At 34.4% G+C, this 144,179-nt stretch overlaps 8 protein-coding genes across 10 annotated transcripts; 3 read left to right on the forward strand and 5 right to left on the reverse strand.

Moving 5' to 3' along the window:
• Positions 1-5,094: 5,094 nt before the first annotated feature.
• Positions 5,095-8,749, forward strand: LOC115980122 (serine/threonine-protein phosphatase PP1). The gene is made up of 4 exons (XM_031102401.1): positions 5,095-5,954; positions 6,512-7,071; positions 7,818-8,018; positions 8,211-8,749. Exons 1-4 carry the CDS (start codon positions 5,759-5,761, stop codon positions 8,232-8,234), a joined length of 981 nt encoding a protein of 326 aa, XP_030958261.1. The 5' UTR covers positions 5,095-5,758; the 3' UTR covers positions 8,235-8,749.
• Positions 8,750-13,918: 5,169 nt separating this feature from the next.
• On the reverse strand, positions 13,919-18,098 carry LOC115982837. Its single transcript, XM_031105556.1, has 4 exons — positions 17,933-18,098; positions 15,611-15,969; positions 14,833-15,167; positions 13,919-14,205 (listed from the first exon to the last, which is right to left on the reverse strand). The coding sequence occupies exons 1-4, from the start codon at positions 17,991-17,993 to the stop codon at positions 14,076-14,078; spliced, it is 885 nt and encodes a 294-aa protein (XP_030961416.1). The 5' UTR covers positions 17,994-18,098; the 3' UTR covers positions 13,919-14,075.
• An 8,246-nt stretch (positions 18,099-26,344) lies between these two features.
• LOC115980513 lies at positions 26,345-27,199 on the forward strand. Its single transcript, XM_031102746.1, has one exon. It carries the CDS (start codon positions 26,345-26,347, stop codon positions 27,197-27,199), a length of 855 nt encoding a protein of 284 aa, XP_030958606.1.
• Positions 27,200-27,551: 352 nt separating this feature from the next.
• LOC115980514 lies at positions 27,552-28,780 on the forward strand. The gene is made up of 3 exons (XM_031102748.1): positions 27,552-27,737; positions 27,846-28,232; positions 28,538-28,780. The coding sequence occupies exons 1-3, from the start codon at positions 27,552-27,554 to the stop codon at positions 28,778-28,780; spliced, it is 816 nt and encodes a 271-aa protein (XP_030958608.1).
• An 18,839-nt stretch (positions 28,781-47,619) lies between these two features.
• Positions 47,620-70,480, reverse strand: LOC115981116 (dormancy-associated protein homolog 3). 3 transcript variants are annotated; one of them, XM_031103301.1, is made up of 3 exons: positions 70,253-70,480; positions 69,684-69,845; positions 47,620-47,749 (listed from the first exon to the last, which is right to left on the reverse strand). In XM_031103301.1, the coding sequence occupies exons 1-3, from the start codon at positions 70,365-70,367 to the stop codon at positions 47,646-47,648; spliced, it is 381 nt and encodes a 126-aa protein (XP_030959161.1). In that variant the 5' UTR covers positions 70,368-70,480; the 3' UTR covers positions 47,620-47,645. The 3 variants fall into 3 exon arrangements, with proteins under 3 accessions (XP_030959161.1, XP_030959159.1, XP_030959160.1); XM_031103299.1 differs by lacking the exon at positions 47,620-47,749 and adding an exon at positions 68,200-68,623 and having other exon boundaries at positions 70,253-70,478; XM_031103300.1 differs by lacking the exon at positions 47,620-47,749 and adding an exon at positions 68,210-68,616 and having other exon boundaries at positions 70,253-70,479.
• A 15,233-nt stretch (positions 70,481-85,713) lies between these two features.
• On the reverse strand, positions 85,714-89,460 carry LOC115979319 (50S ribosomal protein L18-like). Its single transcript, XM_031101339.1, has 2 exons — positions 89,374-89,460; positions 85,714-86,399 (listed from the first exon to the last, which is right to left on the reverse strand). The coding sequence occupies exon 2, from the start codon at positions 86,396-86,398 to the stop codon at positions 86,054-86,056; it is 345 nt and encodes a 114-aa protein (XP_030957199.1). The 5' UTR covers position 86,399; positions 89,374-89,460; the 3' UTR covers positions 85,714-86,053.
• A 20,645-nt stretch (positions 89,461-110,105) lies between these two features.
• Positions 110,106-112,700, reverse strand: LOC115980515 (acetylajmalan esterase-like). The gene is made up of 5 exons (XM_031102749.1): positions 112,421-112,700; positions 111,276-111,491; positions 110,793-110,941; positions 110,421-110,694; positions 110,106-110,323 (listed from the first exon to the last, which is right to left on the reverse strand). The coding sequence occupies exons 1-5, from the start codon at positions 112,698-112,700 to the stop codon at positions 110,106-110,108; spliced, it is 1,137 nt and encodes a 378-aa protein (XP_030958609.1).
• A 25,149-nt stretch (positions 112,701-137,849) lies between these two features.
• Positions 137,850-139,886, reverse strand: LOC115980516 (acetylajmalan esterase-like). The gene is made up of 5 exons (XM_031102750.1): positions 139,616-139,886; positions 138,900-139,148; positions 138,537-138,658; positions 138,166-138,439; positions 137,850-138,067 (listed from the first exon to the last, which is right to left on the reverse strand). The coding sequence occupies exons 1-5, from the start codon at positions 139,884-139,886 to the stop codon at positions 137,850-137,852; spliced, it is 1,134 nt and encodes a 377-aa protein (XP_030958610.1).
• Positions 139,887-144,179: the final 4,293 nt, after the last annotated feature.

Consider the following 144,179-nt stretch of genomic DNA (forward strand, 5'->3'; position numbering starts at 1 on the left):
ACTCAATTGTTTTTGGTTTTGAGACTAGATCATTGTGGTAATCAAATACTTTTAATTTTCATCTAGTCTATGGAATTTAGTTAATCCCTCCATTTTTACCCACTTGAATAAGCTGTACCAACTACCAAGTAGACTGGAATAAACTTTAACATTGACTGTTATTGCTGTTTGCTCTAAAGTAACATTGAAGCTTTTGAATCTTTGGTAGGGGCTATATAATCGAGTCAAGTCTTGTTTTTATTGGTAAATATTGAGAAAAATAATTAAGCTGACTTTTTTGAAACTTGAACTTTCTCGATCAGGGTATGAAGAATCTTTTTTTAAAGCAGTTAGACCCTTGTCATATCATATTGTTATTTTCAATATTGGAGAATATGAAGTCATGCACCCTCTTGAATATGTTTCAAATTTACAAACGCTGGAGCATGTGATCATGTGAGGAGTTTGTTGCTGCGTAATTGTATATGTGATCAATCGGTGATTTTCAACATTAAGCCAATATCAAAACAAGTCAAATTTGTGAAACTTTGACTTAAGTAATTATCTTACAAACTAAATCTATCATAACGAGTAAAACGCCCACAAGGTAGAAAACCGTTATCAGATTACAGCTCTATTAGTTATAAGTATTAAAAATTGTAGTTTACCAAAAAAAAAAAAATTGTAGAGCATGCATCATAAATTGAAATCATATAATGAGTAAAACGCACACAAAGTAGAAAACGAATATCATATTACGGTTTTTTTTTTTTAATATTATGATTACATTTTTTTATAACATGTTATATAAGAATAAACTCCTAGTTGACAAAATAATTCACAGGGCTTTCTATATATATATATATATATATATATATATATCAAACATGTGACATTGTACTTCAACAAGAATGATTGAGTCATGGAAATAAATTTTTTACTACCAAAAAAATATAGGAGAGAATGGTATATCACTTACCAAGTACTTATGTGACTGTCTTAAAAACATGACCAAGAATACGATAGAATACATAGTGTTTCAGATATATGTATCCTCCTTTTTACATGAGAGCGAGTCCTACAGTTGTAAAATCTTATATGAGTATAAAAATACATACATCTGAAACACCTAATACTACCTAATACAGTTTTGTTTTCCCTTGGAAGTGGATGACAAAAGCATGACCTATTCACTTTTTGAATTACTGTAATACTTAATTTTCACTAAACAGAAAGAAAGATCCACGAAATTTCTTACACAATGCCTTTCACCACAGACTGCAATAATGAGCTTTGACGTACCATGTCAATCATCCATATAATAAAAAAATAAAATAAAAAATAAAAAAACCAAGTTCAATGACCCCACTAAAATTTATTAGTTTCTTTGGGCTGAATTGGCAAGCACAGATTAAGTTGAAGTACTAATTTGGCCTAATCAACATTGGTGTGGTCTTCTGCAATTGGTCTCAGTTTTTTAAATAGTAAAACACAAAAGACATTGCATGTACTACCTTTAGTGTACTACTATTTCAATTTGACAATGTCTCTTTCATTCATTGGTAGGGACAGACTGCATAGCCCAGTTGAGAATACACGCATGAAAATGAACTTTTCAAAATACGCGGTATTCTTTTCCCAAGTTGCTAAAAAATTTGCGGATGGATTTCATTGTCCACATCCTCTTTTTGATACTTGCACATTAGGCCATTACCAAACAACTAAGAAAAGATGGCAAAAAAAAAAAAAAACCTGTTTTTTTTTTGTAGCTTATTTTTGGGACTTAATCACTAGCTTTGACTATACTTCTGCTAACATAAGCCTGGTTTTTTGTTCCATATTCCAACTTCCAACTATTAGCTTTTAGTATTTCTCCGATCACTTTCACTTTAACTATGGTTATGGGTTTTAGTTAGTTAAAATCTTTAATGGTTGAATAAAAAATTTGGAGTTCAATTTTTGTCTATACCAAAAATCAATCAGTATCTTGATCTGATAATAAAGAGCACAATTATCAGAAACAAATGTCATAAATTTAAACTCTATCTAAAAAAAAACCTACGGTTAGCTAGTGAGTTTCAGTTAACTCAACTGATTAAATCTATGATGGTTAAATAAGGTATATTTCAAAAGAAATTTATGTAAAGTTTCAAGTTATAACTTTTTTAATTAAATTAAATTATATAGTCGTATTGATGAATGCAATTTAAATAGTCTTTTTTAATTAAATTAAATTATAGGGTTGTATTGATGAATGCAATTTAAATAATACTATTATCTTTCTCAAAGACCATTAAACCCAACCATATAACTTATTGATTAATATAAATATATAGTTGAATTTAATTGTAAATATATAACATTTAAGAAATTGTATCTAAATTTTGTCTGATTTAATGTTAGTAGTAACAATATTAATATTACGTTAAGTCCTATCTTATTTTAAAATTCGTTTTTCATTATTTCTATTATAAATCATCAAATAACAATGGCCCAAAATCCTTTATATTTAAAAGCTTATATGATGATTTAATTTTTTTTAATTTCTTGATTAATCAGAGAAGATGAGTAAGAAGGAAAGAGAAACTACTTCGAGGGTAGTTAGTCTCTAAGAATTGGGGAAGGGTTAAGAATAGTAATTTGGATAATTTTCTCTTTGGTTCTTTTATTCCTTTGTAAATCCATATATGCAAGATATGAGTTACACACTCATTGCCCAATAACTAACTAACTGTTACCAGTTACTAACCCTATCTATTACCAGTAACTAACTAATCATTATATGATACAACGGCTAAGATGCAATAAATTGAACCAACAGTACAACTATGCATGCTATACAGACTCCTAAGATTCCCTTCCCTTTAAAACACGTTGCTCGCAAGGTGAGGGAATTGTTGTTAAAGAGTATGTAAGTCCTCCCGGGTGGCATCTTCTTGTGGACCATCTTGCCATTGAGTGAGAAGTTGAGTAATAGTTTTGTTAAGTGCAAATTTAACCATGTGTACACAGGGGCTCCACCCTGAGTTGAAAAAAAAAATTATTATATATAAATTTAAAAAATTTATGATTTTTTTAATCCTTAAAAAAATATTTGTGACCATCCTAAATTTTTTTTAGATCCAACATAATTAAATTTTGGGCAAAATTTGGTGTGAAACTTGATTGTAAACTAGGACTATAACTCTACTCAATAAATCTTTTTTTATTATATGTGAATTTTGACAAATTCACAAATAGATTACATTTTCTTCTTATATCCTCCACACTTGCAAAATTTCAAGAAGATAAAAAATTAATAGCTATGTTATCAATCCAAACTTTAAATTTCGAGTTTTTGTAATCTAAAATTATACATAAAAAATAAATTTATGGATCAGAAGTAAATAACATACAATTAACATGAAATTTGACATGCGTTTTAAGAATATAAAAAACATACAATTCAATAATTAGATTTTCATACAGAAAAAAAAAAAAAAAACAATTAGATATTCAAAATATGTGGTCATGGTAATTTATTTAATGAGAGTTGTAACTTTAGGGTACAATTAAGTTTGTAGCCAAACTTTGTTCTTGAACTTTAGTCCATTTAACAATATATTAGGTTCTTACAAACAAAAAGAAAAATTCCAAGGAATTTTTTATCTAAAAAATTTTTTGATAGAGATGTAACTTACAACATTGGTAATGAGACTATCATGAAAAAATCTCAAAATTAAAAAATTTGTAGAAAGAAATTGTAGAAAGACTTTATGTATTTGTGTGTGTGCGCTTTTTTTTTTTTTTCTTTTCTTTTCTTCTTTTTTTGGATCAATATATGAAGTTCTCTTTTAATTAAATTTTGTGTAATTTAAGTTTCTTAATGACCATCTTGAAAAATATTTCTGGAGCCACCATTGCATGTGTATATAAACTTTTAGATACCTTCCTTTTGCAAGCTGATTTTTAAAGGTGAGTTTACTCATGGATTTGTATCATTTATTATTAGAGCCAACCATCACATCGAGTAATTGGACCTAGCTCATTGAGTATGGGATCACAAATGAGTTGCGGCTTTGTGTTCAAATCTTGGAGGGCGACTTAGAGGTTGGATTAAAATAAATTGCTAAGTCATTGAATATCTGATAGGTGAGTGAGGCTACCAAAAAAATTAAAAAAACTACCATCAGGTTAGTGTCGATAGAGTGAGCCAAAGTGGACGTCGACTGCGAAACATGATAATATGTTATGATCCAAGTATCCCACATGGATTAAGTGCAAGCTTAACCGTGTGTATATAAGCTCTTAGGCACTTTCCTCTTGCAAATTGATTTTCTAGGGTGAGTTCTACCCTTGAGTTTGTATCAAACTTGTCAATATGAAAATCTAAACTCATTTTATTTTTCATGCTAATTTCACGAGTTTTAGTATTTTTGGATAGAATAGGTATCTGTGTTTAATTTGTGATTAACACAATTAGAAGCAAATTCAAACTGGTTTTATAAAATGAATGCATAATAGTCAAGCACATTTAATTTCTTTTTTTAAAAATTCAATTTGACAATCTTTAGTGTTTTTGGATAGACTAGCTATGTGTGTTTAATTTGTGCTTAACACAGTTAGAACTTAGATGCCAATTCAAACTGGTTTTACAAAATGAAAGCATAATAGTCAATCACATTTAATTCTTTTTCTTTTTCTTTTTCTTTTTCTTTTATTTCAATTTTGAATACTCGAATTTCGAAAAAAACAAGGACTCTTATTATCATAATAAATAAGGTGTTTGATCTCAGTTTGTAATCAATTAAATTATATTCAAGATGGCTTGTACAAAAACAAACAAAACAAAAGTCAACAAAACTTTTTTTTTTTTTTTTTTGAGAATCAAAACTCAACAACTTTGATTGAAGCAAGTAAAACCTTCAACAACCAAAAAAAAAAAAAAAAGCGTTTTTTTGCTCTTTTATTATAGATTGATAAACATTCCTCTTCCTCGTACTAAAACAAATAACCCTCCCTCCTCCACGTGTACTCTCTTTGCTAACATGCGCTGGTCCCCTGTTCCGCGCCAGTTAGTGCTCCACCTTTGAAGGTTTCAACCGTAATGGCAATTGGCAGTTGGCTTCTCACAAAGAAAAAAAAAATAGAGAGAGAAAGAGAGAAAGAAAGAAAAAACACTTTGTTTAGAGAGAGAAATTGACAACCCATACCCATCTTTATTTGCTTGCCTCCTCATCCTCTACCAGCTCTTTCATATCTTACTTTTGATCTCTCTCACACAAATCCATAAATATCCTCTCTCTCTCTCTCTCTCTGGGGTAGTTGGCTTTGATTTTTCATCTATCCTAATCCAACATATAAACTCTTGGGTTTTCTTAGTTGACCCTTTTTTTTTTCTTTTCTTTTTTTCTTCTTCCTTCTCTTTCAAAAAGTTCCAACCTTTTTTCTCTAAATTCTCTAAAAACTTTAGCTTTTTTTATATTCTTTGTTCTCCTACATACCCTTCTTCTCTCTTTCTGTGTAAAGTTTTCAATTTCATCCCTTCCTCTCAATTTAACTTATCAATAAAATCTTGGGTTTTCTTTGTAGACCCTTTTTTCTCTTTCCTCTTCCTGTATCTATAAAGCTGGGTTTTTTGGTTGATTTGTTTCAATTTCTCAAATACCCATTTCTTCTTTGACCTCCTTCTGTCTGATTTTTTTGGAAATTGATCAGCTTTTTCATTCCTCACCCACTTTCTAAAAAAAGTTCAAGTTGGTAGCTACCCTTTTCATCTCTAACCTTGTTGAAGCAGGAGATGATGATGATGACAATGGAGGGAATGATGGATAAGGGTGTGTTGGATGATATAATAAGGAGGCTATTGGAAGGGAAAGGAGGGAAACAGGTGCAGCTATCTGAGGGGGAGATCCGTCAACTCTGTGTCAACGCCAGGCAAATCTTCCTCTCACAGCCTAATCTTCTCGAGATTCATGCCCCGGTTCGCATATGCGGTCAGCTCTCTTGTAACCTTTTTGTTGATCATGATGATGATGTTCATGATGTTGTTGAATTATGTAATTAAAGGATGATTTGTGATTATATGTTTTTTTCTTTTTTGGTGGATGATTCTAAGAATGATGTGGGTTTATCATAATTTGAATGAACATATCAATTTTTCATAGAAAAATCTTATATCAGAGATAATTTGTATACCATGTTAATATCAAGGTTTGGCAGTCTTGTGCCCTTTTGAGGTGGTGTTTGGCAATAGAAATTCTAATTGTGAAGGGATTGTGGATTTATAGGTGAGTTGCAAGGATTATTGTGTTGTGTTTGTTTCTGTTTTTGAGGATTAGCCTATTGGTTCAATATTTGTGTTTGATTATTCTGCTATTAGAATTGTGTACACAACTTGCCATTTGATGTGGATTATTACCTCACAGCTCATTTTTTATGAACTGGAGGGAAGAATTCATAGACAAAATGCAACCAAATAGCATGCACTTGGTGTTACTTAACATTTATCTATCTTGCTCCCCCTGGTCCTAATATTGCAGGCCTTTTACAGGTGACATACATGGGCAATACCTAGACCTACTACGGCTTTTTGAATATGGTGGCTACCCTCCTACTGCAAATTACCTCTTTCTTGGGGATTATGTTGATAGAGGCAAGCAAAGTTTGGAGACAATATGTTTGCTTCTGGCATACAAAATAAGACATCCTGACAGAGTCTACATGTTGAGAGGAAACCATGAAGACGCAAAGATAAATCGGATTTATGGGTTTTATGACGAGTGTAAACGGAGGTTTAATGTTAGGCTATGGAAAATATTTACCGACTGCTTCAACTGTTTGCCTGTGGCTGCACTCATTGATGACAAGATACTTTGTATGCACGGGGGACTGTCTCCAGAGTTGCAAAATTTGGATCAAATAAAGCAGATTTCAAGGCCTACTGATGTACCAGATAGTGGTCTCCTCTGTGATCTGCTATGGTCTGATCCTGATCCAAATGTTGAGGGATGGGCAGAGAGTGATCGAGGTGTTTCATGTACCTTTGGACCTGATAAGGTCGCTGAGTTCTTGGACAAGAACGACCTTGATCTCATTTGCAGAGGTCATCAGGTAAGACAGTTTTATTTTGAGCAAGCCCTAACCTACAGTCAGTAAAAGCCTTCTTTTCTTAAATTTTTTTTTTTTTTCATATAACTTCTTGAAGGAAATCCCTCTAAGTTTAGCAGTAGGATCCTACCCACTAGAATTTAGCCAAAAGGATGCCACATTTAAATAGAATATGGATATTATGGTTTTGAAACAGCCATCCTACTTTAAACCAGAGAAACCCTTAAGAGCATCTGTCACCTGGAAAATTGAAAAAATTATGTACCATAGTAACATCACATTGTTTGATTCTTTTTCTACTGTTGAATCATTTTATTTAATAGTAATTTTTATTTCTTTCTATCAAATATGAGATTCATTTATAATACAGATATTGCAAGAAGTGAAAAATTTAGCCGCCATTCCAAAGGTCCTAGTGTTATCAAACAAATGTGACAGAATAGGTTGCAGTTTATGGTTGGTAGTTAGTAACTTAGTATCTCTACGCATCCTTTTGCATAATAGTAATGCTATGGATATAACATTTTTTACTACTTGTTAAGATGGTAAGTTATTGATTTTCACGTTGATACACTATTGATACTACTTTATTGTGTATCGTTAACAACTTATCACTTCAACAGTTGTGAAAAAAGTTGTGTATACTTATGTTTGCAAAATGAATTTTGGCCATCATTTACAAAATCTACTGCTAGGAGACTGACCTTCATTCAACGTTCCATATTAAGACTTTTTAAAATTTATTGCAGGTGGTGGAGGATGGATATGAGTTTTTCGCTAAACGAAGATTGGTCACAATATTTTCAGCTCCAAACTATGGTGGAGAGTTTGATAATGCAGGTGCTCTATTGAGTGTTGATGAATCTTTAGTGTGTTCTTTTGAGATATTGAAACCAAGGGATGCTAGAGCATCAGCAAGTGGGTCTAGTACAATGGTGAAACTTAAAAAGGTAAATGCACATTTTTATACTTCATACCTTTTTTCTATTTTGCTAATATTGAAACATATTGAAGCCATAGGATACTAAATCATCAGCATGTTGGATGTCAATGATTTTTGTTCCTTTTTTTTCTCTTTTTTCCCCCCCACAACTGAACTATGCACCTAAAGGTTCTGATCTATTTTTCTTGTCTTTGCACAGCCACCTAAAATTGGAACCATCTGATTATTTGGAGATTTCTTCTGTTCAAATAGGAGGCACAGCAAGTGATAAAGCAAGCTCACTTCGTGTTAGGGTTTGAATTATGTGTTAGTAGACAGGTTTGGCGAAGAAGAAGCATTGCCGTTGTTATATTCGATCTTGCTGATAATATGATTACACAGGAGATTTTAAAAGAATTGTAAATTGACGACCAGACTCTCTTCTGTGCAGAAGCAGAGATTTTTGCTTTAAAACACCTTTTCATCACTGTATTTGCATGTGAGTGTGCAATTTGGGAGTATTGATTAAGAATCGCCTGCCTTGGTTTTTGTTGCACACGTTTGTACATCTAGAACCATTTGTGGTTTGTTCAATTGTTCAAGAGGCTCCTTATTGGTCAAAAACCTGTTAAAATAGTTAAATTACATGTATGAATTCCAATTGAACTTTTGACTTGGATTCCTCATTGAACAACTGAAGATTGTGCTCCTTTTGTAATGACTGAAAGCAGTTAGATGAACAATTCAAACATGAATTTTCTCATGGAACATGTGAATATTGTGCCGCATTGAAATGACTGGAAGCAATTCATTTCAATGAAGCAATTAGATGAACAATTCAAATAACAGGAAACGAGTAAAATTATCACAATATACCAGGCATTGCCTCAATAAGCACAGAACTTTTGACTTGAATTTCTCATTGAACATCTGAAGATTGTGCTCCTTTTGTAATGACTGAAAGCAATTGGATGAACAATTCAAACTTGGATTTTCTTGTGGAACTTTTTGTTGTTGTGCTGCTTTGAAATTGTTGAGGAGGAAATTGATGCCTCTGAATAATGTTGGGAAACCAAACCGAGACTCAACTATGGGTTTTTGAGATGATACTCATAAGCTTTCGGTGTGATGACAAGCCTATTCAAGCAAGGAAACAAAAGGTTGCATTTAACAAATCAGCAACAAAAGCCCAATAAAAAAAAATATATACTTTACAATACTTAATTAATACATTAGTGGTCCTGTTCTAATAGTCCAAGGGAAATAAATTCTCTAACGGTAAGGGTAATGTTTCACTTAAGTCCAAAGAGATAAATTGGACAACAATAGGGGTAAAATTACACTATCCAGCAATCAATAATTAGATAAATTTAAGCAAATTTTAGGTCCTTATGTGTCTCATTTAAGAGAAATTTATTGTGCTTTCAACCATTATTAGATTAATGTGAAGGAAGAGTTCGATCATTATGAATACATCATATCGTTCTACAGTAAAATAAAAAGTAAACATCAAAGGTTCCATAGGAAAAAGAAAAGGAGGATTAATTGGCATGGTGTGAAGGGAGAGAAAGATCCCCAGCTCAATGTAGCAAATATTTAGCTAAAATTTTGGTGAGTGTGTGTTTATAAGGCATGGACGAGCGAAATGAGGTTTGTTTTTTGAGTGAGTGGTATGGGAGAGATGCTGAGACTGAAGTCTTTTATGAGTAATGGGCTGTTTGTGACTCACTAGAAGACATTTATGAGTCGTGGTAGTGTAAGGGGGGAGAAGAATATCTGGACTAGATGGGTGTAGGTTAAAGGTGATGGATGGTGAGCTAGAAGAAAGTTGAACCACTAGTTCAGAGTCTCAGAGGGGTGGCTAAGTTGGTTTTTTGGTTAGTTTGTTTGTGCTTTTATAATGGAGTTTTTAGAGAAGCATTTATTGACAAGGGTCCAAAAAACATATGACCACTCAAAGGTGATGAATCAAAGTCAAGCTTTCCTGAGATTTTTGATCAGAAGTAGGAAAATCCATTTTAGGGGTTGTTTTGCTTTTTTAGGTAATGATGGGATTTTAGAGCGTTTTGCATTAAATGCCAAGATTCTTGGGGCTGAGCTTGATTATTGTGATTTGAAGCGTGTATTAAGAACGAATCCTAATGCTACAACTGAGATTCGGACCCCTGAGAAGTAAGATTTAACACCCTAAGCCAGGTATTAAGTTCTAGTCTACTTCAGGGAGTTCCGCTAGAGATCCCTTTATGCCCTCCAAATCACATTTTCTCAAATTTTCCCCTTTAGGATTCATGGGCTTGGCACATGAATCACGTCTTGAACATTTTTAGTATTTTTAACATCAATTTGTTGGAGTTTGAATAATTTGGTTTTAGCTCCCCTTCCACTGGCTTTTTTGGGTAATGATGGGATTTTGGAGCGTTTTGCATTAAATGCCAGCATTCTTGGGGCTAAGCTTGATTATTGTGATCTGAAGCGTGTATCAAGAGCGAATCTTAATGCTGCAACTGAGATTCAAACCCTTAAGAAGTAAGATTTAACACCCCAAGCCAAGTGTTAAGTTCTAGTTTACTTCAGGGAGTTCCACTAGAGATCCCTTTATGCCCTCCAAACCACATTTTCCCAATTTTTCCCCTTAGGATTCATGGGCTTGGCACATGAATCACGTCTTGAATATTTTTAGTATTTTTAACATCAATTTGTTGGAGTTTGAATAATTTGGTTTCAGTTCCACTTCCTCTGGAGGTGCAGTCTTGAGGAAGATGATAGAGTTCCATCATTCTTTAGACTCCAGCTGATATGACAGCCCTTGGGCACTGTTCACGTCAGGTAGAGAGTGACAGAAAACTGATGGGACAACCTTTAGTCTATTCTCAAAAGTTTGGTTCCCTTGTATGAGTCCTTAGTTGCTCTTTTTGGTTAGGAATGAACAAGGGTTGTTCTCCTTTGCCTCCTGTTGGTGTTTTTTGCTTGGGCTTGCTCTCATGGGCTGGGTTGTGTGCACATATTGCCATGGGTTTTCATTCCTCATGGACTTTTATTAGTAAATATTTTTGGGTTTTTCATAAATACTTGCAATGGGCCTTTGGGCAATTTGTTGTAATGTTTGAAACAATAGAACAAGTTTCAAAATACTTTTGTAAATAATATTTACTTTGACAAATTCTATGTTGCAAATAATGTTCATGGTTTCTAATAATTGCATCATAACTTAAATGATGATCTTGTGGGTTTGAATATTTACCATGAGTGTTGAAGGTGTATATTATGGATGTCGTGATGCAAATGATGTCCATGTATTTCACGGGTTTATAATACAAGAACATAATCCTCAAGATAGCTCTCAATGAGTTTCTTCATAAGATGATTGCCATGGTCCTTTTTTTTTTTTTTTTTTTTTTGCCACGGTAACATTTTAACATGATATTTTTTTCTTTGCCAAGTGTTGATAATCTTGGGCTCTTTTTTTTTTTTGATAAAGTAGTGCCAATGAAAATTGGGCTTTGATGTTGCCAATAAGAATTGGGTTTTGATATTGCCAATGAGAATTGGGTTTTGATGTTGCCAATAAAAATTGGGCTTTAATATTGCCAATGAGAATTAGGCTTTAATGTTGCCAATGAGAATTGGGTTTTGATGTTGCCAATGAGAATTGGGCTTTGGATGAATGAATTGCCATGGGTTTAAATCATGGGCTTTGATTATGGATTTGAATTCCATTAATAAAATTGTTTTGCCATGGACTTGAATCATGGGCTTTTCAAATATTGTCAAGTATAAGTATTCTTGGACTTTAAATATAATAGGGTGTGTGTATTTGAAAGTAAATAGGTGGTATTTAAATAAAATTAGGTGTAATAATTATTAAAAAAAAAAAAAAAGTACCTTAACAGAAATGACTGGAAGCAATTAGATGAACAATTCTAATAAAAGGAAACAGGTAATTATCAAAATATACCAGGCATTGCCTCAATAAGCACAGAGCAGAAATGATTTAGTAACTTTTTTAATCTCGGCCTCAGCCACAGGCAGAGCAAAAAGAGTCTTGTGCCTATCAAACTCACGAGTCATGACTCCCTTGCTTAAAGGCTCTACAATTATCCACAAAAGAGTGTACCTATGCCCCTCTAGATAGCCTTCCAAGAGATGGCTCCTACTTAATGGCTTAAAGGAAATATTGTTGGATACTTGGATCCTCTTCCGGAGGACCAATGTCAATGGTAGGTCTGTTCCCAAGTCTTGTGCACTAAACTGTGGAGACAGAACGATACCCATCACTTCCACAAGCACAAGAGAGGCATGAGTTTGAAAGTTGGGAAAAAATAGCTGAAGAGGCCTTTAATCCGTGGACGACTTAATAGTTGGCAACATTATCCTGCTCTAATTTCCATGGAAACAGCATTGCCATTAGACGAAGATAAGAGTAATTGCATCAGTTGATGCAAAGTGGTGCAAAATGGAAAAAGAGACTAATTTTACACATTTTGAGCAAAAAAAAAAAACACCCACATCAGTGGGTGTAATGGGTGTAAACTTGTGCATAAATGCACAATTGCTATAGTAACTGTGCAAATATGCATAGTTACTATAGCATGTGCATTTAATATCTTAATAATTTTTTCTCTCTCCTCTTTTTACTAGACTCTCACCTCCCTCTCTTTTTCTCATTTCATCAAAGACTCTCTTAGGTGCACAGCTCTCTCTTTCTCTCATCTCATCAATCTTTCTTCCTCTAGCTTCCGCCGATCGCCATCGCCATGCCATCGCCACCACTCTCTCTTTCTTCCTCTTTCTTCCTTTGTTTCTCGTTGTTTTCGGGTTGAATGGGGTTGATCAATGGATTTTGGGTTGAATGGGGTTGAATGTCTCTCGCCATCGCCACCGCATGCCTTTGTTTCTCGTTGTTGCACAATGGGAGGTCGAAGGCGTCAATCTTGTTGCTCTGGGTGAGGCGTCGATCTTGATAAGTGGGTTTTAATCCATTTTTTTATTCTTCTGGATTTGTTTTTTTAGTTTTTTGGTTGAGCTTGAGGTTGCCATGATAGTGATTGTGGATGTGGGTCTGTGGGTTTGTTTTTTTACTAGTTTTTTTTTTTTTTTTTGTTGGATGCTGGTGTCGATCTTGTTGCACAATGGGAGGCCGGAGGCGTCAATCTTGAGAGAGATGGTGGCTGATGATGGTGGCTGTGTGGGTTGTATTAGGTCTGTGAGAGAGATAACAGTGTTAAAGAAGTAAATATTTTATTTGAATAAATGTGTATAATAGACTAACTGATGTGGGTATTTTGTAAAAATTTGAGTGTAAAATAGAAAAAGTAGGTTTTAGATGTGCAAAATGAAATTTTTTTTGCATCAACTGACGAGATGCCATTAGATGAAGATAGGGTAAATTCTATTGGGCTATACCAGAATTCCTCAAATGATTCTTAATACAACCCTCGGAATAACAACAGGTGGCTTCTGCCCCAATAGAAACTAACACTATGTATGGTACTATGTAAGTTAATAAAAGAAAGGATTGGGAAAATAATAAAGAAATAGAATAGCTTTAGGATCTTATCCTTCCAATGTCTGTCTTTAGAGGTTTATAAATAAAGGCATAAAAAAGAAATAAACATATAATTTTACTCTTATTATATTCTTTACCTTTAATTAATTAATTTATTTACTTGACCTTTTATTTATATTCATATAAAATAGAAGCAAAGCATAATTTCCCCTCAAATAATTAAGGGAATGATGTGCTTCACACAAATTGAACTGAACAGTGAAGACATATATAGGAATGGAACAGAATGACCCATTTCCTCCAATGCCATTCCACGTCTTTCCCATTATTTTGTCTTTCCGTGATATTATGGAAGGAAGAGTAAGAGGGATAACCAAAAAATCATTTTCTAAACAAGAGCCAAGGATGTTAAACATCTAAAGTAAATCAATCTTCAAAACCAAGGCATAATCTACCTTTCAGAAGAGCAAATAAAAATAACAAAAAATATTCACTTATAACATTATAAGTTGAAACAAAAAAGATGAAGACTCACATGTTATTTGTCCAAAAACTATTTATGTTCACATACAAAAAGAGTCATCTTCTACTTCCTTTCCTACTTCCATGGTTACTAGACAATTTCTGGTCATTGATCTTGCCTTCTAGTTTCCTTGCAGTGCGTTGAATAGCCGCAAGCTTCTGGCGCTGGCTATGGCTCTTCCTTTTGCTGCATGGTCATTAACAGTAATAAGTAAAAGATCAATGCTCTTCTAACAACAGTGAAGTGCTATTTATAAGCCCTTATCACAATTTCTTATTGAAGGGATGATATGAACAAATTAAACGAGCAGAATTACTTGGGGAAAAAAATTCGCTGTTTTATGTACTATACATTACAGTTTAATGCCATCTCAAAGCATAAAATATTAGAAGGAAAACAACAAACAAACAAACAAACAAAACCAACTATTGATCTTAGCATCATCCCTTCACTGCAATCTTTTTTCTGTTACTTTTTAAAAGTGCAATTTTTTCTATTATTACTGGTAATGGTCTTGAACCCAACTTCACCCTCCACCCTGCTCTTACGTTCTAGGGGAGGAGAAGCCATTCAAACTAGAGCTAATTGGCTTCATCCTTCACTGCAACTTTTTAATAAAAAAAGGGGCTTAGGTAAAAGAACAAGACATGAAGAGGAGTTACCATAATTAACAAAAAGTGATATAAAAAGCTTGGGGAAGAAACCAGCGACCTCAAAAAATTCAGCACATTCTACCTATAAAAAACACTCAGCACATTCTAAAGAATATTGTAATAAAAAACTTATCTCAGACGAGAAAGAGAGTGCTCTGACCTCATATACAATAATCCTGCTGTAAGAACCATCCCTCCCACTGCCCAAGAAACTCTTTCATTAAATGGCATTTCTCTCATCCATTGCAGGAAATCTTCGAATACCCCCAAAGTCTGAGCTTTATGGGGCACCTCAGAATGTGAAGCCCTCCATGAGTCAGCAACAGAATCTAGACTGGCTTTACCACCATAGCAAGATGATTCTTCCGTTCCAGTGTACATTTTGTCAGATGGGTTAACAGCAAAACCTGCAGCATGGCATAGTGCTGTGCCATTTGATACCCATTCCAAAGCCCTACCACAGACAAAGTCATTTACACCACATGGTGCTAGAACCTGGCAGGTAAAACTTTATCAGGACATGCTTTTGTTCACGCATTCACAAGTAATAAAATTTAAATGCAAATTTTTATGTTACACAAAAAAATTCCCCGTACCCCTGGAACATTAAAAGGGGATGGCAAAGCACAATAGCTTAATATACCCAAGCCAGGAGCCCTCAACTCCTGTTGGATATAGGTAGCATTATCACATTAAGCATTCTTGGCGCCTAAACAAGTCTCAGTTCAAACAGAAGTCCAAAACTTTAAAATGTGAACACTGTAAGTTTATCAGATTGCTATATAGAAGTGAGAAGATCTTCTAGTTTTAGGTGGACAAATCAAGCACAATCTCATACCATCCAGAAACTTTTTTTGATAAGTAACACCCCAATTGAACCTTTAATCGTGATCTTTTGATATATTTTCAGTGTAGAAGTGAAAGAGTTATCCGCACACCTGTGTCTTTGCATCCATGGAGAAGTAAGCATTAGAGCAAGCCTTATAGACTTTGTCACAAAAAGAGCCACATATCAGAGGAGGTCCAGGCTGAACACCAACACGTGGATCACAGATCGAACATTCCAATAATTCCCATAAGTCCAAGCAATCTTGGCTGGCTTCTCCTGTTGAAGCCAGCCTCCTAACTGATAGAAGCGCAGGATGTGTCTGGGCTACATCACAGCAAGTCTTTTTGCGAAACACCCTACAAAGGGTCAAATCTTTTGTTCCCTTACTTACCTTTTTGGGAGGTTTTCCTTCAGATGAGAAACGTGGAAAGCGACCACCTTGGGAGACACACACTCCATCAGGTTTACCTACGATGAAATAGAATTAATGAATTTTCAATAATTTAATTACATTTTTGTTTTTTTTCAGAATTAAAAAACTTCAACTTCTTTCTTTCCTTTTCTTTTTGTATAAATATTATTAAAAAACTTTAACTTCAAAAGGACAAAAGTTAGTCTGTCTAACAGAAGCTCTAACTCGAAATCATTTAAGATGAATTCCCTAAAGTTATAGACCCCATTTCACCAGAGTGATTAGGTCAATAACTAATACTTCAAGAATAAATAATAAATTAAATCCAAAATTTGACCCCAGCAGCACTCAGATCCCATGCTTATCTGCAAAAAATTATTACACCCACACCAACAGAATACAAGATAAAGTAGAAAAACAAAGAGATGAAAGGTCAAGGCCACTTCCATTGCTGCTCATTTAAGAGAAACCAATAATACTAAAAGGGCAGCCCAACACACATATCTAGGCCAATTTGTAGGCCTGCAATGAAGTCAAACTGATCACCATAGACATACGGCTTTTTTTCTTTTTTTTTTTTTTTTTTTTTTTTTTTTTTTAAGTTAATAGATATTTTCATTAATAAAAAAGTACATCATGTTCACAATGATGAACAGATTGTACTTGAAAAAAAAATCACAGAGAAACAGAAACAGATTGCAGGAAATCAAATACGGAAATACATTGCATAAAACCCCAAATACGAGACCACCCAAACAATGTCCCAACTAGCAACACCATAGACATACCACTTATGTCAACTTTAACCACAAGTGTGCCTCTTCAAGGGTTGTTAACCTAATGCCACTTAAGCCCACAGTCAATTTCCACAAACAGAGCAGAAGACAAAGTTGCTCCCACTAGTTGCTAGATAGATTGCACCTATCATAAGGTTATGTGGACAAGAAAAAGAGGTGTGATCCCAACGTGGTGGAAGCAAGCCTGTGTGTGTGTTTATCTGTTTGCTCACTGGCACGCATGTGCCACATAAAGATTGAAGAAAGAAGGTTGAAGTTTCGTAAAGCAAGACAAAGGAATCTAAAAGTAAAACTATATATGCACAAACAAACACACTTGCTTTAGCAGTTGCCACAAAAAACAAGCTTTTGACATCTAAACTTGTCTAGATTTCTTTACCTAAGGAAATGAATCCAAAAAGAAAAATAATCATTCACAACAGCAACCGGTGTTGCTAAAACAAAATGAAACTGAAACATGAATCCAGAACTTGAAACAAAATTACAACCTCAGCAAACATTCACATAACAAATTACCACCTCTATCCGATATAGTGAATTTTCTGAAAACATATCCTACAAGGCTACAACTAAAAAGCAACATCTGCAAGATTCTAACTAATATACGGGAAAATATGCTTTCTTTGAAAGCATAATGCCACAAAAACGGTTTCCATCTCGTTACAATTTTATTCCTCAACCAACACTATTTTATAGACCCCAATTGTGACCCTCAAATTCTTCCTAATTTATCACCAAACAGAACATAATCCTCAACTGACCCTAATTACACAATAACTAGCCTTAGCTAATACAACATAAAAACACAACATTTTACTATTTATGCCAATTCTTTTCTTTTCTTCCTAAAATTCTCTCCACTACCAACCATTAGTAAAGTTAACTTACACCAAAAATGACAACATATTCTAAACTAACCATCCCTAATTTTCAATACCCATCAGAGAATAAAAAAAATTAAAACTTACCCAAATCCATAAAACATTAAACCCCACAACAACAACAACAACAACAAACAGGGATAACTTTTTAGATATTGATGCTCCTATAAATGTAAGTTTTAATACCCAAATGGAAATTAAAGAAAATGGTTTTATCAAGAATCAGAAAACTGCAAATCTTCCCATAAAAAAAAAAAAAAAAAAAAAAAAAAAAAAAAAAAACAGAGAGAACTGCAAATCTTTACAAGGTAGAGTCCTAAACAAAGAGAGAGAAAGCTTACCAAATGAAAAGGAGAGGAGAAGATTGAAAAACAGAAGCAATATGAGAAACCCAGAATCCATTTTCTTCGTACTTTTCCTCTGGCACTGAACTGAGGGACTTTTGCTATATTTCCATGGTGACCAAGACTGGCTGACTCTGGAGATTCGGTTTTGGTGGCCCGATTTCCCAATATTTCGGATTATAAATACGGGTTAAACCCGGTTTGGATTAACTAAGGGCCTCGACCATGTAATCCATTATACAAAATTCAGCCCATGTTATCTAGGAAAGCCCTTTTAGTTTAAGTACTTTTTTCTTTTCTTTTTTGAAAAAAATCATATATAATACATGAAATATTATATTTATATAATATCTCATAAATAATATATTGTATACAAAATTTGGGTCTTAAAATTTGTGATTGTGCAAAGTGAGTAAACTTCATTAAATATTTTAGTAAATTATATAATTCACCAATAATTTCAAATTAAACCATTCATTTTAAAAAAATTTAATTCAAGCCATAAAATCTTTAATCTTTTTAATTCACATTTTCAATAAGTTATTTTTAATTGTAAATAAGTGCACATAAATTGTGATTAAACTTCACAAAATTTGTGAAAATTTAATATATGAAATATTATATTCTCATATATTATATATTGTATATAAAATTTGTGGTTAGCAAGTGACTAAGGGTGTTTGGTAGACTGTAATAGGTAATATAATGTAATAGTTATTTCTATGGTTTATTCATTCTTTAATTTGGTCATGTTTTTATTATAGGAAATAGTCATTTATTATGTATAGTTATTCTTCAAAATGAGAAATAATTATTCTTTTCTAAAAGGATTATAATAGCTATTACTTAGTAGGTGCAATAATTTCTAAAATCAATATATTTCAAAATAAAATTGTGGGGCCCAAATGATTTACGGGCCAGGCCCATCTACCTGGTGAAAATCCGAAGGCCCAAGCCGAGGAGGGCTATGGCCCAAGCTCGACAAAATAGCCTGTGGATATCGCCGAGGACGGCTCAGTCCTCGGCAGACCCAAAGTCCCCCCCCTGAAGGAAGGGTAAAAACGGTATAGGACCGAAATCAGGACGAAAGATCTAAAATATCCAGGGAAAGCTGCTCTCACTGCCATTCAATGCTCTGAACCTGACAGAGCCGCAGTCTTTGGCTTTTACAACCACCCCCAACGACTTTGAATATGGGCTGATGGGACAAGTATCAATTTTGGAAAGATTGACCCTATACGTGGGCGAAGGACAGTGGACGCAGGCGAGTATAAAAGGAAAAATAAGTAACCTAAAGAAAGGGGTTGGGAAAAATGGCCAAAAACCAGAGCCTCCCAGCCCACCTCCAGGAGAAAGACTCCAGGGGTGTAGGAAAACTTAAGCTGGTACGAACACCGCGAAAAACCCACCGCCTATCAATCAAGGCCTAGCCTTCCAAACCCACGCTCTACAAATGATGTTGTTAGGGGCCTTTTCACGTGCGAACCCGACACTGTTACGGTCTGCCACGAATCGCGTCCTTACAATTGGCGCCGTCTGTGGGGAAGGCTTGTGTGTTGGTATAGGAAGTGGGTCGATAGAGTTTCTTCGTTATATCTAACCGTTGGTTATAGAGTTCTAGTACAAAGTTCTGTTACGGACTACGTTTCTTGACTAGGGGCTTGGTTGAGGAGCTAACTCCCTTAAAGCCAAGGTCCCCCATAAAGAGCAAACTAGGCACGTGGTAACGTTAACCGTATGGATAAACTCTAGGGGCTTGGCTGATGAGCTAACTCCCCTAGAGCCAAGACCCCGCATAAAGAGAAAACTAGGTTTTGGACAGAACCAAGGCATTGCATGGTCTACGGACTCAAGCCTATGGGGAAACCAACTACCTGGATGTGGAAAACTAGGTTTTAGACAGAACCAAGGCATTGCATGGTCTACGGACTCAAGCCTATGGGGAAACCAACTACCTGGATGTGGAAAACTAGGTTTTGGACAGAACCAAGGCATTGCATGGTCTACGGACTCAAGCCTATGGGGAAACCAACTACCTGGATGTGGAAAACTAGGTTTTGGACAGAACCAAGGCATTGCATGGTCTACGGACTCAAGCCTCTGGAGAAACCAACTACCTGGATGTGGAAAACTAGGTTTTGGACAGAACCAAGGCATTGCATGGTCTACGGACTCAAGCCTCTGGGAAACCAACTACCTGGATGTGGAAAACTAGGTTTTGGACAGAACCAAGGCATTGCATGTCCTCGGACTCAAGCCTCTGGGGAAACCAACTACTTGGGACTCAAGCCTCTGGGGAAACCAACTACCTGGATGTGGAAAACTAGGTTTTGGACAGAACCAAGGCATTGCATAGTCCTTGGACTCAAGCCTCTGGGGAAACCGACTACCTAGATGAGGAAAACTAGGTTTTGGATAGAACCAAGGCATTGCATAGTCCTCGGACTCAAGCCTCTGGGGAAACCAACTACCTGGATGGGGAACCAACTATTTTAAAAAAAAAACTATGGCACATAAACCTCAAAATTCATCCGAAGAGAGCTCCGCGTTAACAGATGGGTTAATACCTTGATTGCGCGGATTCCTCGGTCCACCCTCTGATCCCCCAATATCAAAGGGGTTGATGCGATACGGCGTAACATATTATCCAGAAGCATAACCAAAGCCCCTCGCTACTCGGCTACCCTCTCGGATGAATTACTTAGAGTTTGTCGTACTCGGACATCGCTCTTGCATGCATCGCGTAGCACTCAGCCGTTATCCCGGTTAGTTCCAAGAGTTTAATTTATTTGATGACTAACCTTGTTATGTTTGATAATATTTGTAAGTCTAAACTAGTAGGAATCTGTGTTAAGGCCTTTCTCTGCCTAGAATATCATTAAGGGCAAACTCATATTTAATATTCATGCATAAAGTAGTGGTTACGGAGAAGAAAGATATGTATAGAGAAATAAACACATATTTTATTAAGACAAAGGAACAGTACAGTGTACAATGGAAAGCTGAAACAAAGCCTACGTCGAAGCTAACTACGTAAGTAACGAAGAATACAAGAGAGTAAAGATAAAGCCGATGAGGCAGTTCAGAGGAGAGGTTGGCTACTGCCTCGAGACCTTATTCCCCCTCCATGCTTTTGCACGCCCATAACTCAGGCAACAAAAGAACCCAACTTAGGGCCTGCACCGGTATAGAAAAGGTGCAGAAAACCTGACCTCAGGCTAACACCATCTACAGAAAAGGTGCAGGGAGCCGGAAGTTGGGAAGCCCCCGCAAAAATTTGCCTACTACAAGGCAGACGGCGCTGATGGCGGAAATTCCTTTTTCTGACATACCAAAAAACTGGCATGACCAGAACCTGCTTCGGATTTTGACTAAAAGAAGGAGAAATACCATCTTCCTCCTGTCAAGGCGGAGGACTGGCTTGAATCTGTGCCATCCTTGTCCATACCATATCACCTTGAGGATTCGGTGCCTCTGAAGCACGCGGAGACCTTTCATCCCTATCCAAGCCTCAAACATCTTGCTTTGGGGCAATGGCACTAGAAAGAGAGATCGCGGATATGGAAGAAATATAGTTCTGAAGGGAACGGGAGAGTTCATGTGCAAGTGAAGTGATCCCCTATCCCATTTATACCCAGAAGTAAACCGATGGCATTTAATTCGCGCAGCGTCCCAAGGAACGCTACAGACAAAATGTCTCTGGCTCGATTTCCAACGTCGTCTGCAACCCTGAGGATAAAGGAGTCTCGAGAGGGTGCACCTCGAACACTGGGACGCCAAAAGGTACCGCGTGATCAAAGGTTATGGAAACACCTCTTAATTTGTGGGCCCAGTAAATTCGCGGCCCAGGCCCGTTCAGCATATGGGCCCAGGGACAGAACCAAGGCCTTGTATGGTCCTCGGACCCAAGCCTGTGGGGAAACCAAGTACAAAAAATTATAAAAATTATAAGTTTTGGACAGAACCAAGGCCTTGTATGGTCCTCGGACCCAAGCCTATGGGGAAACCAAGTACAAAAAATTATAAAAATTACAAGTTTTGGACAGAACCAAGGCCTTGTATGGTCCTCGGACCCAAGCCTATGGGGAAACCAAGTACAAAAAATTATAAAAATTACAAGTTTTGGACAGAACCAAGGCCTTGTATGGTCCTCGGACCCAAGCCTATGGGGAAACCAAGTACAAAAAATTATAAAAATTACAAGTTTTGGACAGAACCAAGGCCTTGTATGGTCCTCGGACCCAAGCCAATGGGGAAACCAAATACTTGGATAAGAAAAGGTTTGAATCCCGTAAGATGGGTTACTTGGTAAAAATGTCAGGTCACTTCATCCACGGCTTAAACACCATAAAAGGTTAAGGCCAATAAAGGTGTAAGGAAGGGGGTGGAAAGCCCCAGCACTTAGTCATATAAAAAGGCCGCTCATTTGGTGGGTGTTATATCTTCAAATGGTTATTCCTTACATGACATCAAGCCTTCGTTTCTCTCCTCGGCTAGCATGGGGTAAGTATTACTCTTCACTGATCGGCCTTATTATGTCAAGCATTTCTATTAAAGTTATGGCGACGTCTTTTTATTATCAAATCTTTTGGTCTTAGCCGTCATTGATTTAGATGCTATATTAATATGCCGAGCAGCGTTTGTAGATCCAAAAGAAAAAAAAGCATAGAGACAAAACATGCGAAATAAAATAACAACGATTTTTATTAATACGAAAAATTATTACAATGTACAAAGAAGGGCTCGAACGAGCCTATACAAAATGCGAACTGCCTAAGCGATAGTTACATCCGTAGTACAGATAACTAAACTCCCAGGCGTCTTCTAAACTCGTTTTCAAAGTCTCTCCAATCTTTGCCTCGATACTGCTCATATAATGATAAGAACCTTCTCTTGGGAAGAAATGGCGGAGAAGGAAATAGTAAGGAAGAAATCAATGAAGAAGATGGAGGAGATGAATGAAGAAGATGGAGGACATGAGTAAAGAAGGAGGAGAAGAAGAGAGAAGAGATGAAAAGAAAGAAAAAGGAGCAAAAGAGGAAGAAGTGAAAGCACCAGGATGGAACTGGTGCTGGGAAGACTAAGAAAGGGAGATGGAGAATAGCCCCAGTGAAGGAAGAGAGGAAGAAGTAGAGACGCTTAGTCCCTGCCTCAATCCTAACTCCCAACACACTGGAGCCATACTAGGTATGCTCATAGGAGAGCGGTTGGTACTGATGATGGGTGTTCTCGACTCAGTCACGCCGAAAGTTTGACGTGACGAGTCCCTGCTTCGGATTTTGACTGAAAGAAGGGTGAGGTTGATTTTGAGTCTTTGCCATCCCTGTCCCGATCGAGCCATAATGAGCTTTATTGGAACATGGCGTCTATGGGAGGGGTTTGGCTCCTGCATCACTTGTTGTTATGATAAAGTGTATCACGATTTAGTTTGTGGACCAGTGGGTAAAATGAACCCTCGGGAAGGCCAAATATTTCAAATCTCAAAAAGATGAGAAGGAATTCTTTACAAAAACAATAACCTCCGTCTTTCCTTCTTATACTGAGGGTGGAGCGGGAGACATTTAATAGGTTCAGATATCCAAAGGAATCTGCCAACACGAACATGCCGGTTCCGTTTCTCCACCCCATCAAAACAAACCGCCGAATTAAAGCAGTCTCGTAAATAGTGGTCATTAAAAGCACGTTTTGGGATACCCAAACAATAAGAGCGCATCAAGCGCGAAATCAAAAGGCTGCCTCATAGACCGGCGCGTTTCTTGGACAGATGAGGAGCCGCCAGCATTATTAAAAGGCCAAATTGATTGGGCCGTAGGAAGAGGTTTGGCATCACCAAAACCCCCCTTTCCAACCAAGAGGTTGGACAGCCGGGTTTTGAGGGGCTATTGTGGGGCCCAAATGATTTACGGGCCAGGCCCATCTACCTGGGGAAAATCTGAAGGCCCAAGCCGAGGAGGGCTATGGCCCAAGCTCGACAAAATAGCCTGTGGATATCGCCGAGGACGGCTCAGTCCTCGGCAGACCCAAAGTCCCCCCTCCTGAAGGAAGGGTAAAAACGGTATAGGATCGAAATCAGGACGAAAGATCTAAAATATCCAGGGAAAGCTGCTCTCACTGCCATTCAATACTCTGAACCTGACAGAGCCGCAGTTTTTGGCTTTTACAACCACCCCCAACGACTTTGAATATGGGCTGATGGGACAAGTATCAATTTTGGAAAGATTGATCCTATATGTGGGCGAAGGACAGTGGACGCAGGCGAGTATAAAAGGAAAAATAAGTAACCTAAAGAAAGGGGTTGGGAAAAATGGCCAAAAACCAGAGCCTCCCAGCCCACCTCCAGGAGAAAGACTCCAGGGGTGTAGGAAAACTTAAGCTGGTACGAACACCGCGAAAAACCCACCGCCTATCAATCAAGGCCTAGCCTTCCAAACCCACGCTCTACAAATGATGTTGTTAGGGGCCTTTTCACGTGCGAACCCGACACTGTTACGGTCCGCCACGAATCGCGTCCTTACAAAAAAAAAAAAAAAAATTCTAAATACACATAACAATTATAAAAATAAAAAGTCATAAAAAATAACCCATCTCTCTCTCAAATTTAAAAAATATTATTTTTAAGGAAATATAATTGAATGAGTAAGATATTTCCTAAAATAAATCTTAAATTTTATTTTAATGTTACAATTCACGTCTAAACTTATGAATTTGTTTAGTTGTTCCATCACAATACATTTTATTCTCAGTAATAAAAATTACAATTTCTATTGTAATCCTTATTCAATACACCAAACATGCCCTATACTTCATTAAAAACATTGGTAAATTATATATATAATTCTCCAATAACTTGTGATATTTCCAAATAAAACCATAAATTTTAAACAGTTTTAATTTTACCGTAAAATTTTAATTTTTCAATTCACAATTTCAATAAATTATTTTTAATTTTAAAATAAATTCACATAAATTGTGATTCAACTTAACAAACACATACAAACATATATATTCCATGTGAAAGTATAAAACCTTTGCTCCAATATTTGTTATTTAGTTATTGTCACCAACATAGTCTTTTTAGTAAAAATAATATGATATAAATTCATTTCATATTATTTCTGTGGGGGCCAGTTAGTCAGGAAGTATTATTAAGGCTATACGAAGTAAGCCTATGGCCCAATCCGAGGACATTAACTAATCCGAGAATAACCAAATGAGATTATAATGGGAATGGTATAAAGAGAAAAATAAAGATAGTACAAGATAAGTCCAACACACGTCTGAAGAGAAAAGTCATCTCGGGAACAAGGATCCGAGGTCAGTAAGAGTGTCATATCACCCTAGACCTTCTTCAAAGTTACATCACAACTAGGAGTTGGACGTTGGACAAGGGGTAAGTAAAGGGAGGCAACAAATATCTTCAAAAGCTACTACCTCCACATTAAATGCCTCCCAACTAACTCTCTAGCCGCATTAATATGGAGGTGATACCTGAACAGTGACCAAGCAGTCTTGCAACTACTATTTTATGGTTTTGGGAGGTGTTGGATGGGATAAGAAGGAACTCCTAGAATCCAACCTACACGTATATGGTAGGGATAACACCAAGATTATAATATATAGCACGAGAAGGTGACCTAAAAGGGAGATCAAAGGAAAATCATAAAATCTAGGCAATAACGTTGTGGATTCTTGTAACTGTGTTCATCATCAAGATATTATAAGTTAAGTTTCTCAGGCTGTGTCGATGACAGATTTTCTTACTTTAATTGCGCTTAACAATCTTAATTCAGCAACTTTTATAGTCCATCTTTTAGAGTAGAACTAGTTCTTTCACCCACACTTTATAAATTCATTGTTTGGGCTTGTTGGGCTTAAACCCAATCCCATATTGAGTCTAATCCAAATATAGTCCTTACAATTGGCGCCATCTGTGGGAAGAGCTTGATCTATTTTGAAAGAGATTTGGGTGCATAGTCTAAGATGGAAGAAGCAGGTCCACAACAGGCAGCGACAGGTTCACACCAGGTGGATGCTAATTTATACCAGGCAGAATCAAGAGGATCCCAACATGGCAATCTGCATAGGAGCCGCAAACGGAGAGGAGGTTGTGAGGGAAGTGTGTACACAACTCATACCAATAAAAATCAATCTCGAGGGAAGAGCCATGTTTCCCATGCAAAGGATAATAGAGACATGCAACGTGAAATCAATGAATTGAAGAGGGAATTGCGTCACGCTCAGTGAAGACATTCGTCGCCCAGCTCCGAGCCGTCCTCTAAGGAGACAGATGGTGCTAGTTACAGACGGAGATCCAGAATTCCGCCCAACGAGACTTTATCCTATGACGAGGAGTACCACCATAGACGTAGATACAAGAGCCCGCCTCGCAAAGGCTTGGGGAACGATGCCATGAACAAGGCGCTGAGTCAAGTTTCTAAATCACCCTTCACACGAAACATAGAAGGTGCAAGTCTTCCTCGGCGATTCCATCAACCCACGTTCACCATTTATAATGGTCGAACAAATCCAGTAGAACATGTCAGCCATTTCAATCAAAGGATGGTCGTTCACTCCAAAGATGAGGCTTTGATGTGTAAGGTCTTTCCATCTAACTTGGGCCCAGTGGCAATGAGGTGGTTCAACGGTTTAAAAGCGAACTCTATTGACTCCTTTAAAAAACTCACCCGGGCCTTTAGTGCTCGCTTTATTACTTGTAGCAGGGTTCCTCGGCCTTTGGGATCCATATTATCTATGTCCATGCTGGAGGGTGAGACTCTGAAAGCTTACTTAGATAGATACTGGGAGATGTTTAACGAAATAGAAGGAGAGTACGATGATGTGGCCATTAGCACTTTTAAGGCTAGTCTTCCAGCCGAGCATGATTTGAGGAAATCTCTAATTGGTAAACCTGTTACTAGTGTACGTCAACTGATGGATCGGATTGACAAGTACAGAAGGGTAGAAGAAGACCAACTGCAGGAGAAAGGAAAAGCTAAGGTGATCCCTCAGGAGAGAAGGGATTTCAAGTCGGACCGGTACAATAATAACCGACTTCGGAAAGACTTTGTTGAGCAGCCAGGATCTGCCAAAATCCAGGTGGTTAATGCTGTGTTTCGAGAGCCAGTGCAGCAGGTGCTGGAGAAGATTAAGAATAAGCCGTTCTTTAAATGGCCAAACAAGATGGCAGGAGATCCTATGAAATGCAACCAGAACCTTTATTGCCAATATTATCAAGACCATGGGCATACCACCGAAGATTGTTGAAACTTGTAGGACCATTTAGACCAGTTGGTCCGAAAAGGGAAATTGAAGAAACTCCTACATCATTCTAGTGGACGGGGAAACCAAACGGGTTCAGAATTTCGGGGAGATGCTTCTTCAAGACTTCCTCTAGGCACAATAAATGTCATATTTGTTGCCCCAGGGAGAACCAGATCTTGTCCTTCTAAGGTATTGTCGGTATCCCGTTACCCAGCCGAGGAGTCTAGTGAAAAGAGTGATGATTGACCAAGGCAGCAGAGCTGAGATAATGTATCTTGACCTATATAAGGGGCTAAATCTAAAACCTGAAAACTTAACAGCCTACAATTCTCCTTTGGTGAGTTTTGAAGGTAAAATGGCCATTCCGAAAGATCAAATCAGATTACTTATGCAAACCGGCCCAGATGTGGTAGAGGTGGACTTCATTGTTGTAGATGCTTTCTCTCCCTACACGGCCATTATGGGCAGACCTTGGCTTCATACCCTGGGGGCCATCTCCTCTACTCTTCACCAGAAGATGAAGTACCCATTCGGAGGCCAGGTTTTGGAGATAGTAGGAAATCAGTCTACAGCCAGACAATGCCTGGTAGCAGCCATCCAAAATCGACCTGAGGCTAAAATCTCGACCACTGCTGATAACGGCTTATAGCAATCAGAAACTCCGGCGTTGCCCATCAATGGACCAGCCGACGAAGCGAAATGTGAAAATCTAGAGAAGGTAGCTGTTGGCAACGATCTGGAGAAGTTCTTTCAGGTTGGAGCTCAACTGCCTATGCAGGAGAGGGATCAATTGGTTGAATTCCTTAGGAAAAATGTTGATGTATTCGCATGGAGCGCGTATGAAGCCCCGGGTGTAGATCCAAGTTTCATTTGTCATAATCTGAATGTTAACCCTTCTATTACCCCGAGGATACAGCCACCTCGGCGTCCGCCAAAAAAGCACGCCGAGGCTGCCAGAAATGAAGTAACCAAGCTCAAACAAGCAGGGGCTATCAAGGAAATTTTCTATCCTCAATGGTTAGCTAACACAGTGGAGGTGAAAAAGAAACTGGGAAATGGCGTGTGTGTGTGGATTTCACGGATCTCAATAAGGCCTGTCCCAAGGATCCTTTCCCTATGCCTCGGATAGATCAATTGGTGGATGCGATGGTAGGTCATCCTCGGATGAGCTTTTTGGACGCCTTTCAAGGATATCACCAAATACCATTAGCGTTGAACGATCAGGAAAAGACAGCTTTTGTCACGCCCATTGGAAACTATCACTACAAAGTGATGCCCTTTAGTTTGAAAAATGCAGGGTCTACTTATCAGAGGATGATGACTAAAATATTCGAATCACAGTTAGGAAGAAGCATCGAAGTCTATATCGATGATATGGTTGTAAAGAGCAAGGTAGCGTCAGGGCACGTGGAAGACCTCACAAACATCTTTGAAGTTCTGAGGAAGCATAAGTTGTGCCTAAATGCATCCAAGTGTTCGTTTGGTGTAGGTTCGAAAAAGTTTTTGGGTTACATGGTGACTCAAAAGGGAATTGAAGTAAATCCAGATCAGATTAAGGCCATTAATGGCTTACAAGCACCTTAGAATCCCAAGGAAGTCCAGAAACTGACCGGGATGACTACTGCTTTGAATCGATTTATATCAAGGTCAGTAGATAGGTGCAGACCCTTTTTCCTTTTACTGCATAAGTGGAAAGGATTTGAATGGACTGAGGAGTGTGCTCTAGCCTTTCAACAGTTTAAAGAGTACCTATCTCGGCCACCCATCATGTCCAGTCCCGAGGTGGACGAGGTTTTGTTTGCTTACCTGGCAGTAGCCTCTCATGCGGTAAGTTTTGTTTTGATACGAGTAGACGGTGGTATCCAAAGACCAGTCTATTACGTAAGTAAGTTGCTTCACGAAACCGAGGTTCGGTATTTATCACTGGAGAAGGCCATTTTGGCAGTAGTGCATGCTACACAGAAACTCCCCCATTATTTTCAGGCGCACACCGTGGTTGTTCTAACTCAATTACATCTCAAATCAATACTTCGGAGCACAGATTATACCAGGAGGATTGCTAAATGGGGCACAATTCTAGGAGCTTTTGACATCAAGTACATGCTTCGTACCTATGTAAAATGCCAAGTTCTCGCCGATCTAGTAGCCGAGTTTGTTGAATTTCCTGAAGAAATAGATGCGAAGTAGCATGGCATGGATGAAAAATCAGTTAGCTTAATCTCCGCCCAATACCCCTTCAACCTGGAAAGTATATGTGGATGGAGCAGCAAACCAGTGGGGAGCAGGAGTGGGGCTAGTTTTGGTATCCCCTGAAAAGATCACCATTGAAAAGTCCTTGAGGTTGGGATTCTAGGCTACAAACAACGAAACGGAATATGAAGCTTTGTTGATGGGAATGACAATGGTCCAAAAAATGGGTGGAAAGGCAGTGGAAATGTTCTCAGATTCAAGACTGGTCGTAGGCCAGGTAAAAGGGGAACTGGAAGCCCAAGATACAAGAATGCAAAAATATTTGGGTCAAGTTAGGCATATACAAACGAAATTTGAATTCTTTAACTTATCGTATATCCCCAGAAGTGGAAATACCCATGCAGACTCTTTGGCTACCCTTGCCACTTCCTCGGCATAGAATTTGCCCCGAGTGATACTTGTCGAAGACTTATGCACCCCTACCCCAACAAAGAAAGATTTGCTCTGGATCCATCAAATCAAACTAGGGCCGAGCTGGATGGATCCTATATTGCTGTTCCTTGAAAGAGATATATTGCCTAAAGAAAAGTCAGAAGCTGAGAAAATATGAAGAAAAACTCCTCGGTTTTGGTTGTTCGAGGATAAAAAGTTGTATAAATGTTCTTTTTCTGGACCATATCTACTTTGCATACATCTAGAGGCGTCAGAATCACTCTTAGAAGAACTACATGAAGGAATCTGCGGAAGTCACACAGGTGGAAGATCTTTATCGCATCGGGCCATTTCTCAAGGATACTGGTGGCCAAGCATGTAAAAGGAGGCATAAGAGTATGTTAAAAAGTGTGATCAATGTCAGAGATTCACTCCAAACATCCATCAGCTAGGAGGAGGTCTTAACCCTCTTTCCAGCCCTTCGCCGTTTGCTCAATGGGGCTTGGATATTGTAAGTCCTTTCCCTAAGGTACTGGGAAATAAAAAGTATCTGCTGGTCGGCATAGACTATTTCACCAAGTGGGTCGAAACTGAACCTTTAGCTAATATCAGAGACGTGGATGTCAAAAGGTTTATCTGGAAGAATATCATTACTCGATTTGAGGTTCCCCATACCCTCATCTTGGATAATGGCCTTCAATTTGATAGCAAAGCCTTCAGGCAGTACTGTTCTGATCTGGGGATAAAGAATAGATATTCCACTCCAGCCTATCCGCAAGGAAATGGGCAAGCTGAAGTTGTCAATAAGGTTATAGTGAATGGACTTAAAAAGATGTTGGACGATGCAAAGAGAAAATGGGTGAAGGAATTACCTCATGTCCTTTGGACGTATCGAACAACGCCTCGGTGGTCAACAGAAGAGACCCCTTTCTCAATGACATATGGAGCCGAGACTGTAATCCCTCTGGAAATAGGTTTCCTGATGTTGAGAACAAATGCATTTACCCCGGATGGTAATGATGGCTTGCTGGAAAAAAGTCTGGACTTGATCGAAGAGCGAAGGGAGAATGCAATAGTCCAACTGGCCTACTACCAGCATAAGCTCAAGCAGGATTACGATACCAATGTAAAGCCGAGGCCGTTGGCCATAGGAGATCTGGTATTGAGGAAAGTTTTGGGAACCACCAAGAATCCAGCCTGGGGAAAATTGGGGCCTAATTGGGAAGGACCGTATCAAATAACTTCGGTGGCAGGAATAGGTGCATACTATTTAGAGGATCTAGATGAAAAAACTGTACTCCATCCTTGGAATGTAAACAATCTAAAGAGGTATTATTATTAATAAAAGTAGTCCTATTTAGTTTCTCTTTAATTTATTTCGATCATGTATCATGTGTTCCCCTATCTATTGAAGTATTAAACAGAAACTAAGTTATGTCAGGTTCCTCGGACCACAAACTTAGTGGAAATTAATACCATTTGACATCTATTGAAGTATTAAACAGAAACTAAGTTATGTCAGGTTCCTCGAACCATAAATTTAGTGGAAATTAATACCCCTTGACATCTATTGAAATATTAAATAGAAACTAAATTATGTCAAGTTCCTCGGATCACAAACTTAGTGGAAATTAATACCCCTTGACATTTATTGAAATATTAAACAGAACCTAAATTATGTCAGGTTTCTCGGACCACAAACTTAGTGGAAATTAATACCCCTTGACATCTATTGAAGTATTAAACAGAAACTAAATTATGTCAGGTTCCTCGGACCACAAACTTAGTGGAAATTAATACCCCTTGACATCTATTGAAGTATTAAACAGAAACTAAGTTACGTCAGATTCCTCAGACCCCAAACTTAGTGGAAATTAATACCCTTTGACATCTATTGAAATATTAAACAGAAACTAAATTATGTCAGGTTCCTCGGACCACAAACTTAGTGGAAATTAATACTCCTTGACATCTATTGAAATATTAAACAGAAACTAAGTTATGTCAGGTTCCTCGGACCACAAATTTAGTGGAAATTAATACCCCTTGAACTGAGTTATGACCAAATTTATAAGCCAAAGTAAAATCCATGAGCATCACTTAAAGCATTTTAAGGTACCTTGGACTTGCCTGTTATTCAAACATTTTAATATTTTCTTAGAGTTGGAAACTTATTAGAATTGATAAATTAAAAGCATGTCTTGATAGTGCTGTGGATTTAACAATCATAATCTACTCGGATTCTCAGTTAAAATATGTAAAACTGTGTTTTCCCTCATATCAGAAAACTTCACTCTTCTATGGCATATGGTTATGTATGAACAAAGAACACTCAAAATGAAAATTGCATAAACAAAAGATAAAATAATAATAACCCATGTAAATTTGGAAAGGTAAAATGTACATCTCATTAAAATTTGTCTTAAAAAAAAAAAAAGAATTTCATTACATTAACTATAACTACCCTATATTAAACAGAAACTAAGTTATGTCAGGTTCCTCGGACCACAAATTTAGTGGAAATTAATACCCCTTGAACTGAGTTATGACCAAATTTATAAGCCAAAGTAAAATCCATGAGCATCACTTAAAGCATTTTAAGGTACCTTGGACTTGCCTGTTATTCAAACATTTTAATATTTTCTTAGAGTTGGAAACTTATTAGAATTGATAAATTAAAAGCATGTCTTGATAGTGCTGTGGATTTAACAATCATAATCTACTCGGATTCTCAGTTAAAATATGTAAAACTGTGTTTTCCCTTGTAAGGACACGATTTGGTGACGAACCTAAACAGTATTGGGTTCGTACGTAAAAGGCCCAGACAATATGATTTGTAGAGCGTGGGTGTAAAGAGCTAGGTTAACTGTGGTATCTACCTCCAAGATTTTCTCTCAAGCCCATACAAGGTTTTCCTTCTTTTTCGTTGGTATAATCAGCGTTTTTTCTTAAGTCCCTAGTGTTACTCTCTCTTTCCTCCTTCTTACTTCTTTCTCTTCAGTTTTATGTGAGTTCTTCTTTTTTCTCGATCCCCCTCTTCATGTTCTTCGTTTAGTTTATATACTCCCCCTCGCGATCCATCCTCGCCGAACACGTGTAGATTGTGTCCGGGGGATTTCTTTCTGTCCCATCTGGCACCTCCTGGAACTTCCTATGGGCAGCTGTAAGGCTGCTTCCCTACTGCTCAGGTATCACCTCCACATTAATGCGGCCAGAGAGTTGGTTGAGAGGTCATTAATGCGGAGGCAGCTATAGTTTCAGATATTTGTTTGCCTTATCTCTTTCATCTTTAGTCGGCTACTCTACCCTTTGAGATGACCTAATTCTGAGATCTGATCGCGGTGAGACCACATCCTGATCGTCCTCGGACGCGATCGTCCTCGGACGCATACTGCCGAGGAGCATGACGTCCTCGGACGGGTATACGGCCTCGGATGGGCCACTGGCCCAACAATCCTCAACCAATTCTGAATCCTATGGGCCTATCAACCGAATGATCCCCACATCCCTCATATCAGAAAACTTCGCTCTTCTATGGCATATGGTTATGTATGAACAAAGAACACTCAAAATGAAAATTGCATAAACAAAAGATAAAATAATAATAACCCATGTAAATTTGGAAAGGCAAAATGTACATCTCATTAAAATTTGTCTTAAAAAAAAAAAAGAATTTCATTACATTAACTATAACTACCCTATATAAAAATAAAGAGTTATGGTTTTAACTTTATTTGGAGTTTGTTCTTGGAGGCTTTGTCAGCTGCTTCAAGAGGAACCACTTTTTCTTTTTCCTTGGGGACTTCTCCAGCAGGTATGGTAGTTGAAACTAAAGCCTGCTCAAAACTTTGGGAAGCTACCCCATCCTGAGGAATCTTTGCAGCCTTATCCGAGGAGTTATCTTTAGAAGCTTCAGGCTCTTTGGACTGCTCCTGCTGACTGGGAGGAAGAGGACCCTGAGTCTGGGCTTCCTCGGCGGGGTCAGCAACTTTAGAAGCCGCCTCCTCTTGGTTGGAAGGAAGGTCTGAGGCTCGTATGGCTGGAGGGATATAGACGTTTTCTGGCCTTCTCAACTCAGAAGAATCCTCAACCCCAGCTCGGTTGAGAGTTTCTTCCCAAGTCTAAGCACAGTAGGCTCAGCATATGGCAGGGACCTCTGCCTAGAGGGCATCCTCGGTCTCGGCTACGCCGATGTCGTAGCCATGTTGTTCAGCCTCATCCCTTGCCTTCTTGGCCTCTATTTTTGCCTTCTCCGCCTCAACTTTTGCTTTTTCGGCCTGATCTTTAAGCCACTGGGCTTCTTCCAATTGTTTTCTAAGGGTTGCCATTTGTTCCCTAGAAGTAGCCAACTGATCATTGGCCTCACGCAAGCGCTTCCTCTGATCCTCGGCTTGCCTTTGTGCGCTTTCCAGAGTCGAGTCAACACTCTTGCGGGCATGTTCCTCATCAGCCAGATTTTTCCTCAACTTTATATTGCTTTGATCGGCAATGTTGAGCGTCTGCACAACTACTACCCGCCTCTTTCTCTCATCGTCCAGTTGCTGGTAGTAGGAGCTGGTTATCTCCTCAAGCCTAAAAGTGGCTTGGACAGCCTAAAAGAAAAGGGCCAGTAACATAACAAATAAAAAAATATATATATATTTATATAATAATTATAAGTAAAAAAAAAAAAAAAAAGGGTTAGCATCATACCATGCCCAAATATCTCTTAACATTGAGGAAAACCTCGTTCTTCCTGATATTCCGCAACTCGGCCATATCCTTTAAAAGTAACAAAGCCTCCTCCAAGGCCGAAGCAACATGGCACCCAATACCCCCGTTGAAGTCCTTGAGTGATGCATCATCTCTCAAGGGCTCACCGTTGAGCATGGGTGCTGGGAGCCAAGCCTGAGACTCCGGAGGCTGAGTATCTGCCCTTTCCACGCCTCGCTGTGACGCATGGCTAACTTTTTGTTGCTTCGCAACTCGTTGAGCCTCGTCTTCACGAGTAGGACGAGATCTCCCGGTCTCCACCACATCTTTGCCTTTCTGCTCTCTCTTCCTCTTTGGATCAGCGGGTTCAGGCCTGGAAGGCAGAGATGGCTGAGGAGGAGGGAGAAGGGATATGGGAGGAGGAGGAGGAAGTTTGGGCTGGGTGGACTTCCTCGGTGCACCTCTTCTGGGTTGATCTTCTATTAATTCCATCAAACTCCTTTGGGATTTCCTCTGGATACCTATTTCATCTAATATACTCTCGGGGGATAAAGGCTGGTTAAACGCTTCAAATTCGTCCAAGGAGTCTGATATGTCTACAATCCCTTCTGAATCTTCTTTTTCTTCTTCCTCTTCTTCAAGAATGAGTTGGGATGAGGATGCTCCTATTGAAAGGGTGGCAACAAAGAGTGGTTGAGTACGGGAAGTGCCTTCAGGAAGTGGAATACCCTCTGGAACAACGAACCCTTGGTAGGCAACACTGATACGGTGGAGCCGAGGATCATTGGCTTTTATCACATACTTTGGGGCTTGGAAGGCAAGAGAAAGGGGTGTATACCCGAGAATCAGGTGTGCCGCTTGCAGTTGACCGTCAGCTTCGTTTACATACACCTTGGCCCGCAAAATCCTATCTAAACTCTCTTTGTTGACTAAACTGAGCTTGGGTTTAGTAGAACTCTTATCTGCAAAATCATTGAATTAGAATAAAATTTCGTCAGAGACAGGGATATTGGGAAACAAAAGAGAAATGCAAACCAAGACACATAAATTTACGGCTATACCCCCACCTAGTTTTCCCTCTTTAGTCGAACCGGGTAGGCCATCATGCCATTCTCCAGAAAAGATTAAGAAATCCTCCTTTAAGTTTTAGTTTGAAGTGGGGAGACACTGGATTAACCTTACTTCGAGATGCCTCGACTTAAGGTAGTATCCCTATCCCTTCAGATGGTGTAAGTTGTATACTCAATTCACGTCGTGGTGGGTCAAATTTAGGTTCATTCTCTCGTTTAGAGCTTCTATACTCCCCAATACCTTAAACATATTTGGGGCGCACTAGGTGGGAGATAGTCTAAAGAACCTAAGATAGTTCCTAGTAATGGGGCCCATAAGAATGGTCATCCCTCCCTCTATGAAGGCAATCATGAGTATAACCACCTCTCCTGTTTTCCTAGCATCTACCCATTCCCCCTGGCAGCATATCTCATGCCCACTGTTGGTGGGATCCTATACTTAGCCCTAAAACTTTCCGCACCCTCCTCGGACTCAACTAAACGTTTGAACTTACCCATTTTTCTAAGAGGTTTTGAAGAAAAACTAACAAGTTTAAAACGAAAACTAAAAGGGTTTAAGAAAACTTACAGGTTTAAAAAAGGGGTCCTCGGACAAATTTCTAGTATTTGTAGACGCACAGGGAGATGAGAGAGAGAGACAGGTTCAGTGTATGAGCTCTAGGACTGTGTGATTGTTGAAAGTAGGAAAAGGAATTGATTTGAAAAGCTATTTATAGTAGCGCAGAAGTTGCAAGCGGGAAAGTTCCCACTCATAAAACTAGAAAAATCCTCCACCATTCGATTTGCATCCTACCGTTGAACGTGGGGGACAAAAGTGCCGCCAAAATTTAATGATGGCACGCTTTGGACGCCGAAGCGTCAGGAGCATGCCTTGAGCAGGTAAAAAGGCATTTAGGAGATCAGGAATACAAAATAAAACCATAAACAGGATGGGCTGAGGACATCAAAATCATCATTTCCTCCTGAGGAGTCGAAAAGCAAGATTTTGAGGGGCTATTGTGGGGCCCAGTTAGTCAGGAAGTATTATTAAGGTTGTACAAATTGGGCCTATGGCCCAATCCGAGGACATTAACTAATCCGAAAATGGCCAAATGAGGTTATAATGGGAATGGTATAAAGAGAAAAATAAAGATAGTACAAGATAAGTCCAACACACGTCTGAGGAGAAAAGCCATCTCAAGAACGAAGATTCGAGGTAAGTAAGAGTGTCATATCACCCTAGACCTTCTTCAAAATTACATCACAACTAGGAGTTGGACGTTGGACAAGGGGTAAGTAAAGGGAGGTAACAAATATCTTCAAAAGTTACTACCTCCACATTAAATGCCTCCCAACTAACTCTCTGGCCGCATTAATGTGGAGGTGATACCTGAACAGTGACCAAGCAGCCTTACAACTACTATTTGATGGTTCTGGGAGGTGTTGGATGGGATAAGAAGGAGCTCCTAGAATCCAACATACACGTGTATGGTAGGGATAACACCAAGATTGTAATATATAGCACGGGAAGGTGACCTAAAAGGGAGATCAAAGGAAAATCATAAAATCTAGGCAATAACATTGTGGATTCTTGTAACTATGTTCATCATCAAGATATTATAAGTTAAGTTTCTCAGGCTGTGCCGATGACAGATTTTCTTACTTTACTTGTGCTTAACAATCTTAATTTAGCAACTTTTATGGTCCATCTTTTAGAGTAGAACTAGTTCTTTCACCCACGCTTTAAAATTCATTGTTTGGGCTTGTTGGGCTTAAACCCAATCCCATATTGGGTCTAATCCAAATACAGTCCATACAATTTCATATATTATATAATAAAAATTGTGTCTTACACTCTATGGTTGCATCAAGTTATACATTAAAAATAATGTGAAACTCTATTGCAAAAATATATAAATTAAAAAAAACACTAATGCCACTAAAATTCTAATACCAAGAGTTTTTAGAATTTCCATTATTTATTATAAATTATTTTATATTTTATTATAATCTTTGGTTTTTCTATTAAACAAATTGGACTTATTCGTAAAGTAGATTAACTTTTTTTTTACTATTTATTTCATTAATCAATAATACTGAAAAATTTCCTATTCTTAATTGAGTTGTGTATTGCATAGGCATACTATTGGGGTGTGTCATGTGTGTGTAAACTGTAGATAGAGAGGTGAAATTCAAGCTAATATTTTAAAAATATCACTTTATTACATGTTTTTTATATTCTTAATTCACACGCCAAATTTCCTCATAATTGTTTTACAATTCTATTTATAAACTCATCCTATTATACACAGTTTTATATGTACAAAAAACTTGAAATTTTAAAAAAATTTAAATGAGACGGCTATTGATCTTTAATGACCTTAAAATCCTACAAGCATTGAGAGTATAAAAAGAAAATGTAATATATGATCTTAAAAATTTTACAAGCTTGAGAGGGATTAAGTTAAAGTTACAAAACTTAAAAACTTTGTATTAGATTATTTCATCTCCTTGTGTCAATCATTCCTACAAAATACTAAAATGATTGGAAATTAATAACTATTTCATCTAAAAAAAATATAGAATTTCAATTTTTTTTTTTTCACTTCTAAATTATACAAAAAAACATGAGTTTATAGTTCAAATAATAAATAACATTCCATTAATATGATTTTTGGCGTGCATGACAACATCTAGGAGAATGTGAAATCCAACAATGGATTTTTTAAAATATTAATATAATAAAAGTTTTGAAATAGTATAAAATTGATAAATAGTTATATCGTCTGTATCTTTTTTTTATATATAAAATAACTATGTGTAACTTGATCCTAACTTTGCATGCACATTGTGAATTCCAGTTAGCTCAACTGGTAAAGTCTCTGATGTCTTGAATAAGAGATCTGGGATTCAATCCCTGCCTACATCGAAAACCGATTGGTGTCTTGGTTTAATGATAAAGAGTTATTATCAGGAACAAATGCCATAGGTTGAAACTCTCTAAAAAAATAAAAAACTTTGCATGCACATTTAAAATATTTAAGCATAGGCTATAGGATATAGGCTATAGGCTATAGCTATCTCTAGAGTAGAAATTCAAATTTAATTTAACCCCGGGTTACACGCCTACAAAGGATTTAATTCAAATTCCTAAATTCAATAAACTTTGGAAAAGGTAATTATTAAATTATGGATCAAATTTGCCAATATATACATAATATATTCGCATAACACAAAGTACAGTTATTTTATCTTTATGATCAGATCAATGAGCTTGACTTTATTTGAATAGTCAATCGATTGGGTAAGGCCGAGAAAAGGGCCCATTCATAATCCTTATTCAAATTGCTTGCTTGACTAAATTAAGGTGGCTTTCTCTACTGTGCCTATCACTGTGGGCCTATGACTCTTACGTTGAGAGTGAAATACTATACTTCTTTGTTATATGGTTTTTGTCTTATAGGTAAAACACAACCACATCCTCTAGTCATGATACTACTTTTTTATTTTATTTTATAATATGATAATTAGATAAAAAGGGGATTTAAAGTATTAAATCTTAAATATCTCCTGATATTATCAACAAATATCAATTGAGTTATAAGGTTCTTACTACTCATGACATTATCTCACACACACACATATATACAATTTTTTTGACCTGTCCAAGAAGAAAATCCTTTTAGGGTAATGAAAAATGCTAGTAAATAAGCCCCCCTTCAAGCAATATTGGCGATTATGGACTTCTAAGTATGAAAAAATTTGTTTAACCATCAAACTGGGTTATTGATCAATGGTTAGTGAACTTACTTCTAACTGGTGTGGTGAGCACTAGGTCCTAAATTCGACTCACTAAATGGAAAGCACCTATGGATTATTGGTGAAATACTAACTTAGTACCCATTGATACTCTAGTGGATATGAGATAACTATGACTCACATAATCCAACCAGTATGATACTACTATAATTATGTTAAGGTAGGAAAACCACCTTTAGTGGGCTCTTTAAACCCTTTTTTTTTGTTAAATTCTAAATTGATAAAGTCTACGTTGAAAGTGATAAGTATCTAATTTTGTCATTTTCGTATTTGTTAAAGTCTAATTTTGTGAATTGACCTCATGGGCATGTATGAATCCTTAAGAGGAGATAAAATTACAGGTTTTATCACTAAGAATAAACAACTAATTCAAGGAAAGTGCCACATCATTGATTATTAGAACACAACTTTGCAATGTCAAAAGTTTTGGGGTTGATTGATATTATTTGAAATTTTTGATAGGAAGTGATGGCTCCAATTGGTTACACTATCCAGACAATTCATGATTGAAATAGCAGCACTAACAATCAAAAATGCCAATAATCAAACTTTCGTTTTACTAATGATGTGTTTATTTCTTGGTCAAAATGTTATACCAACATGTGGAGCAACCATTCTATTAGGCTGCAATCCAAATATGGATGACTACATTTGTATGCCACTATACCTTTTTTAGGAATCCAATAAATCAAATGGGCATAAGGACAGGAATCAGAGTTGGGACCCATGTGTGTCACATACACAACTTATTACTATAGATGATTTAAGCAAGTTTCAGAGTTATTTGAAGTGTGATTGGATGTCGGTTTATTTTATTTGAAATATAAAGTAGAATATTCAAAATAAGACAAAATATGTTTATTATATATCTTAATTTGAAGAGCTTATAGACGTTGCCAAAAAAAAAAAAAAAAACACTCAAAACAATTATGGACTCATTAGTTGTAAAGCATTCACATATTTGATAGGTTAACAAGGTATTCTTAGATAGCGTCTTTTGCAATGCAACAGGAGAAAAAACATCACAAAATATGTGTTTGTGTAGACAATATTATAAGGGCAAAGGAGAAAAATATCATATGTGTAACTTTGGTCTCTCCTTCATTCATTATTTATAGGACAATTAGCATACTTTATTATTCTTCTTCTTTGATAATTTGATAGTTTAAACAAATAGATGACGAAAATTTTGAATCTTAATTCTCCTCGTAAAGGCATTGTCATTGAACTACCAAACTTTTGACAATAAACCTCCGTTTAAAATAATGAAGAATAAGAGTTTCAATGCACCATTTCATAACTTTATGGAAACAATAAAGAAGAAATATGTTATTGTGATGGGAAAAAAAAATTTTAATACAAAGTTGCCATAAAATTTCCCTAGTGATTGAGGTCAAAAACATGGTTCATGTATTATGAGGCAAAAAGATAAAAAAGACAATCATAATTATTATTATTAGGGTAGAAGAAGCACTCAAAATCTTTCACATACAATGCATGTAATCAAAAAAATACTATGCATATGGGAAAAGATTATAATAACAATTCAATAAAATATTTCTTGCATTTAAATATTCAAACAAGTGAAGAGAAATTGTGGCTGAAAAGGATAAAAACACACACACACACATATATAAGTGGCTTGGATATTTTAATATCTCTTCCTCATTATCAATCATTTTGGTGATGGAAGTAAACTCATAGTTGTTTGTATTTCAATGCTCCATTTCATAACTCTATGGAAAAAAATAAAGAAGAAACATGTTATTGTAATGGAAAAAAAAAATTTAATACAAAGTTGCCATAGAATTTCTCTAGTGATTAAGGTCAAAAAGATGGTTCATATATTATGAGGGAAAAAGAATAAAAAAGACAAACATAATAATAATTATTATTAGGGTAGAAGAAGCACTCAAATCTTTCACATACAAAACATGTAATAAAAAAAATACCATGCATATGGGAAAAGATTATGATAACAATTTAATAAAATATTTGTTATATTTAAATATTCAAATAAGTGGAGATAACTTGTGGCTAAAAAAGGATAAAAAAAACACACACACACACCTATATATATATATATATAAGTGGCTGAGAAATTTTAATCTCTTCCTCATTATCAATCATATTGGTGATGGAAGTAAATTCACAGTTGTTCGTATTATTATGAAATAATGAAATAGTATAATATTTCACTTTTTAATTGTAAGCATGGTAGATTTTTAAATGAGTTTTTTTTCCTACATGACAAAACAACCTTAGTTGTAGGGCAATGATTCTGTTTTCATATATAGTATTAAATTAGTTTAACAACAACCATGTGACATGAGGGGATTATAATGTGTTTTGTGTGAATTTGGTGCATAATTAACATGTAAGAAATTACATGACTGTTATACATCTGCTAAGTAAGTAATTACAAAGAAGCGGAAATTAAAATAAAAGTAGGTTAGAATTTAATTGGTTAACTATCCTAAAATTCAAAGGAGGGATGATGACACATCGAGACATGAGTCTTAAAAAATAAGACAAATATGACGTACACATAGTCTATAACTACTACTAAGAACTATGAGAAATGTTAGGGACACCAATTTTGGCACAACTTTGTACCACAATCACCATATGGCGAGTTGTGATTGGTAAGGGTGTGTTAGTGGGCCATGTAGGGACATACCTTTATCAATCACAACTTGCCATGTGACGAGTTATGATACAAAGTTGTGTCAAATTTGATGTCCCTAGCCTTTCTCAAGAACTATCGAGCCTCAAGGATAAGTAAGGCTTGCATATTAAAAGAAAAACACGTCTAAAACCCATTCTACTTGTTTATCCTTGCAATAATTTTTTTTTAAATCCTTGTTTTAGTTGTCTAGTTACATAATGCAAATAAGTTTTCTTCCAATGTTTTATCTTTCATGCAAGTAGCTTAAAATAACATCAAACTTTTTTTTCTTTATGGTTATATGTCTTACATTGAAGTAGTGTAGTCAAGAGGTTTATAACTTAATCGACATTTTTTCCATGTACAAAGTGCTTAAAGGTCTAAAGGGAAAATGGTTTAAGTTGCAGGGTTACTTCTAGAGTTTGAATCCTTACCTTTAAAGTGTGTTTGTTTGGAGGGATTTTAAGGAGGATGGAATATTGAGCAGAGAAAAGTGGAAAGATAACATTTTTAGTGGTTGTTTGGTTGAGGGGGGAGAGAGAGAGAAAAAAAGTGGTAGGTTTGTGTGTTTTCTCCCTGGACCTACCAAAATGTTTTCTCCTCAAAATGGGGAGAAAACTGGGGGAGGAAAAAAACTAGCAAGAACAATGCCCATGTGCATCGTTCTTGCTATTTTTGTTTTTTGGGAGCGTTGTTCTTGCCAATTTTCTTTTTTCTTTTTCCTTTGATTTTTGTTTGTGACTCTCTCTCCTCAAGTTTCCTTTTTTTTTTTTTTTGGTGTGTGCTCATCTTTCTTTGGCTTGTATTATGTAATTTTTTTTGAAGTGTCCATGCACAATTTTTTTAATATAGAAATATGTTACTTTTTTGTTTTATTTAAAGGTGGACTTAAATTGTAAATTTATACCAACTTCATTTTCCATCCTCTCAACCAAACAAATAAATTTTTCTTCTCTCCAATTTTCCATCCACCCAACCAAACACAAATGGGAGAAAACTAAATCTCTTCTATCCTCTTACTTTTCTATCATTTTCCCATTTTCTATCCTCTCATTTTTTTACTCCTCCAACCAAACAGACTTAGACTGATTTAAACCTTACTCATGAATGACGTGGGACTACCTGTGCAATAGTAAGACTTGCTAGTTATCATTACTCGAATCTACAACCTCAAAATCGTAAGCTAATGAGTCATGAGTACTTCCTACCACTAAGCTATATCCACCGGTAATATGTAATCAAAATTACTTAATTTCATTTTTTTTTTTATTTCACATGTCACGTCTTGTCTTGATCATCAAACCTACATTAATTGCTTGACAAAGTTCCCTCACTAAGAGCATCCACATCAGTGGATGTAAAACTTTACAAAATACAAAAAGCAACATGTTTTACACATTTTCCCCTAAAATCTTCCACATCAGTGAAGGTAAAGTTGTCTAAATATCCAAAATTGCTACAGTAACTGTGCATATTTACACGGTTACTATAACTTTCTATTTTACTTTTTATTATTTTTTCTCTCTCATCTCTCATCTCTCATCTGATTATCTCTCCCCTCTCATCTGATCTCTCTCTTCCTCTACCCTCTTTTTTATTTTATCTTCTCTTAAATCCAACAACAAATCATCAAATTCTTCAAATGTAAATCAATCTAGATCCCAAATTCATCAAGCCCTCTCCTCACACCCATATAAATAATCAAACCCAAATTGCAAAAGAAGAAGAAGAAAATGCAGAATAGTAGAAGAACAAGGTGTTGAAGAAGAAGTAGCAGTAACAACAGTCAATGGAGAGCCCCAAAATCACCATCCATGTAGTGGAAAAATCTACCCAAAATCACCACCAAAATTGCAAACCCAAAATCACTGGCCATAATCAAACTCAAATAGAAAAAGAAAAGAAAAAGAAGAAGAATGTGAATGAGAATGAGAAGAAGAAGATGAAGATGCCGAAGATGTAAGAAGGAGAAGGAAAAGAAAAAAAAGAAGAAACAAGAAGAAGGTGGAAAATAGAGAGATAGAGAGTGTAAGAGATATTTTGGAGACTTTGGCAAGGTGGTGGGACTGGTGAAATATAATAAAAAAAAGTGAGAAAAATAGTTATTTAAATAAAACAAATAGTAAAATAAACAAACTGATGTAGGTGTTTTGCAAAATTTGCACACATTGATGTGGTTGCTCTAAGATATTCCTAGAGCTACATTTTTTTTAAGACGAAATCATATAACATCATTGATACCACCTCAAAGAGAGACATATCATCAAAGTGAAAATTTTCAATCAAACAAACAATGGTGACGATCAAAACGATGGAAACTCAACAAAAATATACAGTATTAAGCACGCAGTCTCGATCTTTCATTTTATTTCAACTATTGTTTAAAAAAAAATTATTTGAGCAACCACACATTTAAAAAAAAAAAATGTTTTAATCTACATTATAAGTTAGACTAATTCAGAAACTCCTAGAAGTTCCAACTTAAAATAATAAATAATCAAAGTGACCGAAAGATTAGACAGACTCCACAATGAAATTGATATGGACAACATGTGCAACTTGCTAATGCTAGGTGGATTCCATGATAAAGACACCATAAGGGAGCGTTTGTTTCAATGTAAAATGTTTTCCAAGTGTAAAATGTTTTCAAATGTTTGGTGGTATTTTAAAAAATACTTTGAAAAATATTTTTTAGTGTTTGGTTGTGTTCTTGAAAATACTATTGAAAACACATTTTCTACTTGATACTCACATTTTCTCAGCTTCCAAACAAATATATAATATCAAACCAAACCAAAAAATTCATCAAATCCGGTCAAATTGAGAGAAGAAGGAAGAGAGAGAGAGGCGACTGGGTTCGATCTAGAGGCGGCAGAGGCAAGATTGCACGGCAGATGGGTCACGGTGGGTCGCTCATCGACGAGGGTCACAGTGGGTTTGATCTAGAGGCAGCGAAGGCAAGATCGGTGACATGGGTCTGATGGCGGCGAGATCGGTGGGTGGGTCTGATACCGGCGAAGGTTGGGTTGTCTTCTTCACTTTCCCTTCTAGCTCTCTCTCTGTCTTCGGGTGTGTGCTTGAGCTGGGTTGTCACCCTTCACTTTTCCAGAAATTCATTGAAGGTAAAATCAAAGCATAAATGATTTTACGCTCAAAGTGGCTTATTTTTCGGTCAAAGCGTAAATGATTTTCCATTGACTATATTTTCCGTAGTTGCCAAACACACACAAGGGTGTAAAATGTTTTCCTGAAAGTGTTTTCAGGTGAAACAAACGCACCCTTAATTGGAGCTGCATTCTCTGGTTAAGATCTGCTTATTTTACTGAAAATGAAATTTTTTTGCTAAAAGTACTGTAAATAAAGGTAAAAGTTAGCTGAAATAGTATAGTGAGACCCATGAATAGTACCAAAAAGTGCAATGAGGCCTGTGAATAGTAATAAAAATAAGTTGATTTTTAATTTTTGTTAGCTTATTTTACTATTTAACTTATTTTTGCTACTATTCATGGGCTCATTGCAATTTTTGGCAATATTTATAGGTCTCACTGTACTATTTCAGCTAATTTTTACTTTTATTTATAATATTTTCAGCAATTTAATTTCAACAAAATAAGCGGATCTTAAACGGTACTAATGGATGCCTGCCAAGCAATCAGATTCTTGTGTAATAATTTATCAAAGCAAGTAATTAATGGACCCCATACTCACACAATGATTGGTCAACTATTTTTTACCATGGTATTTCTGTTTACTTTTAGATGAGAATCCAAGACAGGTAAAGAGTGACTGATTATGTTGTACATAATTTCCCACCTGAGAACCAGTTTTCCATGTAAATTGACTTCGGCTTATGACATAGGTTTGTTTACACTACAAGAAAGTTCCGACCGAAGTGAAGCAAGTTTCACCAAGGGGTTAGATGAGCCTTTGACAAGTTTCAACTTACAACGGAAAGTCCTTCACAGTTTACACATGATACACGTGGTGCATATATGTGAGAGTACACATGTTGCATAACACACCTTTTAGATAAAATTATATTTATGGTAAAATTAAGATTAAAGTAAACTAGTGTGACATTGCATTCTCATCTTATATATAATTCATTTAAAATTATATAATTTATCACAACTTATTGAGATGCTAGACTGTGAGTAATGAATAATATGGATCTATTGTTTTTTCTCCAACACACATGATCAATATATATTAGAGTTTAGCACAAATGTTGTATTTATAAACTTGCCATATTGCATAGTACAGCCAAAATGGGGATATACCCCTTTTAGCCAAATTTTCTAGTAAAATGCTCAATGTTTGAAACTATTTAGGGATATGTCTCTGTTTTAAACTCGATTTTTGAATAGAGTTTCAATGAAAAGCTCGATTTGGCAAAAATCAAATTATAGGCAATCAAACTTAAAAAAAAAAAAAAAAAAAAAAAAAAAAAAAAAAAAAAACCCTGTATGGAACTCGAGTTCCATGAAACTCGATTTTCGCCAAATCAAGTATTTCATTGAAACTCGATTTTCTAAAAATCAAGTTTCAAAACAGGGGCATATCCTTAAATAGTTTTAGATAGGAGGTATTTTACTAGAAAGTTTGACTGAAATGGGTAAAACCCAATTTTGGCTTGCATAGTACAGTGTACACATGATACGATTTTTTTTTAATGGTTGTATATATATACGTGAGATTCGTACGTAAAATCAAAATATAAGTAAACCATAATTCTTTAAGATTTACACGATATATCGCAACTAGTTGTAAAAAATTACACTAATTAAAATAATCGATTGTGAATAATAGATAACATGAGTCATCATTTTTTCATTCCCACTCACAGCTGATCATTTTTTAGAGTTACCAAAGTGGTATCCTTAAACTTAGACCAATCACATTAGAGTTACCAAAGTTGTATCCTTAGACTTGCACTGTAGCATAGTATACTTTCGATTAAAACTATGGCCCGCTTTAACAAGCAATCTAGTAGACATGCAGCATAGATTCCATTCATAATGTCCACTTTTGCAAACAAGATCCCTCAAAGATACACTTCACCCACCATAACCCATGATTTAAAATAATAAAATAGCCATTACCATAATACAAAACCTTGACCCCTCTAAGAGATTCCCCAACATTCCAACCCCCACGATTTTGATGGGCACATTCTAACTACAACCAAAGCAAGCTTTCATTGTTCTACCTCCAGCAAACATTATCCATCCTAGCATCCAAGCCATTAACATGCTGCTCCAAATAGACACAACAAGGAGAGAGAGAGGAAAGATTTTTTGCTTTCTTATTCCATAAACCAAAATCACGCATAACAAACCTCGAGCAGAACAGAACTGAGGAAGGCTAGCTTTATATATATACAGATAGCAAAGTGCATTATGCTACAACAGGTACATGATCACAACCTAGCTACAAACTGCATGGTCTCACATAGACCAAGAGACACCCATTGGCTACATAGAATATCTACAAAACTAGATAAACAACCGCACAGCCGCATACATACTTAGAACATTGACGAACACAAAAGTGCAAACATTTTTCTCATCCCCATTGCGCACGAAAAGAGGCTCATATCTCACACGTCGTAAGGAGAAGCAGCACTCCTGGGTCTAACCTCGCTGGTATTCTCGTATGCGTCCGATGTTGACCTCCTTCGAAATCGAAAGGAGTCTCTACCTCCTAGAAAAAAACCCATCAGTAACATTTTAGTGCTGCTCGTATGGAGGAAATGTGTGGCATGTGATCCCAAAATGTAATATTAACGTTGTAGCTACTAGATTATTAAATGGGTAACCAACTAAACAAAGGGTCTGTTTGGATAGAACTTATTTTGCTGAAATTGAAAACTAAAAACTGAAAACACTGTAGCAAAATAATTTTTAAATATGTAAATAGTGTTGTGGGACTCATTTTTAATGAAAAAGTAACTGAAAAGTGGAATTTGTGGGTCCGTGAATAGTACATCCGTGCACTGTTCACAGTTGACTGGGTCAAATAGTGCGGCTGGAACAAAAAAAAAAGGGTCAGAAAACGCAAACGCAACCACTTATAATTCGAATCCAAACTCCCTCAAAATAAGGTAACAACAAAAATTTAATTATGATGTAACATGTTATGAAACTACGCTGAAGCATCTATATACAGTTAGAAGTTTGTGTTATTACTCATTAGGTTTTTTTTTTTTTTTTTTCAATAAAAACAGGGGTTTCCAATGTGGACTCATCGACCCCACCACGTCACGTGACGGCAATGAATAATACAATGTGTACCACCTAGACCTTGCTGAGGCTATCGCTCGAACCGTTTCTCTTTGAGTGCATGACGAGAACTCCTACCATCAAGCCATACCCCGTATGGTATTAGGTTATTAGCTTAAGTCAACAGCTAAGTTTTCTTACATATAGTGCCTAAACATGGCAGCCTAATAATATGCAATTTCACGGACATCATCAATTATTACCTTATAACCTAAATGATAAAAAATTTACTTCATAAGACAATCTAATGAATATCTAAAATAGCTAAAAGAATCCAATGAATGTCTAATTAGCACCAATAAAATCCTACATCTACAAAGATAAACCCCTATAGTAGATATTATTGAGCTTCACCTAGTTAACACCTCCACCTCTTGTAAGAGTAAGGTCATTAAAGTAAGAGATAAACTATGAAATCAATTATAGACTCTTGACAGATCAATCAGTGTCATTCACATGTATTCTTCTTCAATGTTCTATCTTATCTAAAATCATATTATATTTCGATTTTGTGTTTCAAATAGTGATACAAGCTAAACAAAATACAAGCTAACAACATTCACACCACAAGGACAACATGACACTCATCACAAGGACAAGGTCAATAAATAGTCTTTACTCTTTGGTTCAACCACCACCTCTTCCATTGGTCCCATATTAAAATATCACTTATTGAATGAATTTTAATGGATGTATGTAATATATGAAATATTATATTTATATAATATCTCATATATAATATATTGTATAAAAAATTTGGGTCTTAAAATTTGTCGTTGCGCAAAGTGACTAAACTTCATTTAAAGATTTTAGTAAATTATATAATTCTCCAATAATTTGTGATTGTTTCAAACTAAACCATAAATTTTAAACAATTTTAATTCAAGCCATAAAATCTTTAATCTCTTTAATTCACATTTTCAATAAGTTGTTTTTAATTGTAAAATAAATGTACACAAATTGTGACTAAACTTCACAAAATTTGTGAAAATTTAATATATGAAATATTATATTCTCATACATTATATATTGTATATAAAAGTTGGGTTCTTAAAATTTGTGGTTAGCAAGTGACTAAGAGTGTTTAGTAGACTGTAACAAGTAATATAATGTAATAATTATTCCTATAGTTTATTCATTCTTTAGTTTGATCATGTTTTTATTATAAGGAATAGTCATTCATTATGTATAGTTATTCTTCAAACTATTCTTCTCTAAAAAGGTTGTCATAGCTATTACTTAGTGGGTGCAATATTTTCTAAAATCAATATATTTCAAAATAAACAATTTTTCCATATACACAATAATTATAAAAATAAAAAACAACTCATCTCTCTATTAATTTTTTAAAAAATATATAATTTTTTAAGGAAATATAATTGAATGAGTAAGATATTTCCTAAAATAAATTTTAAATTTTATTTTAATGTTACAACTCACATCTAAACTTATGAATTTGTTTAATTATTCCATTACAATACATTTTATTCCTAGTAATAAAAATTACAATTTCTGTTGTAATCCTCATTCAATGTACCAAACATGCCCTAAACTTCATTAAAATTTTGGTAAATTATATAATTCTTTAAAAACTTGTGATGTTTCCAAATAAAACCATAAATTTTAAACAGTTTTAATTCTGACCATGAAATTTTAATTTTTCAATTAACAATTTCTTCACATAAATTGTGATTCAACTTAACAAACACATACGAACATATATATTCCATGTGAAAGTATAAAACCTTTGCTCTAATATTTGTTATTTAGTTATTGTCACCAACATAGTCTTTTTAGAAAAAATAATATGATATAAATTCATTCCATATTATTTCATATATTATCTACTACAAATTGTGTCTTACACTTGTGGTGGGCATTTTTTGAATTTTGGGCTGAATCTCCCCTATTGTACCATGACCCGTGATTCTGGAGTAGAAGAGTCAAGACTGGCCTAACTGAAACACACCTTAAGCCAGCTTGTTCGCAAGTTGGGCCATCCCTGTATAGATACGTCATGGCAGGAACCTTGAGTGTACCACGTGCTCACGGCAGGAAAGACTGTTGCAGATGTTATAGCAGGAAGCACGATGTAGCAGCATAACTAAAACATTTCTACTTATAACAATAATACAACAAAAGAGGATAGGGTAGTGTGATTACGAATAACAAGGTCACAACGACAAGCTTAGCAGTAAGATAATAAGTTAGTCATTGATCAACCAAAACAAAAAAAGAAGATTCATCTGTCAAAAGAATGGATTTAGCTCTTTGGCAGATACAAGTCCAAAGAGGGAACTGATCTCCGATGTGAGTAATCTCAAAGGGAGCCCCTGCCGTAAAAGTTACACACTTTGAAAAAATGACCTAGATGGCTTAATCTCGAATTCTTAGTTCATTAGAGAGTAGGCTATTAAGAGGGAGAAAAATGGATAGTCTATTGATGCATGTTTTTGCTCCTACCACTCATGTTTCTTCCCTCTCTTTTGGATTTCTATGTTCTTTTTCCTTTTCTTTTTTGCTTACTTTGTTTTCTTTTCTTTCTTTTGATCTCTCTGTTTCTATTTTCCGTTGTTCCTTCCCTCACTATTCACAACTATAGCCTTTTATAATGTTTGTCGTAATAGGATTTACCATTTTTACCCCTTAACCACTTTTGGCTTATTGTGGACGTCCTTCCAAGACTGTCCACTGGCCTGCCAGCTGCCTAGCCACCACCACTACACTGTGTTGGAGGGGCCACCCCTCATTCCTAGACAAAACAAAACACAAAAGTGATTTTGTTTTGTCTCTTACCTCCCTTAACACTCTCATCTAAATAACGGTTATGCCATTCCCTTATCAACCTTTATGACATGCATTTAATGATTCCAACTCATGTTTACTTCTTTTGGGTAAGATGTCGTCCCAGTATGACATTCCTCCCAAAAGTGCTTAAGTGGGAACCCCAAAATAAGCTCCCCCTTCTCCCCACGGCTAGACTACAACCTTTCATACCTCTAACTTGTGGCTCACCTCCCTTGTATTGGCTGGGTACAGGTAGGTGGTGCTTGAGCCTTATGTGCATGCTTCACTTCCATATGAATCCATTATTTTTCTAGCCTTCACGCATTTGCCATTAGCTCTGCATTAGTATGATTCTGCTGCATGCTTTGGTATTTGTTTAACTCTTGTGGTGTGAATGATACATGGGGGCTTTCTCCCTTCTACTTGGCCCATGTCCCCTTTCATCCTGCGTCCATAGGCTGGCTGAAGCTCCTGTCATGCCACTGCACTACTCTTGTTATGATGTCACTTATCCTTTTATCTTGTTGTTACTTCTGGGCTTATAGGCTGAAGCTCCTGCCAATTTGTTTCTTACATTCCTTTCTTCCTTTGAGCTTTACTTGCCAACATTCCTACTAGGCCAGCCTATTTCGTGCCTTGGGCTTCCTTGGCCCATTTCATTCCTCGGGCATCCTCGGCCCATTTCATTCTTCCTTACCTCTTTCACCCCAATGAGTTTTTGCTAAATCCTTTGGACTTTCCCGGCCCAATTACCGCATCCTTACCTTTCGGGCATATTGGCCTTTGTGCCAACCTTATGAATTTACTAATTCCTTTATTGGGCTTCCCTGGCCCATTTTACTTTCTCTTTATCTCTTACAATTCTCATGGGCTTATTACTTTATTTATTGGGCTTCCTCGACCCATTTGCTTTCTTCCTGGCCACTTATTATTTTTGTGAGCCTATTGACCATTATTCCTGTCATTCTGGCCTAATGGTCTTTATTTCACTAATTTTTTTTTTTTTTTTTCATATTGTTGGACTTCTTCTGCCATTGGTCCCATTTTATTATAATCTTTGGTTTTTCTATTAAACAAATTGGACTTATTCGTAAAGTAGATTAATGTTTTTTTTACTATTTATTTTATTAATCAATAATATTGAAACATTTTCTATTCTTAATTGAGTTGTGTATTGCACAGGCATACTATTAAGGTATGTCATGTGTGTGTAGACTGTAGATAGATAGGTGAAATTCAAGTTAATATTTTGAATATATCACTTCATTACATGTTTTTTATGTTCTTCATGCACACGCCAAATTTCCTCATAATTTTGTTTACAATTCTATTTATAAACTCATCTTTTTATACATAGTTTTATATGTACAAAAAACTTGAAATTTAAAATTTTATAAATGAGATGGCTATTGATCTTTAATGATCTTATAATCTTACAAGTATTGAGAGTATAAAAAGAAAATGTAATACATGATCTTAAAAATTTTACAAGCTTGAGAGGGATTAAGTTAAAATTACACCACTTAAAAACTTTATATTAGATTATCTCATCTCCTTGTGTCAATCATTTCTACAAAATACTAAGATGATTGGAAATTAATAACTATTTCATCTAAAAAATATAGAATTTCAAGCTTTTTTTTTTTTTTCACTTCTAAATTATATATAAAATATGAGTTTATAGTTCAAATAATAAATAACTTCCCATTAATATGATTTTTGACGTGCATGACAACATCTAGGAGAATGTGAAATCCTACAATGGGATTGTCAAATATTAATATAATAAAAGTTTTTCAGTAGTATAACATTAATAAATAGTTATATCATGTGTAACTTTTTTTAAGAAAGAAAATCTTGTGTAACTTGATCTAACCAACATACACACTTAAAATATTTAAGTATAGGCTATAGCCATCCTGAGAGTAGAAATTCAAATTTAATTTAACCCGGGCTACAAGCCTACAAAGGATTTAATTCAAATTTCTAAATTCAATAAACTTTGGAAAAGGTAAGGTTAAAGTGTGGATCTAATTTGCCAACATATACATAATATATTCACATAAAACAAAGTACAGTTATTTTATCTTTATGACCGGATCAATGAGCTTGACTTTATTTGAATAGTCAATTGAATGGGTAAGGCCAAGAAAAGGGACCATTCATAATCCTTATTCAAATTGCTTGCTTGAATAATTTAAGGTGGCTTTCTCTACTGTGCCTATCACTGTGGGCCTATGACTCTTGCTTTGAGAGTGAAATATTATACCTGTTTGGTAAAGGATAAAATATCATTTTCGTTCCTAAACTTTTATAAGAGTTTTTTTTTTTGTGTCTAAATTTTTAAAAGTTTGTCATTCGTCCCTAAATTTTGCAAGACGTTTTACTTTTCGTCTTTTTGTCTATACCTGTTAATTTATGTCATACGTGACTTAACAGAATGTTGATGTGATATCTGACTTAGACTAAACTAAATTATTTTCTAAATTATAAATGCGTGTCACACAATGATTGGCACACATGGATTAAAATTTTCAGTGAGACAAAATTACCCTCACACCCAAACAGCCCGATCCAAACAACCCAATCTCCAAAATCCCCAAATCTGAAAAGATGAAACCCAGGTCCCCAACGCCATAGTTGTAATATCATCTTGCTCAAAAACATCAAAATATAAATATATATATATATATATATATATATCCTTATTACCTCATCATCATCATCATCTTGACTTTCAATAATCTCCTTCCAGAAACATTTTCTATTGGAATCTGATAAAGGTTTACTACACCACTACCAGTACAAGATATTCTAGTGAAGAATTGTTGAGTAAACCCATGAAGACAAATTCATTTTCTTATTCGAAAGTCTTCTCTTCTGTCTATAGCAAGAACACTCAAACTCTTTATGTTGCTTCAATACCCGTTATCTTCAACAACAGAGGAGGTCTGCCTTTGAACTCTTCATCGCAGGTTGGGGTCGCCGATTAAGGCCAGTGGGACTATGGCATTGGAGGACCTAAGGTTCGTCGTTTGAATTGGGTTGTGTGTGGGTGTGGGGGTAATTTTGTCTCATTGAAAATTTTAATCCATGCGTGCCAATCATTGGGTGACACGTGTTTATAAATTAAAAAATAAATTAGTTTAATTCAAGTCAAATATTACATCATCACTCTATTAAGTCACGTAAGACATAAACTAACGAATATAAACAAAACGATGAAAAGTAGAACATTTTACAAAGTTTATGGTCGAAAAACGAACTTTTGTGAAAGTTTAGGAACGAAAATGATATTTTACCATTTGTTATATGGATTTTGTCAATAAAACACAACCAAATCCTCTACTCATGATACTACTTTTTTATTATTATATAATATGATAATTAGATAAGAAGGGGATTTAAAGTATTAAAAATCTTAAATATCTCATGACTTTATCAACAAATGTCAATTAAGTTATAAGGTTCTTGCTACTCATTGTATTATCATACACACACACACACACACACATATATATATATATATATACAAATCTTTTATCCTGTCTAAGAGGAAAATTCTTTTAGGGTAATGATTAATGCTAGTAAATAAGCCCCCCTTCAAGCAATATTGGCGATTGTGGACTTCTTAGTGTGAAAAAAATTGTTTAACTATCAAGCTGGGTGATGGATCAATGGTTAGTGAACTTACTTCTAACTGGTGTGGTGGGCGCTAGGTCCTAAGTCTGACTCACGGAATGGAAAGCACCTATGGATTATTAGTGATTAAGGTCAAAAACATGGTTCATGTATTATGAGGGAAAAAGAATAAAAAAGACAAACAAAATTATTATTATTATCATTGGGGTAGAAGGAGCACTCAAATCTTGCACATATAATGCATGTAATAAATAAATAAATAATTACTACGCATATGGGAAAAGATTATAACAACAATTTAATAAAATATTTCTTTCTTTTTTTTCTTTGATGGGAAAATATTTCTTATTTTTAAATATTCAAACAAGTGGCAAGAAATTGTGGCCGAAAAGGATAAAAAACACACACATATATAAAAGTGGCTAAGAAATTTTAATATCTCTTCCTCATTATAAATCATATTGGTGACGGAAGTAATCTCATAGTTGTTTGTATTTCAATGCACCATTTCATAACTCTAGGAAAAAATAAGGAAGAAACATGTTATTGTGATGGGGGAAAAAAATTTAATACATAGTTACCATAGAATTTCCCTAGTGATTAAGGTCAAAAAGATGGTTCATGTATAATGAGGGAAAAAGAATAAAAAGAATAAAGAAGACAAACATAATTATTATTATTAGGGTAGAAGAAGTACTCAAATCTTTCACATACAATGCATATAATAATAAAAAAAAAAATACTATGCATATGGGAAAAGATTATAATAACAATTTAATAAAATATTTCTTATATTTAAATATTCAAACCAGTAGAGAGAAATTGTGGTTGAAAAGGATAAAAAAAACACACACATATATATAAGTGGCTGAGAAATTTTAATATCTCTTCGTTATTATCAATCATATTGGTGATTGAAGTAAACTCATAGTGGTTCGTATTATTATAAAATAATGAAACAATATAATGTTTCACTTTTTAATTGTAAGCATGGCAGATTTTTAGATGGTTTTTTTTTTTTTTCCCTATGTGGCAGAACAACCTTAATTGTAAAGCAATGCTTATTTTTTTATATACAGTATTAAATTAGTTTAACAACAAGCATGTGACACGAGGGGATTATAATGTTTCTTGTGTGAATATGGTGCATAATTAACATGTATGAAATTACATGACCACCATATATATCTACTAAGTAAGTAATTACAAAGAACTAGGAATTAAAATAAAAGTAAGTTAGAATTTAATTGGGCAACTATCCTAAAATTCAAAGGAAGGGTGATAACACATCGAGACATGTGTCTCAAAAATGAGACAAACATGACGTACACATAGTTTATAACTACTACTAAAAACTATCGAGCCTCAAGGATAAGTAAGGCTTGCATTTTAAAAGCAAAACACATCAAAAACTCATTCTACTTGTTTATCCTTGCAATATATATTTTTTTAGTCCTTATATTTAGTTGTCTAGTTACATAATGTAAATAAGTTTTCTTCCAATGTTTTTATCTTTCATGCAAGTAGCTTAAAATAACATCAAACTTTTTTTCTTTATGGTTATATGTCTTAAATTGAAGTAGTGTAGTCAAGAGTTACATCTAGAGTTTGAATCCTTACCTTTAAAGTGTGTTTGTTTGAAGGGATTTTAAGGAGAATGGAAAATTGAGGGAAGAAAAGTGGAAAGATAGCATTTTTAGTAGTTGTTTGATTGGGAGGAAAGAGGGAAAAAAAGTGGTAGGCCCGGATGTTTTCTCCTTGGACCCACCAAAATGCTTTCTCCCCAAAATAGGGAGAAAATTGGGGGGAGAAAAGCTCAAGGTGTGAGGCACTGACCAAAATGCCCATGTGCACTTGCACATGGGCATCGTTCTTGCTAGCTTTCTTTTTTCTTTGATTTTTGTTTTTGTGACTCTCTCTTCTCAAGTTTCCCTTTTTTTTTCCTATATTCTTTTTCACTACTTTTTTTTTTTTTTGACTTTTTTTGTACTTCTTAGTTTTTTTTTGGGGGGGGGGGGTTACGCTCATCTTCCTTTGGCTTGTGTTATTTATTTATTTTTTTTTTTTGAAGTGTCCATGCACAATTTTTTTAATAAAAAAAATGTGTTTCTTTTTTGTTTTATTTAATGATGGACATAAATTATAAATTTATATCAACTTCATTTTTCATCCTCTCATTTTTCTTCTCAACCAAACAAATCAGTTTTTCATTTCTTTAATTTTCTATCATCACAACCAAACACAAATGGGAGAAAACTAAATCTCTTCTATCCTCTTACTTTTCTATCCTCTCCCTATTTTCTATCCTCCCACTTTTCTACTTCTCTAACCAAACAAACCCTTAGGTAATATAGTCAAAGGAAGCTTGTAGGTGTGAATGTGTGATCATTGCCTCTAACCAATTTAAACCTTACTCATGAATGACCTGAGACTACCTGTGTAATAGTAGAACTTGCTAGTTATCATTACTTGAACCCACAATCTCAAAATCGTAAACTAATGAGTCACGCATATTTCCTACCATTAAGCTATTTCTGCAAGTAATATGTAATCAAAATTACTTAATTTCAAAAAGAAATTAAATTTCACATGTCACGTCTTGTCTCGATAATCAAACCTCCATTAAGCAATTACTGCTCGACAAAGTTTCCTCACTAAGGCATTCTTGGAGCCACATTTTTTAAACACGAAATCATATAACATCATCGATACCAACTCAAAGCGAGCAAGACATATCATCAAAGTGAAAATTTTCAGTCAAACAAACAATGGTGACGATCAAAACGATGGAAACTCAACAAATATATATAGTATTAAGCATGCAGTCTCGATCTTTCATTTTATTTCAACTAAAATTTATTCAATACTTGAGCAACCACATATCGCCATTTTTATTTTTAACAAATGGGTTTTTAGTCTGAAGGATAAGTTAGACCAATTCAGAAACTCCTAGAAGTTCCAACTTAAAATAATAAATAATCAAAGTGACCGAAAGATTAGATAGATTCCACAATGAAATTGATATGGACAACATATGCAACATGCTAATGCCGGGTCGATTCCATGATTAAGACACCCTATTAATTTAATTGAAGTTGCATTCTTAGTGGCAGGCCCAAGCAATCAGATTCTTGTGTAATAATCTATCAAAAAAGTAATTATTGGGTCCCATACTCACACAATGATTGGTCAACTATTTTTGGCCATAGAATTGCTGTTTGCTTTTAGATGAGAATCAAAGACAAGTAAAGAGTGACTGATTATGTTGTACATAATTTCCCACCTGAGAACCAGTTTTCCAAGTAAATTGACTTGGGCCTATGACATAGGTTTGTTTACACCACAAGAAGGTTCCTCCCAAAGTGAAAGCAAGTTTCACCAAGGGGTTAGATGAGCCTTTGACAAGTTTCAACTTACGACGGAATTGACGGAAAGTCCTTCACAGTTTACACATGATACATGGGGTGCATATATATATATATATATATATATATGTGAGAGTACACATGTTACATAATACACCTTTTAGGTAAAATTATAGGATTAAGATCTTCTAGATATCAGAGTATCTACCAAATATATTTTCTTAAATATTAATCATTCTTTAATGATTTAAGGGTTTAGATTTTACCATATCAGCATTTCGCTAACAATAATTTTTTTTTGAGAAAACGCTAACAATAATCTTAATTGTTTTGTTTGCAACATTATTTTATTATTTTAAGAGTATTGTTAATGGAATACTTACATGACAGAATCTAAACCCTTAAATCATAAAAGAGTGGTTAGGATTTAAATAAATCTATTGGTAGAGTATCCAAGAAAATCTAGAAGATCTGAATATATTTAGGGTAAAATTAAGATTAAAGTAAACTAGTGTAACATTGCATACTCATCTTATAAATAATTTTTTAAAAGTATACAATTTATTACAACTTGTTGAAATGCTCGACTATGATTAATGGATAATATGAATCTATCACTTTTTCTCTACCACTCATGATCGATCATATTAGAATTTAGCACAAAAGTTGTATTTATAGACTTGTCATGTTGCATAGTACAATGTACACATAATACGGCATTTTTTTTAATGGTTGTATATATGTAAGATCCGTACATAAAATTGAAATTTAAGTAACCTATAATTCTTTAAGATTTACATGATTTACCACAAATAGTTGTAAGAAATTACATGATTTATCACAATTAATTGAAATGATCGACGGTGAAAAATAGACATGAGTCATCATTTTTTCATTACCACTCACAACTAATCATATTTTAGAGTTACCAAGGTCGTATCCTTAAACTTAGACCAATCACATTAGAGTTACCAAGTAATCTAGTAGACATGCAGCATAGATTCCATTCATAATGTCCACTTTTGCAAAAAGGATCCCTCAAAGATTCACTACGCCCACCAAAACCCATGATTTAAAATAATAAAACAGCCATTACAATGATACAAAACCTTGACCCCTGAAAGAGATTCCCCAACATTTCACCCACACGATTTTGATGGGCACATTCTAACTACAACCAAGGCAAGCTTTCATTGTTCTACCTCCAGCAAACATTATCCACCATAGAATCCAAGCCATTAACATGCTGCTCCAAATAGACACAGCAAGGAGAGAGGAAGGAGGAGAGATTTTTTGCTTTCTTATTCCATAAAACAAAATCACACATAACAAACCTCAAACAGAACAGAACTATGGAAGGCTAGCTTTATATATATACAGATAGCAAAGTGTATTATGCTACAACCGGTACATGATCACAACCTAGCGACAAACTGCATGGTCTCACATTGACCAAGTGACACCCATTCGCTACATAGGAAATCTACAAAACTAGATAAACAACCGCACAGCCGCATACATACTTAGGGTGCATTTGGTTCAATGTAAATCGAATTCTGAGTGTAAAATGAATGCAGGGGTAAGTGAATTTCCATAAAGAAAATAAAATCCAGGTGTTTGGTTATGCAATGAAAAATAGACTGGAAAATTATTTTCAGTGTTTGCTAACATTCTAAAAATGCTATTTTCCTACAAATTTTTCACATTTTCTCATAGCATCCAAACAAATTTTACTACAGAAAATTTCAATATATACACTTAACACAAACAAAAATTAAAATAAAAACATTGAGCAGAGGAAGAAAGTGAAATTGGAGGGAGAAAGAGCGACAGATTGAAGGAAAGAGAGATAGATCGGTGGCGGCCAGAGAGAGATCAGAGTTCCGTGGAGGACAACAATGGCCAGATCGGGTGGGTTTGGGGGTGGAGTGAAGTGGGCTGGTAGTCGGTGGCGGCCAGATTGGCGACATTGAGCAAGAGGGAGAACAAGATTGGTGTGTTGAGAACGAGCTCGGTCTTGGGTGGGTCGAGGACGAAATCAGTTTTGGGTGGATCGGGCTTGGGTGGTGACGATCTTGATGGCAGCACCGATGAGCTTCCAATGGCGACTATGGGTGCATTTTTCGCCGGTGTTGGGGTGCGATCTCGCTAGTGCTGGGATGCGATCTCGCCAGTGCTTTAGGCGGTGTGATCTCGCCGGTGCTGGGGTGCGACGAGATCGGTGCGATCTGGGGTTGGGGCTAGTGCTGGGTGCGACGAGACGGTGCTTCTGGTGCAATCTCCTTGCTGTTTCTCTCTCTCTCTCTCTTCTATTTTCCTGGGGTGTAATTGATTTGAAGGTAAAATAGAAGCCGAAATGGTTTTACACCAAATGAGGGTTATTTTATGGCCAACATGGAAACTAATTTCCATTTGACCGAATTTTCTATGTTTACCAAACACACAGAGGGGTGTAAAGTGGTTTCCTGAAACCCTTTTTAGCCAAAACAAACGCACCCTTAGATAACATTGACGAACACAAAAGTGCAAACATTTTTTCTCATCCCTATTGCGCATGAAAAGAGGCTCATATCTCACACGTAGTAAGGAGAAGCAGGACTCCTGGGTCTAAGCTTTGGTAAAGGTAAGATTAAATTATGGATGATTTGCCAATATATACATAATATATTCACATAACACAAAGTACAGTTATTTTATCTTTATGATCAGATCAATGAGCTTGACTTTATTTGAATAGTCAATCGAATGGGTAAGGCCAAGAAAAGGGCCCATTCATAATCCTTATTTAAATTGCTTGCTTGACTAAATTAAGGTGGATTTCTCTACTGTGCCTATCACTGTGGGCCTATGACTCTTACTTTGAGAGTGAAATACTACTTTTATTTTATTTTATAGGTAAAACACAACCACATCCTCTTGTCATGATACTACTTTTTTATTTTATTTTATAATATGATAATTAGATAAAAGGGGGATTTAAAGTATTAAATCTTAAATATCTCATGATATTATCAACAAATATCAATTGAGTTACAAGGTTCTTTCTACTCAGGACATTATCTCACACACATATATACAAATCTTTTGTCCTGTCCAAGAAGAAAATCCTTTTAGGGTAATGAATACTGCTAGTAAATAAGCCCCCCTTCAAGCAATATAGGCGATTATGGACTTCTTAGTGTGAAAAAACTTGTTTAACCATCAAGCTGGGTGATGGATCAATGGTTAGTGAACTTACTTCTAACTGGTGTGGTGGGCACTAGGTCCTAAGTTCGACTCACGGAATGGAAAGCACTTATGGATTATTGGTAAAACACTAACTTAGTACCCATTGATATTCTAGTGGATATGCGATAACTATGGCTCACTTAATCCAACCAATATGATACTACAATGGTTACATTAATGTAGGAAAACCACCTTTAGTGGGCCCCTTTTACCCTTTTTTTGTTAGGTTCTAAATTGACAAAGTCTACGTTGAGAGTGATAATTGTCTAATTTTGTCATTTTCATTTTTGTTAAAGTCTAATTTTGTGAATTGACCTAATGGGCATGTATGAATCCTTAAGAGGAGATAAAAATTACAAGTTTTATCCCTAAGAATAAACAACTAATTCAAGGAAGAGCCACATCATTGATTATTATAACACAACTTTGCAATGTCAAAAGTTTTGTGGTTGATTGATCTTATTTGATTTTTTGATAGGAAGTGATGGCTCCAATCGGTTGCACTATTCAGACAATTCATGACTAAAAATAAAAAATGCCAATAATCAAACTTTCGTTTTACTAATGATGTGTTTATTTCTTGGTCAAAATGTTGTACCAACATGTGGAACAACCATTCTATTAGGCTGCAATCCAAATATGGATGACTACATTTGTATGCCACTATGCCTTTTTTAGGAACCCAATAATTCAAATGGGCATAAGGATAGGAATTAGAGTTGAGACCCATTTGTGTCACATACCCCAACTTATTAATAGCATTACTATAGATGATTTAAGCAAGTTTTGGAGTTATTTGAAGTGTGATTGGATATCGGTTTATTTTATTTGAAATATAAAGTAGAATATTCAAAATGAGACAAAATATGTTTATTCTATCACCTAATTTGAAGAGTTATAGACATTGCCACCAAAAAAGAAAAAAAAAAAACTTAAAACAATTACGGACTCATTAGTTGTTAAGCATTCACATATTTGGGACCTGATTGGATAAGTTATTTCAAAATGTGCATTTTAAAATCTAGCATTTTTAAAACTCCAATTAAAAAATCACAGGAGAAAAGGCGTCTTAAATAGCATCTGTTGCAATGCAACAATGAAAAAGTGTCACAAAATGTGTTTGTGAAGACAATATTTATAAGGGCAAAGGAGAAAAATGTCATGTGTAACTTTGCTCTCTCCTTCATTCATTATTTATAGGACAATTAACATACTTTATTATTCTTCTTCTTCTTCTTCTTCTTCTTTTTTAAAAAATTTTTTTATACAAGATAGAATTTATTCTTCTTCTTTGATAATTTGATAGTTTTAACAAATAGATGATGAAAATTTTGAATCTTAATTCTCCTCATAAAGGCATTGTCATTGAAGTACCAAACTTTTGAAAATAAAACTCTGTTTAAAATAATGAAGAATAAGAGTTTCAATGCACCATTTCATAACTCTACAGAAAAAATAAAAAAGAAACATGTTATTGTGATGGAAAAATAAATTTAATACAAAGTTGCCATAGAATTTCCCTAGTGATTAAGGTCAAAAAGATGGTTCATGTATTATGAGGGAAAAAGAATAAAAAAGACAAATATAATTATTATTATTAGGGTAGAAGAAGCACTCAAATCTTTCACATACAATGCATGTAATCAAAAAAATACTGTGCATATGGGAAAAGATTATATTAACAATTTAATAAAATATTTCTTATATTTAAATATTCAAACAAGTGGAGAGAAATTGTGGCTAAAAAGGATTAAAAATACGCACATATATAAGTGGCTGAGAAATTTAAATATCTCTTCCCCATTATCAATCATATTGGTGACTGAGGTAAACTCATAGTTGTTCATATTTCAATGCACCATTTCGTAACGCTACAGAAAAAAATAAAGAAGAAACATGTTATTGTGATGGAAAAAAAAAATTAATACAAAGTTGCCATAGAATTTCCCTAGTGATTAAGTTCAAAAAGATGGTTCATGTATTATGTGGGAAAAAGAATAAAAAAGACAAACAAAATTATTATTATTAGGGTAGAAGAAGCACTCAAATCTTTCACATACAATACATGTAATAAAAAAATTACTATGCATATGGGAAAAGATTATAATAACAATTTAATAAAATATTTCTTATATTTAAATATTCAAACAAGTGGAGAGAAATTGTGGCTAAAAATGATAAAAACACACACATATATAAGTGGCTGAGAAATTTTAATATCTCTTCCTCGTTATCAATCATATTGGTGATGGAAGTAAACTCAAAGTTGTTCGAATTATTATAAAATAAAGAAACAGTATAATGTTTCGCTTTTTAATTGTAAGCATGGTAGATTTTTAGATTTTTTTTTTTTTTCTTTTCTACATGGCAAAACAACCTTAATTGTAGGGCAATGCTTCTTTCTTCTTTTTTCTTTTTTTTTTCTTTTATATATATATATATATATATAGTATTAAATTAGTTTAACAATAAGCATGAGACACGAGGAAAAATTACATGACCACCATATGTCTACTAAGTAAGTAATTAAAAAGAAGCAAAAATTAAAATAAAAGTAGGTTAGAATTTAATTGGGTAACTATCCTAAAATTCAAAGGAAGGGTGATAACACATCGAGACATGTGTCTCAAAAAATGAGACAAACATGACATACACATAATCTATAACTACTACTAAAAACTATCGAGCCTCAAGGATAAGTAAGGCTTGCATTTTAAAAGAAAAACATATCTAAAACCCATTCTACTTGTTTATCCTTGCAATAATTTTTTTTTTTAATCCTTATTTTAGTTGTCTAGTTACATAATGCAAATAAGTTTTCTTCCAATGTTTTTATCTTTCATGCAAGTAGCTTAAAATAACATCAAACTTTTTTTTCTTTATGGTTATATGTCTTACATTGAAGTAGTGTAGTAAAGAGCTTTGTAATTTAATTGACATTTTTCCATGTACAAAGTGCATAGAGATCTAAAGGGGAAATTATTCGAGTTGCAGGGTTACGTCCAGAGTTTGAATCCTTACCTTTAAGGTGTATTTGTTTAGAAGGATTTTAAAGAGGATGGAAAATTGAGGGAAGAAAAGTGAAAAGATAGCATTTTTTGTGATTGTTTGGTTAGGAGGGAAGACAGAAAAGAAAAGTGGTAGGCCCGGGTGTTTTCTCCTTGGACCTACCAAAATGCTTTTTCCCCAAAATGGAGAGAAAATTCGGGGGAGAAAAGCTCAAGGTGTGAGCTGACCAAAATGCCCATGTGCAAGTGCACATGGGCATCGTTCTTGCCATTTTTTTTTTTTTTTTTTGGTGCCGTTGTTCTTGCTAGTTTTCTTTTTTCTTCAATTTTTGTTTCTGTGACTCTCTTCTCAAGTTTCCCCTTTTTTGCTTTTTTTTTTCCCCCTTTATTCTTTTTTACCACTTCTTTGTTTTTTTTTTTTTTTTTTTTTAAACTTTTTTTGTACTTCTTGGTAGTGTGTGTGTGTGGTTTATTTTTTTTTTTGATTTTTTTTTTATGTGTGTGTGCGCATGCGCTCATCCTCCTTTAGCTTGTGTTATTTATTTATTTATTTATTTTTGGAAGTGTCCATGCACAATTTTTTTAATAAAAAAAAATGTGTTTCTTTTTTGTTTCATTAAATGGTGGACATAAATTTTAAATTTATATCAACTTCATTTTCCATTCTCTTATTTTTCTTTTCAATCAAACATATAAGTTTTTCATCTCTCCAATTTTCCATCCTCCCAACCAAACATAAATGGGAGAAAACAAAATCTCTTATATCCTCTTCCTTTTCTATCATCTCTCAATTTTTTATCTTCCCACTTTTCCACTGCTCCAACCAAACAAACCCTTAGGTAATATAGTCAAAGGAAGCTTGTAGGTGTGAATGTGTGATCATTGCCCCTGACCAACTTAAGCCTTACTCATGAATGACGTGGGACTACCTGTGCAATAGTAGGACTTGCTAGTTATCATTACTCGAACCCACAACCTCAAAATCAAATCGTAAGCTAATGAGTCACGAGTACTTTCTACCACTAAACCATACTCGCAAGTAATATGTAATCAAAATTACTTAATTTCGAAAAAAAATTTAAATTTCACATGTCACGTCTTGTCTCGATCATCAAACCTGCATTAAGCAATTACTCCTTGACAAAGTTCCCTCACTAAGGCATTCTTGGAGCCACATTTTTTAAACACGAAATCATATAACATCATCGATACCAACTCAAAGCGAGCAAGACATATTATCAAAGTGAAAATTTTCAATCAAACAAACAATGGTGACGATCAAAAGGATGGAAACACAACAAAAATATATAGTATTAAGCACGCAGTCTCGATCTTTCATTTTATTTCAACTAAAATTTATTCAATACTTGAGCAACCACATATCGCCATTTTTATTTTTAACAAATGGGTTTTTAGTCTAAATTATAAGTTAGACCTATTCTGAAACTCCTAGAAGTTCCAACTTAAAATAATAAATAATCAAAGTGAAAGAAAATTCCACAATGAAATTGATATGGACAACATATGCAACTTGCTAATGCTAGGTCGATTCCATGATTATGACACCATATTTAATTGGAGCTGCATTCTTAGTGGCAGGCCCAGCAATCATATTCTTGAGTAATAATTTATCAAAGCAAGTAATTAATGGGCCCTACTACTCACACAATGATTGGTCAACTATTTTTGACCATAGTGTTGCTGTTTACTTTTAGATGAGAATCAAAGACAAGTAAAGAGTTACTGATTATGTTGTTCATAATTTCCCACCTGAGAACCAGTTTTCCATGTAAATTGACTTGGGCCTATGACATGCGTTTGTTTACACTACAAGAAAGTTCCTTCCAAAGTAAAAGCAAGCTTCCCCAAGGGGTTAAATGAGCCTTTGACAAGTTTCAACTTACAACGGAATTAACGGAAAGTCCTTCAAAGTTTACACATGATACATGGGGTGCATATATGTGAGAGTACACATGTTACATAAGAGTAATACTACATACACAAATTATTTTACAACATTTTTATAAACTAATGAATCTATATTAGAACTAATAAGAATTTGTCATATCAATAATTTGTAAAATAGTTTGTGGCTGTAACATTACTCGTTACATAATACACTTTTTAGGTAAAATTATATTTATAGTAAAATTAAGATTAAAATAAACTAGTGTGACATTGGATACTCATCTTATATATAATTCTTATAAAATTGTACAATTTATCACAACTTGTTAAAATGCTCGACTGTGAGTAATGGATAATATGAATCTATCACTTTTTCTCCACCACTCATGATCATATTAGAGTTTAGCAAAAAAATTGTATTTATAGACTTGTCATGTCACATAGTTCAGTGCACACATAATACAATATATATATATATATATATATATATATTTTTTAATGGTTGTATATATGTGAGATTCATGCAGAAAATTGAAATTTAAGTAAACATAATTCTTTAATATTTACATGATTTACCACAACTAGTTATAAGGAATTACACGATTTACCACAACTAATTGAAATAATCGACTATGAAAAATAAACAACATGAACCATCATTTTTTCATTGCCACTCACAACTGATCATATTTTAGAGTTACCACAAAGTCATATCCTTAAACTTAGACTGATCACATTAGAGTTACCAAAGTTGTATCTAGGGCTGTAAATGAACCAAGCCGTTCATGAACAACTTGGGTTGGACTTGATAAAAAACTCATTCATGTTCGTTTGTTTATAAATAAACTAAACTTGAGCCTTAGTTTTAGGCTTATTTGATAAACAAGCCAAGCCCAAGAAAAAAAAAATTTTTTATTTGTGAACAAACTCGTGAACAATATGGTTCGATACAAAACATGTCAAGTTTAGACTCATTTATAGCTTGATATATATTTACTTAATAAACTCATTATTATGACATTACACATGTTTTAGAATGTTAATTTATAGCTTGTTTATTCATACATGTTTTGGAATGTTAATTTATTTAGATTTGTGAAGATTATAGTTACACAGATGATAAATGTGGATGTAAAAATTATATTTTGAATAATTACTCAAGATATAGACAATGAATGATAAATAGATGGATTTAATTATGTAAAATTGTAATTTGAATAATTTCTAATCACCGGTAAAATTAGAAGTATGATAAAATGAGTATATTATTTTTATTTTTTACTTGATTTTTGGTGATATAAGCATTTGATGATGCAATTTTTGTAGATCCCAAGCTAAAAAGCTTACTTGAGCTCGAGTTTGAGCTTAATATTAAGCTCGAGCTTGACTTGACTAATTAATCAAGCTAGCCGAGTTGAGACAAACTCAAGCTTTTTGACATTCTCACAAGTTCGAGTTCAAATATTGTTTTTAAACTTTTCTTAAACTCGAGTCAAGTTTGAGTATATGATTTTTATTAACGAGCTAAACTCAAACACGCACTACTCGCCAAAGCTCGACTCATTTACGAGCCTAGTTGTGTCCTTAACTTGTCCTGTTGCTAATACTTTCGATTAAAACTATGGCCCGCTTTAACAAGCAATCTAGTGGACATGCAGCATAGATTCCAATCATAATGTCCACTTTTGCAAACAAGATCCCTCAAAGATTCACTACACCCACCATAACCCATGATTTAAAATAATAAAACAGCCATTACCATAATTCAAAACCTTGACCCCTGTAAGAGATTCCCCAACATTCCAACCCCCACGATTTTGATGGGCACATTCTAACTACAACCAAAGCAAGCTTTCATTGTTCTACCTCCAGCAAACATTATCCATCCTAGAATCCAAACCATTAACATGCTGCTCCAAATAGACACAGCAAGGAGAGAGAAAGGAGGAGAGATTTTTTGCTTTCTTATTCCATAAAACAAAATCACACATAACAAACCTCAAACAGAACAGAACTGTGGAAGGCTAGCTTTATATATATACAGATAGCGAAGTGCATTATGCTACAACCGGTACATGATCACAACCTAGCTACAAACTGCATAGTCTCACATAGACCAAGAGACACCCATTGGCTACATAGAAAATCTACAAAACTAGATAAACAACCGCATACATACTTAGATAACATTGACGAACACAAAAGTGCAAACATTTTTTCTCATCCCCATTGCGCGCGAAAAGAGGCTCATATCTCACACGTCGTAAGGAGAAGCAGCACTCCTGGGTCTAACCTCGCTTGTTTTCTCGTATGCGTCAGATGCTGACCTCCTTCGAAATCGAAAGGAGTCTCTACCTCCTAGAAAATACCCATCAGTAACATTTCAGTGCTGATCATATGGAGGAAATGTGTGGCATGTGATCCAAAATGTAATATTAACATCGTAGCTACTAGATTATAAAATGGGTAACCAACTAAACAATAAGGTAACAACAAGAATTTAATTATGATATAACATGTTATGAAACTATGCTGTAGCATCTATATACAGTTAGACCTTTGTGTTATTACTCATTAGGTTATTAGCTTAAGTCAACAGCTCAGTTCTCTTACATATAATGCCAAAACATGGCAGCTTCATAATATGCAATTTCATGGGACATCATCAATTATTACCTCATAATCTATATATGCATAAATGACACATAAAAAATTTACTACTTAGGACAATCTAATGAATATCTAAAACAGCTAAAAGAATCCAATGAATGTCTAATTAGCACCAATAAAATCCTACATCTACAAAGATAAAACCCCTATAATAGATATTAATGAACTTCACCTAGTTAACAACATTCACACAACAAGGGCAACATGACACCACCTCCTCCATTGGTCCCCATATTAAAATTTCCATTGGTCCCATATTAAAATCTCACTTAATAGATGCATGTAACTTACTAATAAAAATTTAAAAATCCGGTATGATGTGACAAATGCACTGCATGGGAAGATGAGACTGATGTGTCCATAATAGAAGTGGACTCCATTGAATAATAGTTCCCTTCCAAGTAGGGCAACTTAATAATCTACTACCCCATCTTATAAATAATATCCAAATGTTGCCATACTTAGTTACATACATCTAACCCTAGTTAATGATAATACCTACCCCATGCATAATTGTAAGTTGACAAGGACATATATGTCTTTTTACCCCCACACCCTTCCTAACCTAACTACACGGTCCTCACCCCACCTAACACTTTCTAATTATCATCATCATCATCCAATTGACTAAGCAAACCCCCCCCCCCCCACCAAAGACGAAAATACCCTCAATGATATTTCTAGAAAATCATAACCCATGGGCATATTTGTCATTTCACACCAAAAAGAGGAGAAAGCTAGTGCTCACCAGGGGAGAAAGGAGAAACCGGAGGGGTGGACCCGGCGGGAGAAATCGGAGGCGACCCGTTTTGGTAACCGGGTGGTTTTATTATCATGATGCTGCGTGTAACTCTCACCGCCTCCTCCGTCGAATCCTCACCGTACGATCTCACGCTCCCGCCATCTGATTCTGATCATGATCATCAACCACCCATCAATAATACATAATTTAAATAGATAACCCCAAAAAAAAAAATAACAATTAAATAAACAGATAAACATCCACCGTCTGATCCTCCACCCAAATTAATCTAAGCCGTTTATTTCTTGAGCTAAAATGCGCCGTTAACGCTAATATGCGCTGGATATATAAGATTCAGAGCCTAAAATGATCGTTTTTGGCCGTCTGATTTGATTGAAGTGGGCCCAAAATACCTGAGCCGTCCGATTAGAATAGTTTCAGTTTCTCTGTTTCTTTTTATCATTTTGAGTTGGTTCGATTGGTAGAGAAAGATTATATATATACATAGAGTTATATATTTTTCCACTAAAATGCGCCCCCGGCTTAAGTTAGCAAAAGCCAAAAACGCAGCGTACCCTTGCCGGAGCTCGATCGGAACGAGAAGGTCGATTGCTTCCGGAGCTTTCCGAGTCCGCTCTCCGGCCGAGGTCCCGCAACGGTGTCGTCCCAGAGCTGGTCGAGTAGTCCCATGGCGCACTTTAGCCGAAAAAGAAGAAGCGCACGTTAGTAAAGACCGTGTACCTTAAGAGAGAGAGAAAAAGAGAGAGTGATAGAGGGAGGGACCTCCGATTACAAGAGGAAGAAAAAGTTGCTGAACGAGGGTGATATTTATAACGACGAGCGTTAAAGGTCGAGCAAGTCTGAGGAAAAAGAGAAGGATCTGTGGCCGTCGATCTAGATCAAGATCTGATTGTAAACAGTGACGTGGCAAGTGGATCGATGAGGCACGTACTGGCAAGATAAGGTAGGAAATGACACGTGGGGTCCGATAGAGTTGGACATCGTTTGTTGGGACGTGTGACACGTGGGAATTGTCACGTGACGGGTCACTTTAGTACTTAAAAGTCGAGAATGCCCTTGACTTTAATCTGGATGATATGGAAATGGTCCTAAAGTTTTGCTGAATTTACAAAGGCTGACCAGGACTCACGTCGGTCTCGTTCCAAATTAAAAACTGTGTCATCTCACTATTTAGTATATTTTTATTATTATTTATATGTTTTTTTTTGTACTTTTTGATACTATTCATAAGTTTCATTATACTATTTTATTTAATTTTTACTTTTATTTATAGTACTTTCAACAAAAAATTTTCAATTTCAACAAATTAATGAATCTCAAACAATCCCTCATTTCCGGTTTGTTTTTTCTTTTTTTCTTTTTCTTTTTTTTTTTTGGTATAAGCTCGTCGCCCTATGAATATTGATCTCGATATGTGAAACCTGTTGCGATGATAAACAGATCAATTTTTTTTTTGCTGCTACTTTTTTGTGGATGGAATGGGATACAATGTCAAAATCTTAATAATTTTTAGTAGTATGAGGTATGTTTAGGTGGGGCCCTAGCTAGATAACCCAATCGAATAAGATATGAGATTCAAACTTCACTTATACGTTTGTTTTGATATTAATATTTTTTTTAAAAGATGAATTGTTTTTCAAAAAATATTAAAAAAAAAAAAACTATCGCAGATTTCTATGTTTGGTAATGAGTTAGAAAACTATCTCTTAAATTTCTTTATTTAGTTTGGGTGAAATAGAGTTATTTTCTTTATTTAGTTTCGGGTGAGATAGAGTTGTTTTACGCTAATGGAAAACAACTCTATATCATGCCAAACTAAATAAAGGAAGTTAAGAGGAAATTTTTCTTTGACCCTTTTTTTTTTCTTTCGATACTACTGAACATAGGAGAAAATGTTGAAAACCATCTTTACATAAGGTTTTTCATTGAAACAAACTAAGCAATGATAATAATCAATTATCATGGAGCGGATATCATAAGTCGAAATATAATAGTATGTTTACATTTTAATTTGATTGCAAACTATCTGCATGTTGGATTAGGTGAGTTGAGGGAAAAAATTTTAACAAATTTGCCATTAGCAAATTGGAAAATTTCCAAATTACCATCAACACACCAACCTCCAAAAACTGCAAGTCAGTTAAAAATTTGTACAATTTCAACCTAGAAATATAATTTTGTATTTCCTCTAATTCATATAAACCATTAAGAGAAAATCATAGGAAGTGACTCACTTTCCTCTAGACAGTGACAGACCCAGGATTTGAGTTGAGAGGGGGCAAAATTTATGTATGATACACACACTTACACACATTATGTGAATATATAATATTTGAGACCAATTTGAAAAATTAAAAGCTATTCATTTAAATACTAAGTGATATTTAATGTAATTATACAAAAAAAAAAAAAAAAAACTCTACAAAAAAATGCTTATTCATAATATTGTATTTATCTATTAAGATATTTCTCACATGAATGATCTATTTTAAATTTTTTTAAAGCCAAAACTCAAGTTATGAATAAAACTATTAATAGTTAGATAAATATTGAGTGTAATATATGTGAATTTCTATTACTTTGATGTGGACCATAAAAGGTTCAAATTATTTTATGGCAGTGACTTTATCTGGATGATATAGAAAAGGTCCTAAAGTTTTGTGAATTTACAAGGGCTGACCTAGGCCCTTTTATTTCTAGTTTTTTGGTATAAGCTAGCCGCCATATGAATATTGATATCTGTATGTGGAACTTGTGGTGATGATAAACAGATCAAATTTTTTTGCTGGATTTTTTTGTGGATGGAATGGGATACAATGTCAAAATCTTAATAATTTTTAGTAGTATCAGGTATGTTTAGGTGGGGTACTAGATATGTTGATTGCTAAATTTTCTTATCATCGAATAAGATATCAAGATTCAAACTTCACATACACCATTCTGTTTGTTTCAATATTAACATTTAATTTTTTGAAAAATTGATTATTTTTCAAAAATTATTTTTTAGAAAACTATCTCATGTACGTTTCTATGTTTGATAATGGCATTAAAATTAATTGGAAAAGTATCTCTTGACTTACCTTATTTAGTTTTGGGAAAGATATAGTTGTTTTCTTTATTTAGCTTCTTGTAGTGGAAAACAATTTTACATGTCAAGCTAAATAAAAAAAGTTAAAAGAGAATTTTTCTTTGACCATTTTTTTTCCCTTCTGATTCTACTAAACACAGAAGAATGCGAAAAACTATTTTCACATAAGGTTTGTCATTGAAAAAAAAAAAACTGAGCATTAGTGTCTTGAACTAATAATAAAGAGCAATTATCATGAAGCGGATATCTAAATTGAAATATAGTAGTGGGTTTATGTTTTAATTAGAATGGAAATTATTGGATACTATGTTGTTGAAAAAAAACCTAGGTTGTTAATGTGTAAAATTTCAGGAAAGCATTAGATACAATTGTGTTAAGTTACCTAATTATGTGCCAGATGGATTGAGTGAGTTGAGGGCAAAAATTTCAAACAGTCCGCCATTGGCGAATTGAAAATTCCAAATCGTCATCAACACACCAACCTTCAAAAACGGCTGGTCAGTTGAAAATTTGTACAATTTCAACCTAGAAATATAATTTGTATTTCCTCTAAATAATATAAATCATTAAGGGAAAATCATATGAAGTGACTCACTTTCCCATAGATCAAAGTATACACATCTTAAGCAAGGTTATTTTCTAAATTTGTCTATAAAAAATGAAAAAAAAAATTATGAGTACCATATCTATGTCATTATGTATGCTTAAAAATATGTTGGAAAAATATCATTCAATTTTCATATTAATATGTGTAAATCATGGTGTTAACAAAAAAATAAATAAATAAATAACATTAGACAAAACTACAAAGAGGAGGGTTTGGTTGGGTCTTGGTAGTTTTTAAAAAATTGAAACCATCGCTTTAATAGTTGAACCCATCCAACTCGCTTGGCAATCAATATTACATCTATGTAGGGTGAAGTAGGTAAGACATTTTGGGTAGATCAAGTTGGCTGTTGTACAAGTCTAATAGTAGATACAATTCAAATCTACTTATAAACATCCTATTTAAGACTTAACACTCTCATGCACAACACGATCCATCTAATTTGGGGGTATTAAGCAATGAAAATTTTTCAAAAGTGAAGGTTTGAATTACTTGATTAATCTCATATGTTGTAAAGAAACAAAGTAAACTTTATAAAAATTCATGACGTCTCTAGTGAAAAATAAAATATTTTGAGAAGATTTTTTATATTTTTACTTCTTCATTTTGAAAGTAAATGTCATCTTTGTCATTTCAAAAAATTAATTCAATGGAAGACCCAAAAAAAAGTACTAAGAAAACCATGTGCATATGATTTATCAAGGAACAAGGTGATGCTGTGAAGCATAATTGCATTTTGTGATGTATCGATGTCAGTATGTCACACAAATAAAACAAAAGGATTCTAAAGCATCAATGATGATAATTGGTGACCTTGTTTATGGGATTCAAATTTGTGTCCACCAATGTCTCATGTGATTAATGAAAAAAAGTCTATTATTTTATGAAAATGAAGTGAAGAATAAGTGGAAATTTTTGGTAGATTTTTAATCATGGGTGGGATCCAAATAATCAATAGTACACATTATGGCCTCGTCGGATGGGGCTTTAAGATTTTCTATCCAATCAATGTATGTGTGTGTTTTTTTTAAGGTGCTCATTGTTTTAGTTAATGAATTATCAATGTAGAGATTGCTACCCACCCATGATGGTAGATGGAGAGAGTGTCCTTTAACCCAAGGGCTAGGCAGCATGTAAAAGGGAAACTTCACAAACATGGACACACGAAACATGTATGATGTAACCACGTACGACTCTAAAAATTAAAAAAAAATATATATATATATATATATATATATATATATATTATATATATATATATATACACACATCTGATCACTTTAATGCTCCATAAATAAAATATATATACATTCAATCACTCTAATGCTCCACAAGGTTACAAACTCAGTCTTGATGAAATATCTAGTATTACTAATTTTCCATAAATATATATATATGTAAGAGCATCCACAGCAGTGTAGCTAAATTTTTAGCAATTTAGCTCCACCAAAAGTTACTTTATTTATTTTACCTACACACATGCTGCAACAGTGGATCTATTTTAGCTTTCAACACAATAAAATAATATATTCATCACAATAAAATAATATTTCTACTACAATAAAATAATAATATTTTTACTCCAATCAAATAATATATCACCACCACCACCACACAGCACAAACTTCCTCCACCACCACCACCACACAGCACAAACTTCCTCTACCAACACCACCACCACCACCACCACTAGCAGCAGTCCACAGCAAAGAAAAAAAAAAAAAACCCAAATCCTCAATCCCAGACCAAACAAAATCACCAACCGGAGACAAACCCAGCACAAATCAAAGACGAGAGCTTGATGAGTGAGAGAGATAAGAGCTTGCGACGGCGTGGGCTGGGCTGGGACGGCGACGGACGGCGTGGGTTGGGGTTGGGATGGCGACGGTGATGAGTGCTTGATGGGGTGAGAGAGATGAGTGAGGGAGATGAGAGCTTGCGACAGCGTGGGCTGGGTTGGGCTGGGTTGGGACGGCGACGGTGATGAGTGCTTGATGGAGTGAGAGAGATGAGTGTTTGATGAGGGAGATGTGTGCTTTGATGTGCGGTAAAGAAATGGAATAAAAGAATGAAAAAAATAAGTTGAGTTTTATTATTTTAATCGATAGTGGGATTAAATTTTTTTTTTTTTTTTTTTAGATGAGTTCTACAGTGCACATCTATCTATAGATGTGCACTGTAGCAAATAAGCTAAATTTTATGGATTTGGCTCCACTGCTGCAAGCCCTTTTTGCTATATTGGTGGAGCTAAAATAGCATTATAACTTTTTAGCTCCACTGCTGCAAATGCTCTAAGGGCTAAAATTGGATGGGACCCAAATCAGGTTTGGGCTCAAACCCAAGCGGCCCAAACAATAAATTTGTAAAGCGTGGATGAAAGAACTAGATCTATTCCAGAAGAAAAACAATTAAATTTGGTAGTTTAAGACTGTTAGACACAAGTAAGATTAGAAAATCTGTCCTCGGAATAACTCAAGGAGTTTGTATTATATTATCTTGTTCAACAATAAAGTTATACAAGAGTCATAGTCCTGTTCTTAGATAATCCTTCCTTTTTCCTGATCCCCCCTCTTTAGGACATCTTTTCATGTTATATACTCCAGTCTTGGTGTCGCCCCTACCACACACGTGTAGATTAGATTTGGGAAACTCCTTCCTATCCCATCCAGCACTTCCTAGAACTATCAACTAGTAGCTGTAAGGCTGCTTGATCACTGTTCAGACGTTACTTCCATATTAATGCGGCCAGAGAGTTGGTTGGGAGTCATTTAATGCGGAGGTAACAGTTTTTTGAAAATATTTGTTGCCCTTCTCCTTTCTTATCCCTTGTCCGACGTCTAACTCTTAGTAATGATGTAACTTCAAAATAAGTCCATGATGATATGACACTCGTACTGACCTAGGACACTTGTTGCCAAGATGGCTTCTATCCTCAGACGCTCGTTGGACTTATCTCATACTGTCTCTACTCCTTTCTTCACTCCATTCTTCTTATAATCTGATATGGACCTCCTCGGATGGTCTAATGTCCTCGAATCGGACCATAGGCCCAATTAGTACTGCCTTAACAGTACTTCCTAATTAACTGACCCCCACAATATAGATATATATACACACACAAGAGTTATGGTAAGTTTTCATAAGAATAATTAAAAAAAAAAAAAATAGGAGTAATACTGTCTCGTGCAGGCCACCCTTTTAACCAAAAACAAGGAGACTTTTTTTTTGCTCCCAATAATAATGTTATTATTAAGTTATTATGTGTATATGTATAAATATAAATAAGGATAATAATAGTATATTACATATTAAAATAACCTGTACCCTCTTCTCAAAAATAAATAAATAAATAAATAACCAATACTTACTAAAATAAATAAATCTTTATATTATAAAAGCATGAATGCCGCTACAGTGCTTCGGCACTGTGCACTCAGAGTAATTGCACTGTGCAAGCACTGTAGCGGAAACAGTGCTTTAGTGAGGCACTTCTCTCTTTTTTCTTTTTTCTTTTTTTCTTTTTTTTTTTTCAGCATTCCGTTTGTTTTTTTTTTTTCCTTTTATATATATTATTGTATTAACACAAAAAATTTCACAATATTTTCACAATTATTGAGGTGTCAATTTCTTATAAGTTAAAATAAAATAATAAAATATAAAACGGTGACCAATCACAACTGAAATAAAAGTGCGAATGCCGCTACAGTGCTTCGGCATTGTGCACTCAGAGTGTTTGCACTGTGCAAGCATTGTAGCGGCAACAGTGCTTGGTGAGGCACTTCTCTTTTTCTTTTTCTTTTTTTCAGCATTCCGTTTGCATTTTTCTTTTCCTTTTATATATATTGTTGTATTGACACAATAAATTTCACAATATTTTCACAATTATTGAGGTGTCAATTTCTTATAAGTTAAAATAAAATAATAAAATATGAAACTGTGACCAACCACAACTGAAAATAAATGTTTTGTGAAAAGCAACAATGCCACTACAGTTTGCACTGTACATCTATAGTGTTATTTTGGTGAGCCACTTTGCCTTTGTTTTTTAAGTTTTGAACAGTAGATACAATTCCAAATGGCACTATAGCTACAGTAGCTACAGTTTTTTATTTATTTATTTATTTTTAGTCTTTCGTTTGTACTTTTTTTTTCCTTTTATATATATTGTTATACTGATACAACAAATTTCACAATATTTTCACAATTATTGAGATGTCAATTTCATTTTGCTCCTTTAGTGTTTTAGCACTGTTCATCTACAGTGACATTTTGGTGAGCCACTTTGTCTTTTTTAAAAAAAAAAAAAGTTTTGAACAGTAGTTACAGTACCAAGCGGCACTGTAGCTACAGTAGTAACAAAATTTTTTTTTTTTCCAGTCTTTCGTTTGTACTTTCTTTTTTTCCCTTTTATATATATAGTTATACTGACACGACAAATTTCATAATATTTTCACAGGTGTCAATTTCTTATAAGTCAAAATAAAATAATAAAATATGAAATTTTGACCAACCACAACTGAAAATAAATCTATATATATAAAAGCACAAATGCGCTAAATCACTTTAACTACAGTACTTTGGTTTCTTGAGCCACTTTTTTTTTCCCAAGTTTTGAATAGTAACTGCAATGCCAAGTGGCACTGTAGCTACAATAGCTATAGTTTTTTTTTTTTTTTTTTTTTTTTTCATGTAATCAGTTTGTTTTTTTTTTTTTCCTTTTAAATATTTATGTAAGCTGGTATATATATTATTATATTGACACAACAAATTTCATAATATTTTCACAATTATTGACATGCACGAATACGCTAAAGCACTGTAACTACAGTGCTTTGGTTTCATAAGCCACTTTTTTTTTTCCCAAGTTTTGAACAGTAACTACAGTGCCAAGTGGCACTGTAGCTACAGTAGCTACATTTTTGTTTTTTCCAGTAATCGGTTTGTTTTTTTTTTTTTTTTCCTTTTAAATATTTATGCAAGCTGGTATATATATATTGTTATACTGATACAACAAATTTCATAATATTTTCACAATTATTGACGTGCCAATTTCTTACAAGTCAAAATAAAATAATAAAATATGAGACTGACCAATCACAACTAAAAATAAATGTTTTGAAAAAATGTTACAACACTTATTATGCAGTGCTTTTGGTTTATTCAACTGGTACGGTAGCTACCGTGCCTAAAGTTTTTTTTTTTTTAGTAATCGGTTTTTTTTTTTTTTAATATTTATGTAAGCTGGTATATATATTGTTATACTGACACAACAAATTTCACAATATTTTCACAATTATTTACGTGTCAATTTCTTACAAGTCGAAATAAAATAATAAAATATGAGACTGTGACCAATCACAACTAAAAATAAATGTTTTGAGAAAATGTTACAACACTTATTGTGTAGTACTTTTGGTTTATTCAACTGGCACGGTAGTTACAGTGCCTAATTTTTTTTTTTTTTTTCCGGTAATCGAATTATTATTTTTTTAATATTTATGTAAGCTGGTCTATATATTGTTATATTGACACAACAAATTTCACAATATTTTCACAATTATTGATGTGTCAATTTCTTACAAGTTGAAATAAAATAATAAAATATGAGAATGTGACCAGCCACAACTAAAAATAAATGTTTTGAGAAAATGTTACAACACTTATCGTACAGTACTTTTGGTTTATTCAACTGGCATGATAGGCCTAAAGTTTTTATTTTTATTTTTAGTAATCGGTTTGTGTTTTTTTTTTCTTTTAAATATTTATGTAAGCTGGTATATATATTGTTATACTGACACAACAAATTTCACAATATTTTCACAATTATTGACGTGTCAATTTCTTACAAGCCGAAATAAAATAATAAAATATAAGACTGTGACTAACCACAACTAAAAATAAATGTTTTGAGAAAATGTTACAACACTTATTGTGTAGTGTTTTTGGTTTATTCAACTGGCACGGTAGCTACAGTGCCTAAAGTTTTTTTTTTTTTTTTCAATAATTAGTTTGTGTGTTTTTTTTTTAAATATTTATGTAAGCTAGTATATATATTGTTATACTGACATAACAAATTTCACAATTATTGACGTGTCAATTTCTTACAAGTCGAAATAAAATAATAAAATATAAGAATGTAACCAACTACAACTAAAAATAAATGTTTTGAGAAAATGTTACAACTCTTATTATTATCACAATATTTTTACAATTGTTGAGATTTCAGTTTCTTATACATCAAATAAAAAAAATGCTAAGTCCACAACATTTTAACATTAATTTATACCGTGCCTAAAGTTTTTTTTTTTTTTTTAAATATTTATGTAAGCTAGCATATCTATTAACTATATAAAAAGAGCCAAAGGCTCATGAATAGTGTTTTTTTGGTTTATATTCAATTAGTGAGTTGCACTTTTTCTTTTCTTTTTCTTTTTCTTTCCCCTTCAAGTATGCCAGTTGGTTTGAGCTTTGTTTTTTGTTTTTGTTTTTGTTTTTTTTTTTTTTTTTTTTTTAAGATCTTTATATGTTTACTTTGTACTTGCAATGCAAGTTTACATTGTAAATACATTAAAGTTGTTAATATTATACACATTTGCACAAAAAATGGTAAATATTGTACAAAGTTTGTAAATGTGTACAAAATTTGCCAATTTTTTTTTTGTCCATAATATAAATTTACATTGTAATTAAGTACAATGTATACATAGAGATATTATGAAAATGTTGTAACGCATGTGTCAATTCCTTATGAATCAAAATAAAATAATAAAATATTATATCGAGATCTAGCACAACTAAAAATGTTGTGACATTTTGTTGTTATTACAATATATTTACAACTATTAAGGTGTAAGTTATAGGTCAAAATAAAATAATAAAATATTGGACTAGGATTTGTCACGGTCTTATACGATTGAGATTAACTTTTTATGACATAATTATCAAAATTCTTAAAATTAATATCTCTTTTGATTAATGTAAATCTCTTTGGATTTTAAAAATCAAATTATTTATATTTATATTTTGTGTTACAAATAAAATCTAAAATTGATCCTAATCACTATTTTTTTTTTCCATAGCTAGCACGTGCCTTGCACTTGCTGCCTTGACTGGTAAATATATAAAAATACTAACTTGACCTCATGGCATCTCCAAGTCAGGATTCAAATATATATATTGGAAAAAGCTCTCCTTCAAAATGTGACAAGGCACAAACCACTAAGCAGGTGATTGAATTTAGGTATTTTTGTTTTTTGTGTCATTAAAACTCTTCTTCCTTTTACAAATAATCCAACTTTTTTTTTTTTTTCAATAAACCTTAAACTCCCACGCAATAATCCAACCTTTAAATGTATCTAAAAGTGCGGTGGAATAACCCAACCTTTAAATGTATCTAAAATTGCGGTGGTTACTGTTATTAAAGTCGAGCAGCTAGTCGCCACTTTTTAGTTATCAACTTATATTCACTATTTTGTTATCTTTATCTCCTTTTTTTTTTTTATAATGACAGAATATAATTAAAAATCTTAGAAATGTTATGTATTATAATACTTTCATAACAAATTTTATGTAACATTTACTAGTAGATAAAAAAAGTAATTTCAGTAGTAAGTTTAAATTAAACCCAGTAAGAATTTATCACCTAAGATTTGTGTAGTGGACCTTTTTGATTAAAGTGGGCTGGCCTGCTTAGTATGGGGCCCGAGTATTCTGGGTATGGGAGTTGAAACCAATCCAATTAGAGCTCAACTTGGTCCGGCTTGTGCACAAACTATGTCTTGTCTGCTAGGAACACGGTTACAACGGGCAGAACTATTTCAAGTGAGTTGCAGTAGGCAGACATGATAATAATAACAAAATCAAATACTTTGAGATATTTATTAAGGTGAACAGATAAACCTCATAAGAAAAAAAATAACCACAGTTTTAACAATAATCATTTTATTAGAAAAGTGAAAGGGAACAAGTGGGTGGTATGTGAACTTGCTGAGAGAGTAAATAAATTAGATCGAGTCTTATCCGCAGGATCGAAACCAGAAAGGGAAGAACACCCCTTCTCAAAGTGAATAATCTCAGGAAGATCCTGCCGTAGAAATTAATCACTTTGAGAGAAGTGGACTTGAATGGTTGGCACCTAAGAACACCTTTCATTTCTGGCAGAGAGCAGGATTTTGAGAGGGAGAGAGTGAATAAACCTATTGGTGCATGCCTGCTATTCTCACTCTCTATCTTTTTTTCTCTCATTCCTTTCTAATATTTCCTTTTTTCTTAATCCTTGTTTCTATTTCCTGGTTTTCAAGTTTTTAAATACCGTAGTGCTTACTGTTGTTGTTGTATCCCTTCCTGTACACGGCAAGGGCCTCTTTATAGTACTTGCCGTGACTGGATTTTATTATTTTAGCCCTTAACCACCTTTGTCTGGTCTGGGTGTACCTGCCGATCACCACTGGTCCTACTGTGAGCCACTCCCCATCGTTAGACAAAAGAAGGCTATTTTGTTTGTTTGTCTGCCGTGGCACCCTTTCTTGCTACGATGTGGGTGTCTTCTCTCTCCCTATTCCTCATGGCATGCACCTAGTGGTTTCAGCTCAGTTTTACCCGTTTGGGTGGTGTGTCATCCCAGCAGGACACTTCCCCCAAAAGAGCCCTAGCAGGAATCCCAAAATAGGTTTTCCTTTCTCCCCACCACCAAACCATACCCCCTTACCTCTAACTCATGACCTCACCGTGTCTTATATTGGCTGAGTACAGGCTGGTGGAGTTTGGGCCTTGCGCGTACCTCTCTTTCATGTATATTCAAAATTTGTCTATTGCTCATGTGTCTGCCGTGATTGGTCTGCACAGCCTGCCGTCCGTTCTTGACCATTTTTTGGTTTCCTTTTCCTTTATGATTTGTCCTATGTAGGGTTGGGCCTTGCTTGATGGTGGGCTTTGCTTTTTTTCTCAGCCCATCCTTCTTCCTACTACTATTTCCTGCCATATCACTTTATCATTCCTACTGCGGAGTTTGTTTTGTTTCAATCTGGCTGGGCCCTTTTGGGCCTGCCATTTATTCTTCTCCTAATGGCCCAGCAAGACCATTGGTTCTTGTGTTACATTACTAGCGGGCTCTTGTGTCCCATTTGTTTTCCTTTGGGCGTCCCGGGCCCATTTGCTTTCCTTGGGCTTCCTCAACCATTTTCCTAACTTCGCATTACCATGGGCTTTTACTGGATTCTTTGGGCTTCCCCGGCCCAATTACGTTATTCCTCATCCTTGGGGTTCATGGGCTTGCCATCAACCCTTTTCTCTCTTTGTTTTCATTACTTTGAGCCTGCCGCGGCCCATTCTTACTTTTCCACATCATATATTGCCCATGATTTGTTTTTTCTCTCTTTCCGGGCTCCTTTAAGCCCATTTACCTCTTCAAGACCCATTTGTTTATCTCATGGGCTTGTGATCCATTATTCATGCCGCTTGGACTTAATGGGTTTTCTATCCATTTACCAATTCATTTCTGTCTGTGTTGATGGGCTTCTCCCTTCTACTTGGGCTTCTGAAATGGCCATCAACAATTTGTTATAAAAATATTATAAACGTAACACTTCTCTTAAAATTATCTAGACTTTTTAGAGTAACTTTAGCATAAATTTCCTAAAATCCTATTCATTCATTTTACAATGAGTGGATTGAATTTTGATATATTATTAATAATTTAAATAAACACCAAAATGTTGATAATTAATTCTTTAAAAAAATGTTTATGATGTGATAAAATCTAATCGGATCACTTAAAAATAGACTAATAGCATTTAAGAACTTTATGTTGGATTTACCTTAACAAATCTAAAGAAGTCTATTTTAGTAAAATATATCTTCTTTTTTGACAATGACAAAATATGATTTAAGTCCTAAAGACTTGTATGTTCTAGTTAACTCAACTGGTAAAGTTTTGGATAGTTGAGTAAGAGATCTAGGGTTCAATTCTTGCCTACACCAAAAATTGATTGGTGTCTTGATTTGATGACAAAGAGTTATCATCAAGAGTGAATGTCATAGGTTGAAACTCTCTTTAAAAAAAAAAAAAAGTCCTAAAGACTTTCTAGAGTAACTCTAGCATAGTCATAAATCTTAAAATCCCATCAATTCATTTTATCACTTCAAAATAGACTGGTAGCATTTAAGAACTATATGATGGAGTTGCCTTAACAACTCTAGAGAAGTCTAATTTAGTAGAAAAATGCTAACGAGTACCCTTAGGGCATTGGTTAAGAGTCTAGTTAAAGAAAGTTTTTATGGGGGGAAAAAAACAATTAATATTTTGACAGTTTTTTTCATTTCCAATAAAAGTGATATCAAAACTTTCTTAAAATAGATTGTTAACGAATGCCCTTAGGGCACTCGTTAGCATCACCCTTAGTAATATATCTTGGAATAACTCTCTCACTTCAAATTTCTGAAAATAAATATATAAAATATCAACAATGAAATATTAAATGCATCTTAACTTATGCTTTTTAAGTCTCCACAAATAATCCAACCATAAAATATTTTTACAAAGTTACGCACTTTATTAAAGTTGGCTGCAACTTACTACTTTTTCTGTTATCCTTTCTTCTCTATTTATGTCATCTTAATCTTATTTTCCTATATAAACACAGGGGATTAAGATTCTTAAATTATTTGCACAATAAATTGGTAAAAAAAAAAGTTAATTACAACCACCCATCCTAAACTATAGGGTATTTGAAATATAAGCCTCACACTTCAAAATTTTATAATCAACACTTTCATTAAATGTTAATTAGCAATGTCCACCCTAACAATCAAATTGGAATAAAAAAATTAACAATTTTGTGGGCAACTATCTACCCTAGGGAGCCTGAACTATGATAACACTAGAAATATACCAATTCAACTATGAGAGTATTTGCAATCTCTACCCTAAATTATAAGAACGTTTATAATGTGCATCACTAATTTGGACTCTAATTTGGATGGTGGATAGAGATCTTAAATTATTCTTAAATTAAGACGTAGATCGTAAATTTTGAAGTTTAAAATACATGTTGCAATTACTTATAATTTTTGTGGATAGTTGCAATTTACAATATATATGAAGAGACCCTTTTTAGTGTATAAATATTCTAATGCTAGATATTTTGCTTGAGGAAAACATAGACTAATTGTTACTATAAATAGTAGAATCCATCTTTTTGGGTAAGTATAGTAGAGTCTTAAGCTAGTAATTTTCAGGCAAATTGGCTCTTATCCGCATCAAAGAGACAAAAGAACCACCTACTCCATATGTTTGTGCGTGAGGCAACTCGCCAATGAAAAGATTGCAGTGAGTTTAGAAAACAAGAAAAAGAAATTGTTGATGTGAAATTTCTTAATTTTTCTTGCAACATTATTGTAACTAGATTATCATATTGTGGCCCTCCTTTGTCTCATTCCTAAATCATAGGGTCAAGATTCCTGCTTTTGATATATGAATCTACCTAACATAATTTGCCTTACTAAACACTACTACTCCCTTAAAAATTTAAAAATAAAGCAAACGCCATGATTCACACTAGAACTAGAAGCAAAACTTATTTAGAATACAAGCATTGAAGTGTCATTATCCACGGCCATTTTGGTTGGAGACACGATTGCTTTTGTCCTTTTCTATGTCACTTAGAATGTAACTAGTCATCTATATGTACAAAGTTGATCATACCCTTCACCTTTTCACTGTTTTGAAATTGCAAAAAGGTAAAGATGTAGTTAGTGAATCTTGTTTAAACTTTGAACAATGAGTTTGAGTACTGTCAACTTAAAAGTCCTCAAACTCATTGTTCAACTACCAAAGAGAAATAAAAGAAGAACAAAGAAACAAAAAAGAAGGAAATATTTGCCTATGTGTATGTGCATTTATATGCCCTTTCTCTCTCACTACATGACAACTCAATCGAGTATCCACATATACTTTGGCGACTTATTTAAATGATTTAATAAATTATGTTATTTAAACATGTGATTGATCTTATGAATTGTTGTGTAATGAGTTGAAAGACATTCTCAACCTAGTTTGAAAAAAAAAACTTTGTCCAGAAAATAAAACCCACGTATTTTCACACAAAAAAAGAGAGAGTAAAAGACAGATAGCCCCACAACCATGACCCACCATTAGGTATTAGCCACAATGCTAGTGCTAGCATGCTCACAAACCATCACATCACTGCCAATACCACAGCCGCCATGACACAGCCACCACAATGGATAACAAAGGTAATGTAATGAGGGTACAGTATGCTTTGGTCAATATTCTAAGTCCTGGCTGGCCAAAACAGGTCATATTAAGCAAAATTACAAACTCATATTTGCAAATCACATTCAGATCCTGTCATCATTTTATATGGAAAGCATATATGTTTAAGTTCCATGAGAATATGTTGCATTTGCTTGGTCTACAAATTAACATGCAACAAGATACGGGGAAAATTATACAATTAGAGTAAAAATCTGAATTCCCAGGAAACCTTTTCATCATGATCACATTGAGCAGCATGGAAACACAAACTCCATCAACCTTTCTTCCCAATGATATCCCCCCAGTAATCTTCTTAGAACTGCTAGAGACTACAAACTTAAAAGTAAATTCAGCAATACATTTCACTTTATAAAGCATATGAAAATTTAAAGCAGTTTGATACCAGCTTCCCTCAAAGAATCAATAACAGCTTTGACCTTACCATGATATTTCTGTTCCCTCTTCATATGAACAGCAACAGCTGGGATGTCTTTGAACAGCAGGCGCTCCCCCAATAGTTTTCCAATCTTTGCAGCAGCAGCCACATCCCGAGTAGATTCCATGCATGACCTCAAGGCCTTCTCCTGTGAACTTGCAGCAGAGGCAACAGTGGCAGTTGGTATGTGTACAACCTGGGCACTCAAATACTTGTTTGTAAAGTGCATCTTCAGAACGTAAGGCTTCAGATACTGCATAATTCTTGGAGGCCTAACTGGTGGAGGAATAACCATTCTATTTCACATATAAATTAGAAGTTGAATCATAATATAGAACCATAAACTTTTAATTATCTCAAATAGCATACTCAAGAACATTATATGGTTAAAATATCTTAAATGATTTTTTCTTGTGCTGGAATATATTACCATCAGCTACTTTGGTTGAAAAATTATTTGAAAGCCAAAGAGAGACAGCTACATTATAGATTTAGGCCATTGTTCCCTAAATGAAAGGGGAAATAGCTGAATTTTTTAATGGAAAGTGATTCATAGGATCAGTAGACACTGGACTTCAGGCAACTGAATGTAAAGGATAAATACAAATGTTGTGTTTGAAAAGTTCATACCATCGAGTAATACATTGTATCAGACCTAAGGACTACATGGTATCAAAGCTAAGGACCACATGCTTATGTTTTATGGATCGTTTCTTCAATCTGGACTAAAACACTAATAGACAGTCTCTCTCTCTTTCTTTAGAACAGAACATCAGGTATGGAAGCTTTCACATCCACCACAAGAGAGATGAAAGGAATCTTTTTGGTTTGAGGCATGGAGATTTTTTTTTTGGTTGATAAATTACACATGCATTCAGCCCCTGACCTTACACTCCGACCAGTCTAATGGGAGGATAATGACAAGAAGAAGACTAAAAGAAAAACAAGTGCCCTAAATTGTTATCTAGGTAAGAGCTTCCATGTCAGTATATTCTAAAAGTTTACTTCACCTTTGTCGGACCGTGGGCAGTGCCACTCCACCTCAAAACCAATTGGTAATAAGAAAGATACACTCAAATCTTTTATGACATTCAACATCGCACCCTAAGGGTATGTTTTTAGAGCGGTCATAAGGAGCTAAATTGTGGTTCCCCCAAAATTCCCCCCTCATGATGACGCTTCTGCAACTCAAACTCCAAACCTTGGCTCTCATATCATTTGTTAGACCAAAAGTTATGCCACTCCACCTCAAAACCAATAGTGATGAGGAATACACATTTAAGTCTTTTATAGTATTCAACATTGCAATCTACAGACCTATTTTTAGAGCAGTCATAGGAAGCCAAAATGTGGTCCGCCAACAACCTTATAGGCAAATCCAACTCACCAAACAAACAAGATAAGTCATTTCTTCAAATCATTTTCTTTTGTGTTACCGCATATCTCTTGAAGCAATCAATTGGAAATGCTTAGTGTTCATGCACAAGACAAATGAACAACTTTCTTGCCAATTTCACCAAGGTATTAAAAAATACGACAAGCCAAACAATGAAATTTAGTCAAAGATCTTCGTATCTCTATAATCAAAGCAACACAGTGCAAATAACTATCTTTTACTCTTAAATTAAAATTTTTTTTTTAATAAAAAAAAAAAAACTGAAAGTATCAGATAACACAAAAGCATTATCTTTTCATTTCTCACCAAACCATAATTTGTTTAGCAACCAAACTTGAATTAAGCCTCAAACTAACACAAATCTCTAATTTTTTCCTTGCTCATTATCATTATGTTTTGACAATATCACAAAAGCTCTATAAGACAGTCAATTGGCCAAAAGCAGTTATCTTTTGATTAATAAGATCTTATAATCACCCCACATAAAAAAGACAAATTACTAGAATTCTCTTGTTTAATTACTAAGAAACTGAAAAGAATATTACTTTTGAATCCTATGCTTTATGCTGCTTCCATCTTAAAGAATTTAAATTCTTTTTCCTACATAACCTCACAACCAAAATGACAACAGACATAATTCAAATGAAATATATCACAGAAAGTAAAAGTTGAGGATAAGCTTACAAGAACTCTTTCATCTTGATTTCTTTGTTTATTATTTACCATTTGAAAGATGAAGAGCGGACATCATTATTATTTTTTGAATACTTTCAATTCAAACTTTTTTTCTTCATTGATTGAGATTCAATTAAAGAGGTGAATGAGAGTATAATGTTGGATAAGATAGTGTTGGGGGAGATAACACCTTGGGGAGACTCCAATTAAGGGGTTAACATAACATATAGGGCACCACTTGACTCAAATGCTTAAGCCAATGGGTTTGGTCCCAATTATGTTATATTAACCACTCATTCTTGTCATTAGTTAATATTCAATGTGGGACTTTACTACTTAGCTAACCACATGACCCACATGTAAACATTCCAAACAGATAGAATAGCGGAGAAGAATACATGTGCTTGACCCAATTACTCTAATAAGAATTCATAGCCGACTCCAAATTTTGGAACTAAGTTCTTGTTGTAGTTCATAGTGATGATGGCTAAGATTCAAAATACAAGCAATATAATTCTCAATATTTTTAAATTTTAATCATTCTTTAGAGCAGCCACAAGAACAAGCTCTCCAAAAAATTACGCAATCAGTTGGAGAAAACAGTTCCAGAAAATAACAGGGCAGTAATTTAACCAAGAAAATAAATGAATGAAAGAAAACCATTGTTTCCTCAGAGTCTCAGACCCACATGGTCCACTACATACAACATGCTGAGTGGTATGTATCAAACCAAAGAGTAAGCACAGAAGCACAATAATAAACTATAAGCTCTTGCCTTTTCGTTTACATTTGGCTATTCATTCAGAACTTCAATCAAACAATGTGGTTGCAACTCCTAAAACTCGAAAAACAAACAAAACATGCAAATCTAACACATTTCAGGACATGGGTTCTTCATAACCTGACCCATAATACAGCAAAAACCTTTCTTTTCTAACCTTAACCCTCTGTTTGGTCCCCGAGAAAACAAAGGAAAAAAATGAAAATGAAACCGGATGCATATTCAGAGCATTGACATTTCAAGTTCTTTAATTCCTAAAACCCCATAAACCCTTTAACAATGGAAACTACTCTAAAGTATTCAGTTTACTGTGATTCTCAGGAACCAAATCAATAAAGAACATAACAGTAAAGGTACCATTTTTATTGAGAAACTTTGAAAATAACAGAGAGGAATAGAAAATGCAGAGAGGGAGTACCTGTTGGGTTCTTTTTTTCTGCACTTGTTCAGACTCTAGAGAGCGCACAGACAGAACTACATCCAGAAGTCTCACTGAAAATGCCAGATTTCGGTTTCTAAATTCAAAAAAAAAAAAAAAACAAAAGCATTGGTAATCCAATAGCTCGGCCCATTGGGCTTGGACTAGGTCCATATGAAGTTTGGGCATTGAGGCTGCATTGTTGTTTATATGTTTTTTTATTTTTTTTTTTTGGGTGGGCTTTTAAATTTTTCTATGGTGGAAAATACTAGGCTGGAGCACAGTAAGGGCGAGAGAATTTCTGATGAAAATGAATGTAGTGATTGATTTTTTTTTTTTTTTTTTTTTAATGCAAGTGAAACATTTATGAAAATGTGTACTGTTGTTTTCCCTTTTTTTCCATTGGTTAATAGAATCCCTATGACCTATCTCCTCCCCCCTCCATAATTTCGTATGCAACTGTTACAATAAGTAGTCTTCAATCCATGGTTTTAAAAACTGAATTGATCAAAGAACCAAAAAGGAGTTTGAATTTTGGTCTTTTCTGGTTGAACCAAAATTTTTTTTTTTTTTACGGTTTTTATCATATTGGATTATGGTTTGATTCTTGATTGAATTCGCTAGTCCAGTCCAATTTTTGAAAACCATGGTCCAATGTCTATTTGAGAATTAAAAAAAAAAATTAAATCTAAAAAAAAATCCATTTGAGAAAAATTATTTAGTAGTTTTTGGATTTTATATTATTATTATTTTTGCTGAAAGGTAGATAACATTGAAAAAAAACAACAACAATTCGCCGACAATAGACATACACAGAAGAGAACAAACAATACACCCATCAATATCAAACACACAAACTACCAACTAGAAACAAGATCTAGCCATCAAGCTATAGAACAAATGCCACTAATGAATATACTAGTAATGACAAGTAATTCATATTTAGTTTTTTTTTTTTAAAAAAAAAAAAGAACATAACTCTATAAACAGCCTCCATTTGACCTTAGTATAGTTTTCTTTTTTTGAGGGGGACCTTAGTACAGTTTTCTGGTCAAGAGACACTGCAATATAATTATTTTTTGGTCTTTCATTAGCCATATTTTCTTTGATTAAATGCTTAGGATTGTGGAAATAATTTTAGCAGTTAGTGATATGAATTAGTTTATAAATCAATGTCACTTTTTAAACAAAAAAAGTAATTAATAAATATATTTATTATATGATTATTGTGGAATTAATCATCATAATTATTATCACATTAGTTTGTAAGTTTTTTTTATAATAAAATTAATAATATCATTAATATTTTGTTTATTTTAAAAGTCTAGAATCTAGTTCACATCATATTTACTCTATAAATTTGTCTGGTATGAAGTATGAACTATGAAGTGGGTCTCAATATGAACCATTTAGTCCATCTTATTATTTTTCTTATCAAACTTATGTGAAAGGGAGATACTTTCATGTATTTAAAATGGAAAAAAAAGAAAAAAAGAAAAAAAAAGAGCATCATGCTGTCCAATCTTAATCCCATTATTGTGGTTCACCTACGATATGAATTTCCAAAAGATTATGAAAACAAAAAACAAAAATAAAAACAAGAGAGAGAGAGAGATGTGAAAATAGTCAAAGAAGACAGATATCAATGTCGTAAATATCTTAGATAATGCTATAATAATATATAGATAATGGAATCAGACAAATTCCATTGCACAATGCACAAAACAACAATTAAGCCAGATTTGCATGGAGAAATCCAAGAACTGGGCTGCAACTATTAACATTTAAAACCACTCAAAGTCTATGATGTGGGTCATCAGAATTCAGAAAGGTCTTTGGTCAGAATTTAAAAAATCCACCATTAACCATGGGGGATCATGAAAGGCAAAAAAAAGAAAAAAAAAAAAGAAATACTAGTATAAAAATAGAATAGGGAAGGCCATGTTCTACTAATAAAAGATAGGGAATCATATCAACCTTGGGACTCACCCTGCTATCCTCAAAACCAACACAAACTCCTCCAATCCCCCATATTTTTCTCTCTCACACACACAGTCTTTCACTCTCTTTAATCAAAAGCCTGTGTCCAACACGCAACCCCAACGTGCAATGCTGCAGTGCCCCCCAAAACTGTGTCTCTCTCTCTGCACCATTTACCACCACTATCTAATCTTCAAAATACCAAAACCAAAAACACATTTCTGGCTTTTCATGACCACCGTCCAATCTTTCACTGCCATCAATCTTTGGTCAAAAAGGTTTCAGATTTCTCATCAAAAAAAAAAAAGGTCATCAACATTTTATGTTGGGATTTACTTACGAATGCTACGAGGGTATATATTAATAAATTATTTAAAAAATAATTTATGAAAAAATAAAAAAATTAATTAATTTGATAGTTTTTTTAATTTTTTATAAAAAATTTCATAAAATAGATGGTTGATATATGTACTAACCACACACTTTTATGTTTATGTTTATGTGCAAAATTATGTGGGAGATAGCTAGCTTGGCACTAGCTTTGGCAGAGAGGCATTTAATAGTTTTACGCATTTCAGAAGTCTTAAAAGTTTGGCGTATGGTACAAACACTGTGTTTAATTACTTGCATTTATCTAATGCATAGTTTGTGCTTTAGGTTCTCATAGCATAGTATAATGGGTTGGTTTGATAAACAGCTTTGTCTCACATTCCATGTAGCTATGATTAGCAAAAGACCACATGTTGACAAGATTGGAAGTAGAACACTATTGTGATTTTTTTCAAAACCAATTGGATTTGTCAAGGGAAAGTTAGCATTAAAGTGCAAAGACTATTATGTTTTACTTTATGATATTGGTGTATAGCTACAAATAATGAGGAGTTAGAAATGAACCAAGTCCACTTTAATCATAGATTTTCTAGCTAAGCTCAAGTAGTATATATGGTTTCTAATGACTAAAATTTCGAGCAAGAGTTAAGTAAACGAGTTGTTCAATCCTGATTCAATAGTTTTTTTTCGGATGAGTGATAGGCTATTCGAACAGTCTTTTATCGACCACTCCAGGATTTTTTTTCCAGAAAAGCATAAATTATACAATCTAACAAAAAGAGAAATTTATATATTAACAACAACAACAATAAAAATAAAAACATGCAAATACATAAAGTTTACAATTGTCTTCTACAAGTTTTCATATTTTGAAATCGATGCATAATAGTCTCATTATCAATACTATAAGCTACATCTTTTTCAATGTATACAATCAAGCAATCATTCATCTACTAAATGTAGAACAAATTATAGAGCAAAATTTAATTTTATTGGCATAAAAAAATTGAGGGTGTTCCCAAATTTTTTTTAAGGGTAGACAAATGAATTTTTTAAATTATTATATAAAAAAAAAAAAAAATTCAGGTTTGGGTGGTCTGGGACCACCCTGGCCTTAAGGTGGTGTCGCCCTTGTTTATCGAATTGATTTTGGGTCAAGCACGACTCTATAAAATATATTAATAATTAATAATTCTATTATTTATCTCCATAGTCCACCTTATATAACAAGGTAGAACAAAAATAAGACTATGAAGTGAAATGGAATGAGTACATTTCCATTTAGTCAAAGTATTATCACATGTCTTATCAAAAATAAAAATAAAAGTATTAGCACGTGAATTTGTCTTCCCAATTGTGTTCACTATAAAATATGCTCAATTGTCATCATCAACTCTCTACATTCATCCACAGGAGTAAAAATCGAGTCATTAGTTGAAATCTGCCCTTTAATTTAGATGAATTCAATAACTACCTTAGCATCAAATTCAACTTGTAAACAGTAAAATCAACCCTTTTTTGAGTTATAATATAAATATCTCAGCTTCCATTTCAACTTATAAACAGTTTATGCCTAACTAAGAGAGACCATCATGAAACTTTTGTATTATGATGAAATTTATAAACAAGTATTAAAAACCAAACATATAAAGAACATATTTTTTTATAAAAAGAAAAACACTAAAGTATCAATTTTATTACAAAATATTTACAAATTAAATGTGATCAATGTCATCTTAACAACGTAGTAAATAAAGTTTTGAATCACCTTTTATTAATCAAAGTGTAAAATTTACATGCATGAGAAAAACTGTAGTACCCCAACTTTACTATTATGAAAAAAAAAAAAAAAAACAAAAAAAAATTATTGTGAATATCCAAGAATTTGGATAAAAAGAAGTGGCTGTGAGACTATGAGAGTACTCTTTTTTTTTTTTTTTGGATGAGGAGTGGGAGTACTCTATTTGGCGGCAGAAAGTATCCAAAAAACCTGACCCATTCATACGTAATATATTGGACACCACTAATCAAACAGTTGATCAAACCGGTAAGAATAAGATTCACTGGCATGGGGTCATGTCAAATTCAGGGTCAAATCTAGTATGGAATGCTATTCAATAATCTTAAGAGCCTAGCTATATGTATTACTTTTTTCAACATGGAGTGACGCAATCGGACAGTGTATTTCACCCATTAAATGAGAGAGTGATAATTGGTCTCACAAAGTCATGGTCTTCGAAGTGTTCCTAGGGGCTTTTGAAAATTTTTTCTAAGTCCATTAAGAATTGGGGGGGGCTTGTCTAACTTTTTCTTCACAGCAACACTTGGGGGGTGAAAAATTGTTTCCTTGATTGCTTTTGCTTCTCATCTCATATGAGGCCTTTAAAGAATGCCCACTTCAAGACTCAATCTCTTTAATTCTCACACACTCTCTCTCTCTCTCTCTAGCTAGAACTTCTATATAAATGCATGAGCTTCTTTCACATATTTCATGCAGTGTCTTATTAGCTCAATTATTATATACATATGGTCATGAAGAAGAAGATAGAGATGGTTATGGTGGGCGAGTAGCTCTTGCTGGAGAAGCAGGGCACGTGCAAGCTTTAGCTCTAGTGATGGCTAGGTGAACCTTTGCACGTGCTCCCCTTCTCCAACATGGGTTTCTCAGCCTTTCACTCATCTACTTGGAGACTGGAGAGGTGCACAAACATGAGAATTTGTAAGATAGCAATGGTATAAACTACATACCTTCATTTTTATTTTATATATAAATATCACTACCTTCACTTTTCTCTCTTTATTTATTTGTCTACTTCATGACCTTTTATTTCTTGTTGGAATGCATGTCCTCTCTCTGTAGTTGCATAGATATTGGAGTAGATGAGGGTACACAAACATGGGAATTTGTAATATATCAATGGTATAAACTTCTTTAACATTTTATTTTATATATGAATATCACTACCTTCACTTTTCTCTCTTTATTTATTTGTCTACTCCATGACCTTTTATTTCTTGTTGAAATGCATGTCCTTGCTCTATAGTAGCATAGATATTATATACTGAAAATGGGTGTCAATGTGCTATATAATTGTGTTGATTTTTGTTGAATGTTGTTGTACAGTACTATTTTCTAATCGGTTGCCAGAACCATATGTGTGTGACATATGGAATGTAGATGGGTCTTGAGAAAAAGGGAGAGAGAAAGAGAGACTGAGTTGACATATATGGATGAGCTATGAATTAGATAATGATGACCCACACCTCTCAATTTACTGTAGTTATGGCTCAACTTTCTTTGTTACAATAACTATACCCAAAGGATAGAGGCTACTAGAGCGCACACATGGACTTTTCTACTATACACGCATGTTCACTTTAGGGTTTTCCTGTACCAAACTATTCCAGAACACAATTCATTTAAACAAAGAAAAAACAAAACAAAACTATTCTAAAACACAGTTGGTCATAGGTTGCACATTTTGTACCCAATTAGAGTTTTTAACTGTAAAGTTTGGGTTTTAGTGATAGATCTTTTGCAATATAAAACTTTACTTGAGAAGTTCTTTAATATGAGTGCTTCATAAATGATAGTGAATAGCATTGAGTTTTGAATTTATAAAGCATGAGCATTGATTGTAATTTAGCTCCAACTTTAAAATTGTTTTCATCTTTAATACCCAATAATACTCTTTTTTAGTGGATTTCCCAAACATCCTCCTCTTTGCTTAAAGAGCCTTTCAGTTCAAAAGGTACTTTAAGGCTATGATTAACGCAGAGCCAGAGACCTTACACACCAATAGCAGGAATGGAATGGATCACCACTTCTCAGAAACTTTCTCTACCTAATTTTTATATATATTTTTACATTGGAATGTGGTTTAAATAGAGTAATGGAACCAATGGGCATATGCATATCCTTGTTAAAGAAGTCATATAGTGAAAGTGTTTCAGTCTTGCTGTCATTGCTAAAAATGAGCATGTAGTAATATCATTTTTTTAGAGGGATTGGGATCATGTAATATCGATGAGTGTGCAAAAACATACGAACCATTTTTGCTTCAAAAATGCAAATTGTAAAGCCACTTGAAGCATGTATAACCTATATCCTCAGTCAAACTGGGCCTAAGAGTTAGCTATGGATTATAATTTAAGCTCTCTTAGATTTTCCTTTTAATTCTTAAGTCATGTTAAGGGGTGTCTTTAACAATCTATTTTAAGAAAATTTTGACACTATTTTGATGAAAAACAGAAAAAGTAAAAATTTTCTTAAAATGGTTTGTTACATTTTCTTTAATTCTTTAGTCTGACACTATAAAGCATCCAACAAATTATTGCAATCAATTTCCACTGGCTTAACCTGAAAACTAAGTTGCACCTAATTTAAACCAAGTATGAGCATAACAGGTACTAGTAAATAGTAATCTACACTGACAAGCAGACAACTGGTAAAATGGCTAGCTTATCATTGGTTATTGATAATGAAATTTTATAACCACGTAGAATTAATGCTAGTTAATACCCGACAGTAATAGGGCCAGAAAAGGAAAGGGAAGAAGGTATTCACTATTCAATCTCTCGCATGCTGGGAGTTTACCTGTCAAATATCAACTGAAGAGTTCACATGTTGTAAGAGACAAAATACATATGATCAATGTGCATTGAGATCATTTTCACTAAAAGGAGGAACAAAAAATAATATTTTTCCTTATCCAAAATTGAGGTATCGCTTGGGATGACATTTTTTCCAATTATTATTATTTTTTTCCTATGTTGGGATTACATTATTGTACATGCTCAATATTATCTGTTGCATTGGCCTGCATTTGTGTGTGGGATATTGATAGACCCAACACCGTATCCTCTTCTCTCTTATATCTTAATGCTTGAGGATAGAGATGGACCGGGGCCTCCCCTCTCTTCAATTACTTAATTAAATTATCTTTACTTAAAATAAAATAAATAAAGGACTCAAGCCCTCTACTTATGAATGCATGTTTTCTTATAAAAAGTTGCTTTTGAGCTTAGAAAATAAGTTTAATCATACTTGGGTGTGGCTTTATGGTAAATAACCTTTCAAGTTTCAAGTGCTTTTGGAAGAGAGGATAAAATATGTAATCCATAAAGAACAACCAGAAGTGTCTTGATCTTGTGATAAAATTTTTACCATCATAGATTGTGTGATGCTTAATGAAAAAGTATTTAGAAAAGAACTTTAAAAAATAGGTTGAAATATAGTTTTGGTGAATAAAATTTAGTCTCAATATAATTTAAAGTTTGTAATTTCATCCATAAGGTAAAGGACTATTTTCTTCCACATGCCATTGAACAAATTGAGAAACCCTCCCATATAAACCTCCAATTTTTATCTAAATGTGACAGACAATTACTTTTAAAAAATCTAATTGTCTCAAGAGATCTATGCAAATTACACAAAATCAAATAAATGTTACATGCCTCATATTCAGCTAAAAATTAAAAGAAATTGGAAGATCCATGGATGCAATCTGATCCCAAAGAGATTACACGCGTGACTCATTTATTCAAACTTATAAAAATGATGTAATTTGAAATAAATTTATACAGTATTAGATTGCATTTTAATGCAAGGAAAAAAAATTCAAACTTTTTATGGATGAAAATATGCTTTTATATATATAAAAGTTGGGTTAGAGTTAAAAAAAAAAAAAAAAAAAAAAAAAAAAAAAAAAAAAAAAAAAAAAGTTAGATTAGAGTTATATCATGTGTACTTAGAACCCAAACCATATATATTATGAAAAAGAGAATGACTAAGGGGTCATTTAATAACGTTGTTCTAGCAACATTATTTATATTTTTTTAAAATACGTGTGGATAAAAAAATGTATAAAAATATAGACAATATTATTTAAAAACTGAAAACATGTTACTACTATACCAAACGGGCCTAAATTTTGGCTCAACCTATCGTGCTTGACCAAGTTAAATGATGTAAACGAACTGTGTACTTGACCATGCATGTCAATCTCTGCTTGCACCAGCTAAAATGGTGTAGTACGGAGCTAGCACATATAAGCTGAAGCTAAACACACACGTTTGAACCTGTCCCGTATGGCAGAGTTGTGGTAAGATGGCGTAAGGTTGATGAGGCCAGTTTTGGCAGTCAAAAAAGATGGGTTTCTAAGCAAGTGGTACTTCCGGTTTACCTTAGAAAGTGGGGGACTTTGCTAGGTTGTTTATTGTTTTTGTTTTTCCTTTTCCTTGTGTGTTTGTATGATAGGAAGTTTGGTTTTTGATAGGGCATTAGGGTGTTGGAAATTGAAGTTAGGGAGGGAGAGAGAGAGAGAGAGAAAGAGAGGGGGGGAGGGAGGGAGGGAGACAAGAAAGAAAGGCAGTGCTGCCAAACTTGTAAGAACCTTAAACTGCAAGCAATGCTGTAAGAGAGAGAGAGAGATGTGCAGGAAAATATAAGGGGGGTTTGGACACGCAATGCACGAATCTCACAGTTAAGAGAAATTGTTTTTGACAATGATTATGTCACATGGTGGGGTATCTGTGCTCTGATAGGTCCAAATGTCATGCTGAGGCACCTGAAACGAGTAGGGTCCTATATGCAATGCCAATGACACGACGCAATTCAATATCCTCTTACAATTATTGCCTTGGTTTCCTAGTAACACTAGGGACAAACATTTTATTACATTTTTATTATCAGTGTTGACATAAATGGTATAATTGGACTAATATTTATTTTCTCTGATATAAATAATTTTGAAAAAATATTGTGTCCTTAAAAGTTATTATATTGTTGATTTTTTTTTTTCAAGTTTTATATCTGGTATCTAAGGTAAATTATTGTATAGGCATGAAAATCTCAAAAGCATAGTATCTCCATAAGATTGATGGGTGAAAAAAGTTACAAATATTAGACTTGAAAAGAAAGTTTTTTTTTGGTCAAATGTGCTCACATGGTCACATTCAATGAAAATTAGTCAATTATCCTGTTCATTTTGAAAATCTAGTTAGTGCACCGGCAATTAAATAGAAGGGTTAGTACGTTAAATACATTGAGTCAACAAAGGTTTTTGCAATAATTTGACTGTACAGAATCCAAATTCATCTGAACAATTTCAAACTGCAGTATTTAAAATCAATGATATAAATGTGTCATGTTGCTTTTGCTTTTACAAAGCATTGCTGTTTCATGAATGCATGACAGTGTCCTAAATGTTGCTTGACGCATTAGGAATCATGGACCCCTCTACTGCATTTCATATAGCTAGAGAATAAATGTGTTTTCCACTTGCATTCTTGAACTACAAAATCTTTATTTGTACCATTTTTTCTTTTGATGTTGATATCTCACAATGTATAGATCTTGCACTACTGTCAGCCAGATTGTATTGCTACTAAAGACTCATTCACCAACTGTTAGTTCTTCCTATAACCTTGCAAGCAATTAGTTTACATTTTTAATGTCTTAGTAGCTGATGAATTCGTGTTTAAATTTTGAAACCCAAGTGAAAATACACCCCATTTCTTAGAAGCATTTGCCACAGGGAAAAAGTGTATTTCCTAGGATATTTTGTGATAAAAAATGCTCATCAACGACAAAGATCAAATAGATTTTAGGGTCTCAATAGTCAAAGAGTTCAATATGCAAATGGTGACCTCAAAGAGGTAGTCATTGTGATGAAGCAGAGAAACACAAAATAGCTATTGTATGGGGCAGCATAACCATGAAGATCAGGAGACCAGGGGACTTAATATATACTGTCTTGTTTGTGCTAGAAAAAATGTATACTATGTTTTTCAATATGTATTATGCATTGAAGTCTTGGTAGGAATGAAAAATTATTTGGTATTAGTAACTCATTTTGTTGATTTGAACATATAAAATCATTCTTGCCTTGCCATGTATCCTATTTTCCCTGCACTAGAAATTCTGTCTTTGTTAATGTTGTTAAAAATGTATCATACTTACACATTCAAAAGCTAAATTGAAGAATTCACTATGCTTGACATTAGATCCATTAAGCAATATTTCCAATTACACTGCCAATTTTTACTTGATTGACATTTTTTTCAAGAAGTTTGCACCCATGGTGGATCCAATCTGTCCAGAAATTGGAATTCCCCAAGTTTAGTGTTGCAAAGGTTATTTTCAATACTTCTCTTGTAATATTGATCTTGATAGGGACACCTCAGTAAAACCTTTATTGTTGGATTCCTGCATTACAAATTTATAAGCACCATCCTTTGAACCAAAAAACTAAGTGTTGGAATTTTTTTTTATTATATATATTTTTATATGACTGAATTTTTTATTATCACAAAAAAAGTACACTAATACATCAAACAACAAAAACACCAATAGAACCGACACAAACAAATCAATGCATTACAACCAACTGCCACAAACTGAATCAAACCAGCTAACAACACCATTCAGACAGCATAGCATTGACATTAACACTCAAAACAATAAATAACTCCAAAGGCTGCAATGAAATCTTTTAAGAATAGACCCGATTGCACTAAGGTTGATCCCATGCTAAGAATAAAAACCAATGAATTTTTGTGTGACTCTGAAGAGGTCTTAAGCCAGGGGAATAGAAAGGATTACAGCATGCATCCATTGCTCAAGAGATTGAAGCTCATGATATTGGCATATGATATCATTGAAGCTAAGGAGGGACTTCTGCACATGACACTACTACAATCAATGATATCAACGCGTTTCGGGTTAATTTTATCACTTTGTGCTCAAAAAATATACCTTGGACTACTGCAAAGAGCACCATTTCAATAAAGTGAAACTAATGACTTACTAGGCTGATGACTCTAAATAGTTGCATGGTCTTGGAGAAGTGGTCATCAATTCTGTAGGTTTTTAGACCCCTTAAACACAAATAGATTAACCTAGTTATTTAGCCAAATAATTAATTTAAGTATATTATGCAGATCTAGGTTAACACAGATAAATCATATCATTGAACAGTGCAGAAAATAAATAACACAATGATATGATAACCCAGGAAAACCAAACCGGTAAAAAACCTGGGAATGATTTAACCTAGCTATCCTCAAGATAAAACAGATCCACTATGAAAGAATTGAAGTTTACACAATAACGATTTAGATTACTAACATCCTATTGCTACCTCGAGTAGGAAACTTACTATCACGACCACGTGACAGTTCTGAGTCCACGAACTACTTTTTTAGATCCATAGCAAGTACAAACACTCCCACTTGTGTAACTTTAAGCTCTTAATGCAACAACTGAATGATCATCAAGCTCTTGACATAAATCTTGATTCTTGATAACCCTAAGTATATGTGAAGGCAAACACCTCTAGATCTCACAAGAGATTCACATACACAGCATAAACAACAACTGCAACAACATAAAAACATGGTTAGGGTTTTCCCTTTTATACCTAGGGCAAAACATAAAACCCTACACGTCAAATGGGCTAGGGTTAAGTTGGAAAATTTTGCAGAAAAACAATCTGCACAAGTTTCGATCGATCGAGTCTAATTTTCGATCGATCGAGCCAGGCAGATTTACACAATAAATCCTACAGTACACTCAATTCCAACTTTACACTTAAACATATTTTAAGCAAGTCTAAAACAAGACTAAATGTTGATCATGGTTTGCCAACATTACAAATTGAAGTTCTAATACATTTAAACCTAAAGTCTTAGAACCCAACAAACTCCCCATTTGGCAATCCGTGACAAAACACAAACTTAAACAAAGTGCTCAAAGTTACAAAAATAGCCCATTACAATATCATTGCCCATCACAACAAATTCAACCTAACTACTATCTATTAGTTGCAAGTGTAGATAGCAACACAATTGAATCAACCTGTATATTCCTATAACACTTAACAAACACATAAATGCATGTGTGGAAAATACAAGTAAAACAAAAATAACTTCTTGATTTCACATAACATAAAAATAAAGACATATATCATGAATAATCTCATAAATATAAATCAATAAACAATGTGAAACAAGAAACATATATAAATACATCAAAGTATCTCCCCCTATCATAGACAACTCAAATAAAACACAATACATCATGAGTCAAAAAAAAATATAAATACATGATGAAGCACCTAGATACAATCTAAAGCTCCACAGCTCCAAAACAATAAAAAAAAATCTTCCCCTATCAACAAAATCTCCTCTACATATTTACTCCCCCTTTTTGTGACGAATTGCTAAAGGGCACTCACTTATCATCAAAAAGAGGTGGTGGAGGTGACCCTCTAAAACTCGCCAAATCTGCTTTCAAAGCCTGAAGCTTGGTAAGCACGTCCATCAACAGCTGACCATGAGTCGCCTGAACGGTCATGACAATGTCCAAATCACGACAAATGCAAGAAAAACCCGAAGCAGAAGGTGGAGGAGCAACAGCAGCGGTCGGATCAACATGAGCATCTGCAGCCGTATCACTTGAAGTAGAAGGAGGAGGAGGAAGTGGAGGAGGTGCACCTGAAGAGGAAGAAACTACTCTAGGACGTTTAGAGTTAGCTCGCATCTGAGCAGCCCTCTGCCTAAGGAAGGTGGCACCTATAGGAGCTATAACATGAACAGACTCAAACGCCGGAAACTCATCTAATCCTAGATGTAACAAAATCCAATGAATAAAAACAGGAAAGAAAAGACCATGAGCAGTAGAACTACTCCTATGAACCTCAATCAAAGAACGAATGAAAAGATGAGGAAAACTCATAGAAGTGTCTGTGACAAGCGCATACAAAAATGCACATCTCTCCAAAAGAATGGTGTGTAGATGAGAGATAGGCCAGATGGAATGGTAAGAAATCCGGAGAAAGAGATAATGAATCTCAGTCAACTCATGAGAGGTGATCCGAGGATCAGAACCTCACTGGATAGAAGTCCCAGTAAGATATGACAAGATGTCATCAAGGAGAGGAGACTCATCATAAGGATAAACAGGATGCTAGACCAGTGGTACCCTAAGAGAATTAGCCACTACCGAAGGAGTAATGGTGTATTCTTCACCCCGTGTCCAACTTCTCACCAAAGTGTTGGAATCATAGAAGTGGACAAAGAGGTTCAAGTAAAACTCTCTGATCAAGGCAGCCAAAGGGGGATGTGAAATGTCCAACAAAGGAAGCCAACTCCTATGCCAAAAGTTTCTCTGAATCTCACCATCTAACTCATCTAACATAACCTTCCTCTCAGCCCATACATTCCTACGGATGTTTAGCTTCTCATAAGTTTCCTGGTTTTTCTCACTAAGGAACCTCTCACTATCAAAGGTGGGGACAGAAGAAGAGGAGGATTTCCTATTAGCTCTAGTCTTCCTAGACATGATGCTAAAGATCAGAAAGGAAAGACAAAAAAGAGACAAAAGACAAAAACAAGAAAAACCTAAGGGCAGACTACACGTTAGAACAAAAATAATATAGAAAATCACAATCTATATGATGCATGAACAATATCTACACATGATGCATGCTCTAATGCAATAAGAATAAGTTCAATTGCAGTTTAAAACTACAAAATTGTCTTGAGCATAGAGTTTATATCAAAAACATCAAATTTTGAAAACCCACTTTCAAAAAGCTCAACAAATTGACCAATTGATCATTACACAAGTTAGATAATAGAATATAATGATTAAACCAATCAAACAAATAAGCCAATTTCATCAATTAATACTCAATTGAACAAAATCCCCAATTCGGGTAGTTTCAAGCCCTAGAAAAATCAAATTTTCCCAATTCATCAAATTGATCAAATTTAAATCACAAAGATCATGTTAATATCATCCTATAACAAAAACCCATTGATCAATTTAGAAAGAAAAGATTGAAATCATCAAAATCCCCAAATTTTCACAGGTTCGAAATTTGAGGGGCAAAAGAGTCTTACCAGCCTTAGAAAAAAGACAAAAACCTTGCAAAAAGTTTGAGGGAAAATGACAAAAAATTGCTTTGAACCTTTGACTAATGGAAGAGAGAAAGAGAGAGAGAGTAAGAGTTTTTGAAAAAGTTTGAATAGTGAAAGAACATGTGAAAGCTCAAGGTTTTAAAAAACTCTCTATGTGATTTTCAATTGATCGAAAATTAGATTCGATTGATCGAAAATTGCATTCAATCAATCCAGAAGCAATTGAGCAGCAATCAAACCAAACAGATTCAAAACAAAATTTTAATCGCAATTTCGATTGGTCAAGAAACAGGTTCGATTGATTGAAAATCTGGAAAAAACAATTTTTTGAAAAACAGAGCAATTTTATACAGAAACTCCTCAAAGTATAGTATTTTATGAATAGAATGCATGAGTATGAGATGAAATGTTTTTCAAAAACACTTTTATTGAACCCAAATCTCCTAAAAATAAGACTTTCAATCAATTTTCCTTAAATTCACAAACTTCAAACACATTTGGCATTAAAATCAAGGAATGTTCAATCTTGGATGGCCAAAACAAGATCACACACAATAACATGTACAAAGTTTAGCAAAGAGTAACTTGTGTAGTGTGTGCAATTAGCAAAAACTTGAGATACATGTGAGGTGATATGTGAATAGTGATCAAGCACAATTTCTACAAAATTCATCACATAAGTTTGAAAGGGACTATCACTTAAAGAGTTACATCATATAACTCCTATATCTCCTAGAAAACAAGCTTGCAATCATGTAAGTTTTTTAATTTGTCTTATATTGTACACACCAATTTTATTTGATCAGATACTTATTAAAAATAGCCAAGATATTGTACACACCGATATTAAATGATTGAATTAATTAGAGTCCAATAATGTACAAACCAATTTTAGTATTTAAATCGAGGTTACACCTTATGTTCTTTTTGTGCATGTGCTACACTTTTTCAAGTACAAAATCTTATGATATGCACTAAGGTGTTCATGATTGTCTAATAAATAATGGTGAGATGGTTATTTATGCCTTTCTCAATAAGTTCAAGTTCAACAATCAAAAGCATGTGACTTCAAGATCAAGACAAAGTGATCAAAAACTATAAACATCTTCCCACAAAACATGCACTACAAAACTCAAACTAGTAAAGTGCAATAAATAAGCTCATCTAAGCTATAAATTGGCCAACCTTGATTTCAAATCCAAGAAAAATAATGTAAAACACATTTTGCTTTCCTTTTCCTTTATTTATTTATTTTTTTTATTATTGAAAAGAAATAACAAAAACAACCTAGAATGAAATGCATGAATGTTATGCAATGCAAATCCTAGAAAAACAAAGAGACCAAAAGCAACAAAGAAAAATGGTCACAAAGAGTAGAGCGATGAAGCACAAGGACCAAGAAAGCCAAAGGAGACCAGGGACATAAAATTACACCAATTACTTGACGAATAGTCTCAAACCTACTTTTATCACGAGGTTTGGTGAAGATGTCAGCATTCTAACGTTCAGTAGGAATATACTCAAGAGCCATAATCTTTCTTTTAACCAAATCCCTAATAAAGTGATATCTAATCTCTATGTGCTTAGTCTTAGAATGTTGAACAGGGTTTTTAGAGATATCAATAGCACTAGAATTATCACAATAAACAACCATGGTGTCTTGTGATATCCCATAATCACTCAAAATCTTTTTCATCCAAAGAAGCTGTGAACAACAATTTCTAGCAACAATATATTCTATCTCTGCAGTAGATAAAGACATAGAATTTTGGTTTTTACTCATCCAAGCAACAAGATTGACTCCTATATAAAAACACCCACCAGTGGTGCTTTTTCTATCATTGACATTACCAGCCCAATTAGAATCAGAAAATCCAGCAGGAGACAGATTTGACTCTTTGCTATAAAACAATCCATAATCACAAGTTCCACTAACATATTTTATGATTCTTTTAATAGCATTCAACTGTAAAACCTTAGGATTAGATTGAAATCTAGAACATACACCAATGCTAAAAGCAATATTAGGCCGACTTGCAGTTAAATACAAAAGACAACCAATCATGCTTCTATATAATGTAACATCAACAGACTCACCCGATGGATCATTGGTTAATTTTGCATTTGTAGCCATTGGTGTTCTAGCATGAGCAACCTTGTAAAGTCCAAATCTCTTGACTAGATTTCTAGCATACTTTGCTTGGTTGATGTAGATTCCAAAATCTGTTTGCTTCACTTGCAATCCCAAGAAATAATTTAGTTCACCAACCATACTCATTTCGAACATTGCCTTTATTTCATCTGCAAAAGATTGAACAAGAGAATCATTAGTAGCACCAAAAACAATACCATCATCATAAATTTGAGCTACTACAAAATAATTCTTATCCTTTCGTATGAAGAGAGTACTATCTGCAAATCCCCTTTTGAATTCATGCTTAGTGAGATATGCAATCAACCTATCATACCAAGCCCTGAGAGCTTGTTTCAAACCATAGAGGGCTCTCTTTAACTTGTAGACATCATCCGATCTGTGAGGATCAACAAAACCCTTTGGTTGTTCAACATATACCTCTTCTTGCAACATGCCATTCAAGAAAGTACTCTTAACATCCATTTGATACAACTTGAAATTCAAATGGCTTGCTATGGCCAAAAGTATCCTAATAGATTCCAGTCTTGCTACCGGTGCAAAGGTTTCATCAAAATCAATCCCTTCTACTTGTGTGTAACCTTGAGCAACAAGTCTTGATTTATTTCTAATAACAATACCATATTCATATGACTTGTTCTTAAATATCCACTTAGTTCCAATCATGTTTACTCCCTTTGGCTTAGTTCCAATCATGTTTACTCCATTTGGTCTAGGAACTAATTCCCACACATCATTCTAAACAAATTAATGAAGTTCTTCATGCATAGAATTAACCCAATCAGCATCTTGAAGTGCTTCATCCATCTTTTTTGGTTCAAATTGGGATAGATAGCATGAGTGAGTAATTTCATTCAAAACTTTAGATCTCAATCTCATGTTATCATAAATATATTTATGGCAGGGTGATTCAACTTAACTCTAGAAGATGGATCTTTGACTAGAGATGTGAAGGTACCTTTCTGTTTTGATAAAGGACTAAGCTTACTTTGTTCTTGTTAAGTTTCATGAATCGGTGTGGATGGTTCTAAACTTGATGGTACTGAAACTGTATCATTCAACAACAACAGCCCTTCCTCACTATGCTTCCCCACATAATCATTAGAAAGTGAATCATCAGCTTCCATAATCTTTTCTTGAACCAGAGAAGTGTTTTCTGAATGACTTTCTAAACTTAATTCATCATTGATCACAACATTGGAAGACTTTATGACTGTTTTGGTTCTCAGATTGTACACTATATGCTCTACTAGTGGAAGAGTATCTCAGAAAGTATCCGTTGTCACTCTTTGCATCAAACTTTTCTAGATTCTCTCTATCACGCAGAATGTAACAGTCATTGCCAAATATCCGAATATATTTGACAATAGGCTTCTTTCCTCTCCAAAGTTCATAGGGAGTTTGTTTGGAATCAGGTCTGAAATACACCTGGTTAAGTATATGACAAGCAGTGTTAACTGCTTCTCCCTGGAAGGATTTGAGCATCTTTTTGTTGTGTAGCATGACACGTGCCATCTCTTGAACAACCTTATTCTTCTGTTCCACTATTCCATTCTGTTGTGGTGTCTTAGGTGAAGAGAACTCTTGACGCATGCCTTGATCATTGCAAAAGGTAGCCAACTTTGTGTTTTCAAATTCTCTTCCATGATCACTTCTAATTCTGGCTATCAAAATGCCTTTCTTAACTTGCAATTTCTTGCACAAATGTATCATCTTTTCAGGAGCCTCAACTTTATCTCTCAAAAGTACAACCCATGTATATCTAATAAAATCATCCACAACAACTAGAATATACCTCTTTCCACCTAAACTTAGAACTCTAACAGGACCCATGAGATCAATGTGCAACAACTCTAGAGGTCTTGAAGTTTAAACATCAGTTACAGACGGATGTTTGGACTTCACTTGTTTACCCATCTGACATGGTCCACAGATGCACTTTTCTATCTTCTCAAACTTGGGCAAACCAATAATTGTATCACACTTGGAAATCTTTTCTAATTGCTTGTGACTTGCATGTCCCAACCACTGATGCCATAAGTAAACTTGATTGATCTTTGCATTAAAACACTTGTTGCTTATACTCGGTGTTATACCATAACAGTTGTCAACTGTCCTCACACTAATACACATACAATCACCTCCTCCACCAAGTATCTCACATTCATACTTAGTGAAGAGAACATTCAGCCCATTGTCACAAATTTGATTGATGCTGAGTAAGTTAGCCTTCAACCCATCAACATACCAGACATCTTCAAAAACTGGCAACCCTGGAATGTCCACAGTTCCAATGCCTTTGATCACAGATTTGCTTCCATCTCCCAACGTGATTGTCCCAATCTTTCCTTCAAAGAGTGTCTTGAATAAAGTTTTATTTCCCGTCATATGCCTGGAACAACCACTATCCAAATACCAAAGACAAGAATCACGTGCCTTTAAGGCGGTTAAAGCAGTATAACACAAATAATTCTCATCACATGTAATTATACCAAGATGCTCAAGGAAAGATTTAACAAAGGCAACAAGAGACAAAAACAACAAGTAGACAAGATGGCATATTAGCAATAAGATCTTCCAAGAATCCATGACAACAGGGGTCAAAGATCAACTCTTAGATCAAAGGATCTAAATACTAGAGCTAACCCGCTTTGATACCACTTGTACGTTTTTAGACCCCTTAAATACAAACAGATTAACCTAGTTATTTAGCCAAGTGATTAACTTAGGTAAATTATGTAGATCTAGGTAGATAAATCATATCATTGAACAGTGCGAAAAATAAATAACACAACGATATGATAACCTAGGAAAACCAAACCGATAAAAAACCTAGAGAGGATTTAACCTAGCTATCCTCAAGGTAAAACAAATCCACTATGAAAGAATTGAAGTTTACACAATAGCGACTTAGACCACTAACATCCTATTGCTACCTCGAGTAGGAAACTTATTACCACGACCACGTGACAACTCCGAGTCCACGGACTACTTCTTTCTCAAATCCACAGCAAGTACAAACACTCCTGCTTGTGTATCTTTAAGATCTTAATGCAGCAACTGAATGATCATCAAGCTCTTGACATAAATATTGATTCTTGATAACCATAAGTATATGTGAAGGCAAATACCTCTAGATCTCACAAGAGATTCACATACACAGCATAAACGACAACTGCAACAATATAAAAACGTGGTTAAGGTTTTCCCTTTTATACCTAGGGCAAAACATAAAACCCTATACGTCAAACAGGCTTAGACTGAGTTGGAAAATTCTGCAGAAAAACAATCTGCATGAACTTCGATCGATTGAGCCAGGCAGATTTACATAGTAAATCCTACAGTACACTCAATTCCAACTTTACATTTAAACATACTTTGAGCAAGTCTAAAATAAGACTAAACGTTTTGATCATGGTTTGCCAACATTACAAATTGAAGTTCTAATACATTTAAACCTAAAGTCTTAGAACCCAACAAATTCTATACTATGAACGAGGGCCTGTCCTTATTTAGGCATGACCAACAGATAGTGAAACGGCTCTTAAAAAAGAATTGAATTTCACCCCATGGTTATGGATACAAGAAAATACTTTTAAAGCAATGCTAGAGACATGATATTTTTCACAACTTACTAAGGTAATAGGTTGTGATTTGATTTAAACAATCTCACTTTCTCATGGGATTATAATTGATACAACTTTTGTTATGTACCATCACAATTTGTGATATTAATAATTGTGAAAAAAGTAATGAAATTTTTTGTCAATACTTTTATGGGATCCTAGCAAATTATAGGTTGACATCAATGTTCATAATTGCATCTGTACAGTCACATTGCCACAGTTGTAATCTATATATCGAATGCATATGATGCACTGCTAACACTGGGAATGACACTTCAAAAGCATATTAAATCCAGGGTTTGTGAATCCATATTTGCCAAGCCTATCTGCAAGTGCAGAATTATGCTCTGAGGCCTTGACTGTAACCAAAATTTAAGGGGTTAAGAGTTACTCTTTATATCAACACCACTGTCAATTACATTCCAATTTATTTAGTAAATCATATGACTCTGACCCAAAGAACCAGTTGTATATCAGTACTTTAATTTGTAAATGCTATTGAAGCTTTCCAGTGAACTTAAGAGCACAATTATATCAATTGTAAATACAACAAACGATGGCCTATTTTTAAAGTAAATAAATATTAATTTGATTATTTAAAAATATATGAAACTTCACATCATAAACTCCCTTTGGGAATTAATTAATAATCTACTACATACTAGCACCTGAGCCTTCTGGCTTTTTGTTATAGCCAAGCTAAGATGTATTAAAACAACTTAAACTTTGCAATTAAGCTTAGGTAAGATATCATTGATGATCCAATTTGCCATATACTGGTTTGCCTTGTGCGTCATATGAATTCCATCCCAACTGATACGTTCATCTGGATTGGAACAAACTGGTACACCGGGAATTCCACAAGTTTTTCCCAAGGTAAAGTCATAAGCACCTCCAGCACCACAGCAAGATTTTTGCACAGAACAAGCATCAAAGCCTGTCCATTGTGAAACAACCAAAATTGCATTACTGAATTTGCGTCATATCAGTTATATATTGCTCTAGCAATTTTTTAGAATTAGATAGAGACTCACCAAGATTTGCAGCATTTTGGTAAACCCATTGGAAAGCATTGTAATAATCACCATATACTATAACAGCATTAGGATTTTCTTTTCTCAAATCTTCAATGGCTTGTTTGAGTAGATCATTGTGATATATTGACAAATTATTCAATCCCTTTAGGCAGTGAAAATCATCATAAGCAGCTGAATTCTTGGTGTGGTATTTTGTAAGATAAACCGGTAAACAGCCGATTGGGAAGTTTCCAGGGACAACCACTCTTACAGCACCATAACCAATGACCCTCTACAAACAATGTAACAGAATAAGGACTCAATAATCATAGTAAGCAATTTTGCAGGGAAAACTTATAAGAATTTGTTTTGTTTACAAAGAAAACATACTGTGACAGCGTCCTTAATTGTTTTGACAACTTCTGGAACAATGTCTCTGATGTGCTCAATGGTTTTGCCTAGGAGCAATAGAAAGTTATAATCATTCCCTCCCATTTCTCCGACCATGAATAGGGCTTTTTTAAGCTTCTCATCACGATCTATCAAACATCAACAACAAAAAATTATATATTAAAAAAGTGGAAAAAAAAAGCAGATAACATGTTTAAAGCAAAAATATAGGTATAGTCCTTAAATTTGAGCCAGGTTGTAATCCATAGCCTTCCGTGGCAAAATTTGCAAGCATGGGGCGCTTTGTTCTAATAGAAAGTTTACAGAATGGCTAACTTGGTATGTTTACAATTTTTGGAAAGACTGAAAAAGAATTTTTCAAATTTCAGAAACTTGAACCTGACCCAAATTTTAGGGACAAATCTAACATTATCACCTACATTTAACTTAGTATTAAATTCTTAATTCAAATGAGAGGCTAACCATCCTGATTGTGAAAGGTATCATTGAAATAGGTGGACATCCAATCCAGCTGTTCACTGAGAGAACTAAAATGAAGTGGTAATGGAATACTATTAGCTGTAAGTACATTCATAGGCAAGGCAGTGGCATCAAGCACTGCAAAATTCACCCCATGACCACGAGCCACTGCATCCCTATCCAAAAAGGGAGAAAGAAATGGAATTCCAGCTGATTTAGCTGTGAAATAATAGAACCCAAAAAAAAAAAAATTAGTATAACACAGAGTCACATTCTACAAAAATAATAAATAAACAGAGGAATAAAATTTGTATAGTTCCCTCGGCTACATAAAATTCAAACACAACAAATCATGATTAGCCTAAAAACAGAACAAGTGACTTTTCCAGACTCAATAACATGTGTGTAGTATGAACTTTATAGTAAGCCATCAGCATGGAATAAGCATCACAAACTAATCCCCACTCGAACTTGTATTTTATAGGAATAATTACACTTACCACCCATGTAGTATGCTTTCAAAACACCCATCACAAACATTCTTTTCATTCAGTACTAGTATCGAGTTTGAGAATGTGTCATTGGTAAGTCAGATTTTGAGAAAGTATGAGTTAGTGGATTAGAGATTTCTTCTTCTAAATTCACCATTAATAGGTGACTTTGGCACCACAACCACAAATCAAACCACACCATAGCTCAGTGTTTTAATGGCACACCACAAGAGTGGTAATTGTAAATATCCCTACTTTATAAAAACAATAATATAGCTAGTGTATTATCCCTATTTTATATAAATAAATAAAAGGATTTACAAATTGACTGAAATACAGGGAAGAAATCAAAACCTGAAACAATTTGATCAAGATGAAGGAATCCAGTGGAAAAAGAAAAACAAGTATGAAGAATATGCGATCTTGAAATTATATCACAACCATAACATGATCATCATGATTACCATTAGCACCAATATCATTATCATTATTGTTATTACTAGCACAACATAATTATAAAAGAAAAAGATATTCTTGCTACTTTATTCCTTCAAAAAGAACAGCCTTAGAAAAATATGAAGCAACAAGGTATTTTCTTTGTTACTTTCTGACAAACCAACATCACCATCAACATGTAAAGTTTGATATGATTCTTACCAATATAATCAATCATTAGCAACCCATTGGAGCACCTTCCGGTTGCATTTTTGAAGTAGGTTTGGCCATAGGGAAGCCGAAAAAAAGGCATATCTGGGTTCTGAGTCTTCATACGAATCAAGTTGCCTGTGTCTGAGATAGAGTCCCCCGTGTTATATATTGCATCAAACTTGCAAACCTTAAGGGGCTTTGCATCAGTGCAATCATGTGGAACAAAAAGAAAAGAGAAAGCAATGAGAGTGAAGAGAAGCAAAGAGAAAACTGATTTGGTGATAGCCATAATTTGCTCAAGAAAAGAAGCACTTGGTTATCTATGAATTAATTACGATATGAAACCATATATATGCTAAGCAAGCACGTCGTGCATGTCTTATATATTAAGTATAAACGAGGAGTACTTACCTAAAAAAGGAGAAACTTCAGTGTGTTTTAAGTTTCTTTTTCTAGAACTTTATGTTGGATTTTGGTTTCTCTAAATGAATAGTAGTTACTAGTTCCAGTGGCTAAACTCGATTTTCTTGGAGCACAAATTACGTACTCTCCTATATTCCGAACAACCAAAAGGAAAAAGTTAATGCATTTTAGTCTTTTCTTTCTGTTGGTAATAATGATTACTATTACCATTTCAATTTGGATTTTTTTTTTTCTTTTTGTTAGTTTGGTCGGAACTTCCATTAGGAGTTTAATTGCTCATGGGGGATATGAGATATCCAACTAGAATCTTTCTCTTTCCATTTTAATGGTCATATATATGGTTGTAAATTAGAGCTTTTAAAGCAATTTCAGTGTTTTGAATAATAAATAAAAGGTGTCTAAAATTTATAGGGGATCTTAAACCTGAAAACAGTTCATTATTTATATTTATATGTGAAAAAAAAAAAAAAGTTAACGAATGCCCTCAAGACATTGATTTAAGAAATATTTTTAGGAAATTTTTATAAAAAAATGAATTAATTTATATGGAAAAAACGAAAGATCTCACAATTTTTATAAATTTGTTTATTAACAATTGTTTTAAAGGCACTGTTTTCTTTTTTAGAGAAATTTATAAGGGTACTGTTAGGTGTTAACATGACCCTATATATAAATAAAATTTAAATTAATTAAAAAAAAAATGAAAACTGTTTTATGGTTAATTAGTACAATACTGCTACAGACAAGAATAGCAGGAAGAAGGGTGCCTATGAAGTCGGAGACATGGTTTGGGAGACAAGAATAGAAAGACAAATTACATAAATAAATAAATAAACTAACTAACTAATTAACAAAATAACCAACTGGCCCTTGCCAAGTGTTAGAGAGGCCAGGGTTAATAAATACCAAGTGTTGTGGGGAATTTTAGAGGAAATAAATGGAAAACAGAAAATGAAATATCCTAGGCAAAAAAAAAAAAAATCTTTTTTCTTAAGATGACATTTGCCGCCACTCAGTTGAATTTGCTAATGAGTTTTAAGACATATACATTTAATTAAGATACAACCAAACCCGGATTCTACCGCTAGCAATCTTTGGAAAATCCTGTAAATTTTTCTCTAATGGTGTGCAAAATCTATAAAAGCATTAAAAATTAATGTTTAAAAAAACTAATATGAGGTGTAATATATATATATATATAGCAAAAATTGCTTCAACTATTGTTTTTTTTAATACTTCTACAAGTTTTTTTTTTTAATTATTTTTATCTTTATAAATATATCATTCTATTATTTTTAGCGTGTTTGATTATTTTTTTTTCCAAAGTGAACCAAATAAATCAAAGTGGGCGAAAATGGACTGAATGGGACCAAGGTGGATGGAAATAGTCTTAATTAAATTGAAATAGGTTGAATGGACCGAAATGCTACACTATAAAGATTAATTCTTATATATAACACTAAATAAACATCTAATAGATTTAGATTCATCTAGCTAGTACTGTTTTTAATTCAGTTTCTGATCACTTTATGTACATATATTATGCTATAGTACTTGGGCCGATATCCGTCATAGGCTTATAAAATACACAATAAAGGTTCTAAAGTTTAGGACTTTATGTATTTAGAACTCTAATTTGTATTGTTGGCAAACCATGATCAAAACAATGTGTTTAGTAGTGTTCAAAACTAGCTCAAAGTTGTATGTCAATATAAAGTTGGAATCGAGTGTAAAGCAGAAAGCAGTGTGGCTTTCAGCCTGGCTCGATCGATCGAAGCTTAGGCTCGACCGATCGAACGTTGGGCAGATTGCTTTTCTGCAGAATTTTCCAACTCAGCCCTAGTTGTTTTAAAACGTTTTTAGGGTTTCTTATTTGTCCTAAGTATAAAAAGCAAACCCTAACCACGTTTTAGTGTTGCTCATATTGCGGTTTGTGTAAATCTCTTGAGATCTAGAGGAGCTTTCCTTTACACAAACTTAGGGTTTTCAAGGAGGAAATATTCTCTACACCTTGATGATCAAAACAGTTGCTGCCATTGAAGCTTAAAGAATACACAAGCGGGGGTGCTTGTAGCTGGTGGGAATCCAAGAAAAAAGGAGTCCGTGGATTCGGAGCTTGCACGTGGTCGTGTCAATAAGTTCTACTGGTTGGTAACATTAGGAAGTCGAGCGGGGGTGCTTGTAAGTCCTTTTGTATGAACTTCGATTCTTTCTGATAGTGGATTCTAGTTTACCTTGAGGATAGCTAGGTCAAATCCTCCCCAGGTTTTTACCGGTTTGGTTTCCTGGGTGATCATATCGTGTGTTATTTATTTTCTGCTGCTTTGCATGATTTGATCTTTATTATTGTGATAACCTAGACTTGTTTAATTGGACTAAGTAACAACTTGACTAATTACCTAGGTTTAATCAATTTAAGGGGTCTAAAAACTATCAAGTGGTATTAGAGCGGGTTGCTCTTTTGTTTTAGATCTTTTGATCTAAGAGCTAATCCTTGACTCCTGTTGTCATAAATAATTTGAATTGTATTTCTGATCATGTTTCTGCTCATGCTTCTGTTGATTTTATTAATGCCTGTGAAACTCTTTGTAAGGAATTATTGAAATCTATGAAAATTGCTAAGAAATTCAAGGAAGAGTTAAAATTGGCTAATCTTGAAAAAGAGGAATTGATTGTTAGATTAGATGAATCTAATAAAAAGAATGAATTTTTGAGAAATCAAATTTCCTCTCAAGATGAGAAGATGAAAAGCTTGGAACAAGAGTTATTTGAATCTAAAGCTAAAATTGAAAATTTGACTAGTACCAAGCTTGCTGTTGATAGCAGAAGTGTTTCTGTTTCTCTTAAGCCTAAAACTGAGAAAGTTTATATCCCTCCTTTTAAGAGGAATAATAAAGAAAAGGCTTATTTTGCTAGGTTAGACAAAGGTAAAAGTTCTGATGTAGACGCTGAAATTTCTAAACCTAAGTCTAAACCTACTGTTAGAGAGCATAATAAATCTGTTTTTGTGCCTACCTGTCACCTTTGTGGTGCAATTGGTCATATTAGACCAAATTGTTCTTTGTTGAGGCAAAAACCAAAATCTGAGACTAGACTTGTTGTTAGGAATACTGATGTTCCTAAATTTGTTCTTGTTTGTCACTTTTGTGGTGTCTCCAGTCACATTCGTCCTAATTGTCATAAATTGAAATTTAAGCATTCTGTGTTTCAATCTAGGATATGTGATGATATTTCTCCTGCCATAAGTCCATATAAATTGTTTCATATTATTTTGAAAATTTTAAGTTTGTTGGCTTGTGAAAGGAATTTGCAGGATTTTAGTCTTTCTCAGAAGATTGGTGTAATCCCTCATATACACTCTGCTTCACATAGATTTTCACCTACAAAGCCGAAGACTCGTGCTATATGGGTGAGAAAAGATTCTCCAAGGTCAGTGTCGTTAACTTGTCCCTGAATTAATTCTTTCAATTGTTTATGGACATGTTTTGTTTTTGTTTTTGGTTGTTTTGTTTTTAGATTGGTTTTTATTAAAAAAAAAAATCCAAAAACATTGAAAATTTTCAAAAAGACAAAAATATTTTATTTTGTGTCTAGTTTTATTTTTCTTGAGGATTACATAAGTTATGATATCTCTCTCTTGATTTAGAACATGCTTGACATTGTGGAGAAACTTGAATAGTATGTGTTAAATAAGTGCTAAGCTATTTCTGATTTTGTGTGAGTGTGTACTAGTTTGTACATGTACTCAAGGGTTAATTAAGAAATTGATATTTCTTGTTTGTGTACCCTCTATAGCTTAGTTAAGCACTGTCATGTATTGCATTTGCATTGTTCATTTAGCATAATATGAGCCTTTTTGTTTTTGGTCATATAATTTTTTAAAAACCAAAAAGATTTTTGTGTTTTGTATTTCACATCTTGGATTTATAATCAAGGATTGGCCATATTATCTTTACATAACAAATTTATGTACCTTGTTTAGCTTTGATGAGCTTATTTATTGCACTCTACTAGTTGAAGATTTGTAGTGCATGTTGTGTGAGAAAAATGTTTATAGTTTTTGATCACTTTGTCTTGATCTTGAAGTCACATGTCTTTAACTGTCGAACTCGAACCTTTAGAGAAAGGCATAAATAACCATCTCACCACTGTTCACTAGCCAATCATGAACACCTTAGTGCATATCATAAGATTTTGTGCTCGAGAAAGTGTAGCACATGCACAAAAAGAACATAAGGTGAAGCCTCGATTTAAAATTGCTTAAATACTTAAAATTGGAGTGTAATATTAGGCTTGATGCCAAAATCACATGACTTAAAATTGGTGTGTATATTATGAGGCATAAATTCAAGAAACTTACATGATTGCAAGCTTATGATCTAGGAGATGTGAGAGTTATATGATGTAACTCTTTAGGTGATAGTCTCTTTTAAATTATATGTGATGAATTTTGTAGACTTTGTGATTGATTGTTTTTCATATATTACCTCACATGTATCTCAAGCTTTTGCTAGTTGCACACACTACACAAGTTACTCTTTGTTAAACTTGGTACATTATATTGTGTGTGATCTTGTTGTGGCCATCCAAGATTAAAGTTCCTTGATTTTAATGCAAAATGTGTTTAATGTTTGCGCTTTGAGGACAAATTGATTGAAAATCTTGATTTTGGAAGATTTGGGTTGAATTCAAGTGTTTTTTTGAAAAACTTTTCGTCTCATACTCATACATTTTTTTTTAAATAAAACAATGTGCTTTGAGGAGTTTCTGCATTAAAATGCTCTGTTTTTCAAAAATCTGATTTTTCTAGATTTTTGATCGATCGAACCTGTTTTTCGACCAATCGAAATTGCGATTAAAATTTTTGGTTTAAGTCTGCCTGACTCGATTGATGTTCGATCGATCGAACCTGAAAAATTTTCAGTTTCTATGTTTTTGACCAAAATTTTTTTTCATGCGTCATTTATGTTTAGAATTCACATGCATTGCATTGTTTTTTGTATCCATCTTGCAGTTTTGCAGTCATATCTCTCATTGTTTTCACACATAACATGCATACACTTTGCTACATTGGGTACTCAACTTGATCAAAAAAATTGATTGATTACTTTTTGAGCTATGTACTTTCTAGTATATGCTATTTTTATGTGTGAATTGTAGAAAATTATTTTCTTAAAAGATATGATGGATAGTCAATGTGAAAATATTTTCTCTACTCATGCAACTGTTTATGGGTCACATAGTGCCATGTTTGCATTTTATTGAAAGAGAGAATATTTTTTCTTCATGTGTATCCTCAACTTAGTTTTTTTAAAACTTGGTTTGTGTCTTTTTATTTATCCCCAACCCCTTTATTTTTCCTCAAAACTGTTTTTCCCAAAACTTGTTTTGTTTTTCCTATTTTTATAGGGAGAGAAGCTTGTTTTTAACCTTTGTTGTTCATAGGGGGAGTTGTCTCTATTTCCTATAGAGTTAATTGTTTTGTGTTCCCTTCTTTCTCTATTTTCTCTTACTCTGTTGCGTATGTTTTCTGTCAACTCTTTGTTTGAGTTGTCTTTGTCAATGCGTGACAAAAAGGGGGAGAGATTTAGATGATATGTGTGGAAAATACAAGAATGTTCTGTTTAGGGGGAGTTAACATTGAGTTAACATTGTTTTTTATGTATCTAACTTAGGGGGAGAGTTAGATTGCATATTTGTTGATTTACTGTTTTTGTTTTTCTGTCACACATGTGGTTATGCATTTTGTTTAGTGTTTCAGGAAATATACAGGTTGATTCAATTGAGCTGCTATCTACACTTGCAACTGATGGATAGTAGTTAGGATTGAATTTTTGTTTATGAGCATTATTTTGTAAATGGCTTTTCATTTTGTAAACTTTAAGCGTTTAAGTTGTGTTTTGTCACGGATTGCCAAAGGGGGAGTTTGTTAAGTTCTAAAGTTTAGGACTTTATGTATTTAGAACTCTGATTTGTATTGTTGGCAAATCATGATCAAAACAATGTGTTTAGTAGTATTTAAAGCTAGCTCAAAGTTGTATGTCAATGTAAAGTTGGAATCAAGTGTAAAGCAGAAAGCAGTGTGGCTTTCAGCCTAGCTCGATCGATCGAAGCTTAGGCTCGACCGATCGAACGTCGGGCAGATTGCTTTTCTGCAGAATTTTCCAACTCAGCCCTAGTTGTTTTAAAACGTTTTTAGGGTTTCTTATTTGTCCTAAGTATAAAAGGCCACGTTTTAGTGTTGCTCATATTGCGGTTTGTGTTAATCTCTTGAGATCTAGAGGAGCTTTCCTTTACACAAACTTAGGGTTTTCAAGGAGGAGATATTCTCTACACTTTGATGATCAAAACAGTTGCTGCCATTGAAGCTTAAAGAATACACAAGCGGGGGTGCTTGTAGCTGGTGGGAATACAAGAAAGAAGGAGTCCGTGGATTCGAAGCTTGCACGTGATCGTGTCAGTAAGTTCTACTGGTTGGTAGCATTAGGAAGTCGAGCGGGGGTGCTTGTAAGTCCTTTTGTATGAACTTCGATTCTTTCTGATAATGGATTCTAGTTTACCTTGAGGATAGTTAGGTCAAATCCTCCCCAGGTTTTTACCGATTTGGTTTCCTGGGTGATCATATCGTGTGTTATTTATTTTCCGCTGCTTTGCATGATTTGATCTTTATTATTGTGATAACCTAGACTTGTTTAATTGGACTAAGTAACAACTTGACTAATTACCTAGGTTTAATCAATTGTTTAAGGGGTCTAAAAACTATCACATAAATTGATTCCTAGAATTATATATGAATATGATGAAATAATCAATTTATGCAGGATTATAGAATAGAGAAATCAACACTAGGACTTTAATAGAAAGAAAAAGAAAGAAGACGTTGAAAATAGAGTAAAAACTTTATTGCTATGTCTCCCTTTTTATATGTAAAATAGGTGAAGAGTGGTCTTTGAAAAGGTGAGCTTGAAAAGTTACTTTAATTGATACAAGCCTTCTAAAACATTTCTTGGTTGTTACTAGTCATTAGTAGGGTTGTAAATTATTTAAGTTGTTCATAAACAATTCAAATTTGGTTTGATAAAAAGCTTGTTCATATTTATTTGTTAAGAACCAAGCTAAGTTTGAACCTTAGTTTATATTTGTTTAATCAATGGGTCAAGCCCAAGCAAAAAGGAAAAAACAATGTTAATGAATGTACGTTTTTTAGACCCCTTAAAACACAACTAGATTAACTTAGTTAATTAGCCAAGTGATTACTTAGTCAAATTATCAAATTTAGGTTAACACAAATATATCATATCATTGTAAAGTGCAAAAAATAAAGAATACAACAATATGATAACCCAGAAAAACCAAATCGGTAAAAAACATAGGGAAGATTTAACCTAGCTATTCTCAAGGTAAAACGAATCCACTATGAAAGAATTGAAGTTTACACAATAGCAACTTAAACCACTAACATCCTATTGCTACCTCAAGTAGGAAACTTACTACCACAACCACGTGACAGCTCCGAGTCCACGAACTACTTCTTTCTTGGATTCCCAGCAAGCACAAGCATTCCCACTTGTATATCTTTAAGCTCTTGAAATAGCAACTGAATTGATCATCAAGTTCTTGACATAATCTTGATTCTTGATAACCCTAAGTATATGTGAAAGCAAACACCTTTAGATCTCACAGAAGATTCACACACATAGCATAAAGAGTGACCTCTAAACGTGGCTATGATTTTTCCTTTTATACTTAAGGCAAAACATAAAACCCTTTTTGTCAAACGGGCTTGGGTTGAGTTGGAAAATTCTGTAGAAAAATAGTCTGTACGAGCTTCAATCGATCGAGTCTAATTCTCGATCAATCGAGCCAGGCAGATTTACACAGTAAATCCTACAGAACATTTGATTCCAACTTTACATATTAACACATTTTGAGCAAGTCTAAAATAAGACTAAAAACATTTTGATCATAGTTTGCCAACATTACAAATTGAAGTTCTAATACATTAGTTCCTAATTCCTTAGAACCTAACATACTCCTCCTTTGGCAATCTGTGACAAAACACAAACTTAAACAAAAATGCTCAAAGTTACATAAAAATAGCCCATTACAAAAATATTGTCCATTATAACAAATTCAACCTAACTACCATCTATCAGTTGTTTTGGCAATCCATGACAAAACACAAACTTAAACAAAATGCTCAAAGTTACATAAAAAACCCATTACAAAAATATTGTCCATCATAACAAATTCAACCTAACTACCATCTATCAGTTGTAAGTGTAGACAGCATCATGACTAAATCAACCTATATATTCCTGAAACACTCAACAAACACATAAATGCATGTGTGAAAAATACAAGTAACACAAAATAAATTCTTGATTTCACATAACATAAACTACAAGACATATATCATGAATAACCTCATAAATATAAATCAATAATCAATGTAGCACAAAGTGAAACAAGAAACATATATAAATACATCATAGGATCTCCTACTGTCATAGTCAACTCAAATAAAACAAAATACATCATGAGCCAAAAAATGTAAATACAAAATGAAGCACCTAGATACAATCTAAAAGCTCCACAGCTCCAAAACATAAAAAAATCTCCCCCTAACAACAAAAAACCTTCTACATATGTACTTCCCCTTTTTGTGATGAATTGCTAAAGGGCACTCACTCATCATCAAAAGGAGGCGGTGGAGGCGACTAACTAAAATACTCCAAATCTACTCATAAGGCACAAAGCTCATTAAGCATGTCCACCAAAAGTTAACCATGAGCCACTTGAACGGTTATGACAGTCTCCAACGTACGACGAATGTCTGAATCATCTGAAGTAGAAAGTAGGGGAACAACATCAGCAACAGCAGCAGGATCGACAGATGCCTCAGCAGAAGTATCACCTGTAGAGGAGAGAGGAAGAGGTGCGACACCGGAAGACTCAACCTTAGGGCGTTTAGAGCTTGCTCTTATCTGAGCAGTCCTCTACCTAAGAAAGGTGGCACCGATAGGAGTAATGATATAAACAGGCTCAAATGCGGGAAACTACTCTAACCCTAAATGCAAAAGAATCCGATGAATGAAAACCGGAAAGAAAAAAGCATAAGCGATAGAACTACTCCTATGAACCTCAATCAAGGAATGAATAAAAAGATGAGAAAAACTCATAGGAGTGTCTATAACAAGGGCATACAAAAACGTACAACGCTCAATAGGGATAGTGTGCAAATGAAAGATAGGCCACAAAGAATGACAAGCAATCCGAAAGAAAAGATAATGAATCAGACAACTCAGCAGACGTGATCCGAGGATCAGAACCCCATTGGATAGAAGTACCAATGATTTATGACATGATATCATCTAAGGGAGGAGACTCATCATAAAGGTAAACTGGATGTTGGACCAGTGGCACCCTAAGAGCAATAGCCACTACCGCAGGAGTAATGGTGTACTTATCACCCCATATCCAACTTCTCACAAGAGTGTTGGAATCATAGAAGTGGACAGAGAGGTTCGAGTAGAACTCTCTAATCAAGTTAACTGGAGGTGGATAAGAAATATCCATCAATGGTAACCAGCCTCAACGCTCAGAGTTTCTCCTAATCTCAGGGTTAAGCTCATCTAAGACAACCTTTCTCTCAGCCCAAATGTTCCTAACAAGGTTCAGTTCTCAAAAGCTTCCTGGTTTTTCTCACTCAGGAACCTCTCACTATCAAAGGTAGGGGAAGAAGTAGAGGTGGAGGTCCTATGGGCTCTAGTTTTCCTAACCATGATGCTAAGGATCAAATGACAGACACAAAAGAGAGAGAAGAAATAGAAAAACCAAGGGTAGACAACAAGTTAGCACAGAAATATATAGAAATAACAATTTTATATGATGCACGGACAATATCAACACATAATGCATGCTCTAATGCAGTGAGAATAAGTTCAATTGCACTTTAAAGTCACAAAATTGGCTTGAGCATAGAGTTTAAATCAAAAAACCCCAAATTTGAAAACCTACTTTCAAAAATCCAACAAATTCACCAAATTGATCATTACACAAGATAGAAAACATTAAATAATGATCAAAGCAATCAATCTAACAAGCCAATTTCAAATTAAGCTCAATTGAACAAAATCCCCAAATCGGGTAGTTTCAAGCCCTAGAAATTCCAATTTTTCACAAAACATCAAATTGATCAAATTAATTCACTTAGAATAATTGTATATCATCCCACAACAAAAACCCATTGATCAATTTCTAAAGAAAAGGCTTAGATCAACAAAAATCCCAATTTCTCTTAGGTTCGAAATTTCCCTTTAATGCATGGCAAAAATGCATGAAAACTTGAAAATAAATGAAAAATGAGGGGTATAAAGGTCTTTCCAGCCTTTGAGGACAAAAACCCTTGAAGAAATTTGAGGGAAAACGACAAAAATCTTGCTTGGAATCTTAGACCGATCGAAGAGAGAGAGAAAAGCTTTTGAAAAGTTTGAAAGTGATAGAACACGTGAAAAGCTTAAGGTTTTTTATAAAACTCTCCATACGATTTTCGATTGATCGAAAATTAGATTCGATCGATCGAAAATCACTTTTGCTTGATCCAATAGCGATCGAGTAGGTCAGATTCAAAGAAAAATTTAATCGCATTTTCGATTGGTTGAGAAACAAATTCGATTGATCGAAAATCTGGAAAGCACAATTTTTTGAAAAACAAAGCAATTTTCTGCAGAAACTCCTCAAAGCATAGTATTTTATGAATAAAATGCATGAGTATGAGATAAAATGCTCTTCAAAAACACTTATTTTGAACCTAGTTTTCCCAAAAATAAGATTTTCAAACAATTCTCCTTAAATTCTCAAACTTCAAACACATTTTGCATAAATATCAAGAAATTCTTCAACGTTGATTGGCCAAACCAAAATCACACACTATAACAGGTACAAAGTTTAGCAAAGAGTAACTTGTGTAATGTGTGTAACTGGTAAAACCTTGAGATACATGTGAGGTGATATGTGAATAGTAATTAAGCACACTTTCTACAAAATTCATCACATAAAATTTGAAAGAGACTATCACCTAAAGAGGTACATCATATAACTCTCACATCTTCTAGAATAAAAGTTTGCAATCATGTAAGTTTCTTGATTTGCCTCATAATATACACACCAATTTTATTTGATTAAAAACTTATTAAAATAGCCAGGATAATGTACACATCAATTTTATTTGATTGTGAAGTTATTAAAGCCCAATAATGTACACACCAATTTTAGCATTTAAACCGATATTACACCTTATGTTCTTGTTGTGCATTTGCTACACTTTTTCGAGCATAAAATCTTACGATATGCACTAAGGTATTCATAATTAGCTAGTAAACAATGGTGAAATGGTTATTTATGTCTTTCTCAATAAGTTCAAATCCGTCAATTAAAGACATGTGACTTCAAGATTAAGATCATGTGATCAAAAACTATAAACTTCTTCCCACACAACATACACTACAAAGCTCAAATTAGTAAAGTGCAATAAATAAGCTTATCCAAACTAAATAAGGTACAAAGATATGTTATTTAAAGACAAATTAGCCAACCTTGATTTTAAATCCAAGACAAATAATGCAAAAAACATTTTGCTTTCTTTTTCCTCCCTTTTTTATTTATTTATAATTTGAAAAGAACCAACAAAAACAACCTAAAATGAAATGCATGAATGTTATGCAATGTAAATCTTAGAAAAAAAAATAACAAAGAAGAATAGTCACAAAGAGTAGAGCGATGAAGCACAAAGACCATGTCAAAAAGACTCAATTAGATTGAGCCTTTTGCATCCAAAACTTTTGAAATGCACCTCGAGTATTGGAGTTCTTATTCACACTAGAATGATTACCAACTCCAGGATTGGAATAAAGGTTTAGAGCCTTTACCAATTCACCAATAAGTACCATAGGATCTTATGTTTGAGGCACAGGTACTTTTGGCTTATTTGCTCACTTAGTAGCTTGCAACTTAAAACAGTTTGGACGAATGTGCTCAGACTTTCCACAAAAATGACAAACTCATGCAGGTCTATCATGCAACTTGCCCTTAGAAGGATTAGGAGTCTTAGGTTTAGATTCTTGAAAATCAACCCTAATTTTCCTAGGAGGTGAAACTTCTACAAGTTTGACAACATCACTTACAGGAGGCTCAGATGAAGGAACAAAATTAGTGGAATGAGTTTTAGGCACAGAGATGCTATCTACAAAACCTAAACCAGTTTTGTCTGAGGAGGACTTTTGAACACTCAGCATGTGATCAAGTTTGGAGCTTGCAGACCTATTAGTTTGTTCTCTAGCAACAGATTCAAGTTCCAAATTCTTAACTTTATCAAACAAAAGCATGTTCTCAGTCTTCACATTATTCAACAATTCATTAGTATCAAACTGTTTCACAAGCAAATTTTTCTTATCAAGTTCAAGAGATGCAATTTTCTTTAAACCTAAATCAACACTCATAGCATCCTTTGCAGCAACTTTGCAAAGTTTATTATAGGTTTCTTGTAAATCTGCATCCTCAAAGAGTTCTCCATCAGAAGGGTTCTCTTCAACAATAACACTTTCATCAATTACAGCAGTAGCTGTGAAAGCAATGAAGTTTTCATCCTCATCACTACCAGACTCATTGTCAAAAACTTCATTATCACTAAGGGTTACAGCCATAGCCTTACCCTTAGACCTCAAGAATGTTGGACATTCAGATTTCAGATGATCATACCCTTGACATCCAAAACATTGTTGACCCATAGAATTATTAGAAGGTTGATCTACTTTCTCTTTAGGTTTTTTAGTGTTATTCACCTTAGTGGGATCATTCTTCCTAAAATTTCTAGGTTCAGCATTGTTTTTACCTCTTGCCCTTTTGTTATTATTCCTAAGAAAGTTTCTAAAGTTCTTGGCAAGATAGGCAATCTCTGTAGCAGAGAGCTCATCATCAAATTCACTCACATCAACAGACTTAAGAGCCATTGATTTGGATTTGCTAGTCTTAGGTAGGTCCAACTCATAGGATTGAAGAGATCCTACAAATTCCTCAACAGGGATGGAGTCCACATCCTTGCTTTTAGTGATGCCAGTCACTTTGGGTCTAAAATCCTCAGTCAAAGATCTAAGAATTTTCCTAACACTCTTAGGTTGATCATAGATTTCACCCGAATTATATGCAGAATTAACAATATCATTAAACTTAGCATAGAATTCATCAAAACTTTCATCATCAGATATCCTAACGCTTTCAAATTTAGTTGTTAACTCTGCAACTTATTGATTTTAACTGTCTTTGTGGCTTCATGCATAGTTTAGAGGATATTCCAAGTAGTATGAGCAATCTCAACATCAGAGATTCTCTTAAATTCCTCCATAGAAACAGCATTAAAAATAGCATTCATAGTTTTGTTATTAAAAGCGGCTGCTTCTTTTTAAGAAGTTTGCCACTTACTAACAGGAGTAGTGGGCTTCCCCTATCTATATTCAACAGAGTTCCAGACTCTCTCATCAATAGATTTTAAGAATGCTTTCATTTTTACTTTCCAATAAGCATAATTATTCCCATCAAAGTGAGGTGGAATAACAAGAGAGCATCCGTGTTCCATGACAACCGAGGTCAAAGATCAGCTCTTAGATCAAAAGATCTACAACAAGAGAGCAACCTGCTCTGATACCACTTGTACATTTTTGGATCCCTTAAAATACAACTAGATTAACCTAGTTAATTAGCCAAGTAATTACTTAGTCAAATTATCAAATCTAAGTTAACATAAATATATCATATCATTGTAGAGTGTGGAAAATAAAAAACACAACAATATGATAATTTAGGAAAACCAAACCGGTAAAAAACCTGGGGATGATTTAACTTAACTATCCTCAAGGTAAAACAAATTCACTATGAAAGAATTGAAGTTTATACAATAGCGACTTAGACTACTAACATCCTATTGCTACCTCGAGTAGAAAACTTACTACCACAACCACGTAACAGCTTTGAGTCCACGGACTACTTCTTTCTTGGATTCCCAGCAAGCACAAGCACTCCCACTTGTATATCTTTAAGCTCTTGAAACAGCAACTAAATTGATCATCAAGTTCTTGACATAATCTTGATTCTTGATAACCCTAAGTGTATGTGAAGGCAAACACTTCTAGATCTCACAAAAGATTCACACACAGCATTAAGAGCAACCTTTAAACGTGGTTAGGGTTTTTCCTTTTATACTTAAGGCAAAACATAAAACCCTATATGTCAAACGGGCTTGGGCTGAGTTGGAAAATTCTGCAGAAAAACAATCTACACGAGCTTCGATCAATCGAGTCTAATTCTCGATCAATCGAGCTAGGCAGATTTTCACAGTAAATCCTACAGAACACTCGATTTCAACTTTACATATTAACATACTTTGAACAAGTCTAAAGCAAGACTAAAAATGTTTTAATCATGGTTTGCCAACATTACAAATTGAAGTTCTAATACATTAGTTCCTAATTCCTTAGAACCTAACAATGAACAATAGGGCTAGGCTTGATAAAAAAAAAAAAAAAAAAAGCCAAACCTAGGCTCTTTTATGAGTTTGATAATAAGCTTGATATGAGCTTGGAAAATGAACTCGTATAAACTTTTAATTAATTAGGAGTTAGGAACACTCATTCAACCAAAATAGACTTAATGATATGCTTAATGTGAGTGTGATAATGTACTTGTATTGGATCTCGAACTCAAAAACTTGATATTGAGCTGAGTTTGAGCTTGATATTGAGCTCAATCTAAGCTTGATTAATGAATCAAGTTGAGCCAAGCTAGGCTCAAACTTTTAGGCTTTTTAGCAAACCCATGTCTGACCATTTTTTGTAGTCTTTGTTTAAGCTTTAACATTTAATACTAAAAAAACCTAGCTCGTTACAGCCCTAGCTGTTAGAGAATATAAAAAAAGTCTCATTTTCTTTGTATTTCCCATAATTTGCACATTCTGTAACTGTCTCACTCAAGCGACCATTAATTGGTTAAGCCCTCACTCAAGTTCACCTATACACATCTATATATCCACCGTACTCCCTTAAGTCTCTCAAGTGGACTCACTTGAAGTTCTATTTTAGGCTATATGTTTGTCATTCTAGGAATTTTGTTTCTTGATTGGCATTGTGATTGCACAATGACTTTACTCGAGCACGCCTTAACCTCGCTCAAACGGAAAATTCTTAGATAATCCCGGAATATAGTGAAATGGTGCTCTTTTCTCTCACTTCATGGTGGACCCTACCATGAATTTAATGAGTGGATCTCACCATAAATATGAGAGGAAGAAGTACCATTTTTTGTATTTCGAGAGTAACTAAGAATTACTCCGCTCAAACAAGCCACTAGAACTATATTTTAAATGTTTTAATCATTATTCATACAATCATTAAAGTTGGAGCACTCATATTACAACCTAAATATATATACACATATATACAACAAATGCAACTCCCACCTCACTTGCACATCTCAACACTTGCAATGTACAATGCCCTATCATGAGCCTAAGGAAGACTCCACTTGATGACAAGTGTAATTTGCCAAACACCTAAAAAAATAAAGAGCCTTTCAATTAACTCTACTTTTCACTAAGTCTACCATGAATAGTTATAAAACTTCTAGTTTCTGTTAACCTTAATATTTTTAGTTGATTGACAAGAATCTTATGATTTAATGATATTGTTTGCTTTTTCTTATGTTCAATGTTAAATCCCTTTTTCCACTTGTTGTAAGAGGAAAATAAAATTTAAATAAGTTTTTCTTAAAAAGCAAATTCCTACCATATATCCTAACAAAGGCAAAAGGTAAGGCTTATTAACTTTTCTTTTTCTTTTTTTGTCGGTAATAATTACTATTACCATGTCAATTTATAATTTTAATTATTTTTTAAAATTCTATTTGAAATTTAATTGCTTAATAGTTAATACCATAATTATAATTATATATATATATATATATATATTAAATCTGATAGGTACATTGTAGGTACGCAGAAAATAAAAGCCCAAACCCACTAAGAACAGTGATACCTTTCCCTTCAAATCAAGCCCAAACAATAGTATTTCTTTAGCGAATGGGAAAAGTACTTCAAGTGCAATTCTAAACTAAATTCAAGCCTAAGGCCAAAGAGCTTAGAGTAACAGAGAGGTGTGACACAAGTGGTGAATGAGAAAAAAGACTCCTCGAGCTTGTCCGAGGATCTGTTCCTTATTTTTTTTTTTCAAGTTCTACACCAAATAATACACTATTCACTTTCTTGTTTTCCTATTTCTCAAAGAAAATGTCCATCCTTTTTTCTGGGATGTTCCTTCCCTGTTATATCCTTCTTCCTTGCATCATAGCCCTCCACCTATATGCCTCAAGGTGTTCCTCGGGATACTTGTCCCATCAAAACCCTACTGAAGGTGGTAGAAGGGGTTGCTAGTTGTGAAGTTACAGTTCAGGTGTCATTTCCACATTAATGCAGTTGATAAGGTTGGTATAGGGCATTCAATGCGGAGGAGGGGTGGTATACCCTTCAAGAAGCTTCATCCCACCATCCTTGTTCCCATTATGGTCCTCTCTCTTCTACCTGGGCCTTCATGAGATGCTAACTGCCATGTTTCTATTTCCATCCTCGGATCGGCGAAGTCCTTGGAGCCTACTTACTTCTTCGGGCCGGATTATGCAAGCTACACTGCGGCTTAAACCTCTTCGGTCCTCGGACCCACCAGATACATATAATAATAAAATGAAAAAGTTTTAAGGTTTTGAGGTAATAGCTAACACATTTTACTGAAATAATATCTAAAAAGTCTAAAATCCAATTATATCGAACCGGGAAAAAAATAAAATAAATCTCCACGATATCAATTGAAAGTTGAAACTAATGACTACTGCAAAGAGCACCATATATATCAAGTGAAACTAATGACTTAATTACCGGGTTGATGACTATATATAGTTGCATGATCATGGAGAAGTGGTCATCAGATCTATACCACGAACAAGGGTGTGTCCTTTTGGCATGACCAACAGATGGTGAAACGACTCTCAAATGTTTTTTTTACAAAAATCTGAATTTCATCCCATGTTTATGGATGCAAGAAAATACTTTTTGAGCAATGCTAGGAACATAAAATTTTTCTTAAATCAATTTACTAAGGTGATAAGCTGTGATTTGATTTCAACGTCATTTTCATATGGGACTATTATTAACACAATTTTGTTATGTACTGTCATAATAAGTCACATTAAAAAATAAATTAATAAAATAAAAAAAAACTATACTATTGGTTCTTAAAGTTTACCTACTAAGCACTTTTGGTCCCTGAATTTCAAGCGAGCACTATGAATCTCTAAAGTTAAAAAATGAGTGCTATTGGTTGTTCCATTAACTTCTGTTAGTTTCTTTGCTTATGTGTTTAATAAAACAATGACATGACATGTTTTAACTAACATGGTTATAAAATAAAAAAATTACACATTGGAGCAACCTATTCTATTACCCAAACAATTCAAACCGGTTTCTAACAGGTCTCCTATGGCCGTTATTGAGCTTCAAGATCAACAAGTAGAAGAGAAAGAATAGAAAAAAGAAAAGTACAAAGCGGAAGGAACCCCATAGTCCAGTGATCATGTGCCCACCAGCTCCAAGGAAACCCAAGTCATCAATTAATGAAAACAAAGTGTTGCAAAATGTTTGTACAAGTCTCCAACTTGATCTATCCATTAGACTTGATTAAACTGGGTGGGTAATACAAATGGACTGCTTCAATGTGTAATTTTTTATTAATAAAATAGTTGTCATGTCAATAAAAAAATGGCATGTCATCATTGCATTAAACACATAAGCAATATTGCTCCGTTGAAACTTTAGAGACCAAAAGCACTCAGTGGGTAAACTGAAGAGACCAACAGTGTATTTTTGCCAAAACAAAATTTGTGAAAGATTTTGTTAATACTTTTTTAATAGGGATCCTAGCAAGTTTTAGGTTGACCATCAATGTTCATAATCGCATCTGTAAGGTTGAATTTAATCAACCATGTGTTGGCTTTATTCCATGACAAATTTGCTTGTAATATAGCACTTAGAAACCTTGTATTTAGGTGGGAATCATGTAAGGGTAGTGTGTGAGAGAGTGTGAAGAAATGCTCAAGACAGTGCAGTGAAGTAGAGACTCGCGGCTAGGACTCGCGGGTGGCTCGCGGCTTGCAAGCCGCCAAAAGTTGCTCACGTGCAGAGCATGCAGGGGAGCTGAACAGTCACGCCACCTGGAGCACTACACAACAAAAATCCAGACTGGCCATTAAGTTAGCTCGCGACTTGAACTCGCGACTCAGTCAAGTCGCGAGGTCAAGTCGCCAGCCAGCCTTATTTTGGAAAAACTGACTCTTCGTATTCCATTCTCACACCAGTATAAATACCCCTCATTCCCACAAGATATGTGTGGCTATTCAGAAAGAAAAACCCTAAGAGAGGTTTCTTCAAAACACCCACCCAATTAGAGAGAGCTTGTAGTCTATTCTCATTCCCTCTCTCATTGTCATACCTATTGAGAGGAGATTTCTATCCAAATACTACCCACACCAATTTAGAGTGTTGAGTGTTTTTGGAACTTTGGGAAGCATTGGAGGATGCCAAGGATGGCGGATGCTATGGTCTAGTAGCGGAATCCAGTAAGCTAGAAAAGAAAAAGGTTCGGCGCAACCTCGTTGAAGCAAGAAGCTTGGAGGGCTTAGGTACATCGGGTAGATTAGGCTTGGAGGGTCTATTGCTGTTCATGTATCCCAACTACATTTTCTAGTGGATTATTGACTGCTTGGAGGGCGGCGGAGAGGTTTTACGCCGAGGGCTTCGGTTTCCTCTTCGATAACACATCGCGTGTTGTCTTTGTGTTTGCATCTTTCTTCCTCTTTATCTTTGCCTTTTATTTTCTGCTGTGGATGTGATTTTAATTGGCATAGATTGTTTACCAATTCTATATTATAGCTTATGTTCATTTTCCGCACACTAGTTGTTTGACATAAAGCTTGAATTGGTTAATTTGTTTATTGGGGGTCTAAACGTTCAAGGGTGTTTATACACGTTTTTGAACTTTCATTTGGTATCAGAGCGGGTACACTTGTTGTGGTTTAAATACCTAAGTGTGATCCTTGACCCCTTGTGTTTATTTGCCATGGATTGTGCTTTGTATGACTCTTTACATGATTTGGTTGGTGATGAATGTAACATGCCACGTGTTTGTGAAAATACCTCTATGAGTGTTAATCCTCATAAGTGTGATGACATGTTATTTGAATCTATGGGTGTTGTTGACAAACTCTTGAAGAAAAATGCTAAAAAGTTTCAAAAGAATTTAAGCAAGTTGTTTTGTGAAAAGGATGATTTGATTGCTAAGCTTAATGAATCCAACAAATTGGTTGAGAAATATAAAAAACTTGTTGAAGATTCTCTTGAAAAGCTAAAAGAGTTTGAATGTTTGAATATGAACTTGGATGCTAAACTTGTTTTGTCTAACAAACTTGTTGATGAGTTAAAATGTGAAAATGAATCTCTTAAGATGCATGCCAAGTGTTTGATTGCTGAACCTATTGTTAAAAAGGATGATAATATTTGTTGCAATCATGTTGTGGTACCCGATTTTGTGCCTAGTGTGTGTTCTACCTTAAAGGACAAATCGGTGTACATTCCTCCACATAAAAGAAATCAAAAGGTGGAGAGAAAGGCTGTTAAGTCAAAGCCTCCGTTTAGGTCTCAACCTAAGGTTTTGAATGGATCTAAATTTGTTCCAACTTGCCACCATTGCGGTGTGATCGGTCATATAAGACCTCAATGCTCCAAGTTGAAAATGGAACAAAACAATGTTGCTAGATCTCTTTCTAAAAAGCCTAGTAGACCTAAACGCATTGTTTGCCACCATTGTGGTGCCTTTGGTCATCTAAGACCTCAATGCTCTAAGTTTCATGCTTTTAAAAGAATCAAAAGAAAAGAGAAACTTGAGCTTTTTGGAAGTGCTAAAAAGAGTAAACCGGTTTTGAGTGAAAATAGCATGTTGTTAAAGAAAATGTTTAATGCTCTTAACTCCTTGACTATGTGCATCTCCGGTTCTCATTCTTCCAACCCTCGTCTCACTTCTCTTGAGACACTCATTCCAAACAATCGTTCCGTTTGGATGAGAAAGGGTTCCTATGGTTGAGCCTTTGCTCTTTTGGTCCTTGATCTAATTCTTTCGATCTTTGTAGGACCCTTCATGCATTAAATGTCATAACTTCATGCATTTTGTGCATCTTGCATCTATTTATATGCATTGTTTTGTTTTTGATCTTACTTTTATATTTCAGTTTTGTGTGAGTAAAAAAAAAAATCCAAAACCACATAAAAAGTGAAAAATTCAAAAAGTTTGATCGTATATGTTTGAGCACATATCACATGTAAGTTTGACCTTGTATCTTTGTACAAATGGCTTTGTGCATTTTCGAGTTTAGCTTGTTATTTTTGCACTTATATCTTTGTGGGAAAAATCTTGACATTTTTGTGGGAAAAATCTTGACATCTTTGTGTGATTGTTGTAAATCGATCTTCAAGCTTGTCATGAATGATTAGTCAATAGTCATGTTGGTCTTGATACATGCGTAGACTTGTGCTTATATCTCTTCCCACTCTTTTATTTTTATTGCTTAAAGAGCTCAATAAATGTAAATCTCAAAATGAAAAGAGATAATGAGCTGCAAAAGCCGTCGCACATACTAGTATTCGACTAGGAAAAAGGGAAAGCGACTTAAATGAAATTGTATGATGCCTAAAAAGCCAAAGGCTTGTTCATCAAATTGAAATATCACAAATTTCAGGCATCGATCTCAAAATGAGATGTTTTGATTCAAAATGATCAAATGTTATGAATTGTAAAGAAGCCAAATGAAAAGCTTCATCATATGTAATCATTTTCTTGTGGGAGGTCATATATGTTCATTTCTATAATTGAGATAGACCACTTGACTTAGCACTAGTTATGTATGACTTGATTGAATTGATTATTGAAGCTTCACTCTAGACTAAGGACTACTCCACATTTGATACACACACACAACACACATGCCTAATGTTCAATGAATGTCTTATTCATTTGTTAGAGTGTACTTGTCTAAATGTGATGTGTGTGTGCTCAATCATATATGGTTCAATCCTAAAAGATTTTTGATCATTTTATATGTTTTTGGAAGTGATTTTTATCACTCTTTGTGTTCATGTTTAGTGTTTACTTTGTTTTTCATTGTTTAACCATGTTCTGTATTGAAAAACAGGTGTCAGAGTTTTTCGCGGCTCAGCTGGCGACTCGCCAGTCGCAAAACTCCAGTCGCGAGTTCATCCAGAAGCTTTTGGCGACTCACTCGCGGCTTGCTCGCGACTCACTCGCGACTCGCGAAAATTTTCGCGACTGAAACTCGCAACTCGCGGCTTACTCACGACTCACTCTCGACTCGCGAAGATTTTCGCGACTGAACCTCGCGACTCGCCCAGTCGCGAAACGCCCAGAAACAGCTTTTTAAAGGGCTTTTTGTGGGAAACTTGTTTTAAACCTCTCCCATCCTCTCTAAAACCCCTCTTTCAATATTTTTACATCAAAACCCAACCAATTTGAATGGTTTTTCATTCCATTAACATTTCTAAGGTAATTATAAGCTCTTTTCATTAATTTTGATCCTTAGATTATGTTTTGAAGAGTTTTGTGCTCTTGGTTGGGATTTTTATCATAGGAGTTGGGAAAACTTAATTTTTGTTAAATTTCTTCATGGGATTGGTTTCTTTTGTTGATTTGCATTGGATGTTGGCCCCTTGTGGCAGAAAGAACATGTATTAAGGGTAGATTTCATGTTGTTCATGCATTGTTTCACATTTTTGTTCATAGTGTGCATGCTAGGTGTTTGATAAAATGCCTCTTAGACATTTTCTCGCTTGTTTGGACTCCGATAAGTACCAAACTTTGGAGTTTCTCATGTTTCCTCATTAGGAACATGGTTGGTTCATTGGTTGTGTATTTAACACACCTTGCCCCACATGTGCATTTTTCATGCATTGCACTTAGCCACCTCTTGCACACACTTTTGTTACCCTTGTCATGCATTGGTATTTACCTTATTTCTTCATCCTAGCATGTCATGCTTACCTTATGCTTTGTAGCATGTTACTTTGTCTTAGGTTTGAGCTTCATTTTCTCATTCATCTTGCACCCCTCATGCATCATTAGCATTGTTCATACCTTCATCTCTCTTGCCCTCGTTTCGTCTTGACCCTTTGTCTATTCCTGACAAAAAGGGGGAGAGTATACTCTAGAGAATGTTTCGGAGTATTTTGTCATTTCTATATGACTCTTGTGCACATCCTTAGGGGGAGAAATTCTATTTCTCATGCATATTTGTAGGGGGAGAGATATTCCATAGGGGAGATGCATATACCAAGGGGGAGAAGACATTGTGTTAACTAGAAAACCTTATTCTGTTTGTTTTCTTGTTGGCTTTTTGGTGCTTTGTGTTATGCTTTGGTGTTCTCATTGCATCATGTTTGTGCTTTGGACATGCATATATCCCTATGTTATTATGCTTCATTGAATGCATGTTCAGATGATCATTTGCTTTGCTATGTGATCATTGTAGTCATTTCTATACTTGTTATATTATACTTGTCATTTATTACTTGCTTTACCTTGAGGGTCTAATGTGTTTTGTGCAAGTATTTCAGGGTACAAGTATATACATGTTCCAAGTGCATCACAGCTTCTCATCACTTTGAAGGGGAGAAATTTTAAGCACTTTTAATTTATATTGTTTAAGTTTTTATTCAATATAATGTGTTTGTACCCATGTGCTTTTGTAAGCTTTTAGGGTTATGTTATTATGCATATCTGTAGGTTTTATGGTCTGTACCATGCTTGTATGCAGCCTTTCATACTTTGTTAAATCAGAACTTTTAACTAAATGTCATGCATTTTCTTGTTAAGTGCCCTTGTAGGATTGTTCCTAGATGCATATACTTAGTGTATTATGCATTGGTTGAGTGTTTGGCATGCAAGAGACTTGCATTGAGCTTGTTAGCTTGTATGTCCTAGTATTCATTCCAAGTGTAAATGAGCATTGTGGTCACTACTTTGTAGTGATTACTTCGTTGATCAAGTCATGGTTTGTTTCTTAACTCCATCTTTGCTTGATCACATATTGCTTCCTTCATATGCATTTCATACTTTTCTGCATACAATGATCATGGTGTATTGTTGTGTTTCAGGAGATTCACGTTCATATGATTCAAGAGTTGCACAGCTTCTAGATTTAGGTGTGAGTGAGTTTTGCCATTGTTCCCAAACTCACGTTTAAGTCTAGAGTCTGTTTTAGGGTGTTTTGTCATGGAATACCCAAAGGGGGAGATTGTAAAGTTGAATTTAATCAACCATGTGTTGGCTTTATTCCATGACAAATTTGCTTGTAATATAGCACTTAGAAACCTTGTATTTAGGTGGGAATCATGTAAGGGTAGTGTGTGAGAGAGTGTGAAGAAATGCTCAAGACAGTGCAGTGAAGCAGAGACTCGCGGCTAGGACTCGCGGGTGGCTCGAGCTTGCAAGCCGCCAAAAGTTGCTCACGTGCAGAGCATGCAGGGGAGCTGAACAGTCACGCCACCTGGAGCACTACACGACAAAAATCCAGACTGGCCATTAAGTTAGCTTGCGACTTGAACTCGCGACTCAGTCAAGTCGCGAGGTCAAGTCGCCAGCCAGCCCTGTTTTTGGAAAAACTGACTCTTCGTATTCCATTCTCACACCAGTATAAATACCCTTCATTCCCACAAGATATGTGTGGCTATTCAGAAAGAAAAACCCTAAGAGAGGTTTCTTCAAAACACCCACCCAATTAGAGAGAGCTTGTAGTCTCTTCTCATTCCCTCTCTCATTGTCATACCTATTGAGAGGAGATTTCTATCCAAACACTACCCACACCAATTTAGAGTGTTGAGTGTTTTTGAAACTTTGGGAAGCATTGGAGGATGCCAAGGATGGCGGATGCTATGGTCTAGTAGCGGAATCCGGTAAGCTAGAAAAGAAAAAGGTTCAGCGCAACCTCGTTGGAGCAAGAAGCTTGAAGGGCTTAGGTACATCGGGTAGATTAGGCTTGGAGGGTCTATTGCTATTCATATATCCCAACTACATTTTCTAGTAGATTATTGACCGCTTGGAGGGCGGCGGAGAGGTTTTACGCCGAGGGCTTCGGTTTCCTCTTCGATAACACATCACGTGTTGTCTTTGTGTTTGCATCTTCCTTCCTCTTTATCTTTGCCTTTTATTTTCTGCTGTGGATGTGATTTTAATTGGCATAGATTGTTTACCAATTCTATATTATAGCTTATATTCATTTTCCGCACACTAGTTGTTTGACATAAAACTTGAATTGGTTAATTTGTTTATTGGGGGTCTAAACGTTCAAGGGTGTTTATACACGTTTTTGAACTTTCAGCATCTGTACAGTCAAATTGCCAGAGATGTAATCTATATATAGCACTGGAAATGACACTTCAAAAGCATATTAAATCCAGGGTTTGTAAGTCTATATTTGCCATGCTTATCTGCCAGTGCAGAACTCTGCTTTGAGGCCTTGACTATAACCAAAATTTAAGGGGTTAAGAGTTACTCTTTATATCAATAACACTGTCACTGTCAATTACATTCCAATTTATTTAGTAAATCATATGACTAGGACCCAAAGAATCAGTCGTATAGCAGTACTTTAATTTGTAAATGCAATTGAAGCTTTCCATTTAACTTAGAGCACAATTATATCAACTGTAAATACAACAAAGGATAGCCTAATCTTAAAGTAACTACATATTAATTTATTTAGTTAAAAAAAATATGTACTTCACCTCATAAACTCCCTTTGAGGATTAACTAATAATCTACTACATTCCAGCATAAGAAAACTAAATCGCTAAGACAAATTAAACTTTGCAATGAAGCTTAGGGAAGATGTCATTGATGATCCAGTTTGCCAGATACTGGTTTGCCTTATGAGTCAAATGAATTCCATCCCAACTGATACGTTCATCTGGATTGGCACAAACTGGTACACCAGGAATTCCACACATTTTTCCCAAGAAAAAGTCATAAGCACCTCCAGCCCCACAGCAAGATTTTAGCACAGAAGCAACATCAAATCCTGTCCATTGTGAAACAATCAAAATTGCATTACTGAATCTCTGTCATATCTAGCTATATATTGTTCTAGCAATTTATTAGAATTAGAAAGAGACTCACCAAGATGTTGAGCATTACGGTAAACCCATTGGAAAGCACTGTAATAATCACCATATACTATGACAACATTAGGATTTTCTATTCTCAAATCTTCAATGGCTAGTTTGAGTTGATCATTGTGATATATTGCCAAATTATTCAACCCCTTTAGGCAGTGTAATTCATCATAATGAGCTGAATTTTCGGAGTGGAATTTTGTAAGATAAATTGGTGAACAGCCGATTGGGAAGTGCCCAGGGACAACCACTCTTACAGCACCATAACCAATTATCCTCTACAAACAATGTAATAGAATAAGGACTCAATAATCATGTTAGGCAATTTTGCAGGCAAAAATTAGAATCGGATTTGTTTTGTTTACGAATACATACTGTGACAGCGTCCTTAATTGCTTTGACAACTTGTGGAACTAAGTATCTGGCCTCCTCAACGGTTTTGTGCAGCAATGCAAGGTTATAATCATTCTCTCCAATTCCACCCACAATGAATAGGGCTGATTTAAGCTTCTCAGCACAATCTATCAAACATCAACAAAAAGAAAAGAAAAAAAAAATTAATTGAGTGAAATTGTGATCCATAGCCTTCACTGGCAAAATTGCCAAACTTGGTGTGTTTACAATTGTTTGAAAGACTAAAAATGAAAATTTCAAATTGCAGAAATTAAAAGCTGACCCAAATTTTATCTCCTTCATTTTAACTTAGTATTACATGCTTAATTCAAATGAGAGGCTAACCGTGATGATTGTGATAGGTATGATGGAAATAGGTGGACATCCAATCCAGTTGCACACTGAGAGAACTTGAAGTAAGTGATGATGGAAAATTAGCTCCAAAAAAATTTATAGGCAAGGCAGTAGCATCAGCCACTGCAAAATTCACCCCACCACCGACGGCCACTGCAACGTTCGCCCCAAGATGACCACCAGCAAATAATGCGTCCTTGTTCAAGTAGGGAGATAGAAGTGGAATTCCGGCTGATTGAGCTGTGCAATTATAAAACCAAAAAAAAAAAAAATTTAATATAATTTAATTTTGATTATCATATTGGTTCATAAGGTAGTTCTTAACACGTGGTGGAGTCATATAACACAAAGTTAAATAATAAAATTTGCGTAGTTCCCTTGGTAAGTAAATTCAAACATAACATATTATGCTTAGCCTAAAAACGGAACCAAGTCACTTTTCCAAACATTCTTATCATGCAGTACTAGTATTCATGAGTTTGAGAAAGTGTGATATAGGGAGTCAGATTTTGACAAACCAGTGTTGTCAGTTGCCAGTTGCCAGTTGGTCACGTTGTTACTTCTTTAATCCTTCTAAAAGAACAGCCTTATAAAAATTTCTAGCAACAAATTAAGTATTTTCTTTGCTACTTTTTGACAAACCAGCGTCAACTTAATAATAAATAGATAAATAAACTTCAACATATTTAGTTTGATATGATTCTTACCAATAAAATCAATCATCAGCAACCCATTGGAGCACCTTCCAGTTGCATTTTTGAAGTGGGTTTTGCCATAGGGAAACTGGAAAAATGGCAGATATGGGTTCTGAAGAATCAAGTTGCCTGTGTCGGAGATAGAGTCCCCTAGTTGATATATTGCATCAAACTCGCAAACCTTAAGGAAGTCTGGACCAGTGCAATCAAGTGGAACAAAAAGAAGAGAGAAAGCAATGAGAGTTATGAGAAGCAAAGTGAAAACTGATTTGATGGTAGCCATAATTAATAATTTGATCAAGAAAGAAGCACTTGGTTATCTATGAATTATGATATAAAACTAAGGAATTAGTGCAAGTAAGCACATCGTGCATGTGTTATATATATATATAAACGAGGAGTTACCTAATAAGGAAAATTTTCAGTCTGTTTTAAGTTTGTTTTCTACTATATGTTGGATTTTGGTTTCTTTGAATAGTAGTTACCAGTTCCAGAAGTTAAACTCGATTTTCTTGGAGCACAAACTACGTACTATCCTAAAATCCTAACAATCAAAAGGCAAAAGCTAATGCTTTTTGCTTTTTGCCTTTTTCTTTCTGTTGATAACAAACTACTCATTAGTTACTATTACCATTTCAATTTGGATTTTTTTTCTTCTTCTTTTGTTAGTTTGGTCAGAACTTCTAGTCCGATTTTTATTTTTATTTTTATTTTTTGAGGAAAACTTCTTGTAGGAGTTTATTTGCTTTGTATTGGGTTACTCTGTCAATTTGTTGAGCAACCGTGTATATTGACAAAGATAGGAACAAAATAAAATTCTTACGAATTGATACAGAATTCTGCATCCTTCAAGGGTTTGATCGTTAAACAGCTAATTTATTGTGAAATTGTTGTAGCATTTTGTTATGTACCTAAATTTACTCTATTCAATAGTCATAATTATGACCAAAACTTGTGCCGTTGTAAAATGTAAAATATTATTTTAACGCGTTTCCTTGAGATATTTATGAGATATCCGTCTAGAATTTTTCTTGTTCCATTTTCTTGTAGATTAGAGCTTTTAAAGCTCTTAACAATAAAAAGAGCTTTCAAAGCTCTTATTTTTCTTAAGAGTTAAGATGACATTTTCCCCATTCAATTAAGTTTGCTAATAAGTTTTAAGACAAATCACATCCAAGATACAACCAAACTTGAATTCTACTGTTAGCAATCTTGGAAAATCCTGTAAATTTCTCTCTAGTGGTGTGCAAAATCTATTAAAGCTTTCCAAAAACATTAAAAAAAAAAAAAAAATTAAAAAGAATATGTATGACATAATGAAGAGTTGTCTTTGAAAAGACACAATTGAAAAGTTACTTTAATTGATACAAGCCTTCTAAAATATGTCTTGGTTGTTACTAGTCGTTAAAAGGGTTATATGAACCAAATCATTTATAAACAACTTGGTTTTGGCTTGATATAAAACTTGTTCATATTTTTTTATTGATAAACAAGTTAAGTTTGAGCCTTAATTAGTTTAAGCTTATTTAATCAATGAGTCAAGCCCAAGCAAAAAAGGGGTAAAAAATTTGTTCATGAACAGGCTCATGACAATAGGGCTTGATCAGAAAAAAAATTGTTCATAAACTTTCTCATATTTGCATGATGGAACATAAATTGTCTCATAATTGCATATTAGCCCATTCACTTGTCATATTTGCATTGACTCGGAACTTTCTCATATTCATAGTTTGACCCCAGTTTTTCCCAAAAATTGCATTTTGACTCTAAACTTTCCCAAATTCATATTTTAACCCTAGTTTTTCTCCAAAGGTTCATTTTGACCCAAAAATTCCTAAAATTACATTTTGGCCCCAAATCTTTCTAAAATTGCAATAAAGCCCTCCAACTTTTCAAAAATTGAAAAAGGGCCCTCAACCCTTGGAAAGTTGTTTGAAAGCATTCAAACAACTTCTAAAGTCTTTTAATCATCTTTAAATCCACATTTTTTCTTGTCTTTATTTAATATAACTACTTTGCAACTTGTTTGATGTTTAATGATTAACTACATGCTATGCTTGAGTGCTTATAGCTTTGTTTAGATTGTTTATGCCTTCATTTATTGCTTTGTGTCATGGGTAGGCTGTAGATCTTGATCCATTGGTCGAGGTTCACATCCAAACACCCAAGTTCAATAAAGTGTTTGGATTAGAGTTTTAATTGCTTGTTCTTGCTTTTATTCCTAGATCCTTTATCTTGTGATGCCATCTTTGGATGCTCCATGCTTAGATCCTTGTCTATCTTTAGATTCATGCTTGAATGTTTAGATCTAGCTTCTTACATCTTTACCTTTCTTCACATGCATTGTTCCCTCTTGCGATTATGTGTTTGTTTGCACATTTTGTGCTTTTCTTGTCGTGTTTGGTTGCACCTTTTGTTACTTTAATTTATTGTGAAACTGTTGTAAAATTTTGTTATGTACCTAAAATTACTCTATTCAATAGTCATAATTATGACCAAAACTCATGCCGTTGTAAAATGTAAAAAATAATAGTAACGCGCTTCCTTGAGATATATATGAGATATCCATCTAGAAATTTTCTGATTCCATTTTATTGTATATTAGAGCTTTTAAAGCTCTTAATAATAATAATAATAATAATAATAATAATAATAATAATAATAATAACAATAACAATAACAATAATAATAATAATAATAATAATAATAATAATAAGAGCTTTAAAAGCTCTTATTTTTCTTAAGAGTTAAGATGACATTTTCCCATTCAATTGAATTTGCTCATGAGTTTTAAGACAAATCATATGTAGGACACAACAAAACCTGAATTCTACAGCTAGCAATCTTGGAAAATCCTGTAAATTTCTCTCTAGTAGTGTGCAAAATCTATAAAAGTTTTCCAAAAGCATTAAAAACAATTTAAAAAGGAATATGAATGGCTATTTATACATAATGAAGAGTTGTCTTTGAAAAGACACACTTGAAAAGCTACTTTAGTTGATACAAGCCTTCTAAAATATGTCTTGGTTCTTACTAGTTGTTAATAGGGTTATAAATGAACCAAATCATTTATAAACAACTTAGGTCTAGCTTGATAAAAAAAACTTGTTCATATTTGTTTATTGATAAACAAGCTAAGTTTGAGCCTTAATTAGTTTAAGCTTGTTTAATCAATGAGTGAGCCCAAGCAAAAAAGGGAAAAAAAATTGTTCATGAACCAGTGAAATTAACCTTTTTGATGACACAACCTTGTTCATGGTATAGAACAACAAAATTACTATTACCATTTCAAATTTGGACCTTCAAATGGGCAAAATAGTGGAGCGTTCTGGAAATATTTGTGGGGCCTTAATGTTCTGAAAGTTCAATTAGTGTATAAAACACTATGAATGTTTAGACCCCCAATTTACAAATTACCAATTCAAGCTTAATGTCAAACAATTAATGTTCGGAATATGAACATAAGCTTAATACAGAATTGATAAATGATCTAAACCAAATAAAATCACATCCACAGCAGAATTTAAATGGAAAAGATTAAGGGAAGAGAGATGCAAACACAAGGACATTACACGATGTGTTATCGAAGAGGAAACCGAAGCCCTTGGCGTAAAATTTCTCCACTGCCCTCCAAGTAGTAAATAATCTACTAAAGAATGTAGTTGGAATACATGAACAGTAGAAGACCCTCCAAGCCTAATCTACAGAATGTACCTAAGCCCTCCAAGCTCCTACTCCAACGAGATTACGCCGAACCTATTTCTTCTTTAGCTTCCCAGATTCCGCTACTTGACCATAGCATCAATCAATATGAAATTGGTCCCTTCTTAACTGCTTCCCAAACACCAAATGGTCTTCTCACAGATATAGGTATGGTGAGAAAATGTTTTGGTAATGTACCTCTCAAGGATTTGACAATGGAGAGGAAGAGAGTAGAGGAATTTGAAGAGTCTCTATGTGAAGATTGTAGATGAATCAATTTTGTTTTTCTCTAGGGTTTCTCTATCAAAATTCTCTCTGGAAGCTCTCATATTTCATGGGTATAAGGGTCTATATATAGTGGGGAGAGAAAGGGAATGCAAAGAGTCAATTTTTCCCAAACAGGGTGGTCTGGCAACTTGGCCTCGCGATTAGACTGAGTCGCGAGTTCAAGTCGCGAGCTAACGGCCTGGCCAGCCTAGGACTTTTGCCTTGTAGTGCAACAGCTGGCATGACTCTTCAACTCCCCTGCATGCTTCACACGTGTGCCAGCTTTGGCGGCTTGCCAATCGCGAGTCAGCCGCGAGTCCCAGCCGTGAGTCTCTGCATCTTTGCACAATCTTGAGCATTTCTTCACACTCTCTTACTCACTACCCTTACATGATTCCCACCTAAATACAGGGTTACTAATTGCTAAAATACAAACAAATTTGGCACGGAATAAAGCCAACAAGATGGTTGATAAAATTCAACCTTACATGTTCTAAACAAGATTAAAAACTTTGCATAGCGTGCAAGCCGCAAAATACTTCCAACCAAAGCCACCCTTTGTCACCGGAAAGTCTTAGACAATCCAACGTGTGAGGCTTGCGGAATG

This window comes from Quercus lobata, chromosome 3, assembly GCF_001633185.2.
Source record: "Quercus lobata isolate SW786 chromosome 3, ValleyOak3.0 Primary Assembly, whole genome shotgun sequence".
NCBI classification, from domain to species: Eukaryota; Viridiplantae; Streptophyta; class Magnoliopsida; order Fagales; family Fagaceae; genus Quercus; species Quercus lobata.

Excerpts from the sequence above, each read along its gene's own strand:
- LOC115980122 (XM_031102401.1), top strand. The coding sequence starts at position 5,759 with ATGATGATGATGACAATGGAGGGAATGATGGATAAGGGTGTGTTGGAT. Across the intron at positions 5,955-6,511 it reads TGCCCCGGTTCGCATATGCG|GTGACATACATGGGCAATAC; the intron begins GTCAGCTCTCTT and ends GGCCTTTTACAG. Across the intron at positions 7,072-7,817 it reads TCATTTGCAGAGGTCATCAG|GTGGTGGAGGATGGATATGA; the intron begins GTAAGACAGTTT and ends AATTTATTGCAG.
- LOC115982837 (XM_031105556.1), bottom strand. The coding sequence starts at position 17,993 with ATGGATTCTGGGTTTCTCATATTGCTTCTGTTTTTCAATCTTCTCCTC. Across the intron at positions 15,168-15,610 it reads CCATGGATGCAAAGACACAG|GTTCTAGCACCATGTGGTGT; the intron begins GTGTGCGGATAA and ends TTTACCTGCCAG. Across the intron at positions 14,206-14,832 it reads GCAGGATTATTGTATATGAG|CAAAAGGAAGAGCCATAGCC; the intron begins GTCAGAGCACTC and ends ATGACCATGCAG.
- LOC115980513 (XM_031102746.1), top strand. The coding sequence starts at position 26,345 with ATGAACAAGGCGCTGAGTCAAGTTTCTAAATCACCCTTCACACGAAAC.
- LOC115980514 (XM_031102748.1), top strand. The coding sequence starts at position 27,552 with ATGGCCATTCCGAAAGATCAAATCAGATTACTTATGCAAACCGGCCCA. Across the intron at positions 27,738-27,845 it reads AGTACCCATTCGGAGGCCAG|CAATCAGAAACTCCGGCGTT; the intron begins GTTTTGGAGATA and ends AACGGCTTATAG. Across the intron at positions 28,233-28,537 it reads GGTTAGCTAACACAGTGGAG|TTAGGAAGAAGCATCGAAGT; the intron begins GTGAAAAAGAAA and ends TTCGAATCACAG.
- LOC115981116 (XM_031103301.1), bottom strand. The coding sequence starts at position 70,367 with ATGGGACTACTCGACCAGCTCTGGGACGACACCGTTGCGGGACCTCGG. Across the intron at positions 69,846-70,252 it reads CCGATCGAGCTCCGGCAAGG|AATCAGATGGCGGGAGCGTG; the intron begins GTACGCTGCGTT and ends GATCATGATCAG. Across the intron at positions 47,750-69,683 it reads GGTTTCTCCTTTCTCCCCTG|GAGGTAGAGACTCCTTTCGA; the intron begins GTGAGCACTAGC and ends GTTTTTTTCTAG.
- LOC115979319 (XM_031101339.1), bottom strand. The coding sequence starts at position 86,398 with ATGGTTATTCCTCCACCAGTTAGGCCTCCAAGAATTATGCAGTATCTG.
- LOC115980515 (XM_031102749.1), bottom strand. The coding sequence starts at position 112,700 with ATGGCTATCACCAAATCAGTTTTCTCTTTGCTTCTCTTCACTCTCATT. Across the intron at positions 111,492-112,420 it reads GCTAATGATTGATTATATTG|CTAAATCAGCTGGAATTCCA; the intron begins GTAAGAATCATA and ends ATTATTTCACAG. Across the intron at positions 110,695-110,792 it reads CAATTAAGGACGCTGTCACA|AGGGTCATTGGTTATGGTGC; the intron begins GTATGTTTTCTT and ends CATTGTTTGTAG.
- LOC115980516 (XM_031102750.1), bottom strand. The coding sequence starts at position 139,886 with ATGGCTACCATCAAATCAGTTTTCACTTTGCTTCTCATAACTCTCATT. Across the intron at positions 139,149-139,615 it reads GCTGATGATTGATTTTATTG|CTCAATCAGCCGGAATTCCA; the intron begins GTAAGAATCATA and ends ATAATTGCACAG. Across the intron at positions 138,068-138,165 it reads CCGTAATGCTCAACATCTTG|GATTTGATGTTGCTTCTGTG; the intron begins GTGAGTCTCTTT and ends CACAATGGACAG.